The sequence below is a fragment of the Gobio gobio genome (genome assembly GCF_949357685.1).
Source record: "Gobio gobio genome assembly, chromosome: 17".
Taxonomy (NCBI): Eukaryota; Metazoa; Chordata; class Actinopteri; order Cypriniformes; family Gobionidae; genus Gobio; species Gobio gobio.
In genome coordinates, this window is record NC_137110.1 from 36,034,977 (window position 1) to 36,156,872 (window position 121,896).

General features: G+C 37.7%; 3 protein-coding genes across 4 annotated transcripts; all 3 read right to left on the minus strand.

The window, feature by feature from the left end:
- Positions 1-10,830: 10,830 nt before the first annotated feature.
- Positions 10,831-16,038, minus strand: LOC307141579 (uncharacterized protein). Its single transcript, XM_079841908.1, has 11 exons — positions 15,462-16,038; positions 14,674-14,857; positions 14,224-14,449; positions 13,854-14,127; positions 13,583-13,760; positions 13,396-13,472; positions 13,117-13,297; positions 12,722-12,970; positions 12,460-12,631; positions 11,915-12,054; positions 10,831-11,729 (listed from the first exon to the last, which is right to left on the minus strand). The coding sequence occupies exons 1-11, from the start codon at positions 15,732-15,734 to the stop codon at positions 11,626-11,628; spliced, it is 2,058 nt and encodes a 685-aa protein (XP_079698034.1). The 5' UTR covers positions 15,735-16,038; the 3' UTR covers positions 10,831-11,625.
- A 29,244-nt stretch (positions 16,039-45,282) lies between these two features.
- nck2b (NCK adaptor protein 2b) lies at positions 45,283-111,293 on the minus strand. Of its 2 annotated transcripts, none has more exons than XM_079841498.1 (4): positions 111,085-111,293; positions 66,993-67,234; positions 50,236-50,957; positions 45,283-46,542 (listed from the first exon to the last, which is right to left on the minus strand). In XM_079841498.1, the coding sequence occupies exons 2-4, from the start codon at positions 67,216-67,218 to the stop codon at positions 46,348-46,350; spliced, it is 1,143 nt and encodes a 380-aa protein (XP_079697624.1). In that variant the 5' UTR covers positions 67,219-67,234; positions 111,085-111,293; the 3' UTR covers positions 45,283-46,347. The 2 variants fall into 2 exon arrangements, with proteins under 2 accessions (XP_079697624.1, XP_079697625.1); XM_079841499.1 differs by having other exon boundaries at positions 45,289-46,542; positions 111,025-111,284.
- Positions 111,294-113,683: 2,390 nt separating this feature from the next.
- dph3 (diphthamide biosynthesis 3) lies at positions 113,684-119,207 on the minus strand. The gene is made up of 3 exons (XM_079840641.1): positions 119,000-119,207; positions 118,643-118,717; positions 113,684-115,221 (listed from the first exon to the last, which is right to left on the minus strand). Exons 1-3 carry the CDS (start codon positions 119,105-119,107, stop codon positions 115,147-115,149), a joined length of 258 nt encoding a protein of 85 aa, XP_079696767.1. The 5' UTR covers positions 119,108-119,207; the 3' UTR covers positions 113,684-115,146.
- Positions 119,208-121,896: the final 2,689 nt, after the last annotated feature.

The following is a 121,896-nucleotide window of genomic DNA, read 5'->3' on the forward strand; positions in this document are numbered from 1 at the left end:
TGTATCTCCTGGAAGGCCTGAACAGATGGAACCAGGACAGAGTAGCAGTGGTCACCAAGCCCTCCTCTCTCCTTACCTATGCAGGCGACGTAGTGCACTGTTTGAACACCAATAGTTTGAAGGTGATTGGTAGAAAATATGTTCCTACCTTCCAACCTGCAAAGTACACGGGTAAGGGTCTCTTTGTAGAGCACAAGCATTTAATGACCACTTATTATTCAAATCAAATTTATTTGTACAGCACTTTTCACAATACATATCATTTCAAAGCAGCGTCACAGAAAATGCATCTACATTACAATTTAAAGTGATTTGTCCATGTTATGCATTTCAGAAATGCACATATACAAAGCACACAGATTAGCTAACAATCTATTATTAATCAATTTAATAACTAAGGCACAGAAATGAGTGAAATAAGAATACATGTTGTTAATGAATAGGGTATATAGAGTTAGTATGGGTGCGTGTTGATGCAGAGCTGTGTCATCTGAACTCCTCGCAGGAGTTGAGTCGTCTCTTTACAGGTGTTGGTCATCTGAAGTCTTTATGAGAAGCTGGATCCAGACTGGAGCTGAAGAACTCTCTAGTTACCTCGGGGTGGGTGTCCCGAGATAAAACAGAACAGAAAAATAATTAGCGTAGCTGCTTTTCAAAGCATTAAAGGTCCCATGGCATGGCATTTTTCTATTATTTTATAATGTTTCCTGAGGTGTACTTATATTGTTAGTATGATTTTTACATCAAAAAATGTCATAATTTAGAAATAAAAGGCATTTATTCTATACTGTTATTACCCCTCTGGCTTGAATGCTCTGTTTCAAGGGGTGTGTCTGCTGTGAGACTTCAGTGAAAACGCCCATTGTTGTGATTGGCGGACATCTTTGCATTTGAAATGAGTGTTAGATTATGTTGCGGAGGAGGCGTGGTTTAGCAAGGCACTGCAGGCACTGCATGCATGAGAGAGAGAGACTGACTGGGCACTGGTGAACCACGGAGAGCTGGAGGAAGTTTTATTGTAACAGACTTCATTGTAATATATCTTATAATTTGTTTTTGTGTACATTTTTGTGCTTTTAAATAGGTTTTAGGTCTGTATTATCTGTGTAAATAAGTAGGGACTTTTATTTTGACGGGTGTTGCAGTCTACGGAGCGATATGAAAAAAGAGGGAGCGCTCATGAGCGCTTGCAGTTCATCATTCAGTGGGTTTAAGCAGATTTAAAGTTTACAGTTTGTTTAGCACTCCCCGAAAAGACAATAGGTGTGTACACTCACGTAAAGGATTATTAGGAACACCATACTAATACTGTGTTTGACCCCCTTTCGCCTTCAGAACTGCCTCAATTCAATGTGGCATTGATTCAACAAGGTGCTGAAAGCATTCTTTAGAAATGTTGGCCCATATTGATAGGATAGCATCTTGCAGTTGATGGAGATTTGTGGGATGCACATCCAGGGCACGAAGCTCCCGTTCCACCCCATCCCAAAGATGCTCTATTGGGTTGAGATCTGTTGACTGTGGGGGCCATTTTAGTACAGTGAACTCATTGTCATGTTCAAGAAACCAATTTGAAATGATTCGAGCTTTGTGACATGGTGCATTATCCTGCTGGAAGTAGCCATCAGAGGATGGGTACATGGTGGTCATAAAGGAATGGACATGGTCAGAAACAATGCTCAGGTAGGCCGTGGCATTTAAACGATGCCCAATTGGCACTAAGGGGCCTAAAGTGTCCCAAGAAAACATCCCCCACACCATTACACCAACACTACCAGCCTGCACAGTGGTAACAAGGCATGATGGCTCCATGTTCTCATTCTGTTTACGCCAAATTCTGACTCTACCATCTGAATATCTCAACAGAAATCGAGACTCATCAGACCAGGCAACATTTTCCAGTCTTCAACTGTCCAATTTTGGTGAGCTTGTGCAAATTGTAGCCTCTTTTTCCTATTTGTAGTGGAGATGAGTGGTACCCGGTGGGGTCTTGTGGTGCGTGTTGTGGCTTCACAAATGCTTTGCTGCATACCTCGGTTGTACCGAGTGGTTATTTCAGTCAAAGTTGCTCTTCTATCAGCTTGAATCAATCGGCCCATTCTCCTCTGACCTCTAGCATCAACAAGGCATTTTCGCCCACAGGACTGCCGCATACTGGATGTTTTTCCCTTTTCACACCATTCTTTGTAAACCCTAGAAATGGTTGTGCGTGAAAGTCCCAGTAACTGAGCAGATTGTGAAATACTCAGACCGGCCCGTCTGGCACCAACAACCATGCCACGCTCAAAATTGCTTAAATCACCTTTCTTTCCCACTCTGACATTCAGTTTGGAGTTCAAGAGATTGTCTTGACCAGGACCACACCTCTAAATGCATTGAAGCAACTGCCATATGATTGGTTGATTAGATAATTGCATTAATGAGAAATTGAACAGGTGTTCCTAATAATCCTTTAACTGAGTGTATGTGCTTGTTTACTGTCATTTGTAATGTGTATGTTTGTGTATTTCGCTGTATTGTTTGTTATTGATTATGCTATGGAGAGAGAGTTTGTGCACAAGGTGTTTATGCGCACTTCTTTGTTTTTTGTTCAGCTCTTACGGTGATTTTTGGAGATAAACGGTTTCAATAAACTCCTGAAACATCAGTAAAGTCTAGGCATCATACGGACGGGGTCCGCTACATTTATTGTACTGAGTTGTTGAGAGCGCTGTGCTGTTAGCGCGAGCTTATTTGTATCTGAGAGTTCTGAATAAACAGTCCAAGTCACATCGACTCTCTGTCTTCCACCTTTGCAACACATGTAACACATGTAATGTACCATTACGCCGTCGAGATGAACGAATCGTCAAAAGTGTGGATTATAGCATTATTTTATGATCTATTCCTATCACATGAAAAGCTTCAGTGATGAGCATTGAGTACAGTCTGTTGATCGCGTGAATGCAGTGATCTCCTCATTGCAACGCGTTTTCTCTCACAAAATACTTTCACCACAACTAACAGCAAACACGACATGGACATGAATACAGTAAGAGCTTTGTGCAGCATAACCGCTTCATTCATTATAATGGCAGTTTGGGCAAGTGTGCAGATACACTCGCGACGTGTGATTGACAGCTCCGGACATTATTGAGTGCACTTAAAAACGGATTTGTTTCATGCCACTAACAGAAACGATCGTTTTAGTCACTGGCTTGATTCACTGATGCACTACGCTTAGGGCATCAAGACGGCGATCATTAAACAATCTAGAAAGAAAGTCTGAGTGAACTTAGCTACACATCAGATATCACTGATAAACTGAATCCATTTTCTCCTAGTGCTCATGGCGGGCTAAGCAGAGGAAGGGGGAGGCAACCTTTCCTTGTATGATGTCATAACAGGAAAATTCCAGATCGGCTCTGAGCTCTCATTTTCTCAACGGCAGAGAAAGACAGCCAGAACTCGGTTTATACCCATCAAATTGAATTGAATTTGATTCTTTATTGTTAGGGTTACATTTACAACACAACTTTATATACATTGTTACTGATTTGAAGTGCACACAAATTAGTTACTTCGTATTCGTTGCTTTGTATCTGTTACTTACATTTGTTTCTATTTAGAGTTTAAGTTTACCCATGAGTGTTGCAATGATCTTCAAACATGGGCTGCGTCCGAAAACCTAGGCTGACTCGTTGCCTCGCTGACTTATCAGACAATGACTCTGGAGGCAGCGTTTTGTGCACAAAGGCACCTCACGAAACTAATTTCGGACAGACTTCTTAGGCAGTGTAACCGTTTAATGATCTACAGCAAAATAGAGAGCTTTGGTGAGAACTTAACAAATATTTAACTACTACATTAGTAATTTCTCGCTAGAAATGACATCAAAAGTAGAAAATGTTGGTAAAAAAAAAAACGTACATTTACACACAAACTAACCAGCAAACGCAACTTTCGGACGCCATCTATTTTTTCCCAGCTCAACTGTCACAGAATGGAAAGCACAGGATTGTGGGATATCAAAGGCAGCGAAGGATGCAAATATGCTGCCTTCAAAAATCAATCAGATGAAGGTATCCCTGGAGACATGAAGTGAAGCTAACATTAGATTCGGACGTGCCTTGGTGCCTTCCTGCCTTGAAATGCAGCATTTTTCAGAGGCAGCCATGGTCCGCTGCAGCCGTAACCTGGTGTGACGAAACTTAGAGGCCGGGCAGGAACAACGAATTTAAGCGTGATTGGTTCCGCCCGGACGTACCATTTGCTGAGGTTGCCCGGGGGAGGAGGAAAAGTTGATGTCTTTATTAATAGATTTATTTAGTTGTACACTTATGCTATTTAATTACATTTAGTTTTTCTTTATCTTGATTTAATCTTTGTTTGGTTAAATTTTGATTTACTTGATTTGTTATGTTCAATGTAAAGTTTAATTGTTTCCCTCTTAATTTGTAATGGGCCCATCTTTTCCTTTATAAGCTGTTGCTTTTGTTCATTTGGGTAGGTCAGTTGTAGCTTGTTCGTTCGTTCGTTCTGTCGTTCATTCATTTCTGTTTGAATTGTTTGACCTCATTTTCTGTTTGTTTATTTGTGTTAAGAATTTTAAGAGTTTGTTAAGTTTAAATTTGGGTTCAAATAAAGACTTTTGTGCAAAAAAACTCACACACACACACACACACACACAAAAACACAATTAGCTTTTGGAATGGCACGCGTTCATTTGTGTGAGCATGTGTTTTTGTGTGTGAGTTTTTTTGTCTGTTTTGCACTCTTGATATTTTAGAGATTCACCCCTTCACTGTTGAGTCTTTTTTCTGCATCCTGGTTGATTTGTAGATTGTATGCACAAAAAAACTCTATATATTAATTTTTTTGACCAATTTCCCCTTAATTACCTATAGGGGTTATTTTGGACCCGAAGTGTCTTGAGTGTGACTATTTTTTTTTTTATGACCACTTAGACTTTTCAAATCCTGTCCCCAATTTTTTGGAGTGTTCATATACCAAGTACCAATAAAGTCACCAAGTTTCGGACCATTCCGAAAAAAAAATTATAAAACGCAAGATCCACTATAGTGGTAAAAATGTGCTATTGCGTGATAAAAATGCTCAATGTGTCCACCGGATGGCACCGATCTCATTTAAAAAATTGCTTTCATGAGGCCTAGGCTTGACTCTAAAATGAAATACAGCTTTAATAAAAAAAATTAAAAAAAATTATATATATATATATATTTTTTTTTTAATTATTATTTTTTTTATTATATTCCATGGGAAAAAATGGGTCATAATTATTGCATAAATATTCATTATAAATCATAAAATTATTTCAAAACACCAAAAAAGAAAAGAAAAAATATTATTGAACAAAAATATATTTAATTGATTTTACTCAAATCTTTTTTATCTTAATCCCGCCCTCCGAAGGTCCTGAGTGTGACCCATAAATGAAGTACCCCAGAGGGTTAAATAGACAAATTGGTAACGCTCTGATCTAAACCCCTTTAATGCCTGTCCCTGAATACCAGTGTAATTTTGTAGACGATCTATGAGTATGTTATGATCTATGGTGTCAAATGCAGCAGTAAGATCAAGTAAAAGTAGTATTGAGATACAGCCTTGGTCAGCAGCTAAGAGTAAGTCATTTGTGATTTTAACGAGCGCAGTTTCTGTGCTATGATGGGCTCTTAATCCAGACTGAAATTTTTCATAGATATCGTTTTCTAAGTAAGAGCATAAAATGATGTGTCTTACTACAATACGACATTTTCTATTTTAGACAGAAATGGAAGATTTGAAATAGGTCTGTAATTTGCTTATTCATTTGGATCTAGTTGTGGTTTCCTAATAATGAGAGGTTTAATAACTGCCATTTTGAATGGTCTTGGGACATGACCTAGAGTTAAAGATATCCCCATTTGGATGATTCATCTTATACACAATTTTCTTAGCAACAGGCAGCAGGTAGTACGGATGGGCTCAATCACATCTTCTCCTCTCATCGTCAATACTGGAGCACCGCAGGGCTGTGTGTTAAGTCCTTTTTTATACACACTTTACACAAACAACATCAGCCCATCTTCCAGCTTAAAACACTTAATATTCTGACGATACAGCTATTCTTGCCTTGCTCAAAGATAACAACTCTGTTATGGAGTATCATTCCAATGTCATGAACTTTGCACAGCGGTGTGAGGATAACCACCTGAATCTTAACGTGAGCAAGACAAAGGAGCTGATATTTAGTCCCCCCTCACCTCAGCATCCTTGTTATTCAAAATCAAACAGTTGAAATAGTGGACAGTTTCAAATATCTGGGAGTAACATTGGACAATACTCTTACTTTTGACCAGCATATTATGGACATTCAGAAAATAAGTCACCAAAGGATGTCAGTCATTCGTAAACTTAAGGGACATAACGTTGCTCCTCGATTATTATTGTTACTTTATCAAAGCATCATTCAGCCAATTTTATTGTATTGTTCTGTCTGTTTCTTTAATATGCTTTCTGTTAAAAACCCGACCAAACTCACAAAGGTGTCCAATATTGCAGCGAAAATTATAGGTCTTCCAACACTTAACCTCACAGAACTTAACAGTAGCGCTATTACACGCATTGCAATTTCAATAGAACAGACACCACACATCCACTTAATGAGTATCTAGCCCTACTGCCCTCAGGGCGCAGGTATAGGGCTCTGGGGTGCAGGAGGGCTCGCTTTGAAAGAAGCCTGATTCCCTCAGCCATCACATATCTTAACAACAGACATCACTGAGTGTTATATGTTTTTTTTTTTTTTTTTTTTTGGTATTTTGTATTATGTTGGTTATGTTGTGTGTGTTAACACTAGAACCGCCAGAGGTCGCTGTATACCTAAAACCGCCAGCGGGTAAAATTTACTCATGCAAATTATTACTGTATTGATACGGCTAAAAAACGTAATATGTCACTGTATTATGCCATTGTCTTCACTAAGTAATGTATAGAGTCATGAAATTATTATTTTTAGTCATCAACTATGTTTTTGTCCTGTTGTTTTATGCTATTTTAAGCAGGCTACACTAATCACTTTTTTGTAACTAAACCAGCCTGCAATGACGACGAGAATTAAATGGAAATAAATACATATTTGGGTGGTGTAATATTATAATAAAATGTCATTAATCCCATATTAAAATAACCCATGTTATTTAAATTACTAAAATACCCTAAAAAAGAGCAATAATAATTCCCAGCACTGCATAAGATGTAGGCTATGACAACTTACGATAAGGATAACACATGTTACGACGCATGAGTGAGAATATGATGTAGCGCCGGGGTTCGGGAATCCATGAAATGCACACTTTAGCCCGATTTTGAGAACTACGCCGAGACCTAAAGCATGATCAATGTAGAATTCTACAGCTTAGATACGCGCGTCTTCCTCTGCTTGTAAACAAATCGCTTCTGGGTCATGTGTCCGAACGCCGGATCTGCGTCATATTCTCGCGCATGCGTCGTGGAGGCACACACGGAAGACAAGAACAAGTTGGATAAAGGTGTTATTTCGATTTTTTTTTTTTTCGCACAAAAACTATTGTCGTTGCATCGTAAAATTATTGTAGAGTCACTGTGGTGAGATGGACTTTATAACAACGTTTTAAGTGCCTTTTATGGGTCTTGGGAGTGTAAATGTACTGAATGCCAATGGAGGCCTGAAGCCTTTCTCAGCCATCAGCTTTCAACAAAAATATCTTCATTTGTGTTCCGAATATGAACGGAGGTCTTACGGGTGTCGAACGACATGAGGGTGAGTAATTAATGACAGAATTTTCATTTTTGGGTGAACTAACCCTTTAATAAATGTCTGAAATAAAAAAATAAACGTGTTAAACACTGAATAGTTGTATATGATGAGCGTGTGTCGGTGCCAGCCAGTGAGCTGATTGATCACGTGATGCACTGACCGTTCACGGGTGTTATTGTATGCTCCAGGAACCGGCTGAGACTGATCACACTGGTGCGATCGTAGCTGTGAAAGGGTTAAACTAACTAAAGAATCTTTGTTCACTTTTCTGCTTGGAATTCGTAATCGTTATGTGCACCAATAGCAGCATTGTGTTTTTGCATAAGCAGCTAAGCATTCTGGGTAATAGGACTGTTTTGGATTTAAAAACAGTATATTAAGCAAATAAAAGTAGAATTTGCATTCGTATCATGTTTCATACATTTATATTTGATCGTGCAAGTATAACAAATGTGTAAAAGTCACAGGCTGAATTTCATGTTACCGTCAAAGGGAAACAATGTTGGTGTCAGGGGTATAAATACTCCGCAGCCAATTATAATTTTTGAGTGCCTTTAGAGGATGTTGTGGCATCTCGGTCGTGTTAGGCAGCCAAAATTTAGCCCTCACCAAATTTTTTAAAATTGTCTAAATAGAAAATAACCTAGACAAAATAAATACTATATTTTAGCAAGTTGCCAGAGCAACATTTCTCATTTTAATGCGAATTAACTTGATGTACTAAAATAAATATAATAAAAGCTATAGACATTTTAAAAAATAACAATAAAAAACAATAACCTAATAAAAAAACTGACTCTCTGTGGTCATTAAAAATCCCAGGATGTCCTTCGATAAAGTGTAGGGGTGTAACCCCGGCATCCTGGCCAAAAAAATGTGCCCATTGGCCCCTGTCCATCATGGCCTCCTAATCATCCCCATATATATATATACGATTGGTATCATCCCTCAGTCTCCTCTCCACCAATCAGCTGGTGTGTGGTGGGCGTACTGGCGCAATATGGCTGCCGTCGCATCATCCAGGTGGATGCTGCACATTGGTGGTGGTTGAGGAGATTCCCCCCTTCTATGTATAAGCGCTTTGAGTGAGTGCCTAGAAAAGCGCTATATAAATGTAATTAATTATTATTATTATTATTATTATAATTCCAGGGTTCCAGCGTCAACAGATGGAGAAATGCTTTCAACCAATATGTGGAAATTTATGATAATAAATCTTAGCCAATCTTAGCCAATCAGAACCCTTCAATCTGCAGTAATGAGCTAGACCTTGAAAAGAGTGGGCTATAATTGTGTTGAGAAATTGTACACTCTAAAAAAATCCGTAAAAATAGGTCACAATGAATAATGTACTTGAATAATTTAACAGAATTGTCCGTGTTTTTGTTTTACCTGTATTTTGAATTTTGCACTTCATTGCATTTTATGTTAGTTTAACGATAATATTCGTAAAATTATTGGATAATGTCCGGGTAATAAGGTGGTTAATTTACGGATTTAAAATAAAATACTGTATTCAATTGTAATAGGCTAATATTTTGCAATTGGACAATTTTTACTGTATCTTTTATCACATAAATGCAGCCTTGGTGAGCATAAGAGACTTCTTTCAAAACCTTAGATCACCCAAGCACTAAGGGAAAAAACAGTGCCGATATTCAGATATAGAAATGTTTAGCCTAAAAGTAGCCTATGTCTGTTTTCGCATGTTATTATTTTCTGTGAGCTTTCAAACTTAGTCTATAAAAAGCTTACCGGAATAAAGAGGATATAATTGCGAATTTTTTTTATCTCTCAATTCTTACTAGAACAAGGCTCTAAAGTTACAAAGAGAATTGCGAGTAATAAAGTCAGAATTGAGAGATTTAAACACTTGACACTCGCACTTGACCTTTTTTTTTTTCTTTCACAAATGCGCGTTTATATCTCACAATTCTGATTCCTGACAACTGCAAGTTTGTACTAACTTGTAATTCTCACTTTTTTTCCACTGAATTGTGAGATATAAACAGTGTTGGGGAAAGTTACTTTGAAAAGTAATGCATTACAATATTGCGTTACTCCCTTAAAAAGTAACCAATTGAGTTACTTAGTTGTTACTTTTGCGTTACTTTTTCTCACCTGGGCTGGGCTTGTTTTTGTTTATAACAAAAAAGTTATATTTTTGTCCAACGGTAGAATAGGATGCAGGAGAAAAAAGTTTTACAATTAAAAACAAAAAATCTAGTAATTTTCATCATCAAAGGTCAGCAGCAAGACATTGGTAAATTAAATATAAAGGTAGATTAAATGCATAAATAGTTGTTTTATTTAACATTTAATTATTGGAGGTTTGCACTCTGATTTTGCATTTAACTGATTTTATTCATTTTGAGGGGTACAGAATCTTTATTGTGCAAGTGAGATAAATGCTCACATTTAGTCTAGAACTACAATAACCATCATGTTTACAGACAACGCCTCTGCTCTTATTTTTCTCAACATGGGGGCAGGAGAGCTGAGAGTCAAATTAATGTGAAAAAGTAACTCAGATATTTTGTTGTAAATTTGAAAAGTAATGCGTAACTTTACTAGTTACTTGGAAAAAGTAATATTATGTAACTCAAGTTACTTGTAATGCGTTACCCCCAACACTGGATATAAACTTGCAATTGAGAGAAAACGTCAGAATTGTGAGAAAAAAAGTCACAATCACCTTTTTATTTTTTATTCAGTGGTGGAAAAGCTTCCACTAACCGCTGTTCTCTGAAGCAGGGTATAGACTCAAATTTGGGTAACATGAAATGAAAATTATATAAATCATTAATTACTTTAAAAAAATTCTAAAGCAAATAATATGTATTATGTAAGTACGCAGAGAGAGCACGGCCTACGATCTCCCCGTGAGACTTGAAGCGCTTCTGCTGATGAAACAGCAAACTATTCTTCAGTAAATTGTTCTTGACTCTTGGTCTTCATTATTCACATCTGGTCTTGGGTTATTTAATTGTACTATTGATAATAGTTGATGTTTAATTTATAACAATAATACGTGTTTGTCTATTAACAAAAGTGTATTCAAGAACCTTTTATATTAAAAAAACATGCAATAACTGTGCAAAAATGCCAACTGAAGTGGAAAACATCTGCTGCAAAGAAATACAGAAGGTAGTTTAATAAGCTAATACCAAAATGCATAATGTGTTTATAGTTATGTATAATCCTTTTGTCATATTTTAAAGACGAACATTGTACAGTATATACACTCATTGTCTTACATTACTATTTAGGTTGTAAAACGATTGATGGAGGTTCCAGACCCTCCTACATGTATGGTTGAGCATCCAGGTTTCGAACCAAACTGCTTAAATCCGTATACTTTACAAAATATCAATAATTTTTACAGAGCAGACTATGGACCAGTGTGGCGCAGAAACGAAGAGGAGTAAGTATTTATTAAATTTTATGAAATTATGTTGTGTAAAATAATATAAATAAAAGACAATATATACAAAAAAAAACAAAAAAAGACATGTTATTCATAAATATTTTTCTGTCTGTAGCAAAGACAAAAACTATAAAAATATCATATTTACACATCACATATACATGTTTCCAATATACCACTGGTTTTATATACAATATTGAGGTTTTCTATTCCTGCCATAGGCGTTTCCGTTATCTGACCTATCGCAGCTTTGTCAGCTGGTGCTGGAGCTATCTAGGACGTAGTGTGAGGGTGGTCATCCCGATCCGCCTACAGTTTCCTGATCCCGCTGGACAGCCTGTTGGGTTCCGGCCACCCCTCGACTGAACCGTGACACACGGTGGGCAATCACTTCTTCTTCGGAGGGTTTTTCAAACTGTGATTACTGAGAAGGTGGAATGGGGATTGTGTGCAGCTCTTCTGCATATGGCGTGGGGTCCACAAAGACTTTATGTAGCAGAAGGCTCATAAGGTCATCAACATAGTCTGTAATAAGACAGAATACCGAGTCACTCTATGGTTTTACATAATTACTGATAAACAATCTACCTTTGTTTGAAAATTTAGATGTGTTATATTTTTAAAATATTTTTTTATTTTTTAAGCTTATATTTATTTTATTATAGCTATTTTTTCATATTCGTGTTAATAAAATATATTTTACAACTTACTGTACGTTGGCTCTATTTTCACTGTGCATTCCCCTTTTTTGCACTTTGGAAAAATGAACTTATACACAGTCTGTCCTTCAGTTGTTGTTGTCTGCTCACGGTTAGCATTTTCATTATAGTGCATTGCTGCAAGATACAGCCTGTAATCATTGCACAATCCATAAAATATTCAAAAGATTAGTAGACTGTATTGTGGCAAATAAACAAACAATTCTGATTAAGAGACAAATGTTCAATCAATGATTATAATGGTTTCTTTCTTGCATGAAAGGCTCACAGTCAGTCAAGAGAATGTGTGAGTGTGCCAAGATGGGAGGCTCTCTACCTCTTTATATCTCTGCTACTTGTAACATAGATAACATAGGGCAACAGGCAAGGCTCCTAGCCAATTGAACCTTTTTCTGCCTTATTAGGAAAGTACATTATTTATTATAGGGAAAGATCATTAATATTAATATTAATAAAATAATGAATAAAAAACATTTCCATAACAATTGTTAGAAACAATGTTTATGAATATTACTGAATATGTCAAAGATTATTACCTGCACAACATTCCTATGAAAGGGAAAATCACGTTCTTTGGGGCAAAACGCGAAACAAGACTGTGGAATGCCTCCAGTGACGACGTCTGAAAGTGGTGGCTGAGCTTTTCTATATCCTTGAGAACTCTCTTGTTGTATAATAGCTTTTCCATTCTGTGGAGTGCTATTGATCCTGTAACCAAACAGATAAAAAAAAATATGAAGAAAATCTGATTTTTACCAGTTTACTGTAATCTTATTTAGTCTCTCTATATAGTCATACCTGGTTGGAACCATTTTGTTGGATCCCTGGAAACTTTGTCTGGGTGTTCACACTTGGGGAAGAGGTGGTTATCATGAACATGTACATTTTGTATGTGGTTCTGCAGTGAACTCCACTTCGCCACCTTTTCTGGCCCAGACTCAGAGGAAGTCGCACTCCAGTAAACATGGTTTTTGATGCTGTGCAACCATTTTTTCAGCACCTCGCAGTCCTTCATTTTTGAAAGTTTGTCAAGTTTCTTAGATAAACCTGTACAAATTAAAAGCTTTGTTTTACAATCATTATTTCACGATAATCAAATAACACCAAAAAAGTTAGGTTGAACAGTTGAACACAATTAATTGAACAAGAAATCAACTTTGTATTTGATTAAAAACACAATGATAAATAATTACCTTTCTCAAAGTGCCACACGTCATAGAACTGAGTGATATTGCGGTCCCTCAGGTACTTCTGAATCTGCGGTTGACGATTGGTGACTATGTAGTCAACAGCTAAACCATTAGACTCCAGCTTATCGAGACAACGCTTTAATCCCTCCTTTTCCATATGATCACTGCCACCAACCTCGTTGCTCTGTTGTTGGGTACACAACATTTCAAATGTAGGACTATAAACAACAACAGATTAAAGAAAGTGAAACAATTTTTTTCAAATGCTTAGGAATTACTAACCTGAACTAGTTGAAGATCCAGAATTTTGTTGGTTTCCATGTGCATAATGGTGTAGCTGCCAAATTTGGCTGAGTGTCCTATTGTAAACATCATAATCATATATAGAACATTACTGAGAACATCAGTATCATAATATTTTAGGAAAACTCAAAGACTATAAAATACCATTTTTATACTCTAAACGTACCTGGTGTGTCAGCACGCATATCTCCAGCCACAGCAACATTTCCTCCCTCTCGCAGTTGCCTTATAAGATTCAGTTGATCTAGGTTCCACTTGTGTATTATGGTAGGCTCAATGAAATTCCTGGCATGAATCCTAAAAGTTACAAAATGCATCATCTGGAGCTTCATGGCCTTGAAAATCTATGAACATAGAAATGAAATAACATTGATACAGTACATACATACTGAAACAACACAGTACTTTTTTTGTGAATTTTATTGTAGTTGTAATACCTTCTCTAGTTGTTTAAAAGATCCCCCGGTAAAATACGTTGCAGCAGACAATAGCAGGTTTCCAAGTGGGGTACTCCCTAAAATGGGCTGGCTCTGCCACTGCCTGTGGTAGTTACACTTTTCACAAAGCTGGGTGAATGCAACAAAAGTCCCCCTTTGTCTGCTCTGGACAACACACTTCGTCTTACAAATTGGACAGGACACAAACAGCTCTCGAAGACAGCTTTCAAAAACAATGTATTTGTTATCGTTGTGGTCGGGCTGTGGATCTATCCTAAGGCAATATAGAAAGATTACATATTAGGAAGTTCCTTTCATGTTATATAAATGTATTGGTAAAAATGTGTGTAAATATGTATTTATATCTTACCCCAATTCAGATTCAGATTCTTCAGAGACAACAGAATCTGGGTTATATGTGCAATCATTGGGTTCGACATGTAATTCTGATTCTTCCTCCTCATCTAACACAAGACGAGGTCTCTTGCTGGGCCTGAAAATTGAGCCCCTTACTGGTATTGAAGACAGCTGCACATCAGGAAACATGTCAGTTGTTTGAGTGCCCACATCATGACCATAAAATGTTGCCTGAATGCCTACAAGTCCAAAAAAAAAAAAGTTAAAAATACAATTACTCAAAACCTTCTGTCATGCTATTATTATTTTTTTTTTTTTTACAGTGAGACACATAAGCCACTTTCTAATACACATCATTTTCAGTAGCCAGTATAACAATTATAATTAAAAAACAATATATGTACTAGTACTGCATTTGATAAAGTAGGCTAACACAAACACATTTAATGTCTGTATTTCATACCGTTGCTCCTTAAGTGGAAATCGCTCAATGTACCCATTGAAAGTTGTGTGCCCACTGATCGCATCTTTGGCTTTATCTCTGTGGCAACAGTTTCAGTCTCTATAGGGTCTGACTGACATCCAACTTCATGAAGTGTAGATGTAGTGGGGAACTCTTGGGAACTAGAACTCTGCTGAGATGTTGTCTGTAAGAAATAATGACAATATGTAATCAATGATCAAATAAGAGGAAAAACATAAATTTGACATGTAAAAGAGTAGAAAAAAAATAATTACTGTATAATAATCATTAGACCACAAAAAAAAGCTTAATAAACAAGAATTTCATATAATCGTTCAAACAAATTATAGGCTACAGTCCTCAAAGGGATTTTTTTTTTGAGTAAAGACTGCGGATCTATAGTGATCGCTACTGAATGGCACTGTAACTTTTGTATTTTTAGAACGATTATAGCCAAATATCTGTAGAAAGAACTAATAACCAAAAACGAACACAAAACATTGGCTTTACTTAGCTAAATCAAACACAAAACCATGTTTAGCATGTCTGTAGATAAACATGCATGTAGATAAACAATACATAAAAGCTCTAATCAAAGAATAATTAACACCAAGTTCGCTGTTGAGATTAAACAAGTTTGTAACGTTAGGTGTTTGTCGGATAACGTTAAGTATGAATGAGCATAACAAACTGGTTTGCAGAGCCAAACGGCGTTGTCATTTGTTTACTTCCTTGCTACAACAATTAACAATACGAAAACACATCAAAGAAAATTAAATCATACTTACAGGTTGTGGCCCGTAAACAGCGTCTGTTTTTAAAGTTGGAACTGTTCCATCTTTCAGGACAAGCCGTTGTGCGAATCCAGCATTGAACTCGCGTAGATTGTGGAAACTTTCCTCCGTAAAATGTGCAGCACAGAGAGCGAGATTTGGGTAATAAATATCAGGGACCGAGTTAAAAATAAATTTTAACCATTGATCCCTAACTCCCCCGTCCCTAGGAAGGCTGAACAAAGTGGACCTGCAATCCGGATGGAAATAACAGCGTTTCGTCGGCATAGTATGGGGGTAGATGTGTTGCGTTATTCCAAACAAATAGATTGTTATCCAAATGTAAAGAGATTCACAAAAAATAAAAAAAATCACAAATAAATAGAATGAGATCCACAAATATATGCAGGAGTTTCACAAAAATGAATAAGATTCTGTCTTGCATTAATTTGTGAATCGCTTCCTGTGCATTTGTTGATGGCTTCCTCTGCATTGGTGGATCTCTTCTTGCACATTTGTAAATCGCAGCACAACGCGTGGATTTTGAAACATTTCTAGCGTCTACTCTACACTCACACAAATCCACAAATAGACACCACCCACCGTCTACTTAAGCCAATCAGATAACGGCCATATTGTGCTGACCAATCGTAGCACATTCTCGCTCCAACCAATCACGTTTTGGCCAGAGCCGTTGAAAAACAGCTAGATGTCTTACGGCGGAGTCTCTAACGTCATCATCGACGGCCATCTTGTCACAGGCAGGGCTCTGCGGTACCTGATGTACGGTGAGTGATCTGCATGAACACAAATACTCTTATCTCACTGAAATCTTGATGGATTTACAAATGGGTTGGTTTCTTAAAAACATTATTAACGTGACTATAATTATGGATGCTTGAACAAATTATGAATATTTTTTTCATAATTATGCAGTGTCATAACTACATCTCTGACGTTTATAACAAACCAAACAGTTTGAAAATCGGTAGAAAGTTGAGCAAGTTAGGGTTATTAAAAAAGTGCAAGCACCATGAAAACAATGTTACGAGTGAGCAAGCTGACTGTGACAAGATGGCCGCCAAGATGCCAGCAGCGCAGACGAGACATCTAGCCTTTATTATGTATTTCTATGGTTACCACTCCCATAGGGATAGTTCACCCAAAAATGAAAATTAGCCCATAATTTACTCACCCTCAAGTCATCCTAGGACCTAAGGTGTATATGACATAATTTTTTCAGACGAATAAAATCTGAGTTATTTTACAAAAATCCAGGCTAATCCAAGCATTAGAATTCGATTTATTGTTGCTCTGTTTTTGAAGTCCATTAAAAGTGCATCTGTCCGTCAAATAACGTGCTCCACGCGACTCCGGGGTGTTAATAAAGGCCTTCTGAAGTGAATCGACGCCTTTGTGTAAGAAAAATATTGTGAGCAGCACTCCAACAGCTATCCAAAAGCTATGTGTCATTTCAACAGTTTTTAGATTCTCTAAATTGGTTGCCCTGTTTTTTTTTTTTTTCAATACTATTTAAAACTTCTTTCTTGGGTTAAATTCATATTTTAGCATCATTCATTTATATTCACCTGTTGTGTATGCTTTGGTCCGAGTATCAAAATAACATTAGGACATAACAACATAAAAAAAAAAAATGAAAAAAAAAATTTACCTCTATAACCAGTACCCATTTTTTACCCATTCATTTTTATAGATTATCAAATCACTATTAAAAGATCTATTTTTGTTACTTTATTTGTACTGAAGTGTTAAATTGGTTAATTGTAGGGAACATTACAAAGTCTAATGAAAAACATAAACCTCTGACTAAACTTCACAATAAATCTTTATTTAAATCGTGTCTGTGCTTTGTTTATGATGAGGTGATTTGTAGATGATTAGATTTGTGTTAAACGTAAACTTGCACTAAAAATTCATTCAGCGTTTTGAGACTGTATAACACTTGTTTTGATCGATACTGAGATGATTCTCATTGCCGGTAAATTAAACATATGATTGGTTATTATTTTCAACAGAAATGCCTGTGATTGACTACAATACTCAACGCTGTAAAATCATGTTGTACTGTCGTGACCCAAATAAAATGACCAGATCACTCAAAAAAAAAGATTAATGTTGTCTCTTCTTCATCTCTCCCCAGAATAAAATGCACATAATGTGTTAAAATTTGCCAGCAATCGCTGCAAATACAGTGAAAATGCAGTCTATCCTGCTTAATCCTATTCAATCAGATTGACAGCGCAGAGTTGTTTGCAACTATTGAGAGCTCTATGGCTCTAGTCAGCACAATATGGCCATTATCTGATTGGCTTAAGTAGACGGTGAGTGGAGTCTACCTACTTGTGGATTTGTGTGAGTGTAGACCATAGACTGTAAAAATGTGTAGACGCTAGAAATGTTTCAAAATCCACCCGCTGTGCTGCGATTTACAAATGTGCAAGAAGAGGTCCACCAATGCAGAGGAAGCCATCAACAAATGCACAGGAAGCGATTCACAAATGAATGCAAGACAGAGTTGTGTTTGTGGCATAAAAACATATGTGTGGATATTTTTTTTATTCACAAATGTCATTGTATTTATTTGTGAATCTTATTCATTTTTGTGAAACTCCTGCCTATATTTGTGGATCTCATTCTATTTATTTGTGAATTTATTACATTTTTGTGAATATCTTTACATTTATTTGTGGATAATCTATTTCTTTAGGACAAGCCTGTAGTGCTCCTCTCAGAAACTGAAGCCTCCGCGCCTCAATCACCCCCCGGTGGCCGTTCCCAGTATAGCTCATAAACTCCACCTCTCCATGTATTAGAATGGACGCGAGACACACTAAACAATTCAATTACACTTCAAATAATTGTTTCCTAAAGATGGTTTCTGTCATTTTTAGGCAGTTTTTATCACAATGATTTCATTCAAGTGTTCGTTTTTTAAATAAGTTTAGTTTTAGGGAGTAATTTGATACTATTAAAAACGGGGGGTGTGACGTCATGATTGACGGCCGAGATTGACGGCTTCTGAGTGAAGTTGTCACTGAGGCACTAACAGACTTTTTTCTGGATTTTTGGGAGGAGATTGGAGCTTTAGCTTTCATTTCTACATTTCCATAACTGATTATTTCACACCATCATAATGAATTGTTCTGCATCTGTGAGACTGTGGGCGGGCTTTTGATAATCGCGCCTCTACTTCCTACTCTCTACTGCGCAACTCCGGTCCCGAGATCGCTACTGTGCAGACTCAGTCCCAAGATGTCAGCTCCGTGTCTGGCCTCCGAAAGCTTCAACTCGGGTCAGCGGAAGTCAATTAAGTTGCGTCGTCCATATTTTTTTACGGTCTATATATGGTTTGGAATAACGCAACAAATCTACCCCCATTCCGAGGGGCCCCCAAATAAAATTCTGCTTAGGGCCCCATAAGGGCTTGGGCCGGCCCTGATACCGGTATTGGCGATAACCACAATATTTAAAATGAATAGGACTTTTATGATAACATGACACGCAAATACTCCAGTGTCCTGACTCCTGAGTCCGTCCCTCCCAATTACACACTGTTGCAGCCATAAAAATAGTTCAGCTTTGTTTTTAATGTCAAAGTAGTTATATTTCGTTTAGTTTCTTTATTAAGTTAATTTAGAAAAAATGTTTGGAGCAATTTTTGTTTGTTAAATTAAAGTTTTTGTTTTTAAAGTGTAAGACCACTGAAATTCGTTCCAATGAAGGCTAACGATCTGCGGTTGAAGGTCACTGGATGTTCAGTGTTTTCAGCTGGGTAGAATGGATTATTTTCCAATTCATCTTTATCTGACTCCATTTTATCATAATCTCGAATTTAGGTTAGAATGCCAATTAGTTGTTTGGTCATTTATACTTAATAGTTAGTCACACATTAGGTGCGTTTACATGGAGCACTGTAATCGGTTTAAAAGTCCAATCCGAATAAAAATACTCCATATAAACACCTCAATCGGAATAAAAATGACCAAACCGAATGAAATTGTAATCGGTTTCGAGAGGGGTGGGATAAACCTTTTCATGAAGCGATCAAACGAAAAATTCCACCATGTAAACGATCTGATCCGATTACTTTGAGTGCACGTCTTTCTGTGACGTGATATACAGCGCGCGCCTCCTCAACTGAAGAGCGCGCGCCGCGCTCACACCAGGCTATAATGTTGACAAGAGAAGAAAGTTCATTTTTCTGAGGTATTAAACTTTTTATTTCGTAACATGTTATGAACATAATGTTGAATAATGACACAGACATAGCCTGGCTACACCATCTCATCTTGACAGCGTTTGTCCTAGGCTTCAACTGCGCCTGACAGAATCATTTATTTTTCTGAGGTGATTCTTACACTTTACGACAAATAATAAATAGCTTTTATAAAACTGTACAAGTCCTGGTGGCCGTTGAGAGCTGCCATTCCAACGGGGAACATTCAAGCTGCTCTCTGTTTCTCGTTAGTTAAGTTAGCTATACAAAAAAAATCAACAACTCCTTAAGTATACCCACAGTAATTACTTTTGTTAATATTTATACCTTTGTGATTATAGTATCTTTCCTTAATAATCTGAAATATATATGTTTAGTACTACTAGTAATGATGCTGAGCACGTCTTGAATGCTTCATTCATGTTTCACCGTATATGTTTCTATTAATAATTTGAGTGCATTTTATTGTTAATTTTGTGTTTTTCAAAATAAATGAATTTAATTCATTTTTGATTCCGCATTCATCATTCACAGCTGTTGAAATAGCCATTATAGGACATAAATTAGGTTAAACTACTGCATGTCCGCCCACAGAAAAATAAATAAATATACAAATTACCAACACAGAACTATTGATCCACGATACGTAACGAATCTGAGGCGGCAGACAAACTGTGTGCGCATGTCACAAAATGATTCCTAATGAAAGTCAGCACATGTAAACACCAGATCGGTTTAGATAACGTCACATGTAAACAGTCCACCGAATCTTTCAATCAGAGTGATTTTAATCGGAATGACAAAAAAGTGCGCATGTAAACGTGGCTACTGAATCATTCTGTTTAACCCTTTGATGCAATTATACCGTTCTGTAATCTACTAGAGATAGTTAATAATTACAGTAATTCAGAATAGATCAAAAATTTTACAATTTATTAACAGTCAGGTAAATATATAATGCCAATTACTATTGATGCACTGAAATGAAAATTCTAGGCCGAAACCGAAAATTTAGAATGCACTAGGCCAAAAACCAAAACTGAAGCCGAAAATTGCTTCTTTTAAAAACGTATACTATCAAACCTGTTGTCGAAAAGTTCTTTGGCACCGCACCCCCTCCTGAGATTTTTGAAGAACAAATGTAACATATGGCAACTTTGGTGTCCTCATCTGAAACTTTAAAATACTTCCATACCACTGACATGCTTAATCTTTGATTGGCAGACGCGTAATAACAGCTCGACCGTGAGTGAAACCTAAGCGCTTGCGCACGGATGGGAGGGGCGGGTGACATTCATTTTCGGTTTACGGTTTCGGCTGTTTTTTTTATTTCGGGCCGAACATTTTCGGCGGCCGTAATTTCGGTGCACCCCTACCAATTACATAATTAATTCAAAGATAATCCATACATAATATCAAATACTCTGTAGCAAAGAATAAGATATTGATACCTGACTTCTGAATATTATATAACGCAGAGTGTCTAATAGACATTTACATTTACATTTATGCATTTGCCAGACGCTTTTATCCAAAGCGACTTACATTGCATTCAAGGTACACATTTTTACATTTTGTCAGTTTTTACTTTCCCTGAGAATCGAACCCATGACCTTGGCGTTGCTAGCGCCACACACTATTTTTTGAGCTACAGGAAAGGCATTCTGCATTACGGGCCGAACTCATTACAGCATCGAGCCCCGAACCTTTTGTTACAAGTCACTTCCTTATATGGCTCAGACCAAGACAGAAATCCCTTTTAAATGGAAACACATGATAACAATGGGAATTTAAATTGAATCACTCTCCCATTTGCCTGGATTGAAAGAAGAAACCAAATGGCTCCAAAAGCCACACCCACCATAATATGCAAAATATCTCTAAGCTTTAAAAACTCTTATCTTCTTGTATATTTCTGTGGTAATGAGATTTTTGTACCAGTCCGATGTCAAACACATATAATACTGTATAGTGAAGGTTGACATTGAATCGAATAGATTTTGGGTGTATTTCAGGTGATCTCAACATGAGAGGAAGCAGGAGTTTGAGGAAGAGGGGGTTAACAGAGAAAGATGTAGATTGGGTGGCAATGAGGTGTGACTTGCTCCTCGAATGGTGTGTAAGAAACAGTTCAGATGTAAATTTTCTTTTAAATTCTCAGAGAGTCTTTGTTCCTCAGCCAGACAATTTGGTATCACAAGCCTTTTCTAGTCTTTCAAAAGTGACGACCAAGCGTTCAGCGGCCGACAGTGAGTTAACCACGTTTGATCAATTTAGCCTCTCAAATCAACACTTGACTTGTCTTGCCTATAATAAAATCCATAGATATAAAACACTTCAAGCATATCAAAATGTTTGTCTAAATGTTTACTATCACCACCACAGTAAAAACACATTTTTGAGGCAGGCTGATGCTGCTCGCAGCTCGCAACGGCGCTCGCAAACGAAACGGGTTATACAATCTAAACTAATAAACAAAATAAAAATAAAAAAACATGCAGGTTGTCTTACCTTACACCTCTCCGCAAAATTAATATAAATCCGATCTTCAATTCCCGCGCTATAGGCTATGCAAATTCAGTTCACGTCAACGAAAGCAAAAGATTCAAGCTGCATTTTATTTATCATCAGCTCATTTCAAGATCAAAGGCCGCAATAGAGAAAGAGCGACCTAAGCACTGGTAAGAGCATTTAGTCTCATTGGTTTTAATGAAGATGATTGTGTTTTTGAGCCTCTGCGACTTGGGCTACTTTCAGTTTCACTGGCGGCCATTTGCCTGTTGGCTTAATGCTTTAGAACTCATTTGCGGTGATGCGATTGCAGTCGTGACGACTGTGTCAAATATAGCCTACACGCTCTCACACGTTTATTTTTAACAATTTGCCAGGAGTAAAATATTTATATGTGATTTAAACAACCAGATGCATTCACACTTGTCTAGTTTTGTCTGAAATGCGTCCCAGACCACCTTCTGAATTGATTTGTTTGAGTGATCGGATTTAAATCCGCCTCGAAAGAATTTCGGAAGACATTTACTCCTGATCTCGTCACAATATGATAGATATCCGATCAGAGAAAACAAATGATGTGAGCAGGTGTAAAAAGGCCATAACTCTTGCATCTGCGCTGAAGGAATGCTCGCTGCTACTGCTGGCGGGGACTCTAAAGTCTAAACACCAGTCAGAGCCAGTCTTGGCGGTCGTGGTAGCATGGTCTTGTGTTGTTTCCACCAGTGCAGCACATCTCATAGTTTCTTTTAACCCTTTCATGCATGGTGTCCACATTTGGGGACAGTTAATTTAACTCCATTTAGGGTTCATTAATCTTGGTAATTCTCTCCAAACCACTTGAGGGCAGTGTCAGTAGATTGACAGCAATATTTTAACAATGGCTACTGTCTTGTAACCCAAATATTCATTGCTTGATGACATCATTAATCCAAGATGGCTGACAGCGATAGCCATGTGCCAAATGCCCCAGGCATGTCTGTGAAAAACTTTTACATAAGGAGGTCAATTGAGCTATAAAAAAAATTAGTATGTACAGTAAAGTATGATGAATATGTTAGTATTTTAAAAACTAAAATTTAGAGTAAAATGTCGTTTTTATACACCAAAAACTAACTGTCCACGTATGTGGACGTCATGCAACAGTGGAGTCAGATTGCATAAAGTTTGATTTCTGTACCCTGCTAGTATATCTGTTCTGTTTTTGCAAATATGTTTTGAATTGTCTTATATTGTAATAAAACAGACATTTAACAAATATATCAACATAAATAACCATTAAAAGTGACATATTATGGCATTAAATGGCAACTTTACACATCCATACCAAGACAAATTTGCATTTTGCCTACCAAACAGGGACAGCACAGGTCAAGCACTCAGTTCAGATTAACAGAGAATATCCCAGAGGACAGTGTGTGTGACAGTGACCGCAGTGATGAGGAGTGTGTGCCAGCAAAGCCCAGCCCGTGTTTTATCGTTGTTATATTGTAATATTAATGTTTTAAATATCTGAGCTGTTGGGCATAGCATAAAATGACATAATAAAAGCACAATATTCCATATTGTCATCTGTGGCTTTTAGTCCCATTTTATGCCTTTGTTGCATGGTGTCCACATACGTGGACAGTTAAATAAATTTTAAATAAAACTGAATTTTGTAAAAATTAAAATGGATTTCAATTTTTGCATCATATTACAGTAATAAAAAGAATTAAAAAAAAATCTAGATAATGTTTTCCATAATGCATGCATGCAAGGGTTAATTAATGAATGTCTATTTACATAATGTATATTTTTGTATTTGTATTTGCAATCTAGTCATGGCCAATCCTGTTCGTAGCATTTATGTTAATATTTATTCATCATACTGTTGAACTTGACAGGATTTTTTTCTCTTGTTATTTCAGCTTCAAAGAAGATGCATGTGCCCTGTGTTTATCAGTATCCAATTATGTTCGTTGGATAAAAAAGAAAAGCTAAATAAACAAAGTAAAGATTAATTTGATAACTTTTCCCCCCATGGTTTCTATAGATATCGCGATATATCGATATCGTGTTTTCTTTTGGCCACAATAACTGTGGTGTGAAAAATCTAATATCGTGACAATCTATATTGTATATAATATATAATATATATATATATATATATATATATATATATATATATATATATATATATATATATATATATATATATATATATATATATATATATATATATATATATATATATATATATATATATATATATATATATATATATATATATACACAACATATATAAATTATTTGTTGTGTTTATGTGTGTCATAGACACAGGGAAGAGCCACATGTGGGGATTCCCAGTGGACAGCAGCGAGGGAGACTTCAAGGAGGGCTTCCAAATTAGATGAAGAGGGGATGGAGGTTGCTGTGTGTTGCCACAAATTCCTTCTGAAAGCCCTTAATATGTACAGAGGGGACATATTTGCCTACCCTCTGTATCTTCAGAAGGAGCTCATGCCAGTCAAGGCGAAATTCTTTGCTATGGATGTGGCCTGCAAATATTGGCCGTACTTGGAGAAAGCTGCTTGTGTCCTTCCTGCTCTTCAGGAGCTGACCACAATAAAACATTTTCTCAGTGTGATGCATACTCGAGTCCATGCTACTAAGTGTGAGGTATGTATAATAGTTTGGATCATATGTAAATTTGTAATGAAGAAAAAAAAAAACTAAAGTTAAGAGCTACACTATGCTATGTAGCCTTTTTGCATAACCATTTCTTGTACAGATTGTAAAGCCCTTTAAATTGTGATTTGTAATACTGGGCTACTGAATAAAACAAAATTGAATGTACAGTTTTTTACAGACGCTAGGACCAGTGTTGCCAAGTCTGCGGTTTTCGCGCGGAATTGGGCTACTTTAACACTGTTTCCGCAGGCTGTTTTTCATGTCCGCGGGTTGATGCGACCCCAATTATGTGATATTTATCACTGGGAATGCGACTTTAGCAGGGAACCCTGCCAAAAAAACACATTTTACCCCCCGAACGCAATTTTTTAACGGGGAACAGCCACAGCTGATTCTCATTGTAGATGGTGGATGGTGTGTATACAAATTCTTGTATTTTGGAATTAAATAAAAATAAAATAAACAACATAAAATATTGACGAATTCTGTATCATGTCTGATTCATTCCAGTAACATATATTGCAGTGAATTATAAACAGAGATGTATCCTTGTTTTACACAAGAAAACATTGTATAATGCTACATGTTGTTAGTGTTTTTAGGTCATTGTTTTGTGGGTGACAAAGGGTGTGTGTCGGCTGTCAACCTTTGCTTGTGTTCTGGAAGAATGAGTTGATTTGAGACCTGAATAAAGTGTTTTGGTAGTTGTAGTGCATTTTGAATGTGAAATGAACTACTTTGCCAAGCTGAAAGTTGGTGTTTGCAATATTCTTGCATACCTTTTTTAGATTGAGCATCATAATTGGATCATATCAATACCACCATTGACAGTGTTACAACCCAGAAACAGATCACCACATACCCAAATCAGAAGCCATGGATGAACAGGGAAGTGCGACTCCTGCTGAAGTCACGCAATACTGCCTTCAGATCAGGAGATGCACAAGCCTACAGTACATCCAGAGCAAACCTGAAGAGGGGCATCAAAAAGGCCAAGCACTGCTACAAGCTAAAGATAGAGGGTCACTTTTCCAACTCTGACCCTCGACGCATGTGGCAGGGCATCCAGGCCATCAGTGACTACAAACCCCCCCACTCCACCCCCGCAGCCACTGATGTCAACTTCCTGAACGAGCTAAATCACTTTTATGCTCGCTTTGAAAGAGACAACAGAGAAACTGCCACCAAGCTCAAACCCTCAGCTGACCCACCAATCACACTCTCCACCACAGATGTCTGCAAGTCACTGAGCCGGATCAGCGCGCACAAGGCTGCTGGACCAGACAACATCCCTGGTCGTGTTCTCAGGGCATGTGCGGAGCAGCTCGCTGAGGTTTTTACAGACATTTTCAACCTGTCTCTTGCCCAAGCAGCTGTACCATCATGCTTTAAACGCACTTCCATTGTGCCAGTGCCAAAACACTCTAACCCGAGGTGCCCTAATGACTACCGCCCTGTAGCACTCACACCCATCGTCATGAAGTGCTTTGAGCGGCTGGTCCTGGAACACCTAAAAGACTCTCTACCATCCACATTGGACTCACACCAGTTTGCCTACCGCAGCAATAGGAGCACAGAGGATGCCGTTTCCATGGCACTGCACTCTGTGCTCACTCACCTGGGCAATAAGAACACTTACGCACGCATGCTGTTTGTTGACTTCAGCTCAGCATTCAACACTGTCATCCCAACCAAGTTAATAGCCAAACTTGGAGACCTGGGCATCAATACCTCAATGTGCAACTGGATTTTGGACTTCCTAACTGACAGACCCCAGAATGTTCGTTCAGGATTCACCTGCTCCACATCCATCACTCTTAACACTGGTGTACCACAGGGCTGTGTGCTAAGCCCGTTTCTCTACTCCCTCTTCACCGCCGACTGCAAGCCTGTGTATGGATCTAATTCTATCGTCAAGTTTGCGGACGACACTACAGTGATTGGTCTCATCAGCAACAACGATGAGACTGCCTATAGGGAGAAGATCCAGCACCTGGCCACATGGTGCACCGAAAATAACCTGCTCCTCAACACCACCAAAACGAAGGAGCTCATCGTGGACTTCAGGAAGGAGTCAAGAGGCACACACGACACCATCCACATCAATGGAATGGCTGTTGAACGTGTCTCCAGTTTCAAGTTCCTGGGGATCCACATCTCGGCGGACATGTCGTGGACGACCAACACCTCCAGCCTGGTCAAGAAGGCTCACCAGCGCCTCTTCTTCCTGAGGACACTGAGGAAGAATCAGCTCTCCTCGGCTATCCTGGTGAACTTCTATCGCTGCGCAATAGAAAGCATCCTGACCAACTGTGTCGCAGTGTGGTATGGGAGCTGCTCTGTTGCGGAGCGCAAGGCACTGCAGAGGGTGGTGAAAACTGCCCAGCGCATCACAGGGACTCCACTGCCTGCCATCGAGCACATCCAGAGGAAACGCTGTCTGCATCGAGCTCGCAGCATCCTCAAGGACTCCTCTCACCCAGCCCACAGACTGTTTTCTCTCCTGCCCTCCGGCAGGCGTTTCAGGATCCACCGGACCAGGACCAGCAGACTAAAGAACAGTTTTTTCCCCAGAGCTGTCTCCTTACTGAACTCAAACCCCCGTTGATCCACTCCCCTCATATACTGATAACTCTCCTACCTCACATCCACCTTCACTTTGTTATTTGCACTACCGACTGTTTATTACAGTAACAACTGTTTACTTATGCATTTTGCACTACCATACCGTAACTGGATTATGCTCATTTGCACTGCCGACTGTTTTTACAGTACCAACTGTTTACATGTGTATTTTGCACCGTACTTCTAACTGTAATATGCAATCACTTCCACTGCACTTTTACACTTTTTTTTTCGGATAGCTTCTGTCCATAATTTATTGCACTACCTTAATCCACTGCCATATTCCTCATTTTAGCCTAACATATCATTGTATACCTCTATCTGTAAAATTCTGTTTATAGTAATAGCCATCTGTATATATTATATTCATAGTACATATCTGTAAATTCTGTTTATAGTAAAAGCCATCTGTATATTATATTCATAGTACATATCCACCTGTAAATTCTGTTTATAGTAATAACCATCTGTATATTATTCACTGTACATATTCACCTGTAAATTCTGTTTATAGTAATAACCATCTCTCTATTTATAGATATATTTATATATACTCAGTACATATCCATGTCCTGCACTTATGCAAACGTTGTATATCCTGCACTTGCTGCTATTGCACTTCTGGTTAGACCTAAACTGCATTTCGTTGCCTTGTACTTGTACTTGTGTAATGACAATAAAGTTGAATCTAATCTAATCTAATAATCTCATTATTTGCTTTCAACAGCACGGGTGGACATGCTTACGGTACACGCAATTGGGTGGAACCACAAAAAAGCCTCTCTACATCAGGCACTTTCCACAAGATATGTGAAGGTAAGTCTCCTATTAATAGTTCTGTGTGTTCTTTTGTTGTGTGCACTTGCCTGTTGTTAATCATACAAAGTGTTAATCCTGATTATTGTATAACACTGTTTATCAGACTTGTCAGAGACTTCAGAATGAGACTGCAAGGCTATCTGAACTAAAAACTGAGCTACATTGCACAGATGAAGTGGCGACAGTGGCTTTCTGATGTAAAAGAATGGGCAGCTGGTGGTTAGCATGACCAGATAAAATAACAAATTGTTCCATTACTATCTGAAATTTTAAGTTTGATATTAAAGAGCATATGTCATCTATGGATTAGAACAGTTGGTGACATCACCTGCCACCAAAGACCAGCCAACTACATGTCACCATCTGATGTTATGCCACATTTATGTCAGCTTTATTGGTATATTCCAGTTTCCTTGCAGGAAGTGCACATACCAAGTTCAACGAAGTTGGATTAAAAGGGGTTTTGTATACAAATTCAAACACTGAAACTGTTCTGTGTTAACAGTGGATTTGCTTTCACTATTACAGAGACACCAGATACATCTCATGCCAGTCAAGTCACCACACACATAGGACTTCAGCAGTCAATTGAGGGGCTTTACCTTAGTGTGAGGCAGCGGAAGCAAACCATCTACCGTCAGAATGGTATAACACCTGCTGTTGCAGACCACGTACACCCCTTCATTGCAATGGCAAACTCACAGATCTCAATCCAATTGATCATCTATGGGACATGCTGGACCAACAAAGGCATGCAACATACTTACCATCGTGTTTACAGGGTTTCAATCTTTGACCAATCAATACTCATTTAGTTATCTGACTGTTATTTTATAATGAGTCAAACATAATTGATTCCATTCGTAATATTTTGCAATATATACTGTATATATAAATTATTTGCATGAATATTACACTAACAAATATCCTAACAAATGTTTAGCTCTTTAAAAGTGAGCTAGAACACAAATAAAATTTGTTTTCACTATTGAAATTATTAATTTATTTTAAATTGGTCTGGAAATCACAATTCCAGCAATTCCCTAATATTTCCAGGTTGTCTATGACCTGTACATGGTTGTCTTAACTCTTATAAGCTACAGTATTTTGGGTATTTTTGACCCTATAACGACATTTGCTGAAATTAAATGTTTTTCCCCTTCATCTAAATGGCATGAGACTTGATGTGGTGGGCGACACTTGCTAGCTCTACAAACAATAAAAAAAAATTTGAATGATATCTGGTTGTATGTTAAAGCTACACTGTGTAACTTTTTTAGTCTATTCTTAGCTAAAAACACTAGTTCTTTCAAAAATATATGTGCCTCATTAATGTATATTTACTTCTTTCAAGTAATAAAGTATTCTCGTAAGTTTATAATATGCCATTGAAAATACATAAGGTAATGGGATCTAACGGTGGTCGCCATGTTGCCCCTCCATCTTGAAAGTACATTAGCCAAAGAGGGACATACCCGTAAATTCAAGCTTCGCCTTTCGCGTTTTAACCGGTTTTAATACTCGATGTCACTGTACAAAATTCTCTGCCTCGCGCATGTGCGCGTCAACTTGTTCAGACTTGTCTGGTGCATGCACAGAGAGTTTTCATCTCAGCAGTGTCCAGTAACAGAGTAATACGGAGTTTTCCTGGCTTGTTTATTCCTCAAAAGTCTGTTTTTCCTTGTGTGGTATTTCTGCGCTTTAATAACTCCGTAAGTAATAGTTATTGTCATTGTAGATGTGTTTCAGAGTGTTTCATCGCGTAATTCAGTTGATGTCACCTCAGAAGTATTTTTGTGTCAACAATAATGCTAACCTATTTGAATAATCATTCAGTTATTTTGTTATCAACAATGTTTATTCGTTTTTAGAAAATATTTGCTTGTAATGTATGTTGATGGAAATATGTATCAGGTCTGATCGGCATATTAACAATTGTTATACAGAGGCACTGCAGTGCTAAACTGCGCACACACTTTTGTAATCCGACACCGCTTGTTAGCAGCAGCAGCGGCAGCTCCGCTCCTTTTAATGCAGCTGCATTTAGCGCCTATATATGGTACAATAAGCTCTGGTTTACGGTTACATTATACAAATGTAACTTATAAGTATAGTTATACAGTTCTTAACTGTGTATCTTCTGTCATGTCATTATCATGTATATTTACCATCCTTATTTGTTCTCTCACAGAAACCACATTTATGTACATATCCACGCAAACCTGTTTATGCCTTGCAATTGGATGACTGAATAAACATTACTATCATCAAAGTTCACTCTGGATTAGCTGCAGTTCTTTCTAGCCGAATTCCAACCATCCCACTGCGCACAGAATATCCCACAGGCACCGTGTCGAATGTGGACGAGGTCGAACTGGAAGCCATGTTAATCTTGGACTAAATCGGCCACCGTAGGAGTTGAAACGAAATCGGAATTGAGAGGAACAGAAACTAAAATTCACTGGATGGTCATATACCTTTTCACCACTAGATGGGGGAAAATATCACACAGTGTAGCTTTAATGTGAAAAAGTAACACTCAGGAATTTCGGGGTCTACAGAGACTGCAGACAATAAAATGTGATTTTGTAACATTATAATGTTGTTTAAAAAAACAAACAAAAAACAAAACAAATGTAATATCACGTTAATGTTTTTACCTCTATTTGCGCAGTGTTGGGGGGACTAATGTGAAAGTCTAATGTGAGATTACATAAATTATTTAAATAATTATATAAATTAACAAAATACCTATAATCCCCCAAACACTGCACACATATAGAGTAAAAACATTAATAAAATGAATGATATTACATTTGTTTAAAAATACATTGTTACAAAATCAAATTTTATTGTCTGGGTTCTCTGCAGACCGCAACAGCCTGAGTGTACATCCCAAACAAATATTAAAGAGGCCATATTATGCCCTTTTACAATTTTGGGGTTTACTAGTTTTCATGCATGAATGTTAAAAAAAATAAATATTTTTTCGCATATTTTACATTGTTGCAGCACACTGTTACATTGTTGTTACACCCCTCCTTCTGAAAAAAATTGATCGGCTGGACCAGTGTTGTTATTGGTCAACCTCTTTGAGCGTGTTTTGGAAATGTCACGCCCCTTGTCATACACATTATCATTATTTAAAAGAACATGCCACTATTTTTGAAAATCCTCATTTTCCAACTCCCTTAGAGTTAAACAAGTCAAGTAAACTTTATTTATATAGCACTTTTTGCAATGCCAATTGTTTCAAAGCAGCTTCACAGTGTTAAAACAGGAAAATAATGCAACAGAATTTGATTCGGCTGTACAGCCGCTCTGGAGAAAACGGTGATGTCATCCAGCTCATTTCAATTGTCATATAGTGAAAATGCAGGCAGATCAGTAATTTAGTTGAAAATGTATTTGAATATTTAGTTGAATATTTAGTGTCCCCAACTGAGCAAGCCAAGCCAAAGACGACAGTGGCAAAGAACCAAAACTCCATCAGGTGGCTTAATGGGGAGAAAAAAACCTTGGGAGAAACCAGGCTCAGTCAGGGTGCCATATTAGATCGGAATATTCAAAATAGTCATCACGCCGGAGACGGGTTTATTGAGGATGTCGTGTCGATGAGGCAATTATTAGATAGGAATATTTGAAAGATCTGAGTCATCACACCGGAGACGGGTTTATTGAGGATGTTGTGTCGATGAGGCAATTATTAGATAGGAATATTCGAAAGATTGGAGTCATTACGCCGGAGACGGGTTTATTGAGGATGCCGTGTCGATGAGGCAATTATTAGATAGGAATATTCGAAAGATCGGAGTCATTATACCGGACCCGGGTTTATTGAGGATGTTGTGTCGATGAGGCAATTATTAGATAGGAATATTCGAAAGATCGGAGTCATCACGCCGGAGACGGGTTTATTGAGGATGTTGTGTCAATGAGGAAATTATTAGATAGGAATATTCGAAAGATCGGAGTCATCACGCCGGAGACGGGTTTCTTGAGGATGTTGTGTCGATGAGGAAATTATTAGATAGGAATATTCGAAAGATCGGAGTCATCACGCCGGAGACGGGTTTATTGAGGATGCCGTGTCAATGAGGCAATTATTAGATAGGAATATTCGAAAGATCAGAGTCATCATGCCGGAGACAGGATTATTGAGGATGTCGTGTTGAGGCAATTTCAGGGGGGAGTCTAATTGACACTGTCTCTGCAGACACTTCAGGGATGTGTTGGTCATGTCTAGGCGCAGGTCCACCATCTGATCTGGATATGGCCCGAATCCGGCTGACAACAGTACACCTCAGGATAAACAGAGAGACTAACATTAGCGTAGATGCCATTCTTTTTTATGATGTAACGAGTACATCAGGTGTTATGGGAAGTGTTCCCGGTTCCGGCAGACCTAGTTAATGCAGCGTAAAACAATCATTTTACTGATTTGAATAAAATAAATAAAAATTATCTATGTGTATGCCATAGTAAAGAGATGTGTTTTTAGTCTAGATTTAAACTGACAGAGTGTGTCTGCTTCCCGAACAATGCTAGGAAGACTGTTCCAAAGTTTAGGTGCTAAATAGGAAAAGGATCGACCGCCTGCAGTTGATTTTGATATTCTAGGTATTATCAACTGGCCAGAATTTTGAGACCGCAATAGACGTGATGGAGTATAATGCGTTAAGAGCTCACTCATGAGGTTACTGGTCCACACCTGCATTGTCCTGTTGAAGGAGCAGACATATAATAATGTAACACTGACCACTAAAGAAATATTTCTTCTACAATTTCAGTAAGAGGGTTCTATAAACTGAAAAGAATATGATACTAGTCATAGATTAAATTATTAAAGTCTTTACATTTTTAAGTATATTTCAATTTGAAAGAAAGGAGGAAACTAACCAATGTTCTCTTCTGGTTCAGCTGGGACCTAGACTGAAGGCTTCTCTGGTCCAGGTGTGAAGTGCTTATCTGGTTCTTGCTCCTCAGTTTAAGATTCAGCTGCTCCTTCTTGTCAATTTTCACACATATTTTTTTTTGTGGAGGTGGCTGACAGACACCTTCCTGTTGAAGAAGCAAACATAATCATGTACTGGCATGCACAGGCACTCCCACTGGGGTCCTGTCAGGTAAAGGTGTATCCTGTGGTGACTTGGCTTGGGGCTTCTGCTGCAGCAGCTCTTTCCTCAGCAGCTCAGGGATCTTTAGATTTCTCTTCTCTGGGATCTTGTCAGGCATGGGTGCTCCCTGAACAGAATAAGCTTGAGGCTTCTGCTGCAGCAGCTCTCTTCTCAGAGGCTCAGGGATCTTTAGCCTTTGCCTCTTAGAGATGTTGTCAGGCAGTGTTACCTGTAGAGAAGCTTGTAGCTTCTGCTGAAGTGGCTCTTGTATCAGTGGCTCAGGGATCTTAAGTTGTTCCCTCTTTGGGGTTTTTTCAGGCATGGGTGCTTCCTGAACAGAACAAGCTTGAGGCTTCTGCTGCACAACTCACTTCTAAGAGGCTCAGGGATCTTTAGCCTTTGCCTCTTAAAGATGTTGTCAGGAAGTGTTCCCTGAAGAGAAGACGCTGGAGGCTTCTGCAGCAGCTCCTGCCTCAGAGGCTCAGGGATATTTAGTTTTCGCCTATCTGGGACCTTATCTGGCATGGGTGTGCCATGTGGGGAACATGCGGGCACTTTTGGGACAGGCCCAGGTGCTCTCTGTAGAGACTTGAGCAAAGGTGCTTCCTGTGGAGACCCAACAGCCACAGGTGCTTCCTGTGGGGACTCGGCAGCCACTGGTGCAGGGCCTTCTCAGATGCATCACTAAAGACCAGGGATGTGGGGCATGAAGTTTCTCTTACCTCTGCAGTTACCCACCCAGCCCTGACAGCCCTGAGGTGAGCTCCCAATACTCAGGCTCCTCAGATGGGGTGTGAAACCTCCATTATCGCCCACCACCACTCCGCAGCAAGGGCTATGGTGAGCTCATCTGAGAGTTCAAGAGATAAGGACTGCTCTGGATTCTCATGAAAACCTGTGGGCACAATTGACATATTCATATTGATTTTGGATTTGATGGTGAAAGATGATCTAAAGAACTGAACAATACTGCCTTTAGTTGAGTTAACATAGACTTGGTCGGCATTACTGGGAACGCCCACAAAACGTCATATCTGCCATATGCCGTTTGGGAAAACAAATCAATAGAATGAATGCACGTAGACCTTGTAAGACGCTTTATCTTTACTCTTTGTAATGATTACAATTTATTTTTGATTGGTACTGGTAGTTTTTGATTGGTAGTTTTATACTGCCAAATAAACAGACGGAGCCGTTTGTCAATTCCGAAAGCCTGTTCAATACGTTCATTACAATTAAACATTTGCACTACATGATGCTGGTATTATTGTAAAGATTAGAAAAGTGATTTCATTAATTGCAATGGCAAAACTTTGTTGAACAAAACGTCAATAAAGTCATACTTGTCACGTACGGGACTCGTTAAAGCAGTTTTTCATGATGAGCGATCACATATCCACATAATGCGTGAGCAGCATGTATTTTGATGAGAAAATGACACCTCTGGCCATTGATTTGGTTGGGTCGTTTATCTGTCACAGATACTGTACGGACAATCTGACCCAATACTGTATGGCTCAGTTTTTCTATATATCTTGCTCTGTCGAGCGGCAAAAGTGATTCTACACAGGATAAACTGGGTTAGCCCCATGGATTTACATTGTGGGGGAATGGACTGTTTTCCCCCACGCCGACTCTGCCCCCACATCACGCCCCCAGCTATGATACGACGCCGACCAAGTCTATAACTGGGTTAGCCCCATGCATTTACATTGTGGGGGAATGGACTGTTTTCCCCCATGCCGACTCCGCCCCCAGCTATGATACGACGCCGACCAAGTCTATAACCTGAAAGCTAATTGTCTTAGTTAACAAAATTCAAAAAAAAAAAAAAAAGAACTTGTTTGTGTAAGTTGTCCAGTGTCTATTAGAAGAGGCAAGGGAGGCTGAGTCTATTCAAAATGAACAATGAAGCTGAGAAAAATAAGTTTTGTTTTTATCAATTTACCTACCAATGTGAATAAGATAATGTAAACTTATATTTTATTGACCACACGAATAGAAGAGGATGACAGTGATAAAGGCTCCATCATTACAAAACTAACCAATGAGAATAGATATTCAAACGAACAATCTACTGTCCAAAATGGTGGTTAAGGGTATAAGGAGGCTAAATGAAAATTACCTCATTTTGCATGTGTAACCAGTTAGAGATAACCATTAAGGCCAATCAGCTTTCAGTATCAGTTCGTTATGCCATCATCTATTGGTTGGTCAAAGAAATATAAAGGATCTCAAAGCAATTGAGATTAAGGAATTTATCTTAATATAGGAGTGTTGGAGTTCCTCGCAAAGACATGTAATAATGTCTATGTGGCTCTCCATATGTGAATAAATGTTTAAAATGGTCATATTTGGCACTGCAGGATTTGTTGATTTACTATAGGCCTACTGCAAAGTATTGTGTTTGAGAGAGAATATAAAAAATGTCATTAAATATCAATAATGTAGGAGGATAACATATGTGTATGGGAGCATAATTATATATATATATATATATATATATATATATATATATATATATATATATATATATATATATACAAATCAAACCCAATTTTCATTGGTTTGATCATTATTGATTTAGGGGAATAGGGAACCTAACGCGGGGTTAGTTGTAACACACATGGTGTAAAACTTTCCACACATGCCAGGATGATGAAACTTAGTGTATTTACTAGTTGCCATATCAACATTATTTAGAGAAAAAATTGTGCCAAAATTAAAAAATCTTTGAAAGATATCACTGAACATTTAACCATAGCAAAAGTAAATTTCTTACTTAAGTTTATTTTTCATCTCTGTTTTTTTTTTTGTGTTTATTTAAAATGAGACAAATATGATATTTTAATATTATATCTGTTATTTAACAGTTGAGATAGTTCTTTATAGCTGATCTAACCAGCAGAAGACACGAGCCGCGTTTTAAATCCCAGTTGCGCAGGTGGGGTGCGTTGTAACACTGCGTTACAAAGTGCCAAAATATTTTAGTTTGTCTTGGATATTTTTTTGATTACATCAGGTAACATTTTAAGCTGTCATTTGGTCATGTTACAATGTAGGCTACCCCACATATCTGAACCCCAAGTGGATTTACACAAACTGAGAAAGTCAAAAAGTGTTAGGTTGTGCCCCACTCTCCCCTACATATCAGCTTCCCCGTTAACTTTCCACATAAATCACCACTGTGTCTAGATATCATGCCTATTTAATTATCGCAATGTGCATCGAGTCAATAAAGTTCTATTGTTTAAGCAGTTTCTTCTCTGAGTTATGAAAATATTTATTAAAATTCAAATCCCCAAACCATGTATAAAAAGGCTACAAAGTGCATTGTAATCCATGATTGTTCATACATACACATATGTTTTACTCTTGTACTGAAGTTTATGACTTATTCGCAGTTATTATTTATATTGGCCTTTTGTCTTGTTTTTTTTGTTTGTTTTTTTTGTACATTACACACGGGAGATGACTAGTAATTTCCTTCAACTTAATTCTGAAAAAAATGAATTTCTAATTATTGGACAAAAACCTCTGCATGTAGTAACCTAGAATACTGTCTAACACTTGATGGCTGCTCTGTCAAGTCCTCGTCGTCAGTTAGGAACCTGGGTGTACAACAAGCCCGTCTCCTGCGTGATGACTCCGATCTTCAACCAGATGAAACTGGACAACTACTCGGAATGTTTCAATCTAATATGATTTCTGATTTGTAATGTTGCCTGAATCATAATCATTCACTGTTTGTTCGTTGGCCAGAGGAACTGGCACCCCGACTGAGCCTGGTTTCTTTGCCATTATGTCACCTGATGGAGTTTGGGTTCCTTGCCACAGTCGCCCCTGTTGCCTTTGGCTTGCTCAGTTGGGGACACTAAATATTGAACTATATTACTTTCTATTAAATTCTGTTGCATTATTTTCCTGTTACCACTGTGAAGCTGCTTTGAAACAATCTGCATTGTAAAAAGCGCTATATAAATAAAGGTGACTTGACTTGACTAAAAGCCCATTTTTGATATACAGCCTAAAAATGCATCTGTAGGCCTAGGAGTTCTTGTTTTTATAGGCCTGTCTAAACATGACATGCTATTAGTGTAATGGTGTAATTACAGTAGCAGTGTACTGTGCACAATATGCAAATAATATTCATTATGTATGTACGCAGAGAGAGCACTGCCTACAATTCTCCGTGAGACTTGAATCGCTTCTGCTGATGAAACAGCAAACTATTCTTCAGTAAATTGTTCTTTAATTAATCGCACTCCTGACTCTTGCTCTTCTTTCCTCGCATCTGGTCTTGGGTCCTAAACTGTTGTCCACAACGATATTAAGTATGACAAATAAATACAAAATATTGTTTCCAAACTTAAATTGGATATATACTTAATGTTGGATGTATAAACCTGAAGAAGAACATTTCAATTAAAAATGATTTGTATAAGCAACTTTCACAATAAGTGTATGAGTGTATAAGCTTACGTACTGCGTTAAGAATACTGCCTTACAACCCCAGTGAGCAAGACAAAGGGGACTATGGTGAGAAAAACTCACTAGAAAGATACAAAGCAAACATACAATTCTGAAAAGTATGTATACGGCAAGAAAGGAGAGAAACATTTAGAACTGAAACAGTTAGAATGTTCGGTAGAATTTATCCATTTTTGCTTTGTCTTTTTAATCTCTGAAATGTTCTGAGCCCCCGAACAAAGACATCAATTTAAACAACCTATACACTTTGTGACACTTCATTGTACTATGTGCATGTTCATCTTGGTTAAAGTACAAAAACCATGTTGATCTTTCCCTGGTACATCATCCTCAGTGTGCCTGTAACAATATAGTCTTAAAAATAAAGGTGCCAGGAAGAACCAAAAATGGGTTTTCACGGTGATGCCATAGAAGAACCATTTTTGGTTCTCTGAAGAACTGTTTTGTGAAAGGTTCTTTAAAGAAACATTTTTTGTAACCATTTTATAGTCTAAAGAACCTTCCTGCGCAACAAAGTTTTGTGCAATGTAAAGGTTCTTCATGGAACCATACATCCCGCCAAAGAACCTTTATTTTTAAGAGTGTAGCCCATACAGTCTCTTCTAATGCATCTTTCAGCCTTCCCTTCACTGAAATGTGGCATATTTACTGCATTCGACACAGCATCTGTGTCACTAAGCATATGCAGTTGTAACATTCTAGCAAATGATTGTCCTAAATGTCATTAACATGACTAAATGTTCATGTCTCAATTAAAACAATCATGGTAATTTTATGTATTTTTTCCTAAATCAAACTGTATTTACTGAACACCATACTTAATACAGAATATTCACCATACTTTATCCAACACTTTACTGGAGAATACAGCATAATTACAGCTAATGTAGCATATAAAAGACATGATATTCAAGAGAAATAAAAATAGGTTAAAACCTAATTAAAATAGGTTAATGTTAAAACCATATGATATTTATCAAATGATGAAGCCACAAATGGATGCATGGTGAAATCACATCCAGTTTCCTTTTCATCATCAGAACTATACTGGTTTTCTTCCTCTTGCTTGCCCGTCCATGTCCCCATCATAATATCCCTATCATATACAATTTGCAATTGTTATCGAGCACCGTACAGAACAAATGATGAACAAAAGATGTGACCAAATCAAATCACTTTATTTTTCACAATACCTTGAACGCAAGTGTACAGGTGATGAAATTCTTTTGTGCAAACTCCGCAGCATGACAGTATGGATGACATATAGAATATACAGTGGGGAGAACAAGTATTTGATACACTGCCGATTTTGCAGGTTTTCCTACTAACAAAGCATGTATATGTCTGTAGTTTTTATCAAAGGTACACTTCAACTGTGAGAGACAGAATCCAAAAATCCAGAAAATCACATTGTATGATTTTTAAATAATTAATTTGCATTTTATTGCATGACATAAGTTTTTGATCACCTACCAACCAGTAAGAATTCCGGCTCTCACAGACCTGTTAGTTTTTCTTTAAGAAGCCCTCCTGTTCTCCACTCATTACCTGTATTAACTGCACCTGTTTGAACTCGTTACCTGTATAAAAGACACCTGTCCACACACTCAATCAAACAGACTCCAACCTCTCCACAATGGTCAAGACCAGAGAGCTGTGTAAGGACATCAGGGATAAAATTGTAGACCTGCACAAGGCTGAGATGGGCTACAGGACAATAGGAAGGCAACAACTGTTGGCGCAATTATTAGAAAATGGAAGAAGTTCAAGATGATGGTCAATCTCCCTCGGTCTGGGGCACCATGCAAGATCTCACCTCGTGGGGCATCAATGATCATTAGGAAGTTGAGGGATCAGCCCAGAACTACATGGCAGGACCTGGTCAATGACCTGAAGAGAACTGGGACCACAGTCTCAAAGAAAACCATTAGTAACACACTACGCTGTCAAGAATTAAAATCTTGCAGCACACGCAAGGTCCCCCTGCTCAAGCCAGCGCATGTCCAGGCCCGTCTGAAGTTGACCATCTAGATGATCCAGAGGAGGAATGGGAGAAGGTCATGTGGTCTGATGAGACCAAAATAGAGCTTTTTGGTCTAAACTCCACTCGACGTGTTTGGAGGAAGAAGAAGGATGAGTACAACCCCAAGAACACCATCCCAACCGTGAAACATGGAGGTGGAAACATCATTCTTTGGGGCTGCTTTTCTGCAAAGGGGACAGGACGACTGCACCATATTGAGGGGAGGATGGATGGGGCCATGTATCACGAGATCTTGGCCAACAACCTCCTTCCCTCAGTAAGAGCATTGAAGATGGGTCGTGGCTGGGTCTTTCAGCATGACAACGACCCGAAACTAATGAGTGGCTCCGTAAGAAGCATCTCAAGGTCCTGGAGTGGCCTAGCCTGTCTCCAGACCTGAACCCAATAGAAAATCTTTGGAGGGATCTGAAAGTCCGTATTGCCCAGCGACAGCCTCGAAACCTGAAGGATCTGGAGAAGGTCTGTATGAAGGAGTGGGCCAAAATCCCTGCTGTAGTGTGTGCAAACCTGGTCAAGAACTACAGGAAACGAATGATCTCTGTAATTGCAAACAAAGGTTTCTGTACCAAATATTAAGTTCTGCTTTTATGATTGATCAAATACTTATGTCATGCAATAAAATGCAAATTAATTACTTAAAAATCATACAATGTGATTTTCTGGATTTTTGTTTTAGATTCCGTCACTCACAGTTGAAGAGTTCCTATGATAAAACATTACAGACTTCTACATGCTTTGTAAGTGGGCAAACCTGCAAAATCGGCAGCGTATCAAATACTTGTTCTCCCCACTGTATACGCAACACATTTACAGTACTAACAATTTACACAGTATACATAAGGGACTCGATACAGGTAGATAAAAATATAAGGTACAATATTATACTATACGCAGAGCACTAAATGAAAACTATAATAAACACAATGGGCCTCATTCATGAAACATGAGCAGGGGGGTATTCCAGAAAGCAGGTTGTGAGACATACCTGGGTATGTTTAAGGGTAAGTTAGCGGATAAGCTCAACTTTCGGTTCCAAAAACAGGTAACTTTCAGGGTATGCATGCAAGTAGCCATAGCAACTCACTCTCTGAACATAACCTGCTCCAGAGTTCCAGGGTTAGTTTGCTTAAGAGGTATTCAGATGTATTTTATATAATTAATATAGTTATTAATATAACCAAATTTGTTTCAGTTATATAATATACAATATTATATATTAATTCTAAAGAATTAGAATGTTTAAATGTTAATTTAATTAAAATATATTTATTATTTATTTTATTGTAATCTCACACATGAATCTGCATTCAATTAATTAGCATCAAACAAACAATATAATCCTTATTCTCAGTGAACAAAGATTGCTTAATAAATGAAGACGCATAACCAAATAAGTGGCGATGTGCATGAAGTAGGTTATGTAAAACGGCATTAAACAAAAGAAGATGAAGGAATTCGAATGGTGCGCTTCTTCGTATAGCGTCTGTTTACATGGTGAATCATCGATTCGTCGCTCTGTTGAGAATGTCTTGTGTGTTATCCGGGAACATACTCTGAGTTGGCTGAACTTACTCCCGGACTCGTTTTTGGAACCAGCATACCTCGAGTAAGCAAGGTTTGGGTTAATCAACCGAGAGTTCAAGGTATATGTGACGGTAAGTTAACCTTCCTTTCTGGAATACCCCCAAGAACGAATTTGTGTGTAAATCGGTCATAAAGCCGATCTGACATACATTTTTGGATTCATGAAAATGTTTGCATTTTCAAAATGTTAGTTGGTACGAAAGAAATGTACACATGCTCCTTAGTACCACGTGTAAATGGTGGTTAAAACATTTGAACATTCTGTGTTCTAATTTAGGCAAACTGATGACATTGCATTTTGATGTACCTTTTTTTTTTTTTTTACTGTTCAACATTGGGTAATAGGAAGCGCTCGTCACTGTCACTTTTTACCCGGCCGTCCAATCACAGTGGAGGAGGGGCGGGACAAAAACTACACCGACCAATCATCCCACTTGTACACCAATACCCCTTTTCCACCAGAATGAACCGGGTGCTAGTTCAGAGCCAGTGCTAGTCCCAGTTCATAGTTGGTTCGACTGAGGAGCCTTCTAAGAACCGTTTGCATTTCCACATGCTGAGAGCCACAACAGAGCCAGGTCTTACGTCACTGTATACGTCTCATCTTTCTCAGCAACGCTAGCGAGGCAGCGGAAAACACAAGTGGATTGGCCACGGACCCCATGGACATCCCTGTGCCCCCTCCGGACCGAGGGAGATGGACTTGATAATAGCGTGTCATTTTCGCACCCAAACCACTGGCACTCAGGATTTACTGCTTCGGCTTATTGCTTTTAGAGGGAAAAGCTACCCAACACTGCTGATCTAGGATCTGTAATCCACTATAAGAAATTGTAATAATAGCATCTTATTAGCAATGATTTGGCAAAAGAGCCAGTGCGTTTATGTATTTGCACTCGTCAAATGATTAAATTTCCAACGTGTTTCCCCTTCGCAAGTTCAGCAGTCTGATTGGAAAGTGGAAAGAACTCATCTCGCACTCTGCTGGTGTGGGTTCTGCAAGAACGTCTGCCTGATGGTTACAGTGAGAGCAGTCCATGGCTCAGGCGGCCGGAGTCTCTGATGATCTTCTGTACTTTCTTCGCAAACCACCTGTTGTAGATGTCCTGGAGGGAGGTAAGCTCACCTCCAACAATGTTCTGTGCAGTTTGTACCACTCTCTGCAGAGCTTTGCAGTTGAGGGTGGTGCAGTTCCTGTCATGATGCTCTCCACAGTGCATGTGTAAAATGATTTGAGGGTTTTGGGGCTCACGCTTAACTTCCTCAGCTGTGTGAGGAAGAAAAGACACTGATGAGGCTTCTTCAGCTCAGCGTCTGTGTGGATGGGCCATGTGTGGAGCCACAGCGGAACTTAAAGCAACTCAACTGAATAGTTCATCAGCAATGCAGTGTAGCTTTTTCTCAACCAGGGGATGATAACATAATTCTTATTCCTAACATAAGAAAACATGTATTTAGGAGGTGGTAAATCAATAAACAATATATAGTATTATTTATAATTGTTGCACTGGACTTACCAGCATTGAGTCATGTTAAAGGCTGTTGGAGGTATGGGCCAAAAGGATCCTTCCACAACTGTCTCACGGTTGTGATGTTTACTTCCATGGGCCATAACATCTGAGCTGTCACTGTAGAGCTGTTTGGGAATGTCACAGCGGATAACTGATGGTTTCAGGCTGCAGTGCTGCTGCACTTGGAGCCCAAGAATCCCAGAATCCTCCCCTGTCAACAAAGACTCCACCATCTCTGGCCTCAGACTCGCTTCTCTTTAGTCTGGGCCATGCAAACTGATCAACTGCGTGAAGACTGACCTGAGCATTGAGTGTGTTCAGTGCCAGTTAGCCGCTCCTCTACTTCTTGATGTAGTCTTTCTGTAGTAGAAAATGATAGCATAATACAAACAGTCATAACAAATCAGCAATGTATTGAAAACTCTTTAGTACATAATACAACATGCCTATTTCTTCATCCTCCTTCAAACAATAAGTCAATAATAATTCCAGAAAAAGTTTTTGGTGAATATAGTGCAGGTGTCAGTACTCACCATATTCAGCCATTTCCTGCCCAAATTCCAAAGATAATGGCACAGCTGATTTGCTCATTCTAAGAGCTATAAAAAAAGTAGCCTGACGTGGTCATACTCAGATTCTAGTCAGAATACATGAAAGGTGAACTGGGAGAATAACACAGGACACGTCAAAGTTACTTACACAATGTGTATCTGATATGTATAACACTTGTTGTCTAAGTATAATGGAAAAGTATTATTGCCGCTTTTATAGACATCAGTGTGTATTTTACAAACTCTAAATGTATTGTTTTGCTGGTATTTATGTGTATTTAATAAATGTCTGAAAACACTGAATGGTTGTTGTATATGACGAGTGCGTCTGTCTCAGCGCCAGCCAGTGAGCTGATTGATCATGTGATGCACTGATCGTTCTGATCACACCGGTGTTATTGTATGCTCCAGGGACCGGCCAAGACTGATCACACCGGTGTGATCGTACGTGCGAAAGGGTTAAACTAACTTCACAAAAACTAAAGAATCTTTGTCCACTTTTCTGCTTAGAATTCTTAATCGTTACGTGCGCCAATAGAAGCGCTATGTGTTTACATAAGCAGCAAAGCATTCTGGGTAATAGAACTGTTTTGGATTTAAAAACAGTATAAGCAAATAAAAATAGAACACCCCATTGATCCATGCGTGATTCGGATGATCTGCCTGGCTAGTCAGCTGTCTCCTACTCCCTTACTAGATTTTTTTATTTCTTTATAAAATTAAGAAAATCTGAAACTAAACCATAAACAAAGTAAAATAACCGAAATAAAATAAATGCTGTATTTTAGCTAGTTGCCAAAGCGACATTTCTCATTTTAATGCAGTTTAACTTGATGTACTAAAATAAAATTAATAAAAGCTATATAGACATTTAAAAAACAATAACTATTAAAATAACAAACACTAATAAAAACAAAAACAAACGAAAGGTCACAACACAACGGGCATAATTCCGGGGTTCCAGCGTCAACAGATGTTGACATGCTTCTGCCTATCAGCCTATGTGTGGAAATTTACTGTGATTATCTATTTTATCTTAGCCAATCAGAACCATTCAACCTGCAGTAATGAAGATCTTGAGACCCTTTGTAGGGGGGCTTCACCCCTTAAAGGGTTAGTTCACCCAAAAATGAAAATTTACTTACTATTCTGGGCCATCAAGTTTCAGTCCCTCTGAAAGCCTATGGAGGAGTGAGACAGCTCTCAGATTTCATCAAAAATATACTAAATTATGTTCCGAAGATGAACGAAGGTCTTACATGGTTGGAACAACATGAGGGTGAGTAATTACTGACAGAATTTTCATTTTTGGGTGAACTAACCCTTTAACTTCTGCCCCAGCCCCCCTAAAAAATGTGTGATTAACCTTTAAAGCATATGAAACTGGCGGGAGGCTTCGGCTTCGTCCCGTCTTTTAGTTAGCCTGGTCTTACCAGACTCTCGTACATTTCATTTGTACATAGAGTCTGGCCACTCTCCATTGACAAGCGTTTACTTCCTCGAAGACGGGAACTCTGTTGAAGTTTAAAACTTTTGGATCTGCCTAACCAATCGCTAACGTTTTGTCATGACGTATGTCAAGCACCGTTCATTCGCCTTTGATTCTCACATTAACTGTGCACACCACCTCAGTGTCAGTGATTGGACATAAGATCACGTACGTTTTTTTTTTTTTTACTGTTTTGAAAAAAGTAAGACCCCAAACTTGCTGACCCCAAACTGTTAAATGCTATCAGTATGCTATCAAGAAAAATAAAAATCACACAATGTCATTTCTCTTGCAAAATGTTTAATTAAACAAAAGTATTTAAACTTTTTGCACAGCTATCATGGATGTGGAGCTGACTACATTGTCCTTCTCTGCAGCTTTTTTCTCTCCTTAAATAAACATGGTTTAAATAACAATGCTCAGTAACATTCAGACGTACCATACTTTTATAAAAGTTTGGAAAGTAAATGATGAACAAACTCATTTGTAAATAGACAAAACCATTCTTATTGAATGGTGGTCTCAAAACTAACAGTGTTTTTTTCTGTAATAAGGTCTATGCCAAAACTTTAATATTGATACAGATGTGTGAATCTGAATGAGGTGGATACAGTTCTCTTATACATATATATATTAAATGAGCGGTGCTTGAATGTGAAGGTGGCACATTTGGTTAAGCATCTACAAAACATTCATCTTATAAAGACCCTCCTGTTGGTATTTCTCAGTTCATCCAGCAGGGGGCGACTAGTACCTGCCACCAACTCTCTTTGGCAACTCCTATGTACATACAGTTTCCTGTAATTCCTCTGTGTCTGTATCCTTGCACTTGTCCCGTGACAACCTTGTGCTGCCAAAATAGTCTCAGGCTGTATCAGATGAAGGCCGCGTCTGTTGGCTTTCATGTATCTCGATGTCGGTGAAGTGTGAACAGAAATTGAGCTGTCGGTCAAAAGGCAATGGGCAAGTGCTTATATTATCACTTGGAAAAGGCGATGTTTATTTTCGTGGCCCACTCCAGATGAAAAGATCATCAAAAACAAGTAACATGGAGACGCAGAGACAGAAAGGATAAGACGCATCATTACTCTAAATCAACAGTAAAGTTCAATCCTGTGATTTTCCTGTGGGTTGGTATTCGTCAAGTCCCGTTTGCTGGTGAGAAATGAGCGTTAAGTAGGAGTTGCAGATCACTTGGCTCCGTGTGAGGTCAGATCTGGTCTGGTTGTAAGGCTCATTTGTGTGTGGAAGGTCACTGGAGGGGTTTGATCAGGTAAAGCTTTTCTCCATGTTCGCTAGTGAAAATGGGAGCTTTCTTGTAGTGCTCTAACAGTTCATCCATAGAATTGAAGCGCCGTTGACCGATACAGTAAACTCCATTCAACGACTGCACTTTGAAGTGTTTGTTCTTCCCCACTGCTTTCAGAGACACAGAGAAATCACTTGGCTAGAGAGAAAGAAACAGAATATTCATTAGTGAACTTCAGCCTACAGATGGCGCCATAAGCCCTAGATTTCTGGCGTCTCACCTTCACGGCACATTTTTGATGTCTCCTTTATTTAACACAGCTGAATTAACTCATCAGCTGATTTGAACAGTACTCCATGACCTGAGCTGGGTATGTGCAATAACATCCCAAATATGCAGTAACTGCCCTAGATCGACAAGCACTTTCAATGACAATAAAATAAACAAAAAGTACTATTAATGTCAAGCTTTTAAAAATGTACTCTTTGCAATCATGCTGGAACAACTTTACTGTTTTCAAGAATTTTTTATTTAATAGCTATAAATGTCATGTAAAGTAAAAGTAACATTTTGCAAAGTTAAAATGTTATTTTTACAAACATCAATTTAGGTTTTTAGAGAGTCATATAGTAGGCCACATGACATTTTACTACCTGAACTAACCTCGACTTGTCAAAGTCAAAGGATCTCAGACATTTTCAGACATTTTGACCTTGAGACACATGGTGCTTTAACAACATATTGTAATAATGACTGTAATTACTAAATGAATGTTCTACTCTGAGCTGTTCATGCCTTTTGACTCAGAATTAGGCATTTCTATGGCAACACTATTAACGGCAAAATTAATCTGTGTAAGTTGAGTAACCAATAGACAAAACCACAATACAATAACAGGCGTCATACAAATGCCTCATTAATAAAGGGTTAGTTCACCCAAAAATGACAATTAGCCCATGATTTACTCACCCTCAAGTCATCCTAGGTGTACATGACATTCTTCTTTCAGATGAATAAAATCGGAGTTATATTAAAACAATTCCTGGCTAATCCAAGCTTTATAAGGCAGTAATTGTTGCTCTGTTTTTGAAGTCCATAAAAATGCATCTGTCCGTCAAATAACATGCTCCACACAGCTCTGGGTGTTAATAAAGGCCTTCTGAAGCGAATCGATGCGTTTGTGTAAGAAAAATATCCATATTTAAAACTTTATAAAGTAAAGTTAAGTTTCGGCCGATCGCCTTCCGTATTCAATTTCTGGAAAAAGTGTTGAAAGTGCCTCAGCAGTTCAAAATTTTGAATTGCGAGAGAGGCACTTTCAACACTTTTTCACGAAAGGCGATCGGCCGAAATTGAACTTTATAAAGTTTTAAATATGTATATTTTTCACAAATGCATCGATTCACTTCAGAAGGCCTTTATTAACCCCCCCAGAGCCGTGTGGAGCAAGTTATTTGACTGACAGATGCATTTTTATGGACTTCAAAAAAAGTGCAACAATTACTGCCATTATAAAGCTTGGATTAGCCAGGACTTTTTTAATTTTATTCGTCTGAAAGAAGAATGTCATACACACCTAGGATGACTTGAGGGTGAGTAAATCATGGGCTAATTTTCATTTTTGGGTGAACTAATTTAACTATCCCTTTACTTTCTTTCTGGGCCTTGAAAGTAGTCGTTGTGTTGACTGTCCATGTGGGGTCAGAGAGCTCTCGGATTTCATCAAAAATATCTTAATTTGTGTTCCGAAGATGAACAGGTCTTTAGGGGTTTGGAACAACATGAGGGTGAGGGATTAATGACAGAATTTTCATTTTTGGGTGAACTAACCCTTTAAACTGTATTGTATGTTATTTCTATTTTTGGTCAGATTAATCTTGTAGTATCATAAAAACAAAAAAGTCAATATTAGATGATTAAACAGAAACATTAATTACTTAACTACTTGCTAATGCTGAAGCAGCTGCCATCTTCAGTGTTTTTGAATGATGCAAACGGACAGACAAGTCAATTTTTTGCATCATTGACAGTTACACCAAATTAAATGTGGGGCCCTGTATATGGGATTAAATTCCTGCCGAAAGTATTGCGGTCATGGCTCAAAAAATAATAAGCGTGAATCAAAAATGTAAAAACAAGGGATGTCAATTTACACAAATTTCCATGATCGATCGTCGTTTAAATTAACGATCAATTAAAAGGGGCTATATGCAACTTTTTCCCCAAAATAAACGTAACAATAGCCTTTTTATTTTACCATTTATGACTCAAACATCTCCTGATGAGCATACTGACACCTTGTCCGCTCACAGTGGGTGCACCTATAAGCCTGTATCCTATTTTTCCTATTTTCTGGCGGGTAGGTTTTTCCCGCGCTGTCTGCGGATGTGACGTCACCACCGCTGCGAGAGCGAGCAGAAAATAAGAGCAGTTCTATTTTTTGGCCACAGGTGTCAGTCGCGAGTTTAAATTTCAGAAAAACTCATATAGCCCCTTTAATCGATAAATCGTTAGCCTTAACACTGCATATGCGTCTACAGCAGTGGCTTATAGCCGACCGCATGACAGAGTGTGCAAACGCTGCTCAAGACACCATGTTCCTCACCAAATCAATGAGAAGGGTTTTTAATCTAAATAAAGGGCTATAGGATTGTAAAATGAATCGATGTGATTGATAATTTTATTAAATTCCTTTACGCGAGTCTCCGGAGGCTGACTGCACGCGCGCCTCGTCCGCTTGGCACTCTGTGATGACGTCATTTTTTGCCGCGCGCACCCTCGCACAGTCACCTTTGCGCACTGCGCAGACCCTTTTTACAGTCTATGGTGCGGCTTTATTCCTCATGTCTGATTTACAGTACATGTTTCGCGGTTGAGCAGCACGCACGCGCATGACCCTGATTAATCGATGATCGATAGGTTTTATCGATTAAATGTATTATCAACAATTAATTGATCATCGATTAATAATTAACATCCCTAGTAAAAACACATGTACACAAGTGTACAAAAGAAAGCATGAAATGCAAGAGCATAAAATACAGAGTAATAAAACCAAAGAAAACAACTTAAGAACACATAAACATAAGTTTAAGATTTGTGCAATATCATTTTTAATGTGTTTAAAGTTTTGATTCAAAATTCAATTTTTTTTTAAAATGCACTTTCATTTTTTAATTCACGCTTATTATATTTTATACTACACTATACTATACTTATTATACTATATACATTGTTTACTATTCTGGTCATTTTTTTCAGTTTTGTACAATATATTTTTTACAAGTGTTTTTACATTTTTTGATTCACGCTTATTATTTTTTGATCCGCGACCGCAATACTTATATATATTAAATATTTAATCCCATACCAGTACCATGAAGCTTGTTGAACAAATTGTATTTATTTTTAGTTCAGTTTTAGCTTAACATTTCCGAGACACACTTGAAGTGGTTGACCAATCACAACACACTGATCCAACCAATCAATCAGAGCACATTGTGTTTTTCAGAAGGAGGGGCTTCATAGAGACCGGAACTAAACAGAGCGTTACTGACAGACTGGGAAGAGAGATGCTGCAACAATGTAAAATATGAGAAAAAGTATTATTTTTTTGAACATTAACGCAAGAAAACCTATTCTAGTGAACCCCAAAAACAAAACCAAGAATTTATAAAAGGGCATTAAAGGTCCTCTTAAAAAAAGGAAAGAAAAATAAATACTTATATTCTAGTAACAAAAATGTTTGATTTGGTTTATTATTAGATAATAATAACCCTGCAAATGACAATATGGACACTAATAACTGCTCAGCATTCAAGTGGCTATTCACAGCTATTGAAAGCTACTATCTGGTCACTGCATTTTGATTAGATCCAAATAAAGACTCACAGAGGACTCGCTGTCTCGCACGAGGAAGTCTCCCTCCACCCCCCTCTCGTTCAGCGCATACTCAGCCTGGTGCCGTGTCACGTTGCCATAGTACCAGTCCCTTCCGCCGAATTTCCCCGTGTGGGAGGGCCCCGTGTGGCTGTTCTGCCGGGAATGGGAGCCCGAGGCTGTCGTTAATGGACCATCGTTGAGCACAACCACATAGTTCTTTGGTACCAGACCCACCTGCCCACGGCAGTTCTTACACCTCCACCATTCTGGGTCATTCTCTGGCCTCTCCAGTACCTCCATCGTCTCGCCCTTTTCAAAGTTCAGCTCCTCCTCCGTGACGGAACTGAACGGGTAGAGCGTCTGAACAGTGTGAAGGACTCTGGGGCCCTGACCGTTACTGAGACCCAGCTGTGAGGAGAAGACAGCGGGAAAGTCGGCCGACATGTCCTCCATCTCCTCCTCCTGGACGTAGTTGGAGGGGAACCAGCCCATCTGACCGTTATAGCTGCCCCTCCACCAGCCGTCACTGCATTTCTCCATCACCATCAGCCGCACCCCCTTCACCAGGCTGAGCTCATCCTCCCGTTCCGCGTTGTAGGCAAACTTCACCACGGCTGGAGTGTTCAGGTCATATATTCGTTCAGCCCCGCTCCCATTAGAGGAGTACTCATCTGTGCTGGGAGTTGGAGAGGCTTCCCGTGTGCTCGTTTTGCGTTTCGTTTTTCCCAGGCCTGAGAAAGAGAAAGACAGGTATTAGACATCAGACACAGTAATTATGTAAAACTCGAGCCTCTGAGCTCTGCTAATTAGAAGTAGAAGAGAAAGGGCAGGGATATTGATTAATGCTGTAAACTCATCAATACTAATCATTTCCTGCTTAAAGAAAACATGTAATAGAATCACCGCAGCCCACCACATTTTCTCTTCGTTTCCTCTATCTTTCTTTCTCACGTTCTTAAACCTTATCCATCACATTTTTTGTTGTTCACAGCCAGGCAAATGCTATACAATTTCAAAAATGAAACACTTACGCAGAGCCATACCCTCTTATGTGGGCATTGTGAATACTGCGAATGGCCACCGAAATAAATCGGCAGTTGTGATACAGATCTCAGCGTTGCAGCTTATCAGAGTATAAACATAACCATCAAACCAAACAAGAGAGATGTTGACCCATCACTTAATATAGACTCAGTTGTGTATAGTAAAGAAATACACATTTACATGTGTGCACTGTTACACACAACCACAAACATCAGTACCCAGCAGTTTCCTTCCTGTAGCAGATGATCCATGCACCTGGTTTCACACTCCTCTCACCATTGCTTTCCTTACTCATAAACAACACACAAACACAGTCTACCTCTAACTCTACCCCCCCCCCCTCCCTCATCTCAATACACACCTGCAGAGCACACAAAATGACAATAACTTCCTCTCTATGCTATGAAAGAATAAGAGGAGAGAGAGAGAGAGAGAGAGAGAGAGAGAGAGAGAGAGAGAGAGTGCAGGTGTTCACATGTGCGCTCAACTGAGGAGAGAATGGAGGTGGCCTACTTTTAAGAGCAAAAAGCAGCAGGATAGACAATGTGTGTATTTATGAGACAGGGTTGCAAATGATGATGGTTTACATTCACACATGCTGCGTTTCCATTCAAATGAGAAGGAATAGGGTGGCCATTTCCATAACACCAAAAAAGAAGGACACACTGCGGAACACCAAAAAAGAAGGACACACTGCGGAATTTAGTGAGGCAAGAATAATTGCATAGGACTCTGGTGTACTCACAACTACAATACAATTTTGTTCATCATATCAATGGTATCATGATACAGTGATTCTGCAATAGCCTACTCTATTCATTGCCAGACAATTAGATCTATGATATATCTTGTTGTAGACCAATGTGTAACAGAAGAGGCAAAAAAGTGTTTGTTCACAGTATTTGTATTTATTCAAGACATTGTGATGTCTGTTCAAAAACTGAAATAACAGAAATACAAATGATAAATAAACAATGAAAATACACATTTCAGTTCTTAACAAAGAAGTTCACCCTCTGCAGCAGCTCATGCAGCTCTTTGTTATCTGAAATGTGTATTTATTTATTTATTTATTTTTCGCATTTATTATTTGTTTATTTATGCATTTCTGTTATTTACAGAAGTCCAGAAATGTAATGTTTTCTGGCACTGGGCCAGATTATTTGGTTAATGTATTTCTGTATGACTGGTGATGCTTGACTGAATGATTATGATAGATTTTACAAAGCTCTGCAGCAGAGATTTTGTCATTTTTTCAAATGAAAAATTAAATGTAATCGTCAGTTACTTTTATGTTTTTCCGTGCGGGCATGTCGGGCAATGGCGGCTTTCCCTTGACTACTAACGTCCACTTCATAGCAACACATTGTGCTTTTTGATATAAATATGTTCTCTTTTGTCCATTCCGGATTAAATGAGGTCTGAGCGTCTGACATTTAGGTATGTTAAAGAAGCACTAGGTAGTTTTTGCTCTCGGGGTCCCCCTACAGTTGGGAAACAGTATTGTCCTCTACTACTGTCGTAAACTTGCATTCTACATCATTGGATGCATCGCACGTGCATTTGTTGACATGACAACTATGATAGCCCTGAACACTGCAGGAGTTCACATTCAGGTGTTCTGCTTGCGTCGCATGTGAAATGTCTTCATCCCAGGTACAGTGGCATATGTTTCAGCATGTCATATGAATATAATTTCATGGGTTTTATTTTTTTCAAACGCCAAATGATCGCGATGCTCACGTTTACAAGCCAGCGTCATTATAGTAGACTAGTCTATTGGTTACCGTTTTACAGAATCTATATGATACTTCAATTCAATGTTTGAGTGGTAGGTAATAACCATATATCGTCAATATTATAATATCAAGCTACCCTAGATGAATCTGCAAATTTGAAAAATTGATTTGCATTATAGCTTGAGGCAAGACAAATAAACCAATATCACAGACATGTTAGGTATCCTAAAATATGATTTTGTACGTCTTATCATATGTATTTACTTGCAAGAATGTAGCCCCTCCTCCTTCAGCTCACGCCCACGAGCAAACGCTGCCCAATGTTGATCCTTGTCCTGCCTTTAAACCTATCACTTTCTCATTTCCTCTTTTTGCTTTCCTCCGACAAAACCTTTGCTTTCTTATTTTTCTGTGCTGCTTCGTCCATGACTATAACATTCGTCAAACAAATGATAGTTGGGCTCGCACGTCCGAATTTAAGGAAGTGGGGGTGGTGGTGGAAGTGACGTATATGCCGTAAAGCAGTCGAATTTTGTAGTTCTTTTTGTTCTCGGGTTACTACCCGAAACCCGAAGATTAAAAGTATGATTAAAAATGATACAGACCCCGTCAGGCTATGGCAGACGTGTCATTCAACCTATTCTAAGTCGATGTATCATCACAAGAGGTTTGAAAATATATTATAAAGGTTGAAAAGTTACCTAGTGCTGCTTTAACGTTATGATATGACATAGACAGCACATGGTGGAGGCTTGTTTATGTTTTTAACCAATGATATTTCAGATATTTATTTGACACTGCTTTCAGGAAATCATTTGTTTGACCAGAGATCTTACGACATTTGCCGCTATGCTGCTGCGTCCCAATAAAGATTCTAGAGCGGGGTTTTATCGGCCGATTCAGTGCAACTCCAAAAAGAAGGAAAAACGAGTGTCCGGTTTGAGGCTGCGCCAGATGCCGGACAGGGAGCTTAAAATACAGACTGTCCGGCCAAAATCTGGACGTATGGCCACCCTAAGGAGGAATGTGTCTGGTGTTGTGCATTCCTAATGAATGGAGCTAAATCTAAGCAACTCTTCGTGTCAGGTTTTTTAGTTTTTTTCTTCAACCCTGATATTAAATATAATTTAACCATAAGGAAATGTAATAATTAAGGAAATTAGATATTCCATCATGAGATATATGGGTCAATGACACAAGACTAATGTCTAATTTATTCAAAATTACATTAACTGTATTGATTGTTTTTATATTTTTGGTCAAAAATGACAGGGTGATACAAATTTCCGGATATCATAATGAATAAAAAGCCTCAATAAAATTATGAAATTCTTGAAAAGAAAGCCTTAAAAGGCACAATATGTACGATTTTTAGATTAAAATATCCAAAAACCACTAGAACAATGTTATATTTTGTTGACTTGTGTACTTACATGAAAACTTTTTGGATACATTTATTGATAGAAAACGAATCATTGTTACATAGTTCAACATGGTTAGTCTTATTGTTTATATTCCCTCTGTAATCAATTTTATCCCTTAAAACTCATCTTTGAACACCAAAATTACATATTTACATATTTTTCCTGTGGAAAAAAAATATTTGTGCCTTACAATAGCTATATTGCCTTATAATATGCAAATGAGCCCCACCCCCACTCACTCGCACAAGCACAGTCGGCCTACTTACTGAGGTAAACGCTGCACAATGGCGCTCTTTACAACATTGGACACATAACGGTAATTTATATGATTATCCTTTTGCTTGACTATGGCTGCTTCCGGGGTTCTAATGCCATTTCATGCTTTCTGACTTATTTACACTGTTAAAGAGTTGGATTCTCATGCTAAACATGGCCAAAATGTAAAAAAATGGAGTTGACGTAGTATATCTGCCAAATCAAGCGGCAACCTCCCGCAGTTTCTCTTGAAGCCAGTACGGAAGTGACTTAAACTGCAATACATCGACTGGCCGCTAGGGACAGGCTCCAGAAGGGAGCAGAATCTCATTGAGCCCCATGTTAAAATGCCCAACTTTCCTATACTGGTCTATACGGCTAATTTTGCCCTTCATGACAACTGTGAGGGGGGTGCATTTTTTATAACTCATTTGTTTACATTATATAAAGCCTTCAAATTTGCATAATTAGGGGCATGGCCATTTTGAGTGACAGGTGGAGGGCCATTTATCTGCTGTCTGTTAGTCATCGCGTCACCTCAGCTCCGCCCATGTCCCGCCTCTTTGCCCATTTTCTGTTATCCGTATTACAGTCTATGTGCCAAATACACTCAGGATTTTTTTAAGTATGGCCATTTAATTAAGTCATAAAGGGCGGAATTCTTTATATGTGCACTTCTCCTGGATATGCGTGTGGACACATCAACGAGAACTAGAGCAAGAGTCTCAACAACGAGCTTCGTTCCGGTTACGGGAGCCATAGGTAGCGCTGTCTGTCATTTTGTTTTTAGACCACGAAATCAACAATGTCACTAAAGAAGTGTGTTTTTGGTTGTGAGGGAAAGACAACCTTGTTCAGCTTCCCAAATAACCAAGCATTAAGGAAACAGTCGATGCAGTTTGTTTTTCCGGAGCAGCAACAGAGTTCTGCAAGTGTGTTTGTTTGTTCCCAGTCATGAGTCGAAACCACAGGCAGTGAGTGAAACTGCATAAAATGTCTGCTTTGTTGGCAATTGGCGCATGTAAGTGCATATAATGTAAACAACATGAACATATCATGAATCGAAAGTTATGAGTGTGTGTGTGTGCTCGATATTCTTTAGCTCCGCCCACTGCACACCTTCACAAGTTCGGCTATTTTTGAAAGAATCTGTACAGCATAGCTGTCTTTTATAGATATGATAAAACTATAGACTCTTCGGAGATATGAAGGATGCAATACTACTCTATGGATACTCGAGATTAACATGAGATTAGCAGAAACTGTGTGTTATGCCCCCTTTAAACAGCTAATAATGTGTTGCTAATGTTAAACAAACCATGTTCCCGTTTGCCATCTCAGTCTGCCTTCAGTATCAGCCAGTCAACTCAACGTCACTGGAGAACGACATATAGTTCATCTTAACATCGTAATATACATCATATACATAATTCACTCGCTATATTGCTAATACCCGATTTTTCATTTCAACAGAAATATATACCAGGATAGCCTGGCTTCTCTTGAGACTCCATCCACTGCTTTAATGATGTGCTAAAGCCTGCCGGCACGTTGGCATAGGCCTGTCACGATAACAAATTTTGCTGGACGATAAATTGGCCAAGAAATTATTGCGATAAACGATAGTATTGTCGCTCTGAGACCATTTTCATCTAAAATAATGATAAATGGCATAATAATGCAGGTACACCTTTTCAAAGATCAATAAATGTTTATTTCTAAAGACTATTTAACACTGAAAACGGAAAGCATTTTAAATATCCACAATAAATGAACAAAACAACCAAAACAAAAAAGCAATGGACTCTCTGTTAACAAACATGCCCTTGAATAAACAGCTGGAAAACTGCAACGGATGATTGTGTTTTAGGTAGTGCTGGGAATTGATAAAAAAAAAAAAACTAATTAAAATCACATTTTTTTCTGTAATTAATCACGATTAATACATTTTTAATGTTTTGATATTGTAATAATTTCAGTTACTCTCCAAATAAATGTAGAAGCAATTTATTGACAGCATATTTTAAATGTGTTGTATTGTCAATATGATGTTTTTATGAATGAAGGCCAGTATCACTGATGTCTCTATGAAACATTAATTACGTTACATTACAGTATAACTGAAAGCTCCCAATTTCAACATTTATTAGGCTTTAAAAAAAAAACTTTTAATTTAAGTGAACTTAAAACAATCTTTACATAACACCATTATAATAAATATCATTTTACCTGTGGCCTTCCCTGTTAGACATATACAGAAATGTAATAGTTATCAAACACCTTTCTTAACTGCATAAATAATACATGAAATATAGATTAATCATCATTAAAGCTAAAATTTTCTCTGTTACCTTTGTTCTTTGATGAACATTAATGACAGGCTTCATCAGTGCTCCTGTCACTTTAAGAACAGCCACCTGCCGAACATGACGCGGATCTCACGCGCTGTCCCGCGCATCTCATTTCCTCAAAACTCTTTAAGTTAATTTAAGACGTTATTTAACTAATTTAAGACTCCTAATATGAGAATACTCAAAATTCTCTGTGTTGTTGTTATTGTTTGTTAATGAGCAAAAGAGAACTCGATGTGAGCATGTCGAGTGTGTGTGTGTGTGTGTGTGTCAGAGTGTCCCTCGATTAGCTGACATGAGACGCAGCCACACAGACAGGACATTGACATACAGCGCATTCTCTTGTGTCTTGTCGCGCTTAGAAGCATTTACATGTATAAGAACGTGATCATATAATGTAACGCTCGGCAAAAATGGATATAAAAACGGACGCTGGAAATTATCGCGGCCGGAAAAATTATCGAGCTCATTTTTTTTATTGTGCGATTAATTGATTTATTGACTATCGCGACAGGCCTACGTTGGCATAATTGGTTACAAGGTAGATTGTGATGTCAGAAACACCAGCGATTTCAAACTGTGTTTTTGAGTCTTTGGTCCACTGCAGTGTTAAAGAGAAAATATTTATGAATTTGCACATGGTTTGTCTTGAAGCATATTATAAACACCACATAGACATATAAGAAACATACAAAATTAGATTTTTTTTTACCACAGGGAGACTTTAAATCTAATTTTCTAGATTTACCGTGAGTAGAGTACCATGTTTTACCATGCCTAATATCGATCTAGCTTACTGCAGTGTGCAACAAGTGTCTCATAGTAGGTGTTGAGCGAACGCACAGAGTAGGATTATAACATAACTTTCAACACACTCAAATGTATCTAACATGATAAAACATGCGCTGCGTTACTCCACATACGCATGGCAGGAAGAAGCGGAACGGCTTTCAGCCCCATGCACCCTGCTTCATACAACAGTAACGTTAGTAAATCTTTAATACATTAGTTCATCCATGAATATGATTTCTGTCCGAGTCCTGTCAGATTCTGCACGGGATATAGAACTCAGATGATTCTGCGAAATCCAGGCATCATCAAGCTACGCCTCCATTTTGAATAGGCAACCTTTAGCTGCGAAAATTACATATTGTGCCTTTAAAGAGATAAAAAAATGTAATTCTGTCCGTCATTCCAAGCACATAAGACTTTGGTTAATCTTTGAAAATGAAAACTGAGAACTTTCGATCCTTCCATTGAAAGTCCAGGTAACCCAAACTGACTGGATTGAGGTAGATCAACTGAATTTGAGCTTGCAATTGTTTGTAAGAAGGGGGCGGGCTTTAAGCAGACTAAATGATTGGAGAAGTCTGACATACGTCACCAGAAAGAAGTCGGTTGACAAAAAAAAAAAATGTCAAAAAAGACTCAGGGGACATTTACACAACAACAATCTAAGTCAAGTATCTTAAATATTAGATAATTTTCCCTTTTTAATCACCAATAACAAACAGGAAGAGAAGGCAGAAAAAACCAGAAGGAAGCAGAAGTCTCTCAAAGGACACATTTATAAAGAGAAACCTCTAACATTTTGTCCCTCAGGTATGATGCTCTCAATGGTTCATTAAAGCATGAAAGAAAGTTCTGGCGTAAAAAAAAGAAGAGTGGGAATCCGCTGGGAAGTGGGAAGCTCAGAGGCTTTAAGGTAAAAGTTTTCCATGGAAACAGTTTTTCAGGACCACAGGATGCAACTCTAACAACTGGATTTTGAAGTCACACTAAAGCAGGGCTCCAAACTAACATTTGAGGGCAGTAGCACCGATGTCACTAAGTTCTACAGATGGTGACACCAGCACCTAATTTGGTAGCGCTGGGGGTGGGGGGATTTTTAATCAACAAGGTAAATTTATTCATCAAATTATTATTATTTTGCATTAACAAGTCCAGTAACTAATAATATTGTATGCTTATTTATTGGAAATGCACATTTGACAGTAAAGCACTGAGCTTGAGTTGAGAGATGCAGATAAAATTTACTTTTATTAACAACATGTAAAAAGCTTCTTTTTTTTTGGTCATCACATTAAAAATAACATTTAAACTGGATAATATTTAGAGCTTTGGGGCCAGATTTACTAAACAGGGCAAAAAAAGTGCAGATGGGAGTGGAAAGTTCTGCACGTGATCCACTGACAACGCGCATATTAAAGAACACAGATCATTGTGCAGCCTGATCATTTCCATAATGACCAACGCAATCTACCAGTTAGTGTCTGGTTTAAGAAGTGCTATTTTTGGGCGATAAATAATGGCGCAAATACCAGTAAATTGACTAACTCAAACCTTTGTAAATCACCTCGCATGATTCATTTAAATACTCTCCTCCCATAAATTTTGCGTCTGAAAGGAAACTCCTACAAATGCGTATGCAATAAGGTCAGAAGCAAAAATGGACTCTGTCCAAGAACTAATTGTTCCACTGTGTTTCTTTAGTAAATCCTGACAGTAGGTTTTTAACACCAAAAGAGGGTTTGCACTGGCGCAAGCTGTTAGTAAATCTGGCTGTTGAAGTGCTGGAAAAAGTGTGAAGCACTTGAAAGTCCTTGAAAAAAGTGCTTGAGTTTCGCTCTCAAAAGGTTGCACGAACCCTGAAATGAATCATGTAAAAACATTTGACTATTTCTGCAGTTAGCATTACTACATTAAATCCATGTTGAATGTTGGTGATTGTGGACCGAAAAGCCTTTTAAAAATGTTTTCGGTTACAGTTACAAATTACTTCATAAAGTATTCAGTAACGTAATCCAAGCACCACAATATTAAAGTAATGTAATCTGATTACTTTTGGATTCCTTCAAGGTCACATGTGTAAATAAAGTCAAGTAAAAAGCCCTGCTAAAGCTAGTGAAACATCTATGGTCTCATGTCCTATGTGGAACAAGACTCAATACATACTTAGTTGAGACTGAAGTTAGAAATTAGGCAAGGTGTTTCAGTTACACCAAGTGTCAAGCGTGTTCTCTTAACACTCATGGTAACAAACATTAGTCAGTCTGTTTAGGGGTGGTTGGAGAGATTGAGTCATTCTGCTGCTGTTTACACGCAAAACAATGATCAAGCCTTTCATTCATAGGCCCTTCTGTGATTTCATTGGCTACTATAAATTCAAACTCGAAAGAACAGGATGTCTTGTTTTCTCAACTCGCATCATCCGGCAGACTTTTCCAAACAAGTGAATTTACTCACAATTCTGCCACAACCGAAACATTTAACACTCATCACACAAAATGCAATGGTTTTGATCGGCATGGCTGATAAATTATTCTATATTTTACTACAAATCTGGCATCAAGTTTTAAGGTAGTGTGTCATGCACCAGAGCGGTGTGTGTGGTGGAAGAGAGGCAAACCGCCAATCGTGCATGTTCAAATAGGGCTGCAGACAAGCACAAACAGAGGAGAACATGGGTGGGAAAATTAATAATTGTATTCATTAATTTTAACTGTGATGTTATTTATGACAATGCGCACTATACAATATTTCATAAAGAATGAGCATGAAACATTAGAGCCTATCCAAACACACTAAAATTAATCTATTTGTCATGTGTTCAGATAGTATGCACGACACTTTAAAACCAAGGAATCAAACCTTCATAGAATCTTAATGGTCGAGTATAGCGGAGAATTGCAGTATGACAAAAAGCCAGACGGTTATCTTAAAGTAATAGTTAAAAAAATATAACATTTTGTCATTATTTACCCTCATTATGTTTGTATGATTATGAAAACAAAATAGTTATTTAGCAGAATGCTAAGCATCTCTTTTACATTAAATTGAAGGCAGTGGTCCTCAACCGTTTTGGCACACGCTGGTTCATCTGCTGTAATGACAAAGCTTTTTTTATCATTTGCAATTTTTCAGATACTAGCATCATCCAAGTAAATAAATACAAATTATAATAATTAAATTGCAGAACTTTTAAGAGCTGAATGTTATGTTGTTTTTAGCCAGTGAATCTACATGACTGTTCCAGTTGCTTGTGATTTACTGAATACGTATCATCTAAGAAATATTTCAAAATATTTTACTCACAATTGCCAAAAATATTGACAGTGGCTATGTTTTACTAATTGCAAATAGATGCTATTTACACAAAGTGTAAATAGAATCTATTTGCACTTAGTAAAACATAGCCACTTTAGTAAAATATTAATATCACTTGTGTAAAATATTTACACAAAATGTAAATAGCAACAGAAAGGATTTTCTTTAAACTAATTGCAAATAGCAGTATTTTCTTTTAACTAAGTGAAAATAGTGATGCTTGGATGCGGATACTATTTGCACCTGTGTATTGTATTATATTATAAAACAATAAGCAATAACAACAAATTCAGTGTATATGATTATTTTTATTAAAATCATAAATTGATGCTGCCTTATTGGAACATTACTTGTCCCCATCCCTAAAGCCCTACACCTAACTCTATCCATTAAACACTTTATTCCCACTATTAGATACACGTTAGGCACTTTATTTCCACTTTTCAAATATTTTCGTTCAAATGAACACCTCTCCAAGCTGCTATGCAATTGGAAAAAGGGGGAAGGATGAGTTGGGTTAGTCTCCACGCAACAGCTCTGTTATCACTGGGATTTCTTTTGTAGTTTTCAGACAATAGTGAGCAGAGTTAGTGTAAATAGCCTCTGCAAACAAGACAGGCTATTTGTACTTGGTATAAATAGATACTCTGTAAAATATTTTAGAGCTTGGCATAAACTATAAAAAAATGTATATTCATTATATGGCTTTTTAATATTAATTTATGACTTCCTCATTCATCCAGGCTTCAAAGAAATAAAACAGTTATGAAGGGGTGAATTAGAAAAAAAAAAAAAAAAAAAAAAAAAAAAAAAATTATATATATATATATATATATATATAATTTTTTTTTTTTTTTTTTTTTTTTTTACTTATTTTAATTTTGTTTGATGTCAATGATGTCATTGGTTATTGTGTATCTTGTGAGCAAACATCATCGAGGTCAAACCTGCCACAACAAATCTTGACATCATATATTAATGTACACAAATACGATATACGAATAAATAGCAAACAACTTCACAAACAATTTCTATCTGTTCCTCACATACAGCTTCAGAATATGTTGCATCAGTCAATTGGGCCACTTTCATAGTGTAGTGATGTTTTGTAATGTTTGTCCATCCCCTTTCATGGTCGTTGTATTGGAAAGGGCTGCACAAACATTCTTCAAGATTTCTCCTTTTGTGGACCACGTTTGGAACCACGTAGAGATAAGTAATGATGACAGAATTTTCACTATACTTTTGTCCAAGTCTCAGCACACAGAATTTCCTCAATGAGAGAAAATCTTTATACACAGTTATGAAAAGACCTGGAAAAGACTGAGGAAAAGAGAATAAAAATAGGGAGAAAAAGATAGATGAAGGCTGCCAGAGAAAGGGTAACCTTGTCACAATGGATGAGCAGAGAGGGGAGGTAACCTTGATAACTGCAAATCGGGTTCAGGGATGAAAGCAGGAGCTGTATGCATGAGCAGCATTGACTGAATGACCTCAGACACAGATGAGATTATGAGCCCAGAAGGAGAAAAACACCAATACACCAGCACATGTGTTTGTATGAGATGCTCACACACACACCTCATTTATGTAGCCCATAAACACACCTGAGTCTCACCTCGCAGACAGCGGATGAGCACATTTATCAAAGCACATTGAAAGAACAAAGAGTTTGTGAGAGAGCTGTCCACAGAGGATCGATAGGCCAATAGGCTGGGAAAGAGGATGTGCTTTTAAAACATGACCCCCGAGGCCAAGCATTGAAGCTGTCTGTATGGTCATGACACAGCTTTTGACTCACTTTCAGTGGCAAGTAAAAGATCCATTAGAGGTGGCAGAGTGTACAGTGTACTTTTGTTAAAGGAAAAGCGATGGAATAAATGAAAATTTTCACATGATTTATTCACCTTCCTGTCAATCCAAACCCTTGTGGTTATTTATTTTTTTGGTCTGGTTCAAAAATCTGGCTCTGAACAATTTATTCACAAATCAGACTGATTCCCCAAAAATCTAATTTCATCCAATTTCATTCATTACCCCGAAATATGTATTCCTAGTGCCAGGCCCGATTCTCAACCCTGTTTGAGAAGTGACATATACCAGGAATCATGTCATTAGAAATGGGAGTTCAGTGATCCAGTCACAGTGGTTAGTTGTCCTTGATGGCAACGATTATCAATGAATAATGACTTAAATTTCACTCTGTTTCTCGCACAAAGCTATCTTGTGACTATTTGATATGTTTTCTAAGCCTAAAGCGATAGTTCACCCAAAATCAAAAATCATCATTTGCTCAATTTAACGTCATTAAACCCTTCTTCTCTTAAACACAAAATCCTTTTTATAGAATGTTGGTAACCAAAAAACACTAAGTTTCTTATTTAAGTCAGTCAGTCATACCGATATGGAACAACAAAAGGGTGAGCAAATCATGGCAGAAAACACAGAACCCACTCGACTTTAAAGAGCTGAAGCATTTAAAGCGGCAGACGACAAAATAAACAGCACATTACTGTCCATTGGTGTGGATGCTAATATAGTTATATAATACGTATTGTTTTTGGCCTTCTGAGATATTAGGCATCTTGCTCACTGGCACAATGGTGATCATCTCAATATTCATATTCAGATAACCCATATCTTTCACTAATCTAATACACAACCTCCACCATGCTACAGTTAGCTTGATGAAAAAAATGTGGGTTTAGATTTAAGCTACAAATAATGAAATCCAGGGTGGCATTTTATTAATCTGGCATGGCTCTACTTTTAAACAGTTCATGTTCTCGTCCGTCTGCCAATGACCAAATAAACCACAGCCAACCAAGAGCTATCAAAACAGCTATTTAATAATGATCTTAAATGCACAAGAAACAGTGACACAGCCTGCAGAGTCTCACTGCAGAGGTTCTTGCCCTCAATCCTCCCATTTCCTGTCTTGGACTCCATGCAGAGATTCATGTGTCAATAATTAAGAGTAGCATGTAACATGCTTCATAAGGAAAGTGAGGGAGGGGGGGAAAGGATGTTCCAGAGAGGTTAAGGTCAAAAGGGTAGAGAGCTGGGGCCCATTTACCCTGACAAGGAAGGGGTGGTGTAGTTTGCGTGTGTGTGGACATCTTACAAATAGATGTCAGCAGGAAAGCAAAATGGAGTAGAGGATGTCCTTAATTGCTCTGTCAATGGAAGTGATGATTTTGCACTCAACAAACATCTCTTTCTGTGTGTAGATATCTTAATGGCTGCCAAATCTGCCTGCCTATCTGAATTCTACATACATGTACAAAACCATGTACACTACTGGTAAACAAAAGTTTGGAATCATATTTTTCTTTTTTTTAAGTCGTCACTTATGCTCATTAAGGCTGCATTTATTGATCAAAATAAATCAGTAAATATTGTTAAATAATATTACAATTTAAACTAACTATTCTAGATTTTAATACATTTTTTATGGGCGGCAGTGGCTCAGTGGTTCATGTAGGTTGTCTACAAACCGGAAGGTTGGTGGTTCGATCCCCGGTTCCACCTGACCAAGTGTCGAGGTGTCCATGAGCAAGACACCTAACCCCAGCTGCTCCCGACGAGCTGGATGGCGCCTTGCATGGCTGACACCGCCGTCGGTGTGTGAATGAGTGTGTGAATGGGTGAATGTGAGGCAAAATGTAAAGCGCTTTGGATGGCCGTAGGTCTGTTAAAAGCGTTATATAAATGCAGTCCATTTACCATTTACCATTTTAAAATGTATTCCTGTGATGGCAAATCTGAATTTTCAGCAGCCATTACTCCAGTCTTTCAGCAATCATTCTAATATATGCTGATTTGGTGCTCAAGAAATATGATTCCAAACTTTTGACCATAAGTGTACATGAGATTCGAAACACAAATAAAATTAAAAGACTCTCTATTTCAATTTAATTTACCCATGAAATGGGCTTGCTTAAACCACCATGTAGTTGGAACACGTCGCCTTCCGTATAAGGAAGGCAATCGACCGGAAGCTAGATAATTTTTCACATTATATGAAAGACAGATGCACTTTTATGGACTTCAAAAACAGAGCCACAATCACTGCCGTTATAAAGCTTGTCATATGGATTGTCATATGATAAGAATGTCATACACACCTAGGATGACTTGAGGGTGAGTAAATCATGGGCTAATTTTCATTTTTGGGTGAACTAACCCTTTAATATATATATGATCCAGGGCCGTAACCACCATAGACACTGAGGGTACCCCTCCAATAATTAGAAATGGACAAATTGTCCCCCCCAATATTTGAAATTCTTGCACTGCTCTGCTGCACTCCATTACGCAGCACTCTGTATGTTAGGATGACAAAAAGGTTTAAAAGTTACATTTTTTTAGTCTGATCTGCCTCAGGTCTAACGGCGCTCGTCAATGTCAAAGTGATTGAGATGGCCAATCAGATAAAAGTAGGCGGGGTTTACGTTCTCTTTTGGCTCATGCAGCGTCTTCACAAACAGACGAGCGTGTCAATCTAACGCTAAATGCCATTGCAGAGACTCTATTCTTTCCAGTGAAATCACAAAACAAAATACACACAAACGTGTCCATGCTCTTAATATATAATAATTGATGAACATCTTTGATTTTAAAGAAGAAAAAAAAAACTATAGGGCAGATTAGGACCTGTAACCTTTGACACGGTTTCCAAAAATTCTACCACCAGACTATTAGGAAATATGAATGTTAACAGCGGATCTATACATTTATTCCCTAACAGGAACAATCTTGGGACTGACCATATATTTGACGCTAATTAATGCAAATATGATTTGCAAATAGTCCCAAAATGATTATTTCCCAACTAGAATTAGACCTAGAATTTTGTTCACTGTTCTGTTTCATTATGATTGAAATAGAAAAAATTGGGGGATTGGAGGATTTCTTAAAAATACCATGTAAAAATCTCATCTTGTGAACCCAATCTCATGTCTCGTCTTGTGAGATAAGTGTCTCGTCACACCCCTAATGATCAGCACTGGAAATTCTGGGACACATTAGTCTCCACTTCACAGCCAGGAGAATTGAGTCTGACTCTTCTAAACTCACACATACATTAAGCCCCAAGACACAACTGATCGATCGGTTCACCTCTCTCCCCTGTGTGATTAACGGATGGAAAACTAATTAGGTTTTACAACAAAAGCCTTTAAATTAGTGATTCCTGCTTACACGCCCTTGATGTTGAAGGTTTTATTTCTGCATTTCTAAAGGTTTTAAATTTCTCACATGAAAATAGGCAATAATGCAGCAATATCAGAGAGATGGAACTATCATAATGAAGAAAAAAAGTCTCATTAAATCATTGAAAAGAAAACATTCATTAGTTAAGCATATTCTTTATTTATTTATAAGAAAAAAATACTGCTTATTAATCTTTGAAAAGGTCATGTGGTGCAACCAACATGCAGAAACAAAAACACAGGAAATTATACCTTAGAGAGGACCCTTGGAGACCCTCATGAATACATGTCAAGGTCAATAAATCTCTAAAAGTATCACATAATTGAACCTTTTTTATGTAAAGGTAAGGTTAGATTATATTTATGATATTAATAACTCACGATACTTATAAAAAAAAAAAGTTAAATAAAAAAATACAATTCAAAGGTAATATTGTGAAAAATGATTACAATTATAGCGATTTTATTCCACAGCTCTAATGAATACCCAATATTTATAAGCATGTGTTTTAAATAAGACTTATAAAAGATTTAAACTCTTTTGTAAAGATGTACACTCTTATTTGTCATTGTGCCAGAATATTACAAATAAAAGAATAATTTATAAATAGATTAAGTAAATAAATCTCTTACCAAGTGTGTCTTTGAGATTTTTCACCAGAGAACCTTTCTTCAGACTGTTCTTGCGTTCGACATAATTGGAAGGAACATAGCCCGTTCTGTTGGATGCATTTCGCACTCGCCACCACGTTTTTGAGTCATCGAGAAGCCACAAGCGCTCATTTTTCCTAATGTCAAGTTCCTGGTCTTGCTGTGCCGTATAGTCCCACTTGGCAATAACAGTCGCCTCCTCTGACATCTTTCATGGAGTCCCTCTGAAATATACAAAAAAAGAAAAAAAAAGAAATTAGAATTCTCATCCAGCCAAATGACTTTTAATAGACTAATGGAGAGTCCTGGATTCATCAACAGTCATGCAGATTGTGGAAAAGTGTGCAGCTCTGCTCTATACAGGCTATCCCTAGACACTGAGCAGAAACCGCAGGAGTGACAGGATGGATCGAGAGCCCTGCTAGCCAGGAGGTAAAGCTTGTTTCTGAATGAACGGCTCTTAATGTGCGAGTCTCGCGCTCTCGCTCTCTCTCTCTCCCTCCCTCTCACTCACACACAACATGACAATCCCTCCCGCTACATTTACACACTCCCCACGAATAGCAGCCTTGGCCTTCAAACAGCTTTTAAAGCCTCCCCTTTTCACTTTACCATCTTAAACACAGTAAATTATTCAGCAGATGGAATGAAGGAGAGAGAGGAAAAAAAAGAGATATTGAAAGAAGTGAATAATCATGTTTCGGAATACTATAAGGAATTAATTAAACAAATCCATGTGAACATACAAAGCAACACACATTATGAGCAGACTGAATAAAGAAAGAAAAAAAAAACTGTTGATAATAGCTACCAACATAACTATAAGAAAAAAAGACAAGGAAATATAGCTTTAAAGCATTTGTTCAGCCAAAAATAAAAATGTTGCCCTCGTGTTGTTCAAGAGACTTTGGGTAGATATTTTTAATATTCTCTCACTGTTTTTGTCCACCAACTCAACATCAACATGATCAATCTTCAAAAAGTACATAAATACATTGTAAAAATATAAAAGTCTTCTTGAGAAACACAACTGCTTTATATAAAGAACAGATTTTAATTTAGGATTTTATTTATATTTCAAACATTGATGAACGCACGTACATAGAGCACATAAAATATGGTAAATGGAAGCTTAATTTTTGTGTTAACTATCGGTTTAAAGAAATAAACCCATGAAATGAGAAATAAGTGTTTCGTAGCTTGTAGTCGTATTTGTGTTACATATGCATGGTTGGGTGGGCTACTTTTAGAATGTATTCCACAACAGATGACACAAAATGTTGTTTGTACCATACTCTAAGCGACATGATCTAAATACCTGATAACTTTTCCAACACTAGGAGATTTTTTCACGTTTTGAGTTTACTTCATAAAAGAGAAAAACAAAAAAAAATCTACTAGTGTTTTAGGAGAAAATAAAATAAGATGCTGAAAAAAATCCTAAACATTGTATTAAGAAGTGTTACTTAAGTAAAAAAAAAAATTTATTAGGATAAAACAACATCCTTATTTATGAAGTGTCCGCTATTCCCTGCTGACTGGAGCTGGAACAGGAACTTTATAATATCTATATTTAGTTCTGATTAGAGATGCACTGATGTATTGGCCACAATATTTATCAGCCAAATTTTGATCAATTTAAAATCATTGGCATATCGCAATAGTTTATTATTAACTGCATGAAGGTGCTAGCCTGACGCCGTCATACTCAAGTCAGAAAATGAGTCTGATACTGCTCCATTGGGCTGTGATTATGAGGCGTGTTTCAACCGAGGCAGGAAAGAAAATGTCTCTGCACTCAATTAGATAGATCTACAACCAATCAGAGCAACGGAGCGACACATAGTTGTCAACAGAATTCAACTGCACGCACGCTGGAAGAAGTAGAAGGAGAAGATGAGTGTAAATGATCTTTGCCAGTGTTGTAAAAAGAATTTAAAGGGGGGGTGAAATGCTGTTTCATGCATACTGATCTTTTTGCACTGTTAAAGACTTGGATTCCCATGCTAAACATGGACACAGTTTCAAAAGCTAAGGTGGACGTTTGATGGGAGTATTTCTTTGCCAAAATTAGTGCTTCCTGTTTGTCATAAGTTTCGGAAAGTTTTTTTCGATCATGGGTCCGCTTAACGTCAACAGGGCGGAATTTCCTTGTATGGGCCGTACGGACAATTCTACCGGAAGAGCGCGAGAGAGAGAGAGAGAGAGAGAGAGAGAGAGAGCGCGTGAAAGCAATAGGCTACGCCCATCAAAGCGCTGGCTCGTAGCCAAATAACCCTGCGTTAAGGCAAAAGTGGATGGAATTTGCTTTTCCGGATCAGCAACGGAGTTGCGCAAATATTTATGTCTGTTCCCTGCATTTCGGTGCCGATTGTTATATAAACAAGGCCCAGTTTGACGCCGGATTTTCAAATCGCCTAATACTGAAGGATGGAGCGGTCCCAACGATAAAGGTCCCAACGTTGGAACCGCAGGCAGTGAGTAAGACTGCTTCAAATGTCTGTTTTTGCCTATGCCCATCAAGTAGCCCAAACATGATCACGTATTGATCAATGGAGCATGCGATGTATAGTGTGTACATTTGTTTAGCTGGCCACTATATGTGTATGTTTGTGTATTGTAAAAGCACTCCAAACAACAATACACAAAGAGTGGGGAAATATGTTGAACTAAATAAGCGCGCTTCTTCATTCAAATGCGCTACTATTCCATGTCTTTCTATGTAAACACTAGCCTGACGCGCAAAACCAGTCCGCTTACTACAAATCATGTCTACACAAACCACGCGTAAACACACACACGATATAATTAAAGTATAAATGTGTAAATAACACAAGCCGCTAAGCATATTATATAGTTAGTGTAACTTATACCACATAGAGATGTCCTGCTCTAGTCGTTTTTGCTGCTGCTCCTGTTCAACTTCAGCCTCTGGGTCTGATTCCGGATCATGGATGTATGGCTGTATCTGATTAAAAGCCATTTTTTATGTTGAATAAAGTTTTTTCCCGCTTTTAGGGATGACGCAGCTTTCAGACGCACTCAACACAGTAACAGCGGCGCGCGCTCGACATTCTTTAGCTCCGCCCACACGATACGCCCCCAGCCGCACGGCTTTTTTCGGAAAGACTCGGAACAGCGCATCTTCCTTTTATAATTATAATAAAAATAAAGACTTTTCGGAGATATGCAGGATGCAATGCTACTCTATAGGTACTCAAGATTGACATGAGACTGATTGAAACTGAGTGTGCCCCCCCCCCCTCCCTTTAAGGATACACGGAGTACTTACCAACATGATCATAATTTTTGAGAGAAATAGTAAAGGTGAATGCATATACGAACAAGTTCTCCGTTTAGGATTAGAACGAATTCAACCCAATCGCTCTTTGGTGATGTGAATGATTACGTTACTGTTGATCGAACAGCTCTGGTTCGAGCATAGTTGCTCCACAACGGATCAAGTCCAGACCGAACTTCCCAACCGCAAATGTTGTGGGCAATGCTAAGTTCAGCTGGCATCTATGAAGGTGCAGAGTTCTGTAGCACAATTCAATGTTTTTCTCTGGGTGAAGTGTTGTTAATGTTTTATTATTTTGAATTGTTTTTTTTTTTTGGGGGGGGGGGGGTATATTTGTGCCTCTCCTATAATGTTGATCTGTTAAATTAATCCAATCCACATTCAATGAAAATGATTTGATGATGCAGCAATAAACTAGCTAGTATACCTTCATGCATGTGCTTTTGAACATCTCTTTTAAACATGCTTTACAACATTATCAAAACAGCAATCAAAAGTTCAAATAAGTGAGAAAGTGACAAATATAGTATCGGAATATGCCAATAGTTAGATACAATCTTGTTTCCAGGTTAATAAATTAAGTGTAAGATATAAAATATTTTATGATTATATCTTGCATTATACACTTTTTGACCAATCAAAATGCTGACTTGAATAAGTATGCACCTCTCTTTAAGTATAGCAAATCATGGTTCATGACTTAACTATAGCCTATTGGCCCAAACTTCCCCTTTCAATAGAAATACATCCACACACACACACGCAACATAAACCTGTGCTTTCTTGTCAAGCGGTTTCTTTAAAAACAAGCACTCATAAGTAACATTCCCTCAGACTTCCTCGTATGTGTGTGTTTGAGAGAGTGTGTCAGTGAAAGAGGCTTTATAGGACCATGATGGCACTGTGACAGCGCTGCTTACTGCTCCAGGGACACCCAGGATGTCATTGTCCAATCACTCTGACAGCTGCCACACACAGCTCGAGTTAGCAGTGAAAAGGGGACACTTCATGATACTGTACACAAACACTAGCCACTTCATCATTAAACAGCCCCCTTCCCACCTTATCAGTGACAGCAGGCTACCTCATCCATAATGCCAGCAAAGAATGACGAAATGCGAGTCTGTTAAAGTGGTGGGCCGACCGTAATGCCACAAATCACAGGTCTTGTTAACTACTCTCAGATATAAAATGAGAGCTTACAAAAGACAGCAAACCTCAGGTATGACTATAAACTGCTACTTTAGAAGTTTAAGTGCTAACAAAAACAGCAGTCACCTTCCAGAACCACTGCCAGGTCTCCATGTTCCACTCTCTCCCGTTCCCAGTGGAGTAGGGAAACCTGTCAACTCACAGATAAAGCTGTCACATGTGTCAACACCTGGGCGATACAATTACAATGACTGCCTGACGGCCGGCATTTTAAACAGCAAGGGATAAAATCTCCTCTTCAGTAAACAAGCATGTCAATTCCTAGATCTTTCCATTCCTTGTGTGGTGCTGAAAGAGAAACTTGACGTGAGTGCAGAGTGGATTTTTTTTGTTTTGTTCGCTCTGACACCTGTCAAACTGGGGTCTGGATAAACAGAGGACACTTCTTGCTTACAATGCAGTGGTTTATCCGTGTTACTTAACCATGGTGCTAAGCTCATACAGCCACATTGTCTAAAATCATAATCCGGTTATGCAACATGATTATGGATCCAAAATCCACTTTTTAAATGCATTCACATTGAAGTGGAGTGGTTAAAAATCAATCTCCATTACCACTAAATGACAGCGCTAATGACTGAAGGGCAGCGCTACAAAACGAATAAGCACATGACTTCAAATGATGTTACTACAAAACGACTATTTTTAGCATTCATTTTAAATCTGCTTACACAATTCATAACCATCAGTTAAAAGTGAATTGGGAATGAAACTACTGAATAATCCCTATAAACTTCATAGGAAATGCATTTGTAGATGAATGCATTTGTCTTTTGTTTTTTTACAGCTATGGACTCAACTTATGCTTTTTATTCTTGATGCGACCCATCACAGATGTCACACACACATGCCTCACATTTTGCTTTATACGTTTTACACAAGCGGCAACCTTCCGGTTGGTCTCTCTCTTGAATCCAACATCAAAGCGAATTAAAACTGCAATTCATCGACTGGCCGCTAGAGACTGGCTGCGAAAGGGAGTCAATCCCATAGACTCCCCATGTTAAAATGCTTTAACAACTTTACAGCAAAAAAAAAAACATGCTTACAGCCTGGTACAAAAAGTGGTTTTGGTCGATATAGCTAATTTTGCCCTTAATGACATCTGTGAGGGGGTGATTTTTTTTATAACTCATCCGTTTAAATTATATTAAGCCTTAAAATTCTGCATAATTAAGGGCGTGGCCACTTGAGTGACAGGTGTATTGCCACTGCTGGTTTCAGCAACCAGGCACCTCGGCTCCACCCACGTCCCGCCTCTTTGCCCATTTTCAGTGCTGCCAAGATTGCGACAACTGGCTCCGCCCACTTTGGGCTTCAAAAATGCTCTTCAGAAACCTACGGGTGATGTCATGGACATTATTACGTCCATTATTATACATGGTTTTACACTGCTCTCTGCAAATACAGGCAGTTAATATATAATATCAGCTTATATCAAATAATCTAAACCAGCAGGTGTCTCTTAAAAGGACAGCTGGAAGATGCAATCAGCCGAACAACTCAAGAGCACTTGAAATTTTCCGCTAACAAAAGCATGTGCCATGTCTCACAGTTTCAGGAATCACAGAAGCTCTCCAACAAAGGACATTGGGCAACTCATTCTCCTCTAAATACCTACTCTCATGTGAATGTCTTTATAGAGTAACTGTTGAACACACAAAGCACTTTACATTGAACTGTGAAATATAAACGTAAAAACACATTAAAAGACAGAAGCAGCTACAAGATTAAGCTACATGGAGAGTTTTTCACTGTCTTCATCCATTTGGTTAGTAAAATACCATGTGTATTGAATGGCAGACAAATTGTACTTTAGAAGAAAGAGAGCGGGGGATTGATACAGGCACAGAAAGATACTTTTCAGATGACAATCCTCTCAGATCCCTGTACATCTGTAATAATCTCACACAAACTCAAAACACACACACAATACTAATAACACACTAATCCAGTTCTTAGAGTCTGTCTTCTTCATCGCCATAAAGAGATTGACAGCATTAAATCGGCTCATGTTTAGGATAAAGATGATTTAATGCTTTCAGTCTCTTTATCCCTTTATGACAGGAAGTAGAGAAGAACTGAACAGAAATAATTACAACTAGGGTCACACACATACCAACATTTCAGGAGTTGATAATAACCAGTAAAATATCATACTTCTGACAACCATTCCGACTTCATAGCAAACTAAACCCTCCATAAAAACATGAATATCAAAACTTACACTCAAAAGTCGTCTGTGGTCGATGATTTTGAAAGAACTCTCCTATGCTCAACAAGATTGCATTTACTGTATTTGATCAAAAACAGTAATATTCTAAAATATTTAATAATATGAATGTTATTACTATATTAAAAATAGGAATAAATTACTTTTTTATTATTTTGTGATCAAAGTTGAATTTTCAGCAGCCATTATTCCTCTTTGTCTTTGGTGTCGCACAATCCTTCAGAAATCATTTTAATATACTGATTTGGTGCTCTAGACTTTTTTTAAAATTATTATCACAGTTGAAAATGGTTGTGCTGCTTAATATTTTTGTGAAAACCATGACGACCATGATTTTTATGATGAAAAAAATGATTTGATAGAATTACATAATTCTGATTTGATAGAAAGTTAAAAAATAGATGTATTTGAAATATAATTTTTAGTCTTTACTGTCACTTTTGATCAATTTAATGCATCCTTGCTGAAAGAAATCATACGTATACTTTATACTACATCATAGTATATTATTATTACTCATATTATAATAAATATTAACATTGATCACCAAAATGTCATATTTAATAATTTTTTCCTGTGAAAAATGCCTTAAAATAGCTTGAATGTAACTCTACACCCTTGCTTCATTTAGTATATGTGGAGCCATGAATATGCAAATTAGCCCCACCTCCACTCACACCAGCTCCAGATCCACTCGGTCAACTTTACTGGAGTAAACACTGCACAATGGCAAGTGGAAATACTGCTTTAATTTAGTCATATATGCCATTTTAAGGGTTGTCTCAATCGCAGAATCCTTCCAGGGCACTGACACGTTTGCTCCCTAATGTGGCGTTCACACTGGACGCGATTCGCGCGAAGGTGGACGCTTGAACATTTTGAGTTTACTTGCTTCAATCGCGCGTGAAATTCACGCGAATCGCGCGTGACATTCATTGCACAACAGACGCGAATTTGCGCCATGGGCGGGGTTTCCGCCAGCAGCTCGTCTCGTTGAGAAATGGCTGACATGAGCTGTGTTTACATGTCTTTTTTTTGTTAAAATCTACTGTTAATGTGTGACAAAACGTAGTTTTAAGACTTTTTCAGTCGATAATGTAGTTGTTTAAAGCTCAAATCTGTGGTTTATTTATATAAAGAGTGCCTATTTGAACATTTTATCTGCCGTTTTCGGAGTTGTGAGCTCCAGCGGACAGCGGCGCTCAGCGCTCGTCAAAGCCAGCGAGGGCAACCTTTCCTCTGCCAGTCTTTCTGCCGTCTGCCGCTGGCTCTGATGTCTCTGTGGTGTCTCGAGCTATAATTCGTCTTGTAACAGCCGATCTTTGGTCTCATGGATCTATAATTTGTTCCCTGGCAAATCGTTTAGGCTGAGGGCAAAGAGAAGTTTCATTACTTTATATTTTTAGGCTATAACTGTACGTTGCAGTTGTAACGTTAGCCTACTAGCACTGACTTTGAATATTTGACTGAATTGTTTGCTTTATTTCATGTATAGCTTGTTAAACATTATATTTTGTATTATTGATCATACATAAACTTGCATTTAACAAAAAGAGACTGGGTTGTGTTTCATGTCATTTAATGTTATCACAGTGAAAATCATATTGTCTGAACCAGATATTAATATACAGATTTTCTCCTCATTGTTGTCACTACTAGAGCAAGCTCCTGATTGGTTAACGTGGCGCGAAATATCCGCAAAAGTTCTTGAGCGATTCCCGCGATTTGCGCGTTCAAAACGCTCAATTCGCGTCGCCTCAATCGCGCGAATCGCACCGCAAAATGCCATTTCGCGTCTCTGCATTGACTAAACATGTAAATCACTCGCGCGAATCGCGTCCGGTGTGAACGCACCAAAAGAGGTCCCACAGTGCACTGTGAAAACCAGAGTGCATCAATGCTCACTTTGAGACCCCCTGCTTCGTAGCATAGTTAATGATATGCTAAAGCCCATCCGCAAGTTGACTGAATTAAAGACACCATTTTTGTGACGTAGATAATGGCTGCGATTTCAAGCCACGTTTTTGAGACTGTCTTTGGTTCACTGCAGTTAAGGAGAAAATACTCAGCAATGGTGTTGATTTATGAGTTTGCACATGGTTTGCCTTAAAAGCATATTAAAAATACCACATAGACATATAAACAACATTAAAAACTTGATTTTCACCACAGGGTGAATAAATAATAAATGAAAAATGTAGCCATCACATAATAAGTGTCAATTAAATAAACACTGCTTCTGTTTTTCCAAGTAAACAGTCAGTATTAAAGAACCAAAGCCGCTTTCTTCTTTTTTTTTGTCAATGTTGGAGTAATTTTAAACAACATTATAGACAGTATCAGAGATGCTGCCTTTACATTGCATTTACATAAGGCGCTGCATTTACATCGCAAAGACTAATGCACAGATCTCATTATTTTTTGGTCCTGTCTGGTTACATTCCCTACCCACTGTGTTAGTGTGTTTACATTAATACCTCACCCAGAAGGAGATTTTGATCAAGAAGCACTTTTGATCATTCATGCATGCATGGCTGTGTTCAAAAATAGCTGCCTTCCAGCCAGACAACACTTGAGGACTGACTGAGATGACTAAAAGTAGCAGTACGTAGTACTAAACTGAAACTAAAGTAAACTAAAAATAAAGAATACAAATCATGAGGTGTCTCAATTTGTGCAGTGCGTCTCAAAGCTACAAGAAGAGAGAGGTATTAGTTGTGTGCCGTGTAATATTTCTTGCTTTGTGCTTGTTCAGGGTATGTATGCACATGTTGGTAGGTAATAGAACTGAACGATTCATCGTTAAAATGGTCGCAATCTTGATTCAAACACCCACCAGATCTCATTCCTAAATGACAATGATTCCGCTGTCTCTATTAAACCCATCAACCATACAGTATCATTATTTGTGTTACAAATATTTGAATTAACACAGATTTTACTAGGATAAAAGTTTATACACTGGAAAGAGGTGCATCGATTTTTTGTCAGGCTCTTGTAATGGCAATGCACGAGTCGAGCATTGTGGGTTGTGAGGGAGATAGTGACTAGGCCAGTGGGAAAGAAAGAAAGAAAGGGGAGGAGGGGGGGTTGTTGTACATTTTTGTCGGTAGTACTTGATTTTCAGTCAGTTTATTCTCTGTGTGTTTATGTGCGTTTGACCTCTTTATTGTGTGTATTTGTGTGTGTTAATGACCGTAACTAGTGTCTCTGGATTATTATTATTTTATTTTTTCAATTTGAACCATGTGACTGTGCACTCTTGTAACCCAGTTGCTGGGAAAGCCTTGACCCTGAGGTGAAGAAGGCATAAAGAAAGAGGAAAACAGGGAGAGGAGGGGGATAATGAGGCCACATGGGCCAGATGTGACACACAGGAAGTCAGAAATGTGACCTTAAAGTTATAGTGCAGCCAAGAATGAAAATTCTGTCATCATTTACTCATCTGTGCATTTCGGCAAATCCGTATGACTTCCTGTTTTTCCATTTAACGCGAAAGGGGCAGAAAAAGGCTCATGCTGCCCTTAATGAACGTGATTGTGGACTTGCGGCTATCAAGCCACTGAAATGGAAAAAAGCTATATAAAATACATAAAAGTAGTCCATAGACTTTTGAAACCGTACAATGCCTGTGTGTAAGAATCAGGCTACCTCTCAAAATCACATTCGTGCACTTGTGATGATTTTCAGTAAAAATTTATAATTTTGTATAGCTTTAAAATACTTGGAATATAGTGCACAAGTCAAATGGGCCAATTTTACACTACTGTTCAAATTTTTGAGGTCAGTAAGATTTTTCAAGTTTCTTATGCTCACCAAAGCTGCATTTACTTGATCAAAAAAGCAGTAATATTAACAGTAATATTATGAACAGCTTTATATTTTAAGATGTATATTAAAATAAAATGTATTCCTTTGATGGCAAAGCTGGATTTTAAGCAATCATTACTTCAGTCTTCAGTTTCACATGAAAAATCATTCCGTTTTATGGTTCTCAAGAAAAAAATTTTTATTATCAAGATGTGCTGCTTAATATTTTGAGTGGAAACTGTGATCCCCCCCCCCCTGTATTTTTTGATGAAATGAAAGTGAAAAAGAACAACATTTACCTGAAATATAAGTCTTTTGTAATATTCTAAATGTCACTTTTAATCAATTTAATGCATATTGCTGAATAAAATAATTATTAAAATCTTTAATAATCATACTGACCTCAAACTTTTGAACAGTAGATGTATGGTAACTTTTTTTAGCTTAATAGCCTCTAGTCGCTGTATGGCTTGTGCTGTATATAAAATAACGTGAATATAAGGTCAAACTCTTCTATACTTTTTTGTCCCACGCAGTAAAGAACTTCATATAGAATTTATTCTTGGGTGAACTATCCTAGGAAAGTAGGGTAGAGAATATGAGAGATCAGCCAGTATATTTGGCTCAGCGCTGCAGTTTTCCTTGTTAGCAGAAAGGAAAATTAGAGACCAAGTCATGTAGAATGGAAAAGAATGATAGCAAGAAGCTGTTCATGCTCTCCAATTTTAACTGAAAATTCTCATTTCAGCTATAAAGTGCAGCCTATTAGTCCAAACACAACAGATAAGACAGAATAAATTACTTCTGGCTAGATCCATATCTTTGACAAACACAAGCTGGAGTGACCTGACACATTATTGCAGCTGAGGGGAAAGACAGATGAGGCTTATCATTGACCTTCAAGAACTCAACAGCATATTTTTTTAAGAGTCAAATGAGCATTAAACTTCCTCTGCCTACTTCAAGCCTATTACAACACCCTTGCCATCTCTGAGGTTTCTGAGAGATAGTGTTGAAACCAAGTTTAATTTCTGAGTATTTCTTGCCTTGGTTTGGTTCTTAGACATCAAGCCCACAAACCGACCAGACACACCGTTATTCATTAACCATCTGATCCGTATGGCACACTAAACTAGAAATGTTTTTTTTTTTTTGAAGAAGGTCTAAATCTGATTGGCTGACATCTAAAGGATTTCGGTGTGCCTAGTGTCCAGCGATCTTTGACGGTCCACCTACACAACCTTGATTACAAGATCCAAGACTTCAGCAACAAGTAATTTAGGGGAGCAACTAAACACTGGATTTGAAGACATCTAAAAGTTTTGTTTAAGGCTAGTGGCATTGATTGGTTTACTGGGTGCAAATCACGTCCAGGGGTTTTGTCCCCCTCAGTAGAAATCACATTCATGACCCCTTTCAGGTACCTGTGTACACAGTCCCTTTTTTCCCAGCACTAGCGACGCCCTAGTCTGAGACACTTAGCTGAATTTAAAATTGATTTTCACAGGGCCCTACTCTCTGAGAAGGGAATATCTGCAGCAGGTAAACATACAAGTACTTACAGCCTTAGCCTGTGATAGGACACTAGTCTATTACTGGAGAGATGCGTACCCACCCCTAAACATGACAGTGTTCACAGAGGTCCGCAGACCTCCTGATGACAGTGAGTGGACTGTTACAGAACGTGGACAGACGAAGTACACTTTGGGCTTAAGTGGGCGGTCCTTGACCAACTGAAGCTGCTTTACATTCCAGACCTTATGGGAGTGTTCACACTTGTAGTTTGGGTCGCTTGGTTCGTTTTGTCCGGACCAAAAAAAAAAACCTTATATTCCTGGTTCGCTTCGCAGTCACATTGGCATTTTAACACCAAACCTAAATATATTGAATCTAAAAGGCATAGGGATATGTTCACAACCTGATTTGTTGGCTGTCATTATGAATTTTTCACGACAAAACTTACGAAACATCCAAAACAATGCTGTGTGCTGGGCTAAACACGCTCGTCGTATGTGCGTATATGACTACATATGATGGTATTTTGACCAGCTGAGAACTTGTGAAGAGCTTATAACGTGTAATGGAGTCAAGAGTGGCAGGAATCCCTCCATCACACACACAAACAAAGATCTGCTGCACGAAGACACGGTTCTGATGCCTGTACTGAACTGTGATGGTGTCTACATCGCGACTATGATGAGAAAAAAAAGGTATGCTTGAGCATTCTGTCCTTTTTAGGGTCACATCATGTGACATCATGTCCCGTTTTTGGTTCGTTTTCATGTCTTTGGTCCGTGTCGTGTTCATATTTAATTCGAACTGCACCAGAATTTGGAAGCAGGCTGGGACCCATCTTTTCAGCGGTCTCGGCCTGCTTGTTTGGTGCGCACAAGCGTTCGTATGGCAGCGTTCATACTTCAAATGAACTGCATTAACTGAGCAAATGCACCAGGGTTTGTTTTAATCGAATCAAACATGCCAAGCTAGAAAACACCCTATGTCGTCAGGTAAAAGTCGGGCTATGCAAGAACAGGTTCAATGAGACACTAGCTGCCCAAATAACAAACCATATTACTGAAAAGATTAAGTAAAAAAATCTATAACTATTTCAAAGCTTTAACAAATAACCTATAAAATATTGACTGATATGCACATGTGGCTTATTTCAATTTCAGGTAGTTACTTTCACATTTCAGTCAGCTTTCATGGCTAAACTCCAAGCGTAATGCCATTAATTTAGCACTGTAAGCTTTTACTGCTGTGTGAAAAAAGCCTTGGTGACATTTAAAGTCCTGACACTTCTCTTAGTTGAGAAATCAGTGGTCTTTCGCTGTCTCGCAGTATGTCTCACTCTGCCTTTGCATTCCCATCTCTTTCTCACTGCATCGTCTCTCTCTGCCACTGTTCCCTTTCCAAATTCCCACGGTTTTAATGCACGAGGGATGCAAAATCTGCTTCCCCAGTTTAATACTTGACTGCATCCCAATCTGGTAGTTCAAACCGCAGATCCCTTAAGGTCCAGCTGCAGTGTCTTGGCACCAGTGTCGTTCCCATCCTGATCTATCACGCAGGTGCAGACAACACAGTCTTGCAGCACGGTTGCCCTAACAGGAAACTAAAAAGTTGACAAATTTGATTAACACAACATTACCATCCAGAACGCTTTAGAAAATCAAGGAAGAGAGCACTTTAAATCACAATCTCAGCAACTGCACCAGAGGAAAAAGAACTGATCTGGAACTCGGACCACGGTGTACTTGGCATTCAGATTACAAACAGCTGTCAAGAATCAATTTTCTGTTTGTCTGTTACCTCTAATGGTTCATTATATTTATAGTCGCATATAGGATATTTCCAATTGATATGAAGGCCATGCTTGAAGCTCAGAAGCAAAATGGCTACTGCTGTTCCTTTTGCAGTTGTTTGCCTATCAACAAGGTGTCCTGTACCCTTATTTATGAAGACATGCATAGAATAAACCTATATGTGAATGTCGACAGTTTCCTAAATGTTCAGACGAATGGTTTAAAAACAACCATACACACAAAAGTTTTCTAAATGCATCCCAGTTTCTAAATTGCATTTTATCTCAATTGAAAATTTGAATATATACAGTCAAACTAAAATTCATTCAGACACCTTCAACATTCTCACATTTTATTTGCTATAGTTTAGAAAATGGTAAAAAAAATATGACAAGATATAAGAACAAATTCCTAATGTCAGATAACTTTGATAGAAAGGTATGTAATGGACTACAATCAACCAATCAGCTGTCAGCTGTTAAATTTAAGTACACAATTCGATAATACCATTTTAGGTCAACCAATTACCAAGCAATGCTTAATTTTTGCTCAGTCTGTGGGGTAAAAGGTCATATTAGCAATAAAAGAAAAAATAAAACTTTGGTCAGGTCAAAGTATCTGAATAATTTTGGTCCCAAATGTTTATTAATTTTACTGATAGTCCACTGTATGAATAATTTTTGGGTATAATATGTTATAGTTTACATTATTTTGCTATCCTCACAAACATAAATTAACTATAGTGTCTGGTGTCAGAATAATTTTTGGACTGTATAATGAATACATTTACATGATGTAGGCCTAATTATTATTACAAAGCAGTTGCTCATTTGCACATACAATAATATTTAAGCATTTTTAGATGTCTATTTATCTTTACATTTTAATAAACAATGTTGGATTATTTTAATTTTAATTTGACTGCAGTTAATGCCTTTATAAATCCCGATTTTCTCCTCACTTTTGTAATAAGATGAAATCCAGGATCAAATCTGATCATGCGTTTGTTTTCTAAATGAGACCCCTGCATATCTCAGTGAAATCAGAGTTGTGGATTTCTGCATAGTTTGTTTGTGTTCTTTTCCACTTTTCCAATTCCAATTCCAATTTCCAAGGAAAAGAGAATTCTGATTTTCCATGTTAAATAGAAAGCAGCATATCTCCGCTTCTGTTACGGTGTATAAATAAATCTTTCCACAGTGAATAATTGATTCTTGTAAATGCTAAGAAAACTATAACCAAAACATTTATAGACATATAACATCCTCCCAGACATGGAAACGTGCTATAAAATGAACAATAATACATGCAACTTCAGTGAAGAAAGAGATCTTCCCTTTTTATTATAGGGACAACAAAAGTAAACAATTATTTTTGGGGACTGAAACATAAAATACGCAACAACAAAAAAAGATTTGCAAAAACGCCTCGGCACTCTCCACAAACAATCCTGTCCTCATCTATGAAGAGTTGAAAAACAGGTTTGTCAATCACTATAAAAATATTTGTAAGAAACACTGCATTGTAACAAGTATAAAGCCTTCACTCATTGTACAGATTTACATTCATAATATGCGCTGTAGTTCGCCATATTTTCACGGGCAAAATCCAGTAATTTCAATAGGAATCCGCACAATTGGGAATTTCGTGTGAGGGGAAAGGAAAGATGGTGTGAGAGAAAACAGGAGGTAACAATGCAAAAAAAAATAACGGCACAAAAGTAAAAGGATGGCGGAGACATTGACTGCCCTTGGAATTAGTGCCTGGTTACTTCTCTTTCTATTCAAGTCACTCGTTTCCACAGCTTGAAGTTCCTCAGGAGTGTCTTGTTAAAATAGACACTAGACACTGCCGAGCTCCCTCCCTTCTCTCTCTCTCTCTGACTCACTTGCTGATCTTTTCAGTGGAAAAGTCCCAATAAAATTTGTAACACTTTATTTGCCACTGAATGCTTTTAAATCAAAATTACTAAATGCAAGGACATTCCCATTAGTCACCATGAAAATTGACAGTTCTTGTTTTTGTGGAATATTGCAGTATTTATTATAAATGATTTTTAAATGCACTATAAAAAAATAAATAAACTTCCCTCCCACAATAATTCCGCCCTACAATTATTCATGTTCAAGAAGCCATTTCAATTGGATATACATCACAATAGGGAAGAAAAGACCATCGCAACTTCCGTTGTATGACAACTTTAACCAGTTAACTGTCACCACCCCTTTTGAGAATAGATGTGAAAATGCACTACACAAACTTAAATGGTTGTAACTCAAGAACGCTTTGGAATACAGACCTAATTCCAATGTTTAGGTCTATATTCCATTGTTTGGTCTTGTTTTAAAGAAGACACTTTTTATTAAGACAAAAGATTATTGCTGAAGTGAAAGCACTTAAAAAAAGTGAGTAAGCTATGGAAGTTTAAATATACTGTAAATCAAATGTACTGTTCTAAATATATATATTTTTAATATAAAATATATATTTTACAAAATAATTTTTACTCTAAAATTACTATAAAATCAAAGCCATATATCTTACCAAGTTGTGTTCAAAATTTCAAGTTGATTTCACAAAAATGTAAGTTTCCATGAGATTGTGTTTAAAAATTGCCACTGGGGGTGACATTTCATTGAACAAATTAATACATTTCTGTCCAAACATTCAATCTGTTCATCATATAAAGCGTTCAAGTCTGTTCAGAAAATTTGGACTAAACCGCTCAATTCATATGGATTAGTTTTACTTTCTTTATTGACTTTTCGTTACGTCAAAGATGTGTAGATGTCAATGGAGGGACAGAAAGCTCTCAGATTTCATCAAAAAGATCTTCATTTGTGTTCAGAAGATGAACGGAAGTCTTACGGGTTTGGAATGGCATGACCCTTTAAGTAACGTTGGGTTATGCTGGAGAGCAATTTCCATTGAAAATTTGTGAATGAATCATTGTCACTCTTTGCACAGGGTCAGATTTTTATCACCAAAAAGTATTCCCCTTTTCGAAACATGACTGTTTTTCTGCCTTTAAAGAATGGCAATAGCACAGGATATAGTCATTCTTGAAAAAATTTAAATAATTGTGACATCTCAGTTGCAAAGGAGGCATGCAAGTCATTGTCCTTCATAACAAGGAGAACGGGTGAGGAAGAATTACGAATGTGAAAAAATAACTAATGTAATCAAAATGACAAGAATGTAATTACAACTTTTTTTCTATAGCTGGATTAAGGTCATAGAAAAACAATAAATGATGATAATTCTGCTTTAATTTGTGTTAACACTTTTTTTGTCTCTTAGCAGATTTGTCGACATGCACATTTATATAAACTATAAAGAGACTTGTTTCTGTCATCCGTTTGAATGACTCTTGAACGATTCAATGACTCACTCAAGACACACAGACACACCTATTGACATAATGTAACATACAGAAATTGACAGAATCAGAGAATTTATCTTTTTTTTTTACTTAGGGATGTCACAAGTACCAGTACTTCGGTACCAAGTCGGTACTGAAATTTTAAAAATGTGACGATACCAGCATTTCTGTAGTACAGAGTACAGCTGCTTTCAGTCGCTTCCGTGTTTATCCAAGCGCAGGGCTCCAGACTGTAGCTGAATATATACTAGTGTCTGTGAATAATAAACTGCAAAATACTATTTAAATATTAATCCTACATGTTATGCATCTCTGTGTGAATAAATGGCGCAGACGCAAAATATGTATGGTATTGTAAACGGCTACTGGAATTTTGGTATCGTGACATCCCTAGTTGAACTGATTCAGATCACAGGGATGAATGCAAAACACTGACCTGCTAAAGTCAGTGTAAAAACTCTGATCTGCTGCAAAACAATACAATGTTTTATTTTTTTTAACCATTTGGCAGTGTTATTAAGAATGAAAAAATAGAATGGTTTCTTTGTTTATGTTAGCTTTGTCAACAGAATGTGTTTGGAATGCATTGGAACTTGTTGTCTTGTGTCTATGGCTTCCTCTAGACAACAGCTTGTAGAGTAGGAATAAATTTGCTCATTTGAACAAACACAACCCATCCTTAGGAGGGAATTAATGTGCAATCTTTACATTAGCATAAAAGACAAGCTAAAGTGAACATTACGGCAAAAGTGTGAAAGAGCAATTATGTCAAATGTGAATTTCATGTCTGACAAAATTGGTTCAAAATTGTCTGCTCCCATTTGCTTTGAAGAATATCCATTCCCACATCAAATATAAAATACATTTGGTGATTAAGGTATCATAATGATAGAACAGATATTGCCATTTAAGTATATTTTAGCATAATTTTCTTGTTCCTCAGGAATGCCTGGAGCCAACAGAAGCAAAACAGATAGACATTGCTTCACCCTGTGTCCTCTCTTCTGTCTCCTCCCAAAAAGCACCTTGGTTAAATGACTAAAGATCATATATGACATATGAATGCAGTCCAACCCGCATGCCTCTTTGCTCCCAGAATGAGACAAAAGCAGATCAATAACCAAGAGTCAGAACATGTTCCCTTCTAACTGCTGGTCACCAGAGCACTCAAACATTGTAGAAAGCAATAGCTTTCTGAGCATAGAGTAAGTGTGTGCATGTGTACGTAAAAACATTTTTTGCATGAGTAAAGACACAAAGTGTGTGAGTCAGAGATGTCGTGACTGTCGTCACAGCTCTCTCAGAGGATGACTAAGAAGAACAATCATTTTTAGGCCCTGTCAGAGGGCCACTAGAACATGTTTGTCCATTTTAGGCGATACCACCTTCTGTCAACAAGTTTTTCCTATAAACACTGGCAGACAGCCAGATATTCATATTGTGAGCTGACATTTAGAGCAGTTATTCTTAATTCATCTGTCATCACCCAACCAGCCCATTAAGGCGAACATGAAGATGATGTTTGAAGCAGTTAATAACTAAAATGTAATCAGGCGGTCCTATCTGGATTGATATGATTTACTAAAACTGTTACATTATGAGAGCAGAAACTAGCAGTTGTGCTAATGCACTACATTTGCATCCAAAAAGTTCAAAGTTCAAGCCCTGGAGCTTTTAAATAATCCAAACCAATGCTGAAAGGGGTGTGGTGGGCAACAAACAACCAAAAATCAAATCCTTTTTATGTTGTTAAACACATCTTTCCCAAAGACAAGCAAAATTTAGTCCAAAGACAAAGGCACATGAATGATATATTTTGGTGTCTGGTGATTTTTTCTTTTTTTAACCCTCTGTGGGTCTTCGGTCATTTCTGAAAATGACCCCCATAGGAAATTGGCAAAAATATGAAAATACAGAGTTTTTTTGTGCATACAATCTACAAATCAGCCAGGATGCAGAAAAAAAGGACTCAACAGTGAAGGGGTGAATCTCTAAAACATCAAGAGTGCAAAACAGACAAAAAACACACACACACAAAAACACAATTAGCTTTTGGAATGGCACGCGTAAATTTGTGTGTGCGTGTGTTTTTGTGTGTATAAGTGTGTGTGTGTGAGTTTTTTTTGTCTGTTTTGTAGGTTGTATGCAGAAAAAAACTAAATTTCCCATTAATTTCCTATGGGGGTCATTTTTGACCCGAAGGTCCTGAATGTGACTTTTTTTTTGTACGACCACTTAGACTTTTCAAATCCTGTCCCCAATTTTTTTGGGTGTTCATATACCAAGTACCAATAAAGTCACCAAGTTTCGGACCATTCCGATGAAGCTACGATTTTTTAAATTTTTTTTAATGAAAAGCAAGATCCACTATAGTGGTAAAAATGTGCTATTGTGTGATAAAAATGCTCAATGTGTCCACTGGAAAAATTGCTTTCATGAGGCCTAGGCTTGACTCTAAAATGAAATACAGCTTTAATAAAAAAAATAAAAAAATAAAATAATAATAATATATATATATATATATATATATATATATATATATATATATATATATATATATATATAATAATATATATATATATATATATATATATATATATATATATATATATATATATATATATATATATATATATATATACACACATTTTTTATTATATTTAATGGGAAAAAATGGGTCATAATTATTGCATAAATATTAATTACTAATCATCAAATTATCTCAAAACACCAAAAAAGAAAAGAAAAAATATTATTGAACAAAAATATATTTCATTGATTTTACTCAAATCTTTTTTTTATCTTAATCCCGCCCTTCAGGTCATTTTTGACCCGAAGGCCCTGAGTGTGACCCAAATGAAGACCCCCCGAGGGTTAAGTATTAGGGCGTGTTCACTTTTGTAGTTTGGGTCGCGTGGTTCTTTTGGTCCGGACCCCAAAAATGCCTGGTGTTCGCATTGGCATTTTAACAACGAAACCTAAAGGCATAGGGATATGTTCACAACCTGATTGGTTGGCTTTATTATGTATATTTCACGACAAAACATCCAAAACTATGCTGTGTGCTGGGCTAAATGCGCTCGTTGTATGTGCATAGTCTACATCATGGTTTTTGAACAGCTGAGAACTCATGAAGAGCTTATAAAATATGTAAAGTCAAAACAGAGGCAGGAATCCGTCCGTCACACACACAAACAAAGATCTGCATTGAGTTGACGCGGTTCTGATGCTTTTACCGCACTGTGAAGAAAGAAAAAACAGGTATGCTTGAACGTTCTGTCCTTTTTAGGGTCGCATCTTGTGACATGTCTTGTTTTTAATTTGTTTACGTGTCTTTGGTCCGTGTCGTGTTCATATTTTATTCGAACTGCACCAGAGTTCATTTGGAAGCGGACCAAGACCCATCTTTTCCGCTTGTTTGGTGCGTGCCAGGGTTTGGGTGGCAGCGTTCATACTTATTAAAATGAACAGCACTAACAGAGCAATCCCACCAGGGCTTGAAACACACCCTTAGTGAAAAAAACTTTTTTTTATAGCGAGAACTAACAGAAATGTTAAACTTTTAACATAACATTAACTTTGCATGAAATCAATACCAAAATCAATATTCAATAACAGATAAAAAAGTAAACACACTTTTATCTAATGACCAAAAACACATTTTCCCATAATTTGAGTGCAACCCTGTTACTGCATGACTCTCTGCCCATTACCAAAAATGTAGCATTCCTTAAAATTGAGAAACAAAAATTATCTTTGTCTTTTACAAACTGAAGCATTGAGCCAGTAATAAGACTGAAATATGAATATTTTTCTTTAATTTATATAATTATATTTATTAAGTATTATATCATATTTATAAAGTTTAATAGTAACTTGGTGCCCAATGCCCATTTGACCTGATTAGGCTAAAAAAAAAATTGGCTAAATGAGTGTGGCGGGGTGGGCGTGGTCCCGCGAGGTCTGTAGCGGGAGAGAGAGGGCGGAGCCGAGCGGTCGGTAAGTAGGTCAAGGGCAAATGACGAACACCTGTTTCTGATTGCAGTAATTGGCGTGGAGAGACCGCATATAAGCGGCTGCCGGGAGAGAGATGGGAGAGAGAGTTGGACTGGGACTTGCTGCAGACTGTGACCCTGAGAGAGACCGTTTTGAACCTGAGTGATCAACGTTCCAAGTGAAGAGTGAATGTTCCTGTGTTGACGCGCCCTCGTGCGCTGTTTATGTTTGTATCTGAGAAGCTGCAGCTTAATAAAGTCACAAGTCCCAGTCACGCCGACCCCGTCTTCTTCCTTCCTGCCCAAGAGTACAACGAACCGCATTACACTGGTGCCGAAAACCCGGGAAGGAAGAAGTTCGCCGCCGCCATGCAAACTCCGCCAAGAACGCCACTTGCGGACATCGTCCAATTGCTCGCCGGTCTTCATCAGGAACAACATCAAGACCTGCTGGCCGTGAGGGAGGAGCAAGAGAAACGCTTCGAGGCTCTCCTTCACGCCCAGCATGAAGACCGCGAGCTGTTCCGGAGCTGGATGGACCGGGAGGTTCGGGCCCTCCCCACCCCCACTACAGACTCAACCGCCGCCGTGCCTCTCAGCAAAATGGGTCCTCACGATGACCCAGAGGCCTTCATCGACCTTTTTGAGAGGTCCGCCGAGGTCCGGGGATGGCCCCAGACGGACTGGCCAATGCGGCTACTGCCGCTGTTGTCCGGAGAGGCGCAGATAGCCGCACACCAACTGCCAGTCCAGAACCTCCTGGTCTACAAGGACCTGAAGAATGCCATCCTTCAGCGGGTCGGCCGGACCCCCGAACAACATCGCCAACGCTTCCGGACCCTGGCACTCGACGAGTCCGGCCGGCCCTTTGCGTTCGCGCAACAGCTCCGGGACTCCTGCCGCAAGTGGCTGATGGCCGACGGAGGCGACGTCGAGGGAGTCATCGACCGGGTGGTGCTGGAACAATTCGTCGCACGGCTCCCGAGGAAGACCGCGCAGTGGGTCCAGTGCCACCGCCCGACATCGCTGACCCAGGCCATCCAGTTGGCGGAGGACCAGATGGTGGCGTGCCACGGGGTCGGCGAGCCCCTTCCTTTGGCTTCTCTCTCTCTCTCTCTTCTCCTCCCCACTCTGTTTTCTCCAAACCTGTCCCTCTTCCCAGGTCTCGCAGCAGGCTCCCGCCCAGGCCAGCACCGAGGTGTAGGACAGGGCTGCCCGCGGAGGTTCCGGCAGCCCCCAGACCCGCCCCTAGGGGAGGGGGAGTGACCAGTGACCCGTTCCCCTCCTCATCCGCAGCGGCGCTCTCTCCGCGCCAATTTAAGGACCCGCTGCCAGCCGGTCCTGGTGGTCGGGGCGGGCTGCAGGCCGGATGGCTCCCCGGCCTGAGACGGGCGGTGGGGGTATGTGGCGGGGTGGGCGTGGTCCCGCAAGGTCTGAGATCTGCGGGAGAGAGAGGGTGGAGCCGAGCGGTCGGTAAGTAGGTCAAGGGCAAATGACGAACACCTGTTTCTGATTGCAGTAATTGGCGTGGAGAGACCGCATATAAGCGGCTGCCGGGAGAGAGATGGGAGAGAGAGTTGGACTGGGACTTGCTGCAGACTGTGACCCTGAGAGAGACCGTTTTGAACCTGAGTGATCAACGTTCCAAGTGAAGAGTGAATGTTCCTGTGTTGACGCGCCCTCGTGCGCTGTTTATGTTTGTATCTGAGAAGCTGCAGCTTAATAAAGTCACAAGTCCCAGTCACACCGACCCCGTCTTCTTCCTTCCTGCCCAAGAGTACAACGAACCGCATTACAATGAGCATTCTGTCTTAGTTTTTTGTTATCCATTTAAATATGCTTAATCATAGAAAATTGCAAAATCATATGAATCAGGTTTTGAACCGGTATTTTTTTATAATGTCCCAAAAGTTTGTAATAAGGTTAAAAAAGTGTATTTTGGAAGAAAACTGAAAATAAAACAGCTCATAATATTACATTTCACAATACATATTTTATCATAAAAGGAAAAATCCTATAAAATGTCTATCCTATTCATGAAAAGTGCTACCAAATAACATTAAAAATGCATTAGACTTCATATTGATTGTCTGCTCAGTGTCCTTACGGATTCACACATGCTTAATTTTAGTTTAGTGCTCATTGTGCCACACACAAGTGTTTGTGTCACACACAGTGATGACAAAACATGGTTTGCAGGCTTCCTCCCACTCCTCTGTTTCCTGTGTGATCAGAAAAGATGTGGTTTCATTATAAGAAAGCTATTAACAGAACAATTGAGAAGAGCAAGTCATGCCAGAAAAGCAGTGGAGTAGCAGATGAGCACAGGTTTAAGCATGTTCGTTCTGTAACTGGAATGGATCTTTTACTGACGTTGGCACATGCAACAAGTTATTGCATCATGTTTCAAACAGTGATGATACACTGGCCAAGAAAGCCATTGGAAAATAATTTAGAACAGGGAAAAAAATAAACAAATGGTCTGAGATCACACAGCAAACACTTAAAATGTAGCATACATGTGTAAACATTTAGGAACTTTGAGTCACGCAAGTATGAGTATGACCCATGAAGAAAGCGGCAAAAATGGATGGAAAGATGTATTATGCGCAAAAAGATTGCTCATTTCTCATCTAGTGAATTCTTAATGTGAACTAATGAAGACATCAGCTGGCTAAACTAAGCAGGAAAGAGGAACAGCAATGATTCAAGGGTGGGTATAGATTCTTCTTACTCTAGTCTAGTCTAAGACTTTACAAGTAGGTAAAAATAGAGTGACGGTGCCTGAGGGGGTAAATCAACATTCAGCAGCAGGGCCGGCTAAAAGTTACCACTAAACTGCTGGAAGTCGAACTCTTGCAGTCACAGTGATCGGAACACCACTCATCTCATTCCTCATTTTCTTTCTAGGGATTTAAAAAAAACCTCAAAATAAAGAATTCTAAGTAAAAAAATAAATTATCTAAAAGGATCAAAGCTACAAGACTTGTGTACCAAACATTTCGAATTAGGGAAGCACCGAAATTTCGACCGCTGAAAATGATTGGCCGAAAACGGCATTTTCGGTTTTTGGCTGAAAGAGAAACAGCCAAAAATATATGCCGCCCCTCAGTGTTCAGTGCTCAGGTTTCACTCTCGCTCTAGCTGTTATCACTCCATTCAATATTCCGCTCTTTGCACGTGTGCTCCCATCAGTTGCTCACGGCCCATGCGAACGCTCCACTCATGTACCGCTCATGTTCACTGTAAAAGCAAATCCCGTTCAAATAACACGCCGACATGAAATTCCGATGAATAATTGTTTCTGTTTGCAATAGTCCTACTGTGCTGTAACATTGTGTTCCATGCTGGGCAATGCTGGTGAAATTACTGGTAAAATACACTACCCTCTCGTTCACTGATCCAACTGGTCAAAAAATAAGTCTGTTAGTTCTGTTGCATAGAACTGAATAAAGAATAATGTATTTATATTTAATATTAATATATTTTCTGTCCAATTTTAGTGTGTTATTTTATTGGCTTCATTAAATAGTTTAATAATACAATTACACAAAAAAAGGCTCATATAAAAAAAAAAAAAAATTTAAAAAGCATTTTCGGTTTCGGACAAGTGCATCCAGAATGTATGGTTTCAGGCCAGAATTTTCATTTCTTCTCATCTCTAATTCAGATGCACTAATCAGAGAAATATTTTGTATTACCATAAATTCGAGAACTGTAGCAAAATAACTTGAAATCCCACCATGAATCACACTGAATGGTGTAGTCAAAAAGTGATGGTAAAGTGTAAAAATATTACATTTATAGACATTGATATTTAGTGTAAAATACAATCTTTTAAAGCAATTGCATAATTGTCAAGATGTTTATATGGGAGACATTTGATTACTTCATTCACAATGCTTCAAGGGACTAGTTTTCTATTGGGTTCTTTTGGCATGGTTCTTATTTCTATGATAATAGCTTCTCTTATTGGTTGATACAAGGCACAAAGCTGGATACTGGACAAGTATCTTGAGCACTGTAGCTCATCACTATTATAATTAAAACTGAAATCGCACTAACTTAAAGGGATAGTTGTTATTTTAGTTTATAGAGTTTAAAATTTTTCTTACAAAAACGCATCGCTTTGCTTCAGAAGGCCTTTATTAAACCCCTGGTGTCGTATGGATTACTTTTATGATGGATGGATGCTCTTTTTTGGACTTCAAAATCAGGACCGCCAATCACTACCATTATTAAGTTTGGAAGAGCAATGATATTTTTTTATATATATAACTCCAATTGTGTTCGTCTGAAAGAAGACAGTCATATACACTGAGGATGGGATCATTTTCATTTTTGGGGGAAGCATCATATCAGATTTGATATGTGAGGTACACATATTGTTTTTATTTTATTGTTTTTGTGGGAGGGGGGTTTACCTCCAGAACCCAACATTTGTGCTCTATTAATTTTATAGAGGGAAAAAGACTAACTGAACAATTAAATAAATAATTAAAGGTTTCACATCAATCATTTCCTCCATATCTACAAAAAAGGGTAATGTTTTTGGTTAGGGACTGCTATGTCTGAAGAGGCTTCTACACCACTTTTCAATTATGATGCTTTTCACAAGCTATTTTGGACAGAATGACCGTAAGTGTGTTTCAATTAGTTAATACATGCGCTGTGGTTGTAAAGAGTCTTGTCTAAACATGTGGCTGAAGTTACCATGTCCAAATATGAAAAGATTTCACTGATAATGGGGAAACTTGATTTCCTTTGAAATGAGGGCCAAGTGAGAAAAAAAATAGTAATGATAAAAATTATATAAAAAAGAAACATATTTCCAATTAAAGATTTTAAAAAAAATGGAAAGATGTTGTTGTGATAGATTTTCCCCTATGCACCGACTTATAGTTACCTAATCAACGTCCCTAAACGTCTCCTGATCGACGTTTAATATCCTGTAGAGCATCTACTAATTGACCCCTATGAACATTATAAACTTGGGAAATAAGATTTCTAGTGCTCCACTACCTTGCTGCGCTGCAATGAACCAGAGAGACTCCAGCAAAAACCTTCTAAATGCTTTAATCGGCCGGGAGAGTTCTCGAACAATCTCAGAGAATCTCACCCAGAAAGAAGAATACATTAGTTTTTATAGGACAGACATAACAATAGTAAGTACAACATGACATATTACTCATGATCCTCTTTCCATGTTTTCCTTCAATATGATGGGTTCAATATGTGCAACACAAGCCCCCTCTTACTCAGTTTGTCACTGGCAGAGCAAATTTAGATAACAAAATCATCAAACAATCATAGAGGTTAGTAGTTCATTTGATTGCTCAATATGTCAGACTATTTTACTATTATACTACTTTGAGAGAGTCAAGCCAGCTTCTCAAAGTTTCCACTGTTTCAACATCAGTTTAGAATACATTTCGTTCTGTTCTCAAGTGTTAGAATGTTAGGCCTGTAGGAAAGAGAAATGTTAGATGTTAGTTATGATTAGTTAAAAAAATAATCCACCACAATGTCCAAAGAAAAAGTGGTAATGAAAATCATGAAATATTGGTGATGCCTGTAGCCTCAGCCGATGTTGTTACAGTCAGGACTCAAAAATACACAAGTCCCTTTCACACATACAGTCTTTACTGGTAAATTACCAGTACATTACTGTTTAGAGATCATGTGTGAACAGGATAATTTCAAAATATGCTGGTAAATCAATGCAGGTAATTTTCCAGTATGAGTTGTAGTAGCATTACCAATAAATTACCAGTCTGATGCTGTGTGTGAACAAAGAATGACTGGTATGATGAGTCATATTACTAGCATGTAGGGTCAAACATAAAGCCTTGACGGAGCTGCTTTTAATTTTTTTTTTCCAAAAAAAAAGATATACTGTAACCGTGCTAGAAGGACATTCTTTTAGACTCATCAGCACTGTGGCTCTGCAGTTTCTATTGTGTATAACTATAATGCATCTTGTGTTTTTAAAAGCAAAACCACGTTCTGTGTGATCACCCCTTTTACTTTGGTAGATTGTTTCCGCCCCGAAATAAACACATTTATAAGATAATTGACTTTCTCATATTTGCAAAATATAAACTCACAATTGAGATGTGAGTTATAATGTCAGAACTGCAATAAACTCACAATTCTGACTTTTTTCCCTGCAATTGCATTTATATCTCGCATCTCAATTTTGACAACTCTTATCAGAATTGTGAGATATAAACTCATAATTGCAGGGAAAAAGTCAGAATTGTGAGGAAAAATAGCAGATAACAATTATTCAGTGGCAGAAACAAGCCTGGTCACTCAGAGGGAAAAAAAGTTGTCAAATTAGTGAAAATTAAAGCACTCAACTTTGTGAATAAGAGAACGGCACAACATTTAAAGTTCATGTCTGATGACTGAAATCACAGAGTTTACTGATATTTTGGTACTGATTTGTAAATGGTATCTTAAAGGTAAAAAGACAGAACACACTGCTGCTTGTGTGAACAGCACATTTATATATTTGTATAATCTGGTAATTTTGTAAGGGGCTACATACTCTTCATACTCCCTGCAAAGTTTACCACCACAGTATTACTATGCATTATCAATAGGGGTCCACCACTATTTTACTACTATGCATTATCAACACTCACAGCACTGATTAAAAAAACATGTTCAATGGTCATATGTACCAGGTGACAAGAAAAGACGAGGAACATTTTCACAAACTTGTGTTCAGTTTAAATCTCTTGAAGCCTGTTTTTTTTTTTAATGTTCAAGAAAATTCGGAAATTTAGCATAACATTATTTTCACAGATCAGGCCTCTACATTATCAAACTTCTTCGAGAGGATGAGATGCCTTTGCAGCTGAAAGTAGGCCTGTGCTCGTCTCACTGAAAGCAGCTAAGGTTATTTGACCTAATTATGTAATTTAAGGAGTCAGCAGCCTGCCAACACTTAACACCCAAGTGGGAGTGGGAAAAGAGCGAGAAAGAGCCAGTCAAGGAGACAAGCAGTCATTTTGTTTGACAAGCCATTTTATCATCAGACAGGACCTCTTTTTCAACCTCTCCTCACATATGAAAGAAACTCTTGCCCTCTCCAAACAAAGGTCATATTCTGGAGCAGGGTCATACAAATGCATATTTTTAGATTGGCAACATCCAGCTAGGTGCAATAAAAGGTAACTACAGGTTGACCAAGCTGGTGGTGATGTTTCTAAAATGCAATAGAAGCCTTAAAAAGGTAATGAAAAAGGTAATGCTTAAAAATATCTTCTTAGATCACAAAAGATGTGCTTGAAAGTCACGAGAGCATTTGAAAGCAGGCTGTATATTAGGGATCCGCTGATAGACACTTCAAATGCTCCCGTTTGTATCTGTGTAAGCGCTCGGTTAAGAGCATCAAAGATGTCTATTTACAACATGTTTTTGCAGCGTTGACCATTGTAGCCAATCACAGGCATACAGGGAGTGCAGAATTATTAGGCACGTTGATTTTCTGATCATATTTTTTTTCCAGGCACATTTGACCAATTCCAAACCACAGTAATCCTAATAACTACTATTGATTTAGTATTTAATAATGTATAAGTGATATATAATTGTTCATGAAGGCTGGAAATGAAAATCACCTTATATTCAGGTGTGCAGAATTATTAGGCATGTTTTCTTTTACAGATAAATTGATTCACCCTTAATTCTTCACCTTAATTCTTAATTCTTTTGCAGTTAACAGGTGTCTTTTCTCCGCCACGTTTTTGTCAGATCCTGCTGACCCAACGAGCATTTCACTGTCCAATGGTCATGCCTTAACATCAATGTCTAGTATTGCATTAGTATTGCATCCTTCTCATGGGCATTTAATACTTTTTGACTTTTCAGTCTGAGTTAAATCTCTTTTTTGGCTCAATTTATCTGTAAAAGAAAACATGCCTAATAATTCTGCACACCTTAATATAAGGTGATTTTCCTTTCCAGCCTTCATGAACAATTATATATCACTTATACATTATTAAATACTAAATCAATAGTAGTTATTAGGATTACTGTGGTTTGGAATTGGTCAAATGTGCCTGGAAAAAAAATATGATCAGAAAATCAACGTGCCTAATAATTCTGCACTCCCTGTATATGTTGAGCGCACGAACACAACAGCCAATCAGAGGTGTTTAAGAATCCGTTCAACAGCGTTCATACAAATTCTGGTATTGTCACATTTTTTTAAATTTCAGTACCGTCTTTTGTCTTTTGACAACACTAATTATTATGAAAATATTCACACAGTAGAATGCTCAGGTAAGATAACATAATGAACATGACACAGAACAGCCTTCTGTCAGTGCCATAATGATTTTGCTCACTTTCATCACTTTTGCTCTTATTCTCGTGCACTGACTCGTTTGCTAAACTGATCAGCCAATAAGAGTTCTCCCTCTCAATAACGGCCCGACGCAGATTCTACATGAATCGGCTAAAAAAAAACAACAACAACAGACCGCATCAGACTAGAGCCAATGGTGCAGAACACACTGGAAAAACTAAGTCGGCCGACTTCAAAAGCGGCTTGACGGCTTGGTGATTCCTTGACTTAAATTGTTCAGGAACATGCATCTGATATTGCAGTGGGAATTTTAACTCGGCAACCTTTCAAAAAGAAGGCGTTTTTACACGTAGTTTGATTCATAAACAGTGCATAAACCGTTTGGACCAATGAGGCAACAGTTTGTGGCTTCCTATGGCTTACTATTCAATATGAGGAATTATAAATGTAAATCACAATGAGATTAAATAAAACCACAGGAATGTCTTCCACGTCATCCAAGTTGCTATTATGTGAATAAAATGCCCAAATTAAATCTGTTCATCATATAAAGCGATCAAGTCTCATCAGAAAACCACTCAATCAATATGGATTAGTTTTATGATCTCTTTATGAACTTTTTGAAGCGTCAAAGTGGTAGTTGTGTAGCTGTCAATGGAGGGACAGAAAGCTCTCAGATTCCATCAAAAAGATCTTCATTTGTGTTCTGAAAATGTTGCATGGTTTTGGAACGACATGAGGGTGAGTAATTAATGACAGAATTTTCATGTTTGAGTGAACTAACCCTTCAACAGAGAAGATAATTATGTTATGGTGTCCATAAACTGTAGGCACAAACTGAAATATCTCATGTAACCACAGCCACGTACGGTTATGTACATCCTTATGAGTTCATCACTGTAATATAAATATTTTTTGTAAGATAGCCAGAATGGCTAAAACAAGGATTCTGGCCATGAACAGATTAAAACTATGCCTCTAGTCTAGCTGAGATTAAAAATCTCACATAAATCATAAAAAACGATTACCACTCCCTCACATAAAAAGACAAACAAATTTGGTGGTTTGGTTAACCAACATTAAGTTATTCTTAAGCAGCATCTTGAGGTACCACAAAAATTAAGATTTTTTCTAAAAACTTCTACCACTATCAAACTCTTCTGATGTTGTTCAGACAATGCACAAAGTCCTCTAAATTATCATCATCATCAACATGATCAAAATTTTGCTGAAAAAAATTTGTTGTTACACAATCTACCACCTTCTGTCATCTAAATAATAGCTTATACTAGAAATGTCTAAATATATTTTTCAAGTACAGATGACAACTTTGTCAAAACTAGGGCTGTACGATTAATCGAAAAATAACCGAAACCGACATTCAGAACCTCCAACCGACGTATTTTCCCCATGTCGGTTATTTCGGTTTTCACATGACTCCGCCCCGTCAGTCACATCAAGTGCAGTTTGCAGGCACACAGAGAGATGCAGGAGCAGTTATCGGTGTTTATAGATGCTCAGAATCACTATAGTAACTGCATGTTTTACACAGTTTATACAGGTAAGTTAATTGCTGTTCTTATAGCCTACGCGCTGACACACACACACACACACAGACGGCGCGCGCAAGCCCCGAAGCCGCTTTCACTTTCGTGCTCATAAAGTTTGTCAAGTATGCATTTAAAGGCTTGCCAGTTTCAACATTTAAAGCGATTGTGCACTATTCAAAAACAACAATACGGAAAACTTCTCCGTTCAGTGCTCAGCTTCTTTCTGTGACACAGCCATGTCGCGTCTCTGATAACGCGCGCGCGCGCGCGCCCTGAAGGCAGACCTCTTTCACCTGCGTCCTCTCACAAAGCTTGTCATTTGTATGTGGTTTAAGCCCTGTCAGTTTGAACATTAAAGCGAGTTTCGACCATCAGATGTGTATTATGTTGAACTAATGCCTGATATATTGTGACAAACGAACACTCAGACAGAAGCTTGCACATCCCATGAAGATCGCGCGCAGAGGAGCACAGAAACGCAGTGTCAACGCTGTCCTGTGACTAAAGTAAAGACACTAAAGTAGCTCAAAAACTCAACCGTTATAGGCATACATGTTAATACTTTTGCAGTAAGTACAAACTACAGCTTAATAATGAATAGAGACGGTATGAGTAGGCTAATTCACACACAATCACTCTCTCATTGATGCATTCAGATAAATGTAATGTAGGCCTACTGTGCTACTGTATCTGTATCTGATGTACAACAAGCAGAAATCTGCCCCATGAAAGTGAACCGTTTCCTTCAAGTATTTTAAAATCACAAAGAAATGCACTTTTTCATTAGAAAAAAAATTCCACCTTTTAATAGTAGAAAATATTTACAGTACAAACCTTATCAGTTAACTTACTCAAAACCTTATGAGGGCAAAAAAAAAAAAAAAAGCAAAATAATCGTTCATTAATCGTAATCGAGGTCAAATGTTCAATTAATCGAGGTTTTTATTTTTGGTCAAATCGTTACAGCCCTAGTCAAAACGTTCCCAGTTCAAATGGATTCGCCCAAACGACTATAAATGCTGTATTATGAATACCAGGCCAGTAGATGGCGACGTCACTTTGTTAAGAAACACTACGCGCCTACAGACTCAACACGTAATACGCATTATTCTCGCATGACATCACCTTTTTTTACAAATTTGCACTTTTGTAGTTTACACGGAGACGATAACTGTATCTTTGTCAAAGCACTCAAAAAATTGTAATGATCCTATTATTTATTCACCCTCAAGCCATCCTAAGTGTATATGACTTTCTTCTTTCAGCCAAACACAAGCAGAGTTATATTAAATAATATCCTGGCTCTTTCCAGCTTTGTAATAGCATCGAATGGTCCCGAATTTTGGAAGCTCCAAAGAGTGTATCCTATCCATCGATCCATCATAAAAGTAAATAATATGGCTCCAGTGGGTTAATAAATGCCTCCTGGAGAAAAGCGATGTGTTTTTGTAAGAAAAATATCCATATTTAAAACTTTATAAACTATAATCACTGGCTTCCGGCAACGGCTGTAGCGTGTTAACAGTTGAGTAGTTGAGTTCCGGCGGAAGGGTGACCTCTGACCCAACGTATGACATAGCTCCTCTTCTTTATACCAAAATCCCCCGACATTGTTCTTTAAAATTTCTCGTTTTAGACTTCTAAATCATGACCGGCGGTTTGTTTTGCGCTATCCTCTGTGCTTCTAAGGTTACACTACGCCTATATCATACATCCATCAGTCGGGTCAGAGGGCACCCTTCCACCGGAACTCTACTCTCTTGTGAATGCATGTACGGCCATTGCCGGAAGTCAGTTTCTGTATATGTAGCCTATTAGGGCTGTCAACGTTAACGCATGCGATTAATTTAAAGTCCTTAACACGTTAAAATAATTTGACGCAAATAAATTACAGAAGTACGTGAAGCTGCTCATTAGCGTGATTTCCGTCACGCAGTTAGATGATGTTAGAAGTCGGGAGTTTACACTGAGCATCTACAAGCACCTGTAAACCTGGAAGGAGGACATTTCCATTCTAACTCTTTAACCCAATTCTGCTTCTCTGTTTGTGATCATCAGGCCATTTTAAGCAGTAAAACTCTGGGAAAGTTTTAGTGATCCAGTGATCGAATTTATTCAAACAGTCCAAAACAGCGCTAATGTAAAGAAGGCCAGGCTGATTACATCAGACATATCAGAGAGAATAGAGACTTACATTGCATTTTTAGTGAATTATTCATTCCAGTGTGTGCTTTGCTTTGAAACACAAGTTCTGTCATATTCTGCGATTGTTTCTGAAGAGTGTAATTTTTGTGACGTAACGTTACCGGAGTTGTACAGTAAGCGCGTGAGATGCACAAATAAACCGATTGTGCCGTGCTTTCGATCACTGATCGTACGCTGCATTTATGTACAGACACATTTCAGTACATTCGCGTTGTTTCCACACACATTCAGGAAGGATAATGCTTGATTTGTCATGTGTACGTTGTTGTGTTATCGTAGGTTTATGCCGTCAAAGCGGTTGATTTAGGAGTTTTTGGCACCTCCGTGTGGTCCTGTTCGGTTTCGCAGCTTGACTCATCTAAAATTAAAACAATCTCTTTGTTGTTGCTCTGTACACATACTATACACTGTGAATTCTGTAAAGTTTTTTTCTGTAATTCATGGGTGCTTAGGGGTGTATACATTTATTATATAATAGAATTAAATGGACTCCTTATATTTAGTTATTTTGTGTCCTTTTGGAGTCTCCAATGATCCTTGAAGCCTGCAGAAAATCCAGTCTTGTGAGAATCACCCTTCAATCTGATGGTTTACTTTTTGGATATAGAAAATTATGACTAAATGAATGTGTTTAATAAGATAAATGGTGTATGCTTAATTTCACAATAAGCGTGCGATTTTTTCAGCTGAAAGAAGAAAGTCAAAATACACCTAGGATGGCTTGAGGGTAAATTATGGAATAATTTTTGGGATAATTTTCATTTTTGGGTGAACTATTCCTTTAAACTTTGAATCCCATTTTCAAAAGTTTGCCATTTTGGGGACCGCAAAATGTATTGTCGTGTAAATGAACGGCCAAAACACATAAAAGTTTTTCAGTTTTTGGTTGAAACTAGTGTAATGTAAATGACCCCTTAGTCAATAATTTTATTGGTTAGGTTGGTCGCAGAAAAAAAAAAAAAAAAACTCCACAGGAAGTGAGAAGTCCCACCGTTTGTGAAAGACAAATAATCTGGTCCATATGGTAATTATGTCGGAGAGGAAATCCATTGGAAATGTAGTAGCCCAATGTTAGCCACTTTATATAGCCGCTCGGGCGCTCGCTCTAACGTTAACCTAGAAAAATGGTCGCTATTATTAGGTGCATAAAGTGTTCCTCCTGAATGTGGAAGCTAAATTAGTACCCCGCTTACTGAATGACATTTAACTGAACATGCATTTCTCTCTCTACAGGCGCATCCACAATACTGCAGAAATGACGAGTCAGCATCATCAACTTTATATTAGCAACCGTCACGGACTCAGATATCACAGGGTTTAGTATTTGTCTAATGTAGAACAATGTCAGCAGTGTTACATATAATATTCTTTCTCAGCCCTAAAACACAAACCATTTTCTGATGGTTTCCGTATATATTTAAGTCAATAATTTAATATCATAAACAGGGTTAAACAACTTTACAGCACAAATAATGTGCTGTTAAATCTTCCAAAAAATAGGTCCCAATTAAGTGCCTTGCCATAACATCTATTTAAAAAAAATAAAACATAGGGATGAGTCTAAATTAAACCCAGAAAATGCCTTTTAAGCCCCTGACATTAGATAATGTTGTTACAGGGCAGAATTAATCACATGGGCAATTGGGCACAATTGGGGCACTACATTGAAGGGACACCATGCAGGGTTGTATAAATATTTTCAGTGGGAGATGTGACGCAATGGCCAAAAATCAGAACAATCAGTTTCCGTCCATTATTTGCACTGTCAGTCATGTTGGGACAAAAGTATGCATTGAGTACACTGTCATGATGCTTCGAATGCATATCCCGTAAAGTCAGAACACATGGACATTGTATAATCTGCCACTGTCAAATCTGAGACTCAAAATCAGATTAAAGTGCACCAACGACAATCTTTTCCTGACAGCTATCTTTCTGTTCCAATTATTTTGAGCAGCACAAACAGTACCCAAAGTTAGGCACCTTTCTCAAGGTCTTTTATGAGATCCCTGCCCATCAGGGGCTCATTCTGGAGATCCAGAGTTTTAATAATGCCCTGTCAGAAACGAGCACAACTCGTGTAATTTGTCCTCTTCATGGTAACTTTTAACAGAGCCTATTTTTGGAGGGCTTCATACTTTTTCCTGGCACAGATGACAAGCTGTGCACTGATGAAATATTGAGATGCTACATTTTCCCAGACTGTTAATAAAATATGCATCATCCACGCTGAGCTGCAAATTGCTCTGTTCCTTCTCTGCATGGGAGAGAGCATAAGACTGTAAAGACAGAATTTTCTAAAAATGACACTATAATTTCAAGTTCACAACAATTCTGTACACACAGCAATTGAGAATTTAATGTTTTAGTAAGCTGTGTTGGGCAAAGTTACTTTTAAATGTAATGCATTACTCCCTTAAAAAGTAACTAATTGAGTTACTTAACTTTTTATGGAAAGTAAGCTTGTTTGTTTATTAAGGTCAATATCAAAATCCATACAATTTAAATTATTATATAAAACATTTCAACTTGACATAAGATAGAAAATCAAAAATACATTCGGGTGATACATACTGATATATATCATGTAAACATGTTTCTGAATAAAAGCATTTTCTAGCAGTATCATAAAAATTACAGTCCAACAGAATTATGTTTAAAGGTGCAGTGTGTAGTATTTATGAGGATCTATTGATAGGAATGCAATATAATATACATAACTATGTTTTTTTTGTGGTCTATAAAGACCTTACATAATGAACCGTTTTGTTTTTATTACCTTGAGACTCATAGAATGAAATATTTCTATCTACATACATCACGGATCCCCTTAAGTCACCATTTTACGCCATTGTGTTGCTAAAGTAGCCCTGAACGTACAAACTGCTCTACAGAGCGCTAGCTAATCTCTGCTGTCTCAGACGATGACATCTTTGTCCTGTGTTGGCCACCGTAGCTTCTCTATGTGCTTCGAAAGGGAGGGGTGAACCTTGAACCTTTAGCAGTCAAAGCAACTTAACATGAGAGACATAAAGGAGGAACTTTGCCTATCAATAGAAACCTCAAGTGTATGTCTTGAGTTAACCAGTTGGCACGTATACTAAAGATGACTTTGAAGTTATGCAAGACACTTCTTTTTATACTGGGGTTAATTTCATCCAGTTTATTATTTTTTATATTCGTTCCCATTCCTTCTCCCACTTGTTAGTAATGTTAATTAAAGGTCTGAAATCAGAAGGTGGTCTTTGACCGTCAGATATATCCAGGTCAAGCGCATCCCTGGCAGCCGTGTCCGCCCTCTCATTACCAGTGAATCCAATGTGACTTGGAACCCAGCAAAAGATAATACTAAAGTTTTCCTTCTTTGAAAGATCTAAATTAGTTAAAATTTCGACAATTATGGGGTCAGTCTGTATGGATTGAAGTGCTTGAAGACAAGATCTTGAGTCAGAGGCAATTAAAAAGTTCTGTTTTTTGCCCTTCTCATTCTCAATATTTTCTAGAACAAGAAGTAATGCTTGAGCCTCTGTGAAGATAGAGCCTTGGTCTGGAATTCCAATGCCATATTGCTGCTTATGGAAAGTAAGTAGTGTGTTGCGTTACTTTTGCCTTGCTTTTTCTCACTTGGGCTGGGCTTGCTTGTTTGTTTTTTAAAAAAGCCTCAGGCTGAGGGAAATGCAAATTTGCAAATGTACAGTAGAGAGCACAGCTCAAACAAACCTTTCAGCTGTGTTGCCATTCTGGAAGAAAGTTCAACACTTACTTGCATTAAATAAAATATATAAAAGAAATTAAACAAATGTATAACTCAAGTCATTTAGTAAGTCATTTGAGCCATTACGTCAATAAATGGGAAAACTTTAAAGCAACTAAAAAATTACTATTTCGCATACTGATGACATTTTTTTGTAAAAAAAAAATGTGCGCTACATTACCAGATACTTGACAAAAAATGTAATCTGATTACATAACTCGCTACACTGCTAGTAAGACAAATAAGAGTGTCCTTGTTAAAGAAAATTACAAATCTTTTTAAAAAAGTAGCTTAAAATGAGGCTGTGTGAAACTAGTCAACTAAACAATCATGCTGCCAGTCAACAAAGGAAATACTAGTTGTTTACATTAAATCTTTTTTTGCACATTTAGGTTTGTTATAGTACTAGTTATGAGGGAAAATAGCCTTGATTTAGTCATTTTATACCAGTTTAAGGAGAAACATAAAAAAATTAAACACTTTTTACAACAACAGATCCTATATCAATATTCGAATGAACAGAACACTTTTAAATCATGTATAGTTGCCAGCACTCGTCAAGCAATTCTTGCGATTTTGTCATCCGTCATGTGTACTACAGGTACTTTTCATACACAAGAAGCGCGTTCAGACCCAGACGTGCAATCGGTGTTAACAAACAATGTGCTGAGTATGTTCTGATGTATCTACTGTTTGTTTTGAACTTATTAATAGCGAATGACAAAAAACATGTCTCATTAAGCTACATACAAAAACATCATGTACACTCATACCCCTTTTCCACCAAGGCAGTGCTAGAGCTAGTTCAGAGCCAGAGCTAGTCCCAGTTCATAGTTGGTTCTACTGAGGAGCCTTCTAAGAACCGGTTTGCTTTTCCACCTGCTGAGAGCCACAACAGAGCCAGGTCTTACGTCACTGTATACGTCTCATCTTTCTCAGCAACGCTAGCGAGACAGCGGCAGTGTTGCCAAGTTGGGCTACTTCATCACTGTTGCCGCGGGCTGTTTTTCATGTCCGCGGGTTGAGGCGACCCCAATTATGTGATATTTAGCCCCGGGAATGCGAATTTAAGTAGGCAACCATGCCAAAAAAACACATATTTTACCCCCAAATGTGCTTTCTACCGGGGAAGCCCCCCTGAAACGCGATTGGGCTTGTTTAGAGTAGCAATTGGGTGGGTTTTGTTGTGAAAACCTGGCAACCCTGGGCAGCGGGAAACACAAACACACCAGGCTTGTTCGAGATGCATCGGCGCTGCGTAGACCGATCCACGTATGATAGAAAAAAAAAACGCATGAGTGAATCAAAAGGAGTCGTGTGCTCTCGCTGGACTCGTTGTCATACGGCGATCGGTCTCTGCACAGCACCGCTGCGAACAAGCCTTCCATCAACAATGCAAACGTTGCGTTACTATTGATTCACATGGCTTTACGATCCTACATCGGCATCAAAACACAACGAAAACACAGCGAATCCAACGCATTCATGCAGTTCGCCGTAATTTGTATAGACGGAGATTACAAACGAACAGTAGCTGTTAGCTCCATTAGCTGCTATTTCAACAATGGCGGATCTCAAGTTTGTGTTCGTCTTGTTGACCCCGCCCCCAGCGCCTGACGTAATCGGTTCTTACTTCTAGCCCTGTTCTAGCCCAGCAATGTTTTGGTGCTACTTAAGAACCACTTTTCCTGGCTCGGAGCTGGGGCTTTGGGTGTGGAAACACAAAGAACCGATTTGAAACTAGGCTCTGGCTGATCTAGCTCTAGCACTGCCTTGGTGGAAAAGGGGTATAAATGCCTTAAAACTGCACTGTGTAATTTAAAAAAAAAATTGGGTTCTGAGTTGAACCATCATAAATGCTGAGTGTGGACTACTTTATTATTACTATCATCGAGATCAATCGGAAAGACTTTGAAATGCTGTTTCATGATCAGCAATTAAACTCCCAATGGGGCAAGATTCTGGAGTTCAAACCTGGAGAGAGGATGTTATTTTTGGCAGCGCTGACCCCAACAGAGACAAGAAACAGCAACAAGCGCATCAGGAGAGAGTGAAAGCATAATTATTTTCACACACTCCCTCGACCAAAGGGGATACTTACTGACAGTGACGGCGCAGAACGTCAGTTACACTGGTGTATGTATAAGACTGAAATCCAGTTCAGTTTAAAGCGTAATGTATCATGTTTTTGTTGTCTGATTGATAGCTTTTTAAGCAAGTAAAAGGCCTTTTCATTCTAACCCATATAATACACATACAACTCTAAGTAAAATAAGTATTTACATATATTATATTTAAATAGGCCTATAACAGAGACATATCCACCTTATTTTGTCTTTTGTCATCTCAATATTTAGCCATTGACGATATTTTCCGCTTTCCCTGTTATACGGTAGGGGGGCGCTATTACGCCTCTACTGAATGAGTACTGAATCTACTGATCAAAAAGACATGTGAAGAAGACGCATAAACAAACAATCTCATATATGGAAGCAGATTCATATGTGAAATAACGCAATCATCAACATTAAGCAATAAACAGCATATAAAACAAAACTGCCTAATGTTACTGAATGAAATGTCGACCCAAGACAAGCTTTATGAAGCTTTGAGGGTGTTGACTCGATCTAACCATCTGTGTTTTGATCTGAATCACATCCGGACGTAACGTTAGTCTTTTACAAAAACGTGATTTTTTTCTCAACTTTATGCTCAGTTTTGCTTTAATCATGAAACTTGCAACATTCAAGTGTTGATTAAACAAATTTTTGAATCTAGAATAAAACAGAGGGTCTGTTCTTTCTTTTGATATATTGCATGTTCAGATATTCAATTAAGATATTCTGTGGGCCATGAAACTTGTAAACATGACCAAAAGTCAGTTTACGATGATACTCTACAAGACAGGCATTTTTGACATAATTTTGTGTGAATATTTGCGCGTTGGCGCCTATTTGTGTTGCTGTGCTTCATGAGTACTAAACTGAGAGACACTTTCTCGTCTATGTGCGCTTAAATATTTTAATGGGCAAGGCTTAAAAATGCATAAATTATCAACTTCCATGAAGATGCAGCACTGGCTCGAGCGGGGAAGTGACAGATAGGCATATGGCGGTATCAAATTTTCATGTTGCGATTCACGGTATACGGTATTATCACGATATAGAAATAAGTTTCAAATAAAGTGTTGTCATACAGGTTGAATATTTAAATACAATAAATCTATACACAAAAAAAATTATAAAGTAAACAAATATTTAAAGCTGAATAAATTGCAAAAGAATTATAAAGAACAATAGGTAACACTTTACAATAAGGTCTCACTAGTTAATGCATTAACATTAACATTTTTTACAGAAGTTATTCTTCTTTGATAACGTTAGTTAAAAAAGCAACTGTTAGTTAGTGTTAGCTCAGGTCCATTAAATAATACAGTTACAACTTTTGATTTTAATGCATTATTAAATGATGAAATTTACATTTAACTAAGATTAATAAATGCTTTAGAAGTATTTGTCATTGTCAGTTTGTTCATGAATGAATAATGTTAAATAATAGAGTGTGTGACTGAACAACAAAGAATCAGAACATATTCAAACAACATCTAGGGCATGTAATTTAGTCCAGATTAAAATATAAAATGTTTAAGTTTGAAAATGAATAGCCTTAAGTCTTTAAGTATTTGGTTATGTGATGAGCACCGTAGCGAATACAGAAATCTGAATAACTGTGTGTTTAGTAGTGCGAGTGTTTTGTTTGCGAGGATTACCAGGGAAACGTCAGCGCCCTCTGCTGTCAGAGAGCGAATGTGCATTTTCATTCAGTGCGTCTCCTTCACTCGTTCCGTCATGTGCTGCTCATGCACGTTGGGTTTGTTTACATCAGTGCTCGTTCCTCTTTGACGTGTTGTTAATTTTAAACGGTTGATGGGCAAAGTATTCTTAAAATGCATTCTAAAAATCGGAATAATTCGTAATTAATAATTATTCATTGTATTTTGAAGTGCCCACAATAACAATATCGTGCATGTTCATTATTGTGATATATCGTATTACCGTATACCGGCACATGTCTAGTGACAGTTCAGTCAACTGGTCTGAGTGTCTTTCAAGCTGGCACCGGGCCATCAGGCAGTCCTTATTGTTGACCTTAATGACAAATGATTGTTGTAATTCTTACAGAGGGGGCGGGCGTCAAAACAATGGTAGGGGAAACACTGGTTGTTGCAAAACTACTGAATCACAATACGACTACTATAACTGGAAATCTAACACATTATAGTAAAAAAATGGCGGTGCCCGCTCTTGCGTGAAAAATAAGGTGGATAGTGCCAAATTAAATTCATATGCATTTATATATGCAGTCTGCAATAGACCTTATGTAGCCGCTGAATAACATGGATGGAACTTTCTTGTCAACAAGGATTGTATGCATCACAGACAGCTACAAAGGAGAAGCCTGCTAACTAGAGCCAAGACAAAGAGTTGGGTAGGTAAAACAAAGTTTTGCGACTTATTTGTTGACGTGTTAATAACAGTTTGCTGTGGAATATGATCAGGTCCAGTCGAGTCTGTGTCTGCATGGACCCAGCTTTCAAACAATAGATGGGTCCGGGTCTGTTCCGTGTAGCACATTTACGGGTCTCTTCGGGTTCGGGTACAAATTATTGGAATGAGAAGACCTCTAACACATATACAGAGCTACTGCAAGAATGGAAGTTCAAAAACAAAATTCTAAAGATGGCTGTGTGCTTGTTTCTCTGCCGCATAAGGTCTATACTGTATATAATATCTCACTGATTTACATTACAACAACAAGTTATTAGAATTTCATCTTGCATTTGGCATAAATATCAGCAACTGCACCAAATTGGGCCTCTGGAGAAAAAACTGAGGTCTTTTTCCTCGAATATGAACTCCATTTTCTCCTATATCATATATGTGTCATGATAAAAGCCTTATGTAATAAATATGACACTCAACAAAATATGTTTGCAAAGGGTTCAAAAAAGGGTTCCATTAAAAGAAATAGATTTTACTTACATATATTTTTATGTCAGGCTTTATAGGGTTAATGTGCCATTGTAAAAGATTCTGTTAAGAGCCACAGCTAATTCATTTGCTTGGAGTGAAAATGTGTTCTATTAAAATCCAAAACTGACGAGAGTATTATTAGTTACCCCAATACATGACAAGCACATTTACCTTATAAATGCCTATATGCCATTTTTACATGTACAAAAAGAATTAAATTAAGCTTCAATCTCATCTGTGAAAAGGAAGTCTTTGAGATGGCTGAACACGAACAGCATCCGACGCTGATGCAAGTTGACCAATTTAACACACTCATCCTGTGATATTGACGTACTTATTAATGCATGTATGACCAACCGGATTTCCACTATCGACTGCAGCCCGCAAATAAAAACACCAAGGGAAATGGTGCCAGCTCATTATGCTTGCCCTGTTCATAGCAAACGAGAGAACTACAGGATTTAGACAAACATTCCAATTCTGTTATCTCCGGCATGCACACTGTCTAGAATACTGCAGAGAGAGCCAGGGATGCTCGCTTCCACAGAAATATCACAAGGGTAGAGGCTGAGTAACAGAAGCTAAAGTGAGAGACAAACAGAGCATGTTGACCGATATTGTAATTCGATATTCAAACTTTTCTACTTCAACTGTCAAGTCTACCAATCAATTCCCATCTAGTGGGTCCCTAAATACCAACAACACCAAGCAACTGCATTAACACAATTGCATGTTCAACAGGAAGCAAGGTCAATTATTTAAAAGTTATATTAATATTGTATAGTGTTGTTTGCATAAATGATTTGACTTTAGGCTTAACTGCCATTCAAGCCATTCACCCAACAATACTGTCCTCATTTACTCACCATTGTGTCCAGAACTGTATTGCGTTCTTATTATTGTTGAACATAAGTCAATGGGGTGCAAATTTGTTTTGGTGCCAATGTTCCCCAAAATGTCATGTTTTATGTTCCGCAAAGTAAAGAAATGCATACAGGTTTGGAATGAGGGAGAGTATGATGACATAATTTTTATTTTTTTGCTCAACTATGCCTTTTAAGCATGATTTTTAAGCAATAATTATTTTTAGATGAGCATGAGACTTACCATTTAATGATGTATGGTTTGTTAAGACTAATTAATTGAATGGCAAAATGCACTGAGCAGAAAATGTAAACTACAGTCTCAGGAATGTATGTGATCTTTGCCACCGAACAGTTTAACTCAAAATATGATTAAATATTTATAATAATGCAGTTTGTTTTGTTGTTGTTTTTTCTTTTTTGTACCATAATAACTACGTCTGCTATCTCATTCCGTCAAAAAAACAGTTCTGTATAATATTGTCCACATAAAAACATAGCTATCAGTGTCTGTTCAAGTAAAAAAATACATTAAAATAACAAAAAAGAATAAGAAATATACACTTTTTAACAATTGCAGGACCCACAGGTATTGCCTCCCATAGTGATCCAAAAACATCATAACTGCATCATTCTACGATTGCAGTGTTTCTTTGCAAGATTCTCTCATATATTACGATGACAAAAACAAAGTCTACTACACAGACAAGTAAAACATGTGCTCTGCGATGCAATGTTGCACAGTCACAGAAAAACAAACAATATAGCACAAAGTCAACTGGTTGACCATAACAGCAATGCGCTCTGATTCGCAAGGAAAGATTCGAAGACTCGGTTCTTATTAAACTCGCTGCTATTGTACTGGCGCGAGCACACAAAAGCTTCATTCAGTATTTAACCAGCGGCAAATTCAGAAGACAAAATCACTGTGTGTGACTTAAAGAGTCTTATGTCGGGTTATAAGTGAATTAAATAAGGCTTTCGCTTTTCGGCAATACTTTTTCCTCTCGAAACCTCTATTGCAGTGAACCACGAAACACCGAATACACACCTCCCGTGAAGCTGCCAAACACGCTCACGGCACCAACTTTACGCGCTCGTCGTTCTTTACCTTTACAGGTTGCCTCTGGACAGTTCGGAGGGGAACGAAGGGATGCCGATTGAAACGGCCTTTCGGGTTGGGTGCATGCAAAAGAGGGCGATGGAAATCCCGTTCCGAGTGCTTTTCGTTGTCCTCCTAGTCCTTCGTTCGCAGGCCCTGTAGGAACTCCGCCGCAGCGTTCTCGCGCTTTCTCTCTCTCTCTGCTGGCTGCTCAACCCAGCGCTCGATGACGTCACCGCTGCCAGGGATGGACTGCCCAGGGCAGTATACAAGATTCAAATGCATTGTCAACTTTATTGTTTGCAATATGTTTCTGTGTACTAAAAACCTAGTGAGATATCACCCTAGACTCTCAACCAACAAAGGGACCCCGAGTTATAAATACATTTTCTTAACACTTTATAATAACTTTAAAAAAAAATTAAATGGCAGAACGCAAATGAAGCTTCATTTTCCTAATCCAACATTTCCAATATAACACCACATTTCATTATTCTTTTTACCTTCATACTCGCTACAGTCTATGAACATTACAAAAATATTGTCACAACATTCAAAATACTTAGACATTCTTTAAAAATGATGTATTGCAGTTGAAGGTAATGATCTATTGGTTTTAATCTCAAAGTGTGTTATGATTAAGTGATTATTATGTGTACATTTGATAGCAATGTCTGAAAAAGATTCAAAAGTTTAATTTTGTCAATACATTTTTTGTTGTTGTGTTTATGTCTTACCATACATGGGAAAACTGTAAATAAATTTACATGTAATTATTTAGCACATGCTTTTATCCAAAGTGACTTACAAATGAGGAGAACAATAAGCAATCAAGCTAACAATAGGGCAACAGGGTCAAGTGTTGACGGAAAAGCCGTTTCTTGAAAATGCCTTAAGACTTGGCTGTTCGGGTTGAGTTAGGCAGGTCATTCCACCAGCAGGGAACAGTCAATAAAGGTCCATGAAAGTGATTTTGTGACTCTTAAGGGTGGCACCACAAGGCGCCATTCACTTGAAGAACGCAAGCTTCTGGAGGGCACAGAAAATGCTTGTGAGACAGAGGCTATACGTGCCTAATGGAAATAGTGTTTGCTTTTCCATGACCATGTGCTTTATTGGCGTTTGTGTGAACACTGATCATCCTTGACTTGACTTTTTATGCACAGATTCTCTCTGAGGGGAGTGTCTGTGTGTATGTGTGTTTGTGGCTGGCAGCCCATATCCAATCTCTGATCAGCTCAGTGAGAGAGTGAGTTGAAATGTTATTGACTGAGTGCAGTGTTCCTGCTGCTAGCTCATGAGGGGTGCCACAGTCATCAGAGAGATGGGTCTTTCAATGTCATCTGAAGGACAGAAAACTGCACACACACACACACACACACTGCTGACAAGCCAAATAAAAAAAATGAGATGACAGGAAATCAATGAAAGCCAAATTATGATTTGTGAATATACCGGATGGGAACACTAAAAAGATTAATTCATGGCATTGTTCCAGGGTTGGCTCAGTCATGCAAAAGACACACATCTTATCTCGGATTTTCAGTTACATTAGAGTGTTTTATTTTAAAACTTTACAAAAGAGTAGACACTTTCAGTTGCAAATTGGTGTCTCATTACTTTTGCAAAGAAATAAAACTATAAATTCCATGTTATTTGTATATAGACAAATAGTGTTGCATTCACAAATCCAAACCATCCAACCATGTTAATATAATACACAATCACAGTAACACACACAGAATATTTGTCCAAATGTAAGATTTATGTATTTGAATTGCTTGTAAAATTACCATGCATTTGGATTACACAGTTTTAACATAAAATAATAAAATTAAGATTAAAAAATAATAAAATCAAATAGTTAAAAATATATTATGGCATGCTTTTTTGAGTGCAGAATTTTCATTTATGTATGTAATCCAAATGGATGGAATTTCTTTGAGCAAATCAAGTACATAATACTTAAATGTATGCATTTTTTTAGTGTAACTGCAAACCATTTAGATTTTCACTACCAAGCTCTTACAGGCTAAACGTTCAACAGTGTTTCTGGTGGTTTTCTTTGTTTTAGTGTTAAATGTTTAAAAAATAATGAAATTGCACAAATCAGGCTTTCAAAATGTATTCATACATCCCAATTTTTGACTTATTTCAAAGCAGATGAGATTCAAAATTGATCTCAATCTAACAATATTTTAGAAATGACCCGGTAAAAAGACCATTTACTTCTTTAGAGCCACCCCTTAATAGCAATGACAGCTTTAAGTTTTTTATTGTTGAGGAATTTCCTGTATTTAAGTTTTGATTATTGATATCAGCACATTCCTTCAGGTTGGTTTGCTCCACAATTGTTAGAAATACAGATTTTAATTTGAACTGACATCAGGGATTCAGGGGCATGTCTTCCGTTCTTAAGTTACTTAACTTATGTTCTTGAGCCACTTCAGTGTTAAATTACAAACAAATTCATAAAAAAATTATGTATCTGAAGGCTTACCTACCATAAAGTTAAATATGTAATTCTTTTGTACGTTTTATCTTTGTTGTTGAACAAATAGCACCCTCTGGTGTCCAAAGATAATACCAAGAAGAACAGAATTTGTTTCAGAATTCATGCAGCTCAGCATGACATGTTGTAGATTTATATTTTTACATTGCACACTCTTAGAAAAAAAGGCTTCAGTTGTCTATGGTTCTTGACTCAATTTTAAAGAACCCCTTTTGCCAAAAAGGTTCTTGGATAAATGTCTTATTGTATAATACTTTCACGTTTAACAAGGTTTTTCCAGTAATAAAAGAGTTTACATGCTGTTTAATTCATACAATTTAAATAAAATACAAAATGAATTCAAACCAAATTAAAAATAAATCCATTAAATAATCCCATGATGGAAAAGGATCTGTGTGATTCTATAATTGTAGGTACATTTGGTGTCATTTTGCAGCTTTTTTCAAATTGCTAATTTGTTACTCATTGTCATGGATCACAAGATGTTACAGGCCATAACAATATAATATTTGTATATATTATATTTGTCATATAGCTGAAAATGCATGTATCATTGTGTACTCAAAATATTTTAGTAATATTTAATTCATTTTATTTATAAAAGCCCTAAATAGTATTTTTCCTAATTCTTCAACCTTAAATTGTTTAAAAATAACTTAAAAAGGTCCATAAAATCATATTTTGCCTTTAATTGGTGGAATTATCTCCCACAACTATATAAGATACAGGAAATTATGTCACTTTCCCTCAGTGATAAAATCTGAAGCACTGAAAGGTATGTGCTCTTTCTGAGAAAACATTTTAATCTAGAAAGTTATTTTTTTAAACGTCAAAATTGTTACCACAATATCAAAAGGAAAACATAATTTATCACTGATCACCGTGGGTTGTTTAAAAGTCTTTCAATCATTCATTAGTGCAATGTGCTCTTAGTATTTATGCTAGCAAGTTTTTGGCTAAAACGTTTCAAATTGTCAATCCTGTTACCGTCAAACTCTGTTACCAATGTTATTTCTACATATTGCCTAGCATTGACAAACAATAGTATAAATAAATTACTTTTACGTTAAAAGTAAAACAAAATAAAAAAGCTATGTAACTTTTGTTTGGCAAACACTGAATTATTAAAACTGAATGTTTTCAAGAAGATACTGGAAAGAATTTCTGTTAGTGAAGGGGTATTTTTTCCCTTAACTTTTTGAAAAGCAAAATATATCTCCAATAAGATTGAGTTGAAAAGGAGCAGCAGGTTGTATTTCAGGAAGGGCACCAAATTACATACGAAGAGATCAATTCATTCGGTATTACAGTACGTTCTCAGTTCCAGAGAATTTTATTTTCAAACAAGAACAGAGCATATTTTAAAAGGTTTTTAAAAAAAATAAATAGCTTTAACAGAATAGTACTTCATGTGCAAAATCTTGGCGCAAAACGTATCAGATCCAGTCAGTTCCCTCACAAAAGATCTGCATATGTAGTGAGTAACTGAGAAATGACAGATGTGCGTATTAAGTCCATTCTCAGAGCAAAGAATCAGGTGGAGGAGCCATGTCGATATCTCAGCTCTGGGCCAGCTCTAGTTTGTTTTCTGACGTCTTTGGTGCTTCAATTACTTCCCCACACATGAACTGCTCCTACAACAAAAATATAAGCTTTTAAACAAACTAACGTGATAACATATCTCAGAACATTTAAAGTCACCATGAAAACAAAATACTCATTTTTTATGGAACATTGCAGCATTTATTATAAATGATTTATACATGCACAAATGCGGGTGGATTTCAGCCATGGAGTGTAACACAGTCACTCTTTTGTCTGGTTGAATTTTTATTCTGTGTAATTGGATAATATATATACTGCTGTTCAAAAGGTTTTGATCGGTAAGATTTTTAATGTTTTTAGAATAAGTCTCTTATGCTCACCAATGCTGCGTTTATTTTATTAAAAATACACACACACAAAAAAACTGTAATATTGTGAAATATTTTTAAAAATATAAAATAACTGTTTTCTATTTGAATATATTTTAAAATGTAATTTATTTCTGGGATGCAAAGCTGATTTTTCAGCATCACTACTCCAGTCTTCGGTGTCACATGATCCTTCAGAAATCATTCTAATATGATGATTTGATGCCCAAGAAACATTTATGATTATTATCAATGTTGAAAACAGTTGTGTAATTTTTTTTTTTCAGGATTCTTTGATGAATAGAAAGTTCAAAAGAACAGCATTTATTTTAAATATAATATTTTGTAACATTATAAATGTCTTTACTGTTACTTTTGATCAATTTAATGCATCCTTGCTGAATAAATGTATAATTTATTGTAGTAAAATCTTACTGACCCAAAACTTTTAAACGGTAGTGCCATGTTGCTAAAGCTTTCTATTTTAGATCAATACTGTTCTTTAGAACTTTCTATTCATCAAAGAATCCTAAAATAAATGTTTTACACAACTGTTTTCAACATTGATAATAATATTAGAATGATGTGACACTGAAGACTGGAGTAGTGGTGCTGAAAATTCATCTTTGCATCACAGAAATAAATTACATTTTAAAATATATTCAAATAGAAAACGGTTATTTTACATTTTAATCATATTTTACAATATAACATTTTTGTTGTTGTATTTTTAATAAAATAAATGCAGCTGAACAGCAGTGTACATTTTTCAGTTGTAGTCTTTTAAAAAGGCATCTGAAATAATAAGCGCAATGTAGTGTTGTCAAAAAAAGATTTTTCAATACATATCGAAACTGAAATATCTGAAACGCTTCCAATAATAATTTCCCACAGAATAGATACACGATACCAGCTGTGCTCTCTCTCTCTCTCTCTCTCTCTCTCTCATCTCTCCGACAGCGAGTTGACACACAAACCCACCTCCCCTCTCTTACTCATTTAATTTGTTCCAGATTAATATTGTTGTTACAGGGTTTGAATTTCAGCATGGGATTGAATGTATTGTGCATAATTTTACTTAACTTCTTTTTCTTAGCTTATTACGCTTAAACATTGAAATAGACACAGAATAATGTCAAAATGCCAGTATTGGCGAGTATTGTAAACACAGCCAGTTATATTTTAAGTAAACGTAAACAGTTGAGAAAGAAAATGCATATAGCAGTATAAAAGATATTTGCGTCAGGTCTTAAAGTGACAGCAGCCTAATATACCTGCTGCCAGAAAATATCTATAAAAATATCTATATAGCAGTTGTCCCCCATGGTATCGATGTGAAAACTGTGGCCAGTGAAAATTCTGAGTGGCAAGTAACTTTGGAAAAAAGTTAATGTTTGACTTGAAACAGTGCTGCGCAGACTGACTGGTATATGACATCAAAGTACAGCGAGAGCGATTGGAAAGCACACAGAACAGTCTACTCTCTAATCGCTCTCACAGGACTTTGATGTCATACACCGATCAGTCTGCACAGCACCACCTCAATTCGGACACCTCTTTCGGCTGTGTTTGAAAAATTAGCTGCCTCGCTGCTTAATGAGGCAATGACTTGTAGGCATCGTTTGTGTATGAAGGTACCTCACATACTGATTTCAGAGACTTCTGAGGCAGCTTAAATGTATAATGATCAATCGCAAAATAGGCCGAGCTTTGGTTAAAACTAAGCAAATATTTAATTACTACAATAGTCATTTCTTACTAGAAATGACATTAGAAATGGAAAACGTTGGTCAAAAACATACATTTACACAAACTGACCACTAACCAAAATGTTCAGACATTTTTAAGCTCAACTGTGACAGAATGGAAAGCACAGGATTGTGGGATATCAAAGGCAGTGAAGGATACATCTATGCTGCCTTCAAAAATCGATCAGATGATGGTATTTAAGGAGACAGGCAGTGAAGCTAACATTGGATTCTGACGTGCCTTAATGTCTTCCTTGACAATAGTTGAACAGATACTATATAAAGGCCTTGTTTTGGCAAATCGTCATGAAATGGCTAGTTGTGATTGTCTTATATCCGAGTGAAATGGCTTTTCAAACAAACAAACAAAAAATGTAGAATGGGACTTGATTTTGTCCATTGGGAATTTGTTTTGATTGTTGGATTGTGCCATTAAAGGGTTAGTTCACCAAAAAATGCAAGTTCATCACCCAAAGATCATCTTCGGAACAAAAATGAAGATCTTTTTGATGAAATCTGAGAGCGTTCGGTCCCTCCATTGACAGCTACGCAACTACCACGCTTCAAAAAGTTCATAAAGAGATTGTGAAACTAATCCATATGAATTGAGCGGTTTAGTCCACATTTTCTGAAGAGACACGATCGCATTATATGATGAACAGATTGAATTTAGGCTTTTATTTACATAAACACTAATCAACTCACACATCAGGTGTGGTAAACAGAAGCTCAAGCATGTTCGCTTGACATGCAAGAACCAGTGAGGTTTATTCTCGTGTGTTATGCAGAACTTTTGGGCTTCCGCAAGAACAAGTGAGGTTTGTCAAGCAGGTTCGGTTGAGCTTCTGTTGATGTTTGCTGATATAAATGTGAATAAAAGCATAAATTAAATCTGTTCATCATATAAAGCAAAAGTGGTAGTTGCATAGCTTTCAATTGAGGGACAGAAAGGTCTCAGATTTCAACAAAAAGATCTTCAGTTCTGAAGATGAACAAAAGTTTTATGGGTTTGGAACATGAGGGTGAATTAATGACAGTTTTATGACATTAATGTCATTTTTGGGTAAACTAACCCTTTAAACACATCATCAGAGAAAAGAGGAGGTCATTGCAAGAGGTCCGGAAAGTATTTTTATTGCAGAATACACAGGTACATTAACTAAAAAAACAAAACAATGATGTGGACAGAAGAATCTTTTATAATAAATACAGCAATATTCAACCCCTCCCCCTTTGAATTTTCATGTTTATAGCCAAAGCTATCACACAAGAGGACTCTGGTGTGATTGTTTATTAAATGCTCCTTATTTTATTTATTTATTTTTCCAGTGAAGAACAACAGATAAATGACCATGCCAAGTTGGACACAGATCAGAAAATGCTAAACATCTTACCTTATCATAGATTACTTTTACTATTAGTGAGCAGCTCGGACAGGTGGCCACTTCTTCACCATTCTCAAGATCCTCCTGAAAAAACAGTTTAATGTTTAGAGAACAGTAGGCATTTTTCAGTTCACCTACAGATATTTGCCAATAGTTAAACTCTCACACTCTTGAGCTTAATCCATGAACCAATACTTTATTCATACCAACCACTGTTAAACGCAACAACGATTACAGATTAAAATACAATTCTTCATATAGATTATATAGAAATGTACACACATATTTATATAAATGTCAGAAAAAGATAAATCTGGAAATTATTAATCCAGTAGTGACAGAACCGATTCTGCTTGAACAACTTGCCTTCGTTATTGCGAATCTGTCACCACATGGACAAGGAAAATAATATGTTTCTGTTTCTTCATCATACTCAAAATCTTCAATTTCAACCTCGTCGTGAAACACGGTCATTTTTAATCAGTTATTGGTTAAAAACCCTCGCCGGTGCTGATCCAACATGCGGCCGCTGCGCTGTGACATAAGTGGCGCACAAATTTGACGTGGTGAAAGCGAATTACAACAAACAGCTATTCACAATTTAGCCACCGGGAGGAGACACATTTCTATCCACCCGATGCTACACAAGTCGCCCTGCAATCGATGTTATCCAGTCTATGTGCATGCAGACATGCCTAACTTTCCCAAAGTAAGATTTTCTTCCATTTAAGTCACTTAAGCCATTTAAGAATTAGGTTATGTTGAAGTAGCCACACTTTTAATGTAGTGTTGTAGGTAATACCACCTAATCCGAGAGCCGAGACCAAGTCGAGACAAAGATCAATGTGTGTTGAGACCAAGACAAGACCATGCAAGACCTGACCAGCACTCCTTAAATTCATAAAGATCCACATTACTGAATGAGAAATACCTTATTTTTAATCAATAAATTAGAATAAGACACTATATAGAGCTGTTACCAATCAAATGAAATCATTAACAAAATTCACCTTTGCACTGCAGAGGTCGTACAGAAGATGCATCTGAATTGGTAAATTACAAATGCAAAAATGTTGAGATTGAGAATAATGTTTTTTTATGTATTGAATGTTTGTATAAAAGCAATATGTTTGCAGCCATGCTCAAATTGAAAACAGCTCTCTTGCTCTTGTGATATTACTTCCACATCTCATACAAGTACTTTTTTGCAACAATATCTCGAATTTTGTGAGCATTTGTATTAATTTTGGTGACATTTTTGACACAATCCCTCATTAATTTCTGAACCGGCACAATAAATAAATCAAATTATAAATAAGTTATTTACTGCATCTGAAGCAGTAAGTTTTAATAATAATAATAATTAATTACATTTATATAGCGCTTTTCTAGGCACTCACTCAAAGCGCTTATAGAAGGGGGGAATCTCCTCAACCACCACCAATGTGCAGCATCCACCTGGACGATGCGACCTCAGCCATATTGCGCCAGTACGCCCACCACACACCAGCTGATTGGTGGAGAGGAGACTGAGGGATGATACCAATCGTATATATATATATATGGGGATGATTAGGAGGCCATGATTGGCCCCAGGACAGGGGCCAATGGGCAAATTTTTTTTGGCCAGGATGCCGGGGTTACACCCCTACTCTTTATCGAAGGACATCCTGGGATTTTTAATGACCACAGAGAGTCAGGACCTCGGTTTAACGTCTCATCCGAAGGACGGTGCTTGTTACAGTATAGTGTCCCCATCACTATACTGGGGCGTTAGGACCCACACAGACCACAGGGTGAGCACCCCCTGTTGGCCTCACTAACACCTCTACCAGTTTACATCCAGTTTTACATCCAGATCCAATCACATCACAATAATGTTAATAAATAAATCAGACAAAGCACTGGCAATTTAGTAGTTGGGGTCTTGACCGGTCTTGAAACAAAATCCAGAGTCCTCTAAGTCTGAGACCGAGAGTAAAAAATGTGGTTGAGACCGAGACAAGACCAAGACCTTCAAAAAATGGTCGTAAGACCAAGACTGGTCTTGAGTAGGCCTACTACAATACTGTTCAATGCACTGCACTTTCAAGCCTCATTTGAAGTGTTACAACTTTAAGCAATATTTAACACCTGTTTTGTGTTTTATTTAACATATTATTAGCCTATTAAAATGTAAGCAGTATAGGCCTACTGCACTGCATGAGGTATGGAAGCTATTTATACTAGCTGAAGATATCATTTCTTACTTGAATCACATGTACCCTACACAAGACTTAAGAACCTAGACATTTTTTGGCATCAAACTCTTGCATACTTGGCAACAGGTTTTCACTCTTCCCATGTTTTTAAAAAAATCCTCCCACATTCTGTGAAAATCCAATGTGGGAAAGAATTTAGTTTAGTGTTGAATTAGATTTTGCGATTTAAAGCGTCTCCATGACGGAACTGGAGTATAGGCTTAGAGACAAGCATTCATTCTTGCAATGCAAATGGGATTAATTTGGGTTATCTGATAAGATAAGAGAGGAGAACAAGATTTTCCCAAGAACTAGGCTGTCAAGAGGTCACAGGAAAAACATATGTTGCCATGAAAAGTATTTGACATGAAATCTTGAATGCATGTTATTCAATAGTTGCATATTATCAAGCAAAATGCAATATTGAATTAAGGGAACTGTAGAAATGACACTGCAGCATTTTTATTTTTTATTTTCTCCTTTCAGTGCAAATCATTAACAGTGGCTCTTATCACCCCTGTGAACAAGTAAATGCCCCCTTAAACCAGTTGGACAGCAGCAATAAATACGTATTTGGAATGAGCTTTACTGTTTCTGAAGTACTTTCGGTCCATTCTTCTTTGCATAATGCCTTAGAGATTGTGATAAATCTGAACTGCTCTTTCAGAAATCCAGCACATTATCTCCAGGCCTATAGACCACTCCAAAACATTAATTTGTGTTTATTTTAAGCCATTCAGATGTGGAATTGATTCTGTGTTTTGAATCACTGTCCTGCTGCATCACCCAAATACACTCTAAAAAAAAAGGTTCTATAAGGCACCAAAAATGGTTCTTGGCTCGTAATCATAGGGGAACCTTTTTTAGTGCTATATGGTGCTTCAGTGGTTCTTCAGAGGTTCTTCACCGGTTCTTTAACTAAGGTGCTATATAGGCACCTCTGAAGAACCGCTGAAGAACCACTGAAGCACCAAAATTGGTGCTATATAGCACTAAAAAAGGTTCCCCCATAAAGAACCTTTT

Coding starts and splice junctions, on each gene's coding strand:
- nck2b (XM_079841498.1), bottom strand. CDS start 67,218: ATGTCAGAGGAGGCGACTGTTATTGCCAAGTGGGACTATACGGCACAG. Junction 50,958..66,992: donor AAATCTCAAAGACACACTTG/GTAAGAGATTTA, acceptor TCTCTTTCTCAG/GCCTGGGAAAAACGAAACGC. Junction 46,543..50,235: donor TGCGAGACAGCGAGTCCTCT/GTGAGTCTTTAT, acceptor CTTTCTCTCTAG/CCAAGTGATTTCTCTGTGTC.
- LOC307141579 (XM_079841908.1), bottom strand. CDS start 15,734: ATGCCGACGAAACGCTGTTATTTCCATCCGGATTGCAGGTCCACTTTG. Junction 14,858..15,461: donor CTGTTTACGGGCCACAACCT/GTAAGTATGATT, acceptor TATTTCTTACAG/ACAACATCTCAGCAGAGTTC. Junction 14,450..14,673: donor TTTCCACTTAAGGAGCAACG/GTATGAAATACA, acceptor TTGGACTTGTAG/GCATTCAGGCAACATTTTAT.
- dph3 (XM_079840641.1), bottom strand. CDS start 119,107: ATGACCGTGTTTCACGACGAGGTTGAAATTGAAGATTTTGAGTATGAT. Junction 118,718..118,999: donor ACAGATTCGCAATAACGAAG/GCAAGTTGTTCA, acceptor CTGTTTTTTCAG/GAGGATCTTGAGAATGGTGA. Junction 115,222..118,642: donor TAAAAGTAATCTATGATAAG/GTAAGATGTTTA, acceptor TTTTTGTTGTAG/GAGCAGTTCATGTGTGGGGA.